At 38.7% G+C, this 144,179-nt stretch overlaps 2 protein-coding genes, 1 non-coding gene and 1 pseudogene across 3 annotated transcripts; 2 read left to right on the top strand and 2 right to left on the bottom strand.

Annotated features, from left to right (window-relative positions):
• Positions 1-6,241: 6,241 nt before the first annotated feature.
• On the top strand, positions 6,242-12,742 carry LOC130681793 (60S ribosomal protein L21-like; annotated as a pseudogene).
• A 25,462-nt stretch (positions 12,743-38,204) lies between these two features.
• LOC118934037 (trimethyllysine dioxygenase, mitochondrial-like) lies at positions 38,205-97,255 on the bottom strand. The gene is given in 6 exon segments (XM_036929131.2): positions 38,205-38,251; positions 38,254-38,444; positions 41,293-41,412; positions 42,958-43,237; positions 63,278-63,454; positions 97,249-97,255. Coding segments are annotated over 6 exon segments (822 nt in total).
• Positions 97,256-99,095: 1,840 nt separating this feature from the next.
• TRNAK-CUU (transfer RNA lysine (anticodon CUU)) lies at positions 99,096-99,171 on the top strand. Its single transcript has one exon. It is a non-coding gene; the product is annotated as a tRNA-Lys (tRNA).
• LOC118934038 (histone-lysine N-methyltransferase PRDM9-like) lies at positions 99,105-140,892 on the bottom strand. Its single transcript, XM_057495366.1, is given in 14 exon segments — positions 99,105-99,214; positions 106,908-107,451; positions 125,819-126,558; positions 126,986-127,130; positions 128,739-128,916; positions 130,071-130,138; positions 130,538-130,578; positions 130,581-130,808; positions 131,026-131,127; positions 131,751-131,898; positions 133,971-134,020; positions 139,897-140,004; positions 140,304-140,432; positions 140,817-140,892. Coding segments are annotated over 14 exon segments (2,667 nt in total).
• Between the last annotated feature and the right edge of the window lie 3,287 nt (positions 140,893-144,179).

Here is a 144,179-nt window from a genome sequence, read left to right as displayed (position 1 = left end):
AATCCCACTTGATCATGGTGTATGATCCTCTTGATGTATTTTTGAATTTGGTTTGCTAATATTTTGTTGAGTATTTTTTCATCTACATTCATCAGGGATCTTGTTCTGTAATTTTATTTTATCATGTGGTCTTTTCCTGGTTTTGGTATTAGAGTGATGCTGGCTTCCTAGAATGAGTTTGGAAGTATTCCTTCCTCTTCTATTTTTTGGAAAACTTTAAGGAGAATGGGTATTATGTCTTCTCTTTATGTCCTATAAAATTCAGCAGTGAATCCCTCTGGACCAGGGATTTTGTTCTTGCATAGTTTTTTGATTAGCACTTCAATTTCTTTGCTGATAATTGCTTTGTTTATATTTTCTGTTTCTTCCTTAGTCAGTCTTGGAATGTTGTATTTTTCTAGGAAGTTGTCCATTTCTTCTAGGTTTTGCAGCTTGTTAGCATACAGATTTTTGTAGTATTCTCTAATAATATTTTGTGTTTCTGGGGCGTCTGTCTTGATTTTTGGTTTCTCATTACTGATTCTATTGATATGTGTAATTCTCTTTTTTCTCTTAATATGTCTGGCTAGGGGTTTATCTATTTTGTTTTTTTTCTCAATGAAACAGTTCTTTTTTTTATTGATTTTTTTCTATTACTTGATTGTTTTCAATTTTATTTATTTCTTCTCTTATCTTTATTATGTCACTCCTGCTGACTTTGGGCTTCATTTGTTCTTCTTTTTTGAGTTTCAATAATTGTGAATTTAAACTATTCATTTGGGAATGTTCTTCCTTCTTTAGATAGGACTGGATTGCTATGAACTTTCCTCTTAAAACTGCCTTTGCTGTATCCCACAGAAGTTGGGGCTTTATGCTGTCAGTGACATTTGTCTCCATATATTGCTTGATCTCTGTTTTAATTTTTTTAACGATCTATTGGTTATTTAGAAGCATGTTGTTAAGCCTCCATGTGTTTTTGAGCATTTTTGTTTTCTTTGTACAATTAATTTCTTGTTTTATGGCTTTGTGGTCTGAGAAGTTGCTTGATAGAATTTCCATCTTTTTGAATTTACTGAGGCTCTTTTTGTGGCCTAGTAGCTGGTCTATTCTGGAGACTGTTCCATGTGCACTTGAGAAGAATGTGTATCCTGCTGCTTTGGGGTGTAGGGTTCTGTAGATATCTGTTAAGTCCATCTGTTCTAGTCTGTTGTTTAGTGCCTCTGTGTCCTTACTTATTTTCTCTCTGGTGGATCTGTCCTTTGGAGTGAGTGGTGTGTTGAAGTCTCTGAGAACAAGTGCATTGCATTCTATTTCTTCCTTTTCTTTTAGTGTTTGTTTCACATATGTTGGTGCTCCTGTATTGGGTGCATATATATTTATAATGGCTATATATTCTTGTTGGGCCAACCCCTTTATCATTATTTAATGTCCTTCTTTATTTCTTATTACTTTCTTTATTTTGAAGTCTGTTTTGCCTGATACCAGTACTGCTATACCTGCTTTTTTCTCCCTATTGTTTGCATGAAATATCTTTTCCCATTCCTTGACTTTTAGTCTGTGTATATCTTTTGGTTTGAGGTGATTCTCTTGTAAGCAGCATATAAATGGGTCTTGTTTTTTCATCCATTCTGTTACTCTGTGCCTTTTGATTGGTGCATTCAGTTCATTTACATTTAGGGTGATTATTAAAAGATATGTACTTATTGCCATTGCAGGCTTTAGATGTGTTGGTACCAAATGTTTAAGGTTAGTTTCTTTACTATCTGTCTAACTTAACTCACTTATTAAGCTATTGTAAGCACAGTATGATGATTCTTTCCCTCCTTTCTTATTTTTCCTCCTCCAATTTTTATATGTTATGTGTTTTATTCTGTGTTCTTTTGTATTTCCTTTGACTCCTTTTGTGAGTAGTTGATTTTTTTTTGCCTTTAGTTAGTATTTGGTTGGTCTGCTTTCTTTGCTCTGATTTTATTTTCTCTGGAGACATCTATTTAGCCTTAGGAGTGCTCCCATCTAGAGCAGTCCCTGTAAGATGCCCTGTAGTGGTGGTTAGTGGGAGGCAAATTCTCTCAACTTTTGCTTGTCTGGGTATTGTTTCATCCCTCCATCATATTTAAATGATAATTGTGCTGGATACAGTATTCTTGGTTCAAGGCCCTTCTGTTTCATTGCATTAAATATATCATGCCATTCTCATCTAGCCTGTAAGGTTTCTTTTGAGAAGCCTGATCATAATCTGATGGGTTTTCCTTTGTAGATGACCTTTTTTCTCTCTCTGGCTGCCTTTAATATTCTGTCCTTGTCTTTCATCTTTGCCATTTAAATTATTATATGTCTTGGTGTTGTCTTCCTTGGGTCCCTTGTATTGGGAGTTCTGTTGGCCTCCATGAGAGACTAATTCCTTCCCTAGTTTGGGAATTTTCAGCAATCATTTCTTCAAAGACACTTTCTATCCCTTTTTCTCTCTTTTCCTCTTCTAGTACTCCTGTAATGTGAATATTGTTCCATTTGGATTGGTCACACAGTTCTCTTAATATTCTTTCTTTCCTGGAGATCCTTTTATCTCTGTCTCCATCAACTTCTCTGCATTTCTGTTCTCTGATTTATATTCCATTAATGGCCTCTTGCACCTCATCCAGTCTGCTCTTAAGTCCTTCCAGAGATTGTTTTATTTCTGTGTTCTCCCTCCCTGCTTGCTCCTTTAACTCTTGCATATTTCTATGCAGATCCATTAGCATGGTTATGACCTTTATTTTGAATGCTTTTTTGGGGAGATTGGTTAAGTCTCTTTCCCCCAGCCCTCTCTTGGGGGTTGTCTGGGTAATTTTGGGCTGTACCAAATTCTTCTGCCTTTTCATGGTAATAGAGGTAGCTGTAGGTAGGTAGTGTGTGTGTCAGCTTGGACAACAAAGTCCTTTCCTGCTTGCTGGTTGCCTTGCCCTTCTCCACTGCCTGTTTCTGTTACCCACATTCCTGAAGTAGTCTCCAGGTTAATCCGCTAAGATGCTGTGGGTATGTTCTCCATCAGAGTATCACAGAGCCCTGTGGGGAGTGGCAGGTGTGCTGGGTGTGCTCTTCTGCCAAAGCAGCACACCCACCGGGCACCTGTTTGCTGGCTGCAGCCTTTGGATCTGGCCCAGGAAGCTGTGTGCCAGGCTGAGATTCTGGGCCGCTGCTGCAGAGGCGGCTTCTCCTGGGCCGCTCCTCCACCGCTGTTGCTGCCGGCTCCTGTGGGCCACTCCTGGGACCCTCTGGTGCCACTGCTACTGGCGTGCATGTGCCACTCGGCCACCAATGCAGGCTCTTGTGGGCCACTCCGCCACCATTGCCGCCAGCTCACATGGGCCAGTCCCAGGCTGCTGCCACCATGCACTCACATGGGCTTTCCCTGGTTCACTCTGGTGCTGCTGCCACCAACTCACACAGGCTTCTCCTGGGCCCCTCTGGTGTTGCCACTGCTGGTGCACTCTGCCGCTCTCATGCTGCTGGGCTGGTGTGTCGGTGTCCACGCCAGTTGGGGTAATGACTGGAATGCTGCTTATCACTGTGTGTGGCTTCAGATCTGTGCTGCTGCGCAGGGCTTTAGGTCACCTAGAGTTTCCCAGGATTCCCAGGTGCTGGACTGAGTGTGCTGGGATGACTTTGTCCAGCCGTGAGGTCCCTATCCCTGTAAGACTTGCAAAAAGCACTCGCTTTTCTTTTGTCCCAGGGGAGCCGGTTGCGGGGACCCACTCGCAATGTTTTGCTTTTCTGTTTCTCTAATATCCAGCACACCGTGCACCGTGTGTCTGCGCTCCCGGTTCGGATTACTAGAGCTGGTTGTTTAGCATTCCTGGGCTTTCACTGCCTCCCTGCTCTGACTCCTTTCTTCCTGCCAGGGGGCTGGGTTAGGGGGAAGCTCAGGTCCCGCTGGGCTGCAGCTTGTATCTTACCCCCTTTGTGTGATGCTGAGTTCTCTCAGGTGTAAATGTAGCCTGGCTGTTGTACTGTATCCACTGGTGTCTCTTTTAGGAATAGTTGTATTTTTTGCATTTTCAAAAATATACATGTTTTTGGGAGGAGATTTCCGCTGAACTACTCATGCCACCATCTTGGCTCGTCCTCCTGATTCTTTAGAGTTTTGACTTTAAGATTTGCTACATGGGAACAGCTTTAAGTGGAGGATTAACTATTTTCTACACTACTGAAGCAAGACCCTTCTGAGTGCCCTCCCACATGTCTCCTGAATTTGGAGGTTTCCATTCTGGTCAGTGTCCTGAGGTGCTCACCCAGGTCCTGCTTGAACACCAAGCATTGTAACCTTTGATAATTTCTGGCAGCAGCCCTTTCCCGTGCCTAGGGTCATCTCCTCACATGCCCATGCTCATTCATATTCTCCTGAATACTCAAGAGGGACCCTCTGCAGATCTCCAGGATGCTCTCCACCTGCAACTCTTGATCCACAGTACACCAAGCAAGAGGGCCCCAGCATCAGTCTGAGCCTCATGCCCTCACCCAGCAAAGCCAGGAATCAGTCACCACCTTGTCCCCAGATGGACTTCTGAAGCTGCTGGGTTGCTTTAGAACACATTGCATCACTCTTCTGTTAAAAAATCTCTAAAAGGGGCTTTTATTCAGAGACAAAGCCAAAGACCTCCCACCCATTTCCTCTCTGATCTTATCCACTCCCACCACTTGCTCATTCTGATTCATCCCTTACAGGCTCCTTGCCCTTTCTAAAACACCAGCCCTTTTCCTATTTCAGGGCCTTTGCACTGGCTCTTTCCTGTCTGAATTTCTCTTCCCTTGCAAGTGGCTCCCTTCCCGATCTCCTTCAGGTCTTCAAATGTCACCCTCTCAGAGAGGCTTTCCTAGCCACACTATTTAAAATGCCGTACCATCTCCCTTACCCCTGCATTACTTATTATCCCTGCAATATCCCCAGCTCCTGGAACAGTGCCTGCCTGGCGCACAGCATTCAAATGTGTTCTCTAGTTAAACAGCATGATCTCAGATGCTGATCTTGTTAAATACCCATCTCTTGGCCCAGTACACTCCTATCCTGTCCCAAACTCTCCCTCATCCTTGTACAGACCAGGAATATGGTGGGTAGGGGGGGTGCACAGTGACTGCAGTGCGTGCATATGGGACAGGGAGGAGTTTGGTCAGAGGTGATGATGGGCAGATGCCCTGGAAGCCAACCACTTATTGAACAGGCTTTGAGCAGCAGGGATGGGGGAGTGGAGGGGTGAGGGTGGAACAACATCCCATGTACCACATCCAATGTCCCACATTACACCAGCACTCTCAGCAGGCTCCCAGTGCCTCCCTGTGGCCAGAGCAGGCTGAGGACAGGCATGGCAGAGGTGGGGCTACTGTCAGACACAGGAGTGGGTTTGGACCCACCTGGCCAGGGGCAGTGGAGGTGGGGATAAGAGAGCAGACTCTGCATATGTCTTGAAGAAGGTATTTGCTGAGGGGTTGGACAGCTGAGGCCACATCCTCAGGAGCCCTGTGGTGAGTGCCCCTTCCTTCTATCATGGTCACAGGCGTCCAGCAGCGTCCCCGCCTGCTTGCATGTTCGCCCACTGCCTACCCACCTGCAGGACAAAGCCACAATTGGACTCCGTTTCCCCATCATTCAATGGGGAACGAAAAATAAAAGTTACCCACTGCCTTGCCAATGGGTTTCAGCCCCGGGCAAATTTGCTATGGATTCAATGTGACCAAAGAAATTGATGATAAAATGTTCTTGGGGTGAAAGGGTTATACCCAACTTTATTTCCAGGTGGCAGGTCAGCCACTAAAATCCCGTTCACTCAGAGTGAGTCTGCATGCAGCAAGCCGGTCTCTGCCTCTGGGCCCCTCTGTCTGCACAGCCATCCCCTGGGCCTCTTTGCCTGCACAGCCATCCCACACAGCCATCCTCTGTGCGTCTCTGCACAGTTGTCCTGCATAGCCATCCTCTGGGCCTCTGTCCTGGGCACTGCCACCACTCCAGCCTATGCTCTGCTCTCCTGCAGCCTTGCAGCTGTGCCACCATGTCATACCCAGAGCACTGGGTGGAACTCTTTATATAGAGTCCACAGCAATGTGTTGCCCACAGGTGTGCAGTGAGTTAGTCAACCAGGGCCAGATTAGAATCCTCCTGGCCACAGGAACTCTCATTTTATCTACACCCCACAAAGAGAAAGCCATGCCCCAAACACGGAGACATCTGGGCTTCTGGAGCCATGAGATGGGGGCCAGGTTCCTCAGGGGAGGCAGAACAAAGGAGTAAGCCATGGCTGCCTTGGCCCTTCAGGACAGGCACAGGACTGGGCAGCTGAGGTGAGGGTCTGGGCCAAGGGCAGGCTACACTGAAGAATTTTTTCAGTAGACCCATGAAAAGGAGAGCTACACAACACCCAGGCCCAGGGCTGACCCGGCACCTGCCTGGCAGTAGTGCTCCAAGGGCTCATGGGACGGGGGAAAGCTGGGCCCTGGGGTGAGCCAGCCATCCCTGGGAGGATGCATGGCCTGACCCACACAAGTCTGGAGGGCACACTGTGGCCCAGCCGTGGAGGATCCCCTAGCACAGCCCCAGTCTGCAGGCAGCGTAGGGCATGCTGCCTCACCCCAAATGTTGCTGGTGCCAAGGACCCTCCTCAGACTATTGTGGCTGGCCATGGCAAGGGTGAGGTGGGGCCAGGAGATTGGCCCTGGCTGACTGTCACGAGGGAGAAAAGTTGGCAACAAGGCAGTGTGTGTGGGGCGGAGGGGGGTGGTGGGGGTGTGGGGTGGGTGGGACTGGACACCATGTAATTATTTACAGACCAGGGCAGTACGGAGGAGATAAGTTAAATAAGTAGGGGGTGGGGGTTATAAATAGCAAGGAGGGCGGTAACTGTCACAACACCTGGGCCCAAGGGCAGGAGGGTGAGCGTATTGCTGCTGCTGGGGTGGGGTAGGTGTTCCCATCATCCCCACCCCTCAAAGTGCCCCAAGCAAGGCACTAATGAAAGGCGCCCAGGTGTGGAGCCTGGTAACCTTCCGTGTGCCTCCCGGCCCAGGGTTCAACCTGAGACAGAGACCTGAGACCTGAGCATCAGCCAGCCCACTCGACAGGAGGCCAGCTTTGCACTGGGAAACCCCCTCCTTATGGGTTCTGCCACTCTTAGCTGTGGGTGGATGCGAGGCTGGTGATCCATCTGTTCCAGCTTTTGGCACAACCTGTGCTTCCAACAGGGGGTGTCTCAGTCTAGAGTGGTGAGAACCTGGGCAAAGAGGGTTCTGGCGGGTGGGTGAGCACTGGGCTCACAAGGGGGTCCTGGCAGCTCCCAGGTGAAGCCTCACTTCGTAGCCTGAGCTCTTCTCCCTCGGGCCTCAGTGCCGCCATCTTCGGTTGTCTGTCCTCAATCCTCTGTTGTCCATCCTCTGTCCTCTGTCTGTCCTCCATCCTGCATCCTCACCGGGCAGGCACCAAAAGTCCAACCCCTCTCGCCTCTGAAGAATCCCCTCCTCCATCCGTCCCCCACCTCACCCCACCAAAACCCCTCCAGCCACAAACCTGGCTTCTCCTCCTCTCCCCAGCCAGGGTGTCCCTCCTCCCAAAAGTGATCAGACACGCTGTCCCTGATGTCCTCCTTCCCATCGCCTTTTTAAACCCTGCCCCACCAAAACTCTCTGCCCCTGGTCTCCACGACCCTGGTGACAGGTGCAGCCAGCATTCTGGGACTGCACGTCACTCCCTCTTCCTTGTGCCCTGGAAGGGGTGGGGGTGGCACCCTTGGGGTCCCTCCCACCCCTCTGGCCGCCTCTCCTCAGCCTCCTTTGCCACAGCCTCCTCTTCTCTGCCACCTCCCAGCGTCTCAGGGACCCAGGGCCTGGTGTCCACTGCCTTTGACCAGTTCCTCCTGGCTCAGGGCTTTCAGAGCTGCTTTTATGCGCCTAGAGCTTCCATCATTCCCTCTCCAGTCCAGACTCTTTTCAGAGTGCAGAGTGCCACACTCCTAGTCCACACAGACTGGGCATGAAATAGATTCCTCAGATTTAACATGCAAACACTGTTTTGCAGCATTCCTCTTTTGCAGCGTTCGGCCGTAGCAGCAATGGTGCTGGCTGAAATAGCATAAGGCAAGCTACACAAATTGCAAAGAAACCTCGAATACATATTGGTGAAATGTTTTAAACAAATACTTCTGTGCTCTGTTACATGTTTCGAGTATCAGACCTTTGTGATCACTGGAAAACTTTTTTCCTCCACAAGGCTTCATGTTAGCTTTCTTCATGGTCTTTTCTGCATAAAAGTTTAACATTGTCGTATGTGTTTAAGTGATCAACTTACTTTATTATAACTTCTGGATGTTGTTTCCTATGGAGAGCCTTACTCACTATGAAACTATAAAAATGTACACCCACAACATCTTCTACTACCTTAAAATCTTAATCTACTGGGAATTTACCTTGGTGAGAAAGAACGTGGGGATCTAACATTGCGTTCTCTCCAAAGTTTTAGTCAGGTCCCAGCACTGGCTATTGAGTAATCTGCACTTCTCCGCACTGAGCTGAAATGTCATCTCCACCAAATTCTAAGCCCACATCTGAGTTGATTCTTGTACTTGCCTTCAACTCGCTAGTAGAGGCTGGGTGATTCAGGATGACCTCTCTGAGGACATTACCCTGAAGAACGCAGTAGAGAAGGTAGGGATTGGGGCGAGTGGAAAGGGAGACAGGGAGAGACACACACACAGACAGACAGACTCTTGCAGAGGAAACCTTTTGCAGTGCCGGGGGGAAAGCTTACAGAACTCTCAGCTGGGGTGACATATTGGAGGGATCTATGGTTCATCAAGTCTTCCAAATAATCTCAGATATGCCCAAGACAACTGGGAGGAAAACGCTCTCTGCTAACAGGTACTCTCCCATCCATGACAGAGCCATGGTGAGGTCGGGAGTCCAAGTACCACTGCCATTTAGTGATATGCAGGACCCTTTTTTCAGCTGGGTTTTCTTGGCATCTCTGTGCCTTGGCTACATGCACTAGGGGGCCCCATCAGCAAGGCTAGGGAGAGGCCTGAAGACTCTTTCTGGGTCCAGAGGCCCATAGCATCAAGGTCAGAGGACTGGTTCCCAGGCTCAAGGTTGCCCCAGACCATCAGAAATGACTGACTACCCTGTGGTCACCTTTAAACATAAGTGACAAAATGTAGCTCTGATGAAAATGGGGGGCCTCATTGGAGAGATGTGGAGGAGCTCCCAGAATTAGAGCTGGGAGCTGAATATCCGAGGAATAGGAAGAACAGGAACCAGAGCACCTCTGTGGAATCTCATTGGCAGGAATTCAGACTGGCTCTCTCCAAGGAGCTGCTCTCAGGATGTCAGCTCCAACCACTTTCTCTCTCTGTATGTCTCTGCTACACTTTCAAATTCTCTGGGAAAGACTGCCTGGAGTAATTTGGGTTAGCTTCCCAGGGGTACAGGGAGAAGATGACAGAGAGGTGGTTGAGGTCAGTGGATTACAGTGGTTTGCTATGCCGATGCTGAGGTCTCACAGTGAAACAGGAATGGGATAGAGAAGAGACTGTGGGCCCACAGAAAATTCCTTGTAACTGCAGGAGGAGAAATGGCTAGCTGGAGAAACAGCAGTGGGCTTGGGGGCTGGACAGCAGGAGCCTCAGAGGGCAGAGTGTTCTCTTTAAATATTTTCCATGAGATTTCCTTTTATTGTGGTGAAATTCACATAACATAAACTAACCATTTTAAACTGCACATTTCAGCAGCATTTAGTATATTCACAATGTTGTACAACCACACATATAGTTCCAAACATTTTCATCAGTCCCAAAGGAGACCCTATCCCCATTAAGCACTCTCTATTCCCCATCCCCTACATCCCTGGAAACCACTAATCTGTGTTCTGTCCCTGTGGATTTGCCTTTTCTAGTTATTTCATGAGGGGAATCATACGAAATAGGGCCTTTTGTGCCTGGCTTCTTTCACTTAGCATATTTTCATTCACGTTTCAGCGTGTGTAAGTAGTTCACTAATTTTTGTGCCTGAATCACATTCCATTGTATGTGTATACCACATTTTGTTTACCCATTAATCAGTTGACATGCAAGCGAGTGTTTTCCCTTTGAGGCTGTCATGGATAGTGCTGCTATGAACATTCATATGCAATTTCTCATTTGAACACCTGTTTTTAATTCTTTTTGGGTATATACCTAGGAGTGTAATTGCTGGTCCATATAACAATGTTATGTTTAACTTATTCAAGAACCAGTATTACACATAATGCCAAAACTTTGCTACCGTCTTAACCATAGGTGTCTACCTAAATGAAGTGCACAATGTTCTTTCTTTTTCAACATCATTTGGGTATTTGGGTTCCCTTGCAGTTCCCTGTGTGAATATTTGGATTAGCCTTTTCATTTATGCAAAAAAGACTGTTGAGATTTTGGTAAGGACTGGATTGAGTCAATAGACCACTCCATGAGTATTGTCATCTTAACAATATTAAGTCTTTCAATCCATGTACATATGTACATGGGAAGTCTTTCCATTTATTTAGTCTTCATTAACCTCCTCGAGCAATGTTTTATAGTTTTCATTGTACAAGTGTTACACCCACTTAGTTAAATTTATTCCTAAGTATTTTCATCTTTTTGTTGCTATTACAGGTACTATTATTTGCCTAATTTCATTTTTGAATTATTAATTGCTAGTGTGTAGGATTATAACTGATTTCTGTGTGTTGACCTTGTATTCTACAACTTTGCTGAATTTGATAATTAGGTGTATTCTTGGGATCTTATATGTAAGATAAAATTATCTGTGAATAGAGATAACTGTGCTTCTTACATTTCAATTTAGATTATTTTTCTTGCCTGATTGCTTTGGCTAGAAATACCAATGCAGTGTGGGATAGATATGATGAAAGTGGGCATCCTTGTCTTGCTCTTGATCTTTTTAAAGGTAGGTGATTACAACTATGAATTTCCCTCCTAGCACTGCTTTCACTACATCCCATAAGTTTTGGTATGTTGTTTTTTCATTTTCACTCATCTTGTATTTTCTAATTTCCCTTGTGATTTCTTCTTTGACCCATTTTTTGTTGTTTTATTGAAAATGTGTTATTTATTTCCACATATTTGTGAATTTTCCAGTATTCCTTGTTATTGATCTCTGATTTCACTCCATTGTGGTTATATACCACAATATGTATGATTTCAATCTTTTAAAATGTATTGAGAGAAGGAGCCAAGATGGCAGCATGAGTAGAGCAGCGTAAATCTCCTCCCAAAATCATATATATTTTTGAAAATACAACAAATACAACTATCCCTAAAAGAGAGACCAGAAGATACAGGACAACATCCAGGCTACATCTACACCTGCAAAAACCCAGCGCCTAGTGAAGGGGGTAAGATACAAGCCATGGCCTGGTGGGACCCGAGTACCCCTCAACCAAGCTCCCAGTGGGAGGAGATGAGTTAGAGTGGGGAGGGAGAGTGAGCCAAGGACTGCTAAATACCCAACCTTACAGTTCCCTACAGACTTTGGGGTTCCTTGGATGTAAGCCCCATTGGTTTTCTATTGCAGACATTTTGGGAGTTCATTTCTCTGATGCAGCTCCCAAGGGTTGGGAAGTTTGATGTGGGGCACAAACCATTCTCTGCTTTGGGAGAAAGACCGGACTTGAGATACTTCCCTATTGTGGGTTACCATGCTTGGAGTGAGGTTTTTGGCAAGACCATGTTTCTGCCTCTCCTACATGTCTTGATGTAAACAGGAACAGTTTAGCTAGTTGTCTTTTTCAGAAGGAACTGTTCATAGCTTTAGATTTGTTGTATCTGTGGGAGGAAGTTAGTGCAGAGTCTTCCTATGTAACCAACTTGAGCCACCCCCAAAGAAGTTACTGTGTAATGATAAAGGGGTCAACACAAGAGGATATAACATTTGTAAATATCTGTGTATCTAATATAGGAGTACCTAAATATAAAGCAAATATTAACAAACCTGAAGTTAGAAATGGACAGAAATACAAAAATAGAAGAGACCATCAATACATTCAAAAGGATATATAATTCAGAGAGAAAATCAATAAGGAAACATTGTATTTAAATTGACACATCAGATCAACTTAACAGAACTTTACAGAACAATCCATCCAGCAGCAGCATACTACACATTATTCTCAAAAACACATGGAACATTCTCCAGGATATATCACATTAGGTCATGAAACAAGTCTCAGCAAATTCTAAAATATTGAAATCATATTGCCTTTCAGATGGAACTGCCATATTTCAGTAATTTGCAAATATGACCAATACAAAAGGAAGAGGAGAAGCACCCACTATGTGTTCTTTAGACCTTCTAGAAAATCATGAAGTTGTTCCTTTGGCCACATACATGTAAATCTACAAGAAAGCTGGTACAGTAGACATCAAAGGAATGGGAACTGTTCAAAAAGGAATGTCCCACAATAGTTACTGTGGCAAAACAAGAAGAATCTACAATGTTACCCAGCATGCTGTTGGCATTGTTATAAATAAACAAGAGCAAGATTCTTGCAAAGATAATTAATGTGTGTAGTGAGCATTTTAAGCACTCTAAGATTCTGGATAGCTTCCTGAAGCTTGTAAAGGAAAATGATTAGAAAAAGAAGGAAGCCAAAGAGAAAGGTACTTAGGTTCAATTGATGCACCAGTCAACTCCACACAGAGAAGCACACTCTGTGAGAACAAATGGAAAGGAGCCTGCGCTTCAGGAATCCATTCCCTATCAATTCATGGCTTGATAAATGTAAAGAAAATAAAGACATCTGGATTGTAAAAAAAGAAAGGAAATATCCTGCATCTTTTCCAACCACAATGTTATGAAATTAGAAAAGGACTACAAGAATAAAACTGGAAAATTTACAAACATGTAGAGACTAAACAACATGCTACTGAACAACTAATGGGTCAATGAAGAAATCAAGAGAGAAATCAAAAGGTATCTTGAGAAAAATGAAAATGGAAATACAACATACAAAAACTCATCAGATGCAGCAAAAGCAGTTCTAAGAGGGAAGTTCATGTTGATAAATACCTACATTGGGAAACAAGAAAGATCTCAAATAAACAACCTCACTTTATACCTCAAGGAAAAAGTAAAAGAACAAATGAAACTCAAATATAGTGGGAAGAAGGAAATAATAAGAAGCAGAGCAGGAACAAATGAAATAGAAATTTAAAAGGGAATAGAAAAAAATTAATGGAACTAAGAGCTGTTATTTTGAAAAGATAGACAAAATAGACAAATGTATGGCTAGATTTACCAAGAAAAAGAAGGAAGGAATCAAATAACTAAAATTATAAATGAAAGAGGAGACATTAAGACTGATAGCACAGAAACACAAGTGATTGACTTGTGGTGGAAAAGACGGTGGAGTGGGAAGGCAAGGTGGAAACTTCCTCCCACACAGCAAGGAAACAACTATGCCAAATACAACTAACCTGCGAAATGTCCTGAAGACTGCAAAACAGATCAGCTACACTTGATGAAGAAGAGAAGGCCACACTGAGAAGGGTAAAGTGCCAGAGCTGTGATTGAGCAGGACCCAATCTCTTCCCTTATTCCAGCCTACAAGCCAAATGAAGAGGAATGGAATGGGGAGGGAATAAGTGCTCAGAAAATTTGCACACCTGGCCCTGGATATCTTCTCTGGGAACATGAGTCCACATTGCATTAGACTTTGGTCATTAACAGAATTGGACACCAGTTAGAGTTGGAGCACTCTGGGAGGCTAAGACTCCAGCCAATTGTGGAGGACAGGCATGTGCCATTGGTCTTGTTGAGACTCAACACACAAGGGGTAGTTTGAAAGATTTACCAGCAGTTGAAAGTGTGCTATGATTTGGAGGGACCTCTCTTCAGAGGACAGATGGGTGACACCTCCCTAGCCCAGCTGGTCAGGTGCTCATGGTAGCCAACTCAAAATGTTCCTCACTGGTGGCTCAGCCCCATGGCACATATCTCTGTGCACCTGACCCAGACAGCAAACTCTTCCTAGCAGTGTCCCTATACTGTGTGGCCACTCCAGCTGCAGCTGCAATTTCTGCCCAGCAGGCAGAGGAGATCCCTGTCCACAGTGATCCCAGCAGAATCACCTCACAGAACACAAAGGGCATGCAGAGATGAGCTATCAGTCTCTGCTGATGGAGATAATCCACTGCCCACAGACAGGCAGAGAGTGGCCCCACCAAGAATTGTGGCTTGACCACAAAGGTGAACCAGGCACTAGTGAGCAAAGAGTATTGAGCTTCTGGGCACAGGTGCACCTTCTTCATAAAGCCATTATTCTCTAAACCAGGAGGCATAGCAGATCTACCTAATACAAAGGAAGAAACACAAAAGCCAGATAAAATGAGGAGTCAGAGGAATATGTTCCATAACATAAGACACCAGAAAGAGGGCTAAATAAAATGGAGATCACAAATCTTCTTGATAAAAATTTCAAAGTAACAGTTGTAAATACACCCACTGACCTGTGGAAAAGTATCAATGATCTCAGGGACAATTTCAACACAGAAGTATAAGATTTGAAGAAGACCACTCAGAAATCAAGAATTCAGTAACTGAAATGAAAAATGCAATGGAGGGAATGAATAAGGGGTTGCTGCAAGTAGGGAAGGCAATCAATAAGATGGAAATTTGACAACAACAAAAAATGAAGCTGAGGAACAGAGATAAAAAACAATCTCTAGAATCAAGAGAATGCTAAGAGAACTGTGGAACAGCTCCAAATGAAACAGTATTCATATAATAGGTGTAGAAGAAGGAGAAGAGAGAGACAAAGAAGTAGAAAGTGTCTTTGAATAAATAAGTGCTGGAAAATTCCCCAATCTGGGGAAGAAAATAGGCACTCAGGTCCTGGAAGGGCAGAAAGCCCCTAACTAAAGGAACCCAAGGAAGACAATACTGACATATAGTAATTAAAATGGCAAAACTTAAAGATAAAGAGGGAATCTTAAAAAAGCAAGAGAGAGGCAGACAGTTATCTATAAGGGAAACTATATAAGGTTATCAGCAAATTTCCCAGCAAAAATGTTACAAGCCAGGAAGGAGTGGCATGAAATATTTAATGTATCAAAAGGGAAGAAACCACAACCAAGAATCCTCTATACAGTGAGGTTATCATTCAGAATTAAAGGAGAGATTAAAAGTTTCCCAGACAAATGAGAGTTAAAAGAATTCATCAGTACTAAACTGGCCTTACAGAATATGTTAAAGAGACTTCTGTAGATGGAAATGTTCTTATATCTAAATATTTTTCATCAGTGAAAATAAATGTACAGTAAAGTTAGTAGACCAACTACTTATTAAGCAAGTATGAAGTTAGAAAGAAGCAGAAGTAGCAAAATTAACTATACACAGTCTTAGTCAAGGAATACACAAAAGATGTAGATTATGACATCTAATACATAAGTGTGGAGGAGGAAGAAGAATAAAAGAAGAGTACCTTTAGAATGTGTTCAAAATTGAGCAACCATCAACCTAATATAGAGTGTTATATTTTAAGAAACTATTTATGAACATTATGATAACTACAAATCAAAAGTCTATAGAAGATACACAAAAAATTAAAAAAGGAAAGAAATCCAAGCATAACATTAAAGGAAACCATCAAATAATGAGAGAAGAGCTTAAGAGAGATAGGAAAAAAGGAACAGAGAGGAATTATGAAACAACTAGGAAACAACTAATAAAATGGCAATAAGGATATACCGACAAACAATTACCTTAAATATAAATAGACTAAATGCACCAATCAAAAGACATAGGGTGGCTGAATGGATAAAGAAATAAGCACCATGTATATGCTGTCTACAAGGGACTCATTGCAGACCTAAAAATGTACAGACTGAAACTGAAGGGATGGAAAAAGACATTTCATGCAAATAAAAGGGAGAACAAGAGCAGCAGTACTTAGATAAAATTGACTTCAAAACAAAGAAAGTAACAAGAGACAAAGAAGGACATTTCATTTGGATATTATTACATAATAATAAAGGGATCAGTCTAAGAAAAAGATATAACAATTATAAATATCTACACATCCAACATAGGAACAACTAAATATATAAAACAATTACTAACAAATATAAAGGGAGAAATAGAGAGCAACAGAATCATATTAACAGATTTTAATACATATATGAATGGACAAGTCATTCAAAAAGAAAATAAAGAAGGGAAGAGAGGCATTGAGCAACATATTAGAACAGATAGACTTAACAGATATATACACAATGTTCCATTCAAAACGATCAGGATACATATTTTTCTCAATGCTCATGGAATGTTCTCTAGAATAGATCATATATTAGGAGAGAAAATAAGCCTTAATAAATTAAAAAATATTGAAATTGTATCAAGCATCTTTTCAGATCACAGCGGTAAACTGAAATCAATTATATGAACAAAAAAACCCTGCAAACACATGGAGGCTAAACAACATGCTTCTAAATAATCAATGAACAAATAAAAACAAAACAAACAATGCATGGAGACAAATGAAAAAAATACAATAGTTCAAAATATTTGGAATGCCACAAAAGTGGTTCTAAGAGCTGGTAAATAACAATACAGGACTACTGTAAGAAACAAGAACAATCCCAAATGAGCAGTCTAAACTCACAGCTAAAGAAACTAGGACAAGAGCAAATGAAACCCAAAGTTAGCCAGAGGGACTTAAAAAGGATCAGAGCAGAAATAAATAAAATAAGGAATAATGCAAAAATAGAAAAAAAGTCATTAAAACCAAAAGCTGGCTCTTCAAGAAGATAAACAGAATAGACAATCCCCTTGCAAGAATTATCAAGAATAAAATAGAGTATACAAGTAAACAAAATAAATGAAAAAAGAGGTTACAAGTGAGATACAAAGAATTATTACAGAATTCTATGGAAAATTATATGCCAATAAATTGGACAACCTTGAAGAAATGGACAAATTACACCTTTCTCAGAGTGACCCAGGAAGAAACAGAAAATCTGACCAGACCAATTACCACTAATGAAATTGAATTGGTATAAACTCTACCCAAAAGAAACTCCAGAACCAGATGGCTTCACAGCTGAATTCTACCAAACATTTAAAGAAGAGCTCATACCCACCCTTTTTAAAGTAGTCCAAAATATAGAAAAGGGATTATTTCCAAATTTATTCTATGATCATCTGTAATATCAAAACCAAAGACACAACAAAAAAGGAAATAAGAGACCAGTAACTGTGATTAAGACAGATGCAAATATCCTCAACAAAATATTAGCAATATATATTAAAAATACTTCAAAAGGTTCATCGATCATGGCTAAGGAGCATTTATTCTACAAATGCAAGGATGATGCAGTATTTGTAAATCAGTGTGAGGCACCAAATTAACAAAAGGAAGGATAAAAACCCTATGATCATCTCAATAGATACTGAAAAAGCATCTGACAAAATTCAACATCCATTCGTGATAAAAATTCTCAACAAAATGTGTATAGAGGGAATATACCTCAACATAATAAAGGTCCTACAAGTCAAACCCACAGCTAACATCATACTCAATGGTGAAAAGCTGAAAGCATTTCCTCTAAGATCAGGAACAAGACAAGGATGTCCACTCTTACCACTTTTATTCATCACAGTATTGGAAGTCATGGCAATCAGAAAAGATAAAGAGATAAAAGGCATTCAAATGGGCAAGGAGAAGTTAAACTGTCACTATTTGCAGATGACATGATACTATATATAGTAAATCCTAACAACTCCACCTAAAAACTATCAGAACTAATAACTGGATTCAGCAAAGTTGCAGGATACAAATCAATGTACAGAAATCTGTTGCTTTTCTATATAATAAGAATGAAGTAACAGAGAAATCAGGAAAACAATTCCATTTACAATTGCATCAAAACGAATAAATGCCTAATTAAGGAGGTGAAATATTTGTACTGTGAAAACTATAAGACACTGATGAAAGAAACTGAAGAAGACACAAATAAATGGAAATATATCTATCCCATGCTCATGAATAGGAAGAATATTGTCAAAATAGCCACCCTGCCCAAAGCAGTCTACAGATTCAATGCAATCCCTATCAAAATACTAATGGTGTTCTTCAATGAAATAGAGCAAATAATACTAAAATTTATATGGAACCACAAAATATCCTGAAGAAGTAAAGCAATCTTGAGAAAGAAGACCAAAGCTGGGGGTATTATGCTCCCTGATTTCAAGCTATACTAGAAAGCTGCAATAATGAAAACAGTATGGTACTAACACAAAAACAGACCCATAGATCAATGGAACAGAATGGAAATCCCAGAAATAAACACATGCATATATGGTCAATTAATATTGGCAATGGAAAGAAGAGTTACATAATGTGGAAAAGACAGTCTCTTTAATAAATGGTGTTGGGAAAACTGAGTAGCTATACGCAAGAGAATAAAACTGGATTGGTCCCTAAATCCATTCACAAAAGTAAACTCAAAATGGATAAAAGACCTAAATATAAGACATGAAATGATAAACTCATAGAAGAAAACATAGGCAAAAATGCCTTGAACATAAGCATGAGGAATTTTTTTTCTGGACACATCTCCCCAGGCAAAGGAAACAAAAGCAAAAGTGGGACTACATTAAACTAAATAGCTTTTGTACTGGAAATGGCACCATCAACAAAACAAAAGGGTAGCTTACAGTATAGAATAATATATTCACAAATTATATATCTGATAAGGGGTACACATCCAAAATATATAAAGAACTCATACAACCCAACACCAAAAAAACCAAATAACCTGATTTTAAAAAGCACAGAGGACTTCAACATTTTTCCAAAGAAGAAATACAGATGACCAACAGGAAGGTGAATAGATTCTCTACCTCACTAATCATCAGAGAAATGCAAATCAAACCCACAATGAGATATCATGTCACACCAGTCAGAATGGCCACTATTCAAAGACAAGAAATAAGTGTTGGTGAGAATGTGGAGGAAAGGGGACCCTTGCATGCTGTTGGTGGGAATGTAAATTGGTGCAGCCACTATGGAAAGCAGTATGGAGATTCCTGAAAAAACTAAAAATTGAAAATCCATATTACACACTATGTCTACTTCTAGAAATTCACCCAAAGGAAACAAAACCTCTGATTCCAAAAGATATATGCACCCCTATGTTTATTTCTGCATTTTTTACAATAGCCAATATACGGAAGCAACCAAAGTGTCCATCAATAGATGAATGGATAAAGATGTAGTACATATACAAAATGGAATATTATTCACCCATATAAAGAAAGAAATCCTGCTATTTGCGACAACATGGATGGACCTAGAAGGTATTATACTTAGTGAAATAAACCAGGTGGACACAGATAAATCTCATAGGATTCCATTTATATGTGAATTATAAAAACAAAATGAAACAAAATGAATAAAACAGCAGTAATCTCAAAGACACTGAGAGGTGACTGGTATTTCCTGTGATGGAGGGGTTGTGGTGGATGGGTGGGTGAGACGAAAAAAGGCACAAAGTCTCAATTACAATATAAGTTAGCCATGGGGATGGACGTGCAGCATGCGGAATGTACTCAATGGCTCTGTAACATCTTTCTATTTGGAGTGATAGGAAAGACACCAGTTGGGGTTAGGGTTTTATAATGTGTGTAACTGTTGAATCACTGTGTTGTATACGCAACACCAATATAATATTGCATATCCACTATTCGTCAATAAAAAACAATTATTTCAATAAAATATGAGACTACTATAAATAATTATATACCAACAACTTGGACAACCCAGAAGTGGATAAAATTCCTAGCAATATAAAACCAACCAAGACTGAATCATGAAGAAATGTAAAATCTGAACAGAAAAATTACTTGTGAGAAGATTGACTTAGTAACAAAAAATCCCCCAATAAATAAAAGTCTCTGACCAGACAGCTTCTCTGGTAAATACTACCAAAATTTAAAAGAAGATTTAACACCTATCCTTCTCAAAAATTTAAAAGTCAAAGATGAGTGAACACTTTCACACTCACTTCATGAGGCCATTATTACTTGGATACCAAAACTGGACAAAGACACTACAAGAAAAGAAAATTATGGGCCAATATCATCAATGAACTTAGATGAAACCATCCTCAAAAAATATCAGCTAATCAAATTTAACAATACATTAAAAGGATCATATACTAATCAAGTGGGACTTATTCCAGGGATGCAAAGATGCTTCAGCATCTGTACATAAATCAACATGATATACCACATTGATAAAATGAAGAGTAAAAATCATATGATCATCCAAGTAGATGCAAAAAAAGCATTTGACAAAATTCATCATCCACTCATGATAAAAAACACAACAAAGTGGGTGTAGATGGAACATTCTTCATTATAATGAAAGATATATATGAGAAGTCCACCACTAATATACTCAATGGTGAAAAGCTGACAGCTTTTCCTCCAAGATCAGGAACAAGGCAATGATGACTAGTCTCAGAACTTTTATTTAACATAGTATTAGAAGTTCTAGCCAGGGTAATTAGGCAAGAAATAAAGAAAGGCATACAAATCATAAAGAAAGAGGTCAAAATTTTCTGTATGCAGATTACAGGATATTATATATAGAAAACCTAAAAACCGAAAAACTAATAAATGAAGTCATTAAAATTGCAGAATACAAAATTGATATAGAAAATCAGTTTAATTCCTATACCTTAACAGCAAACTATCAGGAAGAGAATTTAAGAAAATAATCCCATTTATAATTATATTATAAAGAATAAAATAAAAGGAATAAATTTATTCAATGATGTAAGAATTCTGTACATTGAAATCTATAATACTTTGATGAAATAAATTGAAGATGACACAAATAGAAAAATACTACATCATTATGGATCAGAAGAATTAGTATTGATAAATATGCATGCTACACAAAGCAATCTACAGATTCAATGCAATTCCTACTAAAATTCCAAATACATTTTCCACAGAAATAGAAAAAGTAATCCTAAAATATGTATGAAATCATGAATGACCCAAATAGCCAAATATAACCTGATAAGGAAGAACAAATCTGGAGTCACCACACATTCTGATTTCAAACTATATTACAAAGTATCATAATCAATATAGTATGGTACTCGCATAATAACAGACACATACATAGATCAGTGGGACAGAGTAAGAGCACAGAAAAAAGTCCATTCATATAGAGTCATCAAATACTTGACAAAGGAGTCAGGAATCCTCATTGGGGAAAAAATAATCTCTTTAATAAATGGTGTTGGGAAAACTGGACACAAGAAAAACAATGGAACTGGACCTCTATTTTACACTGTACACAAATAACAATTCAAAACATTAAACACTTGTGTGTAAGACCATAAAACTGCTAAAAGAATTCACAATAAGAATGGTCCATCACTTTGGTCTCGGCAGTGACTTTTTGGATTTATCAAATGAAGTAAAGACATCAAAAGCAAAAATAAACCAAAAGGGGTATCGATTCAAGATGGAGGCATGAGAGGTGAGACAGAACTCCTCCCAAAATCACATATAATATGAAAATATAGTTAATACAACTAATCCTAAAAGAGCAACAGGAAAGAAGGCTGCACCAGACTGCATACACCTGGAGAACAGAGCAGACCTCACAAAACAGGGTAATGTATCAAAGCCTTAATCCAGTGGGAGTCAAGCCCTTTCCCCACCCCAGCTTACCGTCAGGAGGAAGAGAAATGGAGTGGGGAGGAGGTGGAAGCTTAGGACTGCTGAACACCCAGCCCTAGAGATCTGCTTTGGAACACAAACCTACATTTCATGGTGCTTTGGTGATTAATGGGGTTTGAAAGCTAAAACAGGTGGAATACTTGAGAGACAGAGATTCCAGCCTTTGGGGAGGGCAGGGATCTACACCTGGCCGCTCTGGGACAATGGAAATGTGAGTGGTCTGAGAGACTTCCTAGCAGTGAGAGGGCTGCTGAGGGGAGGGGTTTGCATGGAGCTTGCTACACGGGAGAAGGGATAGGTGGAAAAGGTTGTCTGGGTGTGCTCTGCCAAGCAGGTTTGGAACTTTCTGGAACTTCAGGTGCTACATCCCCCAGGCTGGCTACTCAGCTCTGAAGCCACCCACTGTGATACACAGCCTGCTACAACTTCCTCTGAGCCCGCCAACATTGGCTTGTAAACCAGCAGTCACTGCACTGGTGTCAGGACAGCTGGAGGGAGGCCCTGCCTATGACAGCTACAGACGCAAAGTATAGAGGCTTACACTTCTGTGCTCAGTCCACTGGTTCTGACACTGGAGACAGAACTGCAGCTGGGAAGCAGGAAACAGCTCTTTCCTCCCCCAAGGGACCAGCACTGATGCCCTGTGACCACCAATCACAGCCCAGGGGCTGAGCAGCTCCAGAGACTAGAGCTTCTGGGCACTAGAGGGCACCACATAGAAATATGCAATGTCAAAGGAACCTGATTCAACCAAAATTTCACAAACCCCAGAAAAAGGGCCAAATGAAACAGAACTCACCAATCTTTCTGAAAGAGAGTTCAAAATAAAAATCATAAACATGCACATGGAGGTACAGAAAAATATTCAAGAATTCAGTGATGAATTTAGGACAGAGATTCAATCATTAAGAAATTCCATATCTGAAATGCAAAATACAATGGAGGGAATTAAAAGTAGATTAGATAAAAGCAGTAGTAGAAGAGACGGTAAATGGAATAGAAAATAGAGAAGAGGAATACAAAGAAGCTGAGGCACAGAGAGAAAAAATAATCTTTAAGAATGAAAGAATATTGAGAGAACTGTGTGACCAATCCAGAGGAAACAATATTTGCATTATAGGGGTACCAGAAGAGAGAGAAAAAGTATAGAAAGTGTTATTGAGGATGTAATTGCTGACAACTTCCAGAATCTGGGGAAGCTGATAGTCTCTCACGCCATGGAGGTGCACAGATCTCCCAACACAAGGAACCCAAGGAAGATAACACCAAGACATATAATAATAAAAATGGCAAAGATCAAAAGGATAAGGGCAGGCTTTTAAACTCAGCTAGAGAGAGAAAAAAATCACATACATAGGAAAACCCATCAGGCTATCATCAGATTTCCCAACAGAACTCAGAAGGGAGTGGCATGATATAGTTTATGCAATGAAACAGGAGGGCCTCAAACCAAGAACACTTTACGTGGCAAGGTTATCATTTAAACTTGAAGGAGTGAATAAACAATTTTCATATAAGCAAAAGCTGAGAGAATTTACCTCCCACAAATCACTTCTGCAGTGCATTTTGAGGGGTCTGCTATAGATGGACGTATTCCTAAAGCTAAATAGCTGTCACCAGGGTAAATAAAACCACAGAAAGTAGAATAATTAATAACTAAGTAAATGCAAAATTAAATCAACTACCCCCAAAGTCAATCAAGGGATAGATAAAGAGTACAGAATATGACACCTAATATATAAAGAATGGAGGAGGAATAAAAAGGCGGGAAAAAACCAACTTAGGTTGTATTTGTAATAGCATACTATGTGGGTTAAATTAGACTGTGATATAGTAAGGGAATTACCCTTGAACCTTCAGTAACCATGAATCTAAAGTCTGCAATGGCAATAAGGATGTACCTATCGATAATCACCCTAAATATAAATAGTCTAAATGCACCAATGAAAAGACATAGAGTCATTGAATGGATAAAAAACAAGACCCATTTATATGCTAAGGGGTCAGTCCAAAAGGATGATATAACTATTATAAATATCTGCATCCAATGCAGGATCACCTACATATGTGAAACTAATATTAGCAGAATTAAAGGGGGAAGTAGAATGAAATGAATTCATTTTAGGAGACTTCAACACACCACTCACTCCAAAGGGCAGATCAACCACACAGAAAATAAGTAAGGAGACAGAGGCACTGAACAACATACTCAAACAGATGGACCTAATGGACATCTACAGAGTACTCCATCCAAAAGCAAGAGGATATACATTCTTCTCAAGTGCACATGGAACATTTTCAAGAATAGGTCATACACTAGGACACAAAAACAGCCTCAGAAAATTCAAAAAGATTAAAATTGTACCAACCAGCTTCTTAGATCACAAAGGTATGAAACTAGAAATAAATTACACAAAGAAAATGAAAAAGCCCAGAAACACATGGAGGCTTAATAACATGCTCCTAAATAATCAATAGATCAGTGACCAAATAAAAACAGAGATCAAGCAATATATGGAGATAAATGACAACAATAATTCAACGCTGCAAAATCTGTGAGATGCAGCAAAGGCCATGCCAAGAGGGAAGTATACTGCAATACAGGCCTACCTCAGGAAAGAAAAAAAATCACAAATGAGCAGTCTAAACATGCAATTAACAAAACTAGGAAAAGAAGAACAAATGTCAGTAGAAGGGACATAAAGAGATTAAAGCAGAAATAAATACACAAAATTGGGAAAAAATAAATGAAAGAATCAATGAAAGCAGGAGGTAGTTCTTCAAGAAAAATAAACAAAATAGGAAAACTTTTAGGCAGAGTTATCATGAAAAAAAGAGAGTGTACACACGTAAACTGAATCAGAAATTAAAAATGAAAAATTCCTACAGACACCATATAAATACAAAGAATTATGAGAGAATACTATGAAAAATTATATGCTAACAAACTGGATAACCTAGAAGAAATGGACAACTTTCTAGAAAAATACAACCTTCCAAGGCTAACCCAGGAAGAAAGAGAAAATCTGAACAGACCAATTACCAGCAATGAAATTGAATTGGTAATCAAAAAATTACCTAAGAGCAAAATTCCTGGACCAGATGGTTTCACTGTTGAATTTTATCCAATATTTAGTGAAGATGTAATACCCATCCTCCTTAAAGTTTTCCAAAATGTAGAAGAGGAGAGAATAATACCAAACTCATTCAATGGGGCCAGCATCACTCAATAACAAAACCAGGCAGACACCACAAAAAAATAAAATTACCGACCAATATCCCTGATGAACATAGATGCAAAAATACTCAACAAAATATTAGCAAACCGAATTCAAAAATACATCAAATACATCATCATCATGACTGAGTAAGATTTATTCCAGGGATGCATGGATGGTACAACATTTGTAAATCCATCAAAATCATCCACCACATCAACAAAAAGACAAAAGGACAAAAACCACATGATCATCTCCACAGATGCTGTAAAAGCGTTTGAAAAAAATTCAACAAGCATTCATGATAAAAACTCTCAACAAAATGCATATAGAGGGCAAGTACCTCAACACAATAAAGGTCATATATGACAAACTCACAGCCGACATCATACTTAACAGAGGGAAGCTGTAAGCTTTTCCTTTTAGATCGGGAACAAGACAAGGATGTCCACTCTCCACACCTTTATTCAAAAGAGTTCTGGAGGTCCTAGTCACAGCAATCAGACAACACACACACACACAAAATAAAAGAAATCCATTTTGGCAAATCCAGTTTGGCAAAACTGGGCAGCTATATGTAAGAGAATGAAACTGTCACTGTTTGCAGATGACATGACATTGTACATAAAAAAACCCTAAAGAATCCACTCAAAATTACTAGATCTAATATCTGAATTTAAGAAAGTTGCAGGATACTATCCAAGGAAGTGAAAGACCTACACTCTGAAAACTACAAGACTGTCATGAGAGAAATTAAAGAAGATGCCAATAAATGGAAATACATCCATGCTCATTGATAGGAAGAAATAATATTGTCAAAATGGCCATCCTGCCTAAAGCAATCTACAGATTCAATGCAATCCCTATCAAAATACCAACAGCATTCTTCAACGAATGAGAGCAAATAGTTCTAAAATTAATGAGGAGCCACAAAAGTCCCTGAATAACCAAGCAATCCTGAGATGGAAGAATAAAGCATGGGGGATTACACTCCCTGACTTTAAGCTCTACTACAAAGGTACAGTAATTAAGACAATTTGTTACTGGCACAATAACAGACCCATAGACCAAAAGAACAGACAGAAGCATACATGGTCAATTAATATATGATAAAGAAGCCATGGATATTCAATGGGGAAATGACAGCCTCTTCACCAACAGGTGTTGGCAAAACTGGGCAGCTATATGTAAGAGAATGAAACTGGATTATTGTCTAAGCCCATACATAAAAGTTAACTTGAAATGGATCAAAGACCTGAATGTAAGTCATGAAACCATAAAACTCTTAGAAGAAAACATAGGCAAAAATCTCTTGAATAAACATGACCAACTTATTCCTGAACACATCTCCTCAGGAAAGGAAAACAAGATAAAAAATGAATAAATGGGAATACATCATGCTGAAAAGCTTCTGTACAGCAGAGGACACCATCAGCAGAACAAAAAGGCATCCTACAGTATGGGAGAATATATTTGTAAATGACATATCTGACAAGGGGTTAACATGCCTCAACACTGAAAAAGCAAATAACCCTATTAATAAATGGGTGAAGGATACGAACAGACACTTCTCTGAAGAAGAAATTAAGATGGCCAACAGGCACATGAAAAACTGTTCCACATCGCTAGTTATGAGAGAAATGCAAATTAAAACCACAATGAGATGTCATCTCACAACAGTTAAGATGGCCAACATACAAAAGACAAGGAACAACAAATGCTAGCAAGGATGTGGAGAAAGGGGAACCCTCCTATAATGCTGGTGGGAATGTAAACTAGTTCAACCATTGTGGAAAGCAGTATGGATGTTCCTCAAAAACTAGAAATTGAAATACTATTTGACCTAAGAATTCCAATCCTAAGAATTTACCCTATGAATGCAGGATACCTGATTCAAAAAGAAATATGCACCCCTATGTTTACTGCCACTCTATTTACAATAGCCAAGAAATGGAAGCAACCTAAGTGTCCATCAGTAGATGAATGGATAAAGAAGATGTGGTCCATATACACAATGAAAATATGATTCAGCCACAAGAAGAAAACAAGTCCTATCATTTTCAACAAAATGGATGGAGCTAGAGAGTATTATGCTTAGTGAAATAAGCCAGGTGGAGAAAGGCAAATACCAAATGATTTCACTCATCTTTGGAGCATAATTACAAAGCCAAAACTGAAGGAACAAAACAGCAGCAGACTCACAGAACCCAAGAATGGACTAAATGCTGCCAAAAGGAAAGGGACTGGGGGTGGGGTGGGTGAGAAGGGAGGGGGAAGAGAAATAAGGGGCATCATGATTAGCACACATAATGTAGGGGGGCACAGGTAAGTCAGTATAACAAAGAGAAGATGAGTAGTGATTCTATAGCATCTTACTGTGCTGATGGACAGTGACCATAATCGGATACCTGGTGGGGACTTGAGAATGAGGGGAGTTTATTAACCATAATGTTGCTCATGTAATTGTATATTAATGATACTAAAAAAAAGTCCAAATGGGACTACATCAAACTAAAAAGGTTCTGCACAGGAAAGGAAACCAACAACAAAATAAAAAGGCAGCCTTCAGAATTTGAGAAAATATTTACAAACCATGTTTCTGATAAAGGATTGATATGTAAAATATATCAAGAGCTCATACAATTCAATAGCAAAGGAAATCCCCAAAGAATCTGATTTAAAAATGGGCAGAGGCACTATCAAAAGAGAAGAAATAACAAGTGTTGGTGAGGATGAGGAGAAAAGGGAACTCTCTTACATAGTTGGTGGAAAGGTAAATTGATACAACCAGTGTGGAAAGCAGTATGGAGGTTCCTCAAAAACCTAAAAAGAGAAATACCATACAACACAACCCAGTAATTCCACTTCTAGTAATTTACCCAAAGAAAAGAAAATCTCTGATTTGAAAAGATAAATGCACCCTATATGTTTATTGCTTCATTATTTATGATAGCCAAGATGTGGAAGCAAACTATCCTCTTTAACTTAGATGCAAAATTTCTCAACATATTATTAAGTTGAAACCAGCTGTGTAATGTGTCAGTTACCAATTCATTGCTTCTCAGTTCTGAATGCATTCTTATATATTTGTTCTGTATGTAAGAATTCCTTTAAGCATTTCTGCACAAGTTTTTAAATTAAGGTATCATTGATATACACTCTTATTAAGGTTTCACATGAAAAACACTGTGGTTACTACATACACCCATGTTATCAAGTCAACCCCAAATCCCATTGAAGTAACTGTCAATCATTGTAGTGAGATTCCACAGTCACTACTTGTCTTCTCTGTGCTACACTGCCTTCCTGTGAACACCCCCCACACCATGTGTTCCAATCATAATACCCCTCGATTCCCTTCTCCCTCCCTCCCCGCCCACCCTCCCCTACCATCCCCCTTTGGTAACGGCTGATCCCTTCTTGGAGTCTGTGTGTCTGCTGCTTTGTTCTTTCAGTTTGTCCCATTGTTACACTCCACACATGAGGGAAATCATTTGGTATTTGTCTTTATTCACCTGGCTTATTTCAATGAGCATAATACCCTCTGACTCCATCCATGTTGTTCCAAAATGTAGGATTTGTTTTCTTCTTATGGCTGAATAATATTCCATTGTATATATATACCATGTCTTCTTTATCCATTCATCTACTGTTGGACACTTAGGTTGCTTCCATATCTTGGCAGTTGCAAATACTGCTGCAATTAACATAGAGGTGCATATGATTTTTTTAATCTGAGAATATGTTTTCATTTTGCAAATTACTAGAAGTGGAATTCCTGGGTTAAATGGAATTTATATTTTTAGATTTTTGAGGAACCTCCATATTGCTTACCACAATGATTGAACTAATTTACATTCCTACCAACAGCGCAGGAGGTTTCCTTTCTCCACATCCTTGTCAGCATCTGTTGTTGTTTGTCTTCTGGATGTTGGCCATCCTAACTGGTGGGAGGTGATATCTCATTGTGGTTTTAATTTGCATTTCCCTGATAATTAGCAACATGGTGCATCTTTTCATGTGTCTGTTGGCCATCTGAATTTCTTCTTTGGAGAACTGTCTGTTCATATCCACTGCTCATTTTTTAATAGGGTTATATGCTTTTTGGGTGTTGAGGTCTATGAGTTCTTTATATATTTTGGATGTTAACCTCTTGTCGGATATGTTGTTTAGAAATATAGTCTCCCATACTGTAGGATACCATTTTTTTTCTACTGATGGTGTCCTTTGCTATACAGAAGCTTTTTAGACTGAGGTAGTCTGATTTATTCATTTCTGCTTTTGTTTCCCTTGCCCAAGGAGATGCGTTTAGGCAAAAGTTGCTCATGTTTATATTCAAGAGATTTTTGCCTATGTTTTCTTCTAAGAGTTTTATGGTTTCATGACTTACATTCAGGTCTTTGATCCATTTCCAGTTGAATTTTGTGTATGGAGTTAGAAAATAATTCAGTTTCATTCTCTAACATGTAGATGTCCAATTTTGCCAACACCAGTTGTTGAAGAGGCTGTCATTTCCCCACTGTATATCCATGGCTCCTTTATCATATATTAATTGACTATATATGCTTGAGTTTATACCTGGGCTCTCCATTCTGTTCCAATGATGTATGGGTCTGTTCTTGTGCCAGTACCAAATTGTCTTGATTACTGTGGCTTTGTAGTAGATCTTGAAGTTTGGGTGCATAATCTCCCTAGCTGTATTCTTTTCTCAGTATTTCTATGGCTATTCTGGATCTTTTGTGATTTCATATGGATTTTAGAACAATTTGCTCCAGTTCATTGAAGAATGCCATTGTTATTTTGATAGGCATTGCATTGAATCTGTAGATTGCTTTAGGCAGGATAGCCATTTTGACAACATTAATTCTTCCTATCCATGAGCATGGGATGTATTTTCATTTATTGGCATCTTCTTTAATTTCTCTCATGAGTGTCTTGTAGTTTTCAGGGCATAGGTTTTTCACCTCCTTCATTAGGTTTATTACTAGGTATTTTATTCTTTTTGATGCAATTGTGAATGGAATTGTTTTCTTGATTTCTCTTTCTGCTAGTTCATCATTAGTATATAAGAATGCAACAGATTTCTGTGTATTAATATGTATCCTGCAACTTTGCTCAATTCAGATGTTTGTTCTAGTCATTTTGGGGTGGATTTTCTAGGGTTTTTTATGTAAAATATGTCATCTTCGAACAGTGAAAGTTTAATTTCTTCCTTACCAATCTGGATGCCTTTTATTTCCTCTGTGTTGTCCCACTGCTGTGGTAGGACCTCCAAAACTATGTTGAATAAAAGTGGGGATAGTGGGCATCCTTGTCTTGCTCCCAATCTTAAAGGAAAAGCTTTCAGTATCTCACTGTTAAGTATGATATTGGCTGTCGATTTATTATATATGGCCTTTATTATGTTGAGGTACTTGCTTTATATACCAATTTGGTTGAGAGTTTTTATCAAGCGTGTATGTTGAATTTTGTTGAATACATTTTCAGCATCTATGGAAATGATCATGTGGCTTTTGTCCCTCTTTTTGTTGATGTGGTGGATGATGTTGATGGATTTTCAAATATTGCACCATCCTTGCATCCCTGGAATAAATCCTACTTGATCATGATGGATGATCTTTTTGATGTATTTTTGAATTCCGTTTGCTAATATTTTGTTGAGTATTTTTGCATCTATGTTCATCAGGGATATTGGTCTTCAATTTTACGTTTTGTGTTGTCTTTGTCTGGTTTTGGTATTAGAGTGATGCTGGCCGCATACACTGAGTTTGGAAGTATTCCCTCCTCTTCTACATTCTGGAAAACTTTAACGAGGATGGGTATTAGGACATCACTTAATGTTTGATAAAATTCAGCAGTGAAGCCATCTGGTGCAGGAGTTTTGTTCTTATGTAGTTTTTTGATTACCAGTTCATTTTCTTTGTTTGTAATTGGTCTGTTCAAATTTTCTCTTCCTTTCTGGGTCAGTCTTGGAGGGTTGTATTTTTCTAGAAAGTTGTCCTTTACTTCTAGGTTATCCAGTTTGTTAGCATATGATTTTTCATAGCTTTCTCTAATAATTCTTTGTATTTCTGTGGTGTCCGCAGTGATTTTTCTTTTCTCCTTTCTGATTCTGTTTATGTGTGTATTCTGTTATTTTTTTATAAGTCAGCTAGACGGTTATCTATTTTGTTTATTTTCTCAAAGAACCAGCTTCTGCATTCATTGATTCTTTCTATTTTATTCTTCTTTATTTTCTTTATTTCTGCTCTTATCTTTATTACGTTCCTACTTCTACTGACTTGGGGCCTCATCTGTTCTTCTGTTTCTAGTTTTATTAATTGTGAGTTTAGAGTTTAGACTGTTCATATGGGATTGTTCTTCTTTCTTGAGGTAAACCTGTATTGCAATATACTTCCCTCTTAGCACAGCCTTTTCAGTGTCCCACAGATTTTGCGTTTTCTTATTGTTGTCATTTGTCTCAATATTGGACATTGATCCATTGGTTATTTAGGAACATGTTAAGCTTCCATGTGTCTGTGGACTTTTTTGTTTTCTTTCCATAATTTATTTCTAGTTTCATACCTTTGTGGTCTGAGATCCTGGTTGGTACAATTTCCATCCTCCTGAATTTACTGAAGCTCTTTTTGTGGCCTAGTATATGATCTATTCTTGAAAGAATGTGTATCCTGCTGCTTTTGGCTGGAGTGTTCTGTAGATCTCTGTTAGGTCCATCTGTTCTAATGTGTTGCTCAGTGCGTCTGTCTCCTCACTTATTTTCTGCCTGATTGACTTGTCCTTTGGAGTGAGTGGTGTGTTGAAGTCTCCTAAAATGAATGCATTGCATTCTATTTTCCCCTTTAATTCTGCTAGTATTTTTTTATATTATGTAGGTGCTTCTATATTGGGCGCATATTTATAATGTTTATATCCTCTTGCTAGAATGACCTCTTTATTATTATGCAACGTCCTCTTTTGACTTTTTTTGCAATTATTTGTTTTGAGGTCTATTTTGTCTGATACAAGTACTGAAACTCCTGCTTTTTTGTCCCTATTAGTTGCATGAAATATCTTTTTCCGTCCCTTTACTTTTAGTCTGTGTACATCTTTGGGTTTGAAGTGAAACTATTGTAGGCAGCATATAGGTGGGTCTTGTTTTTTTATCCATTCAGTGACTCTATCTTTTGATTGGTGCATTCATACTATTTACACTTAGGGTGATTGTTAATAGGTATGTACTTATTGCCATTGCAGGCTTTAGATTCGTGGTTACCAAAGGTTCAAGGGTAACTTCCTTGCTATCTAAGTCTAATTTAATTCAGTATGCTTTTACAAACACAATCTAAACTTTCTTTTTTCTTCCTCCTCCATTCTATATATATTAGGTATCATATTCTGTACTCTTTGTGTATCCTTTGATTGACTTTGGGGGTCGTTGATTTGATTTGTAACTCCTTAGTAATTAATTGTTCTTCTTTACTGTGGTTTGTTTCCTCTGGTGATAGCCATTTAGCTTTAGGAACACTTCCATCTATAGCAGCTCCTTCAACATACACTCTAAAGATGGTTTGTGGGAGGTAAATTCTCTGAGCTTTTGCTTATCTGGAAATTGTTTAATCCCTCCTTCAAATTTAAATAGAAATATTTCTGGGTAGGCAGAGTGTTCTTGTTAAGAGGCCCTTCTGCTTCATTGCATTAAATATATCATGTGACTCCCTTCTGGCCTGTAAGGTTTCTGTTGAGAAATCTGATGATAGCCTGACAGGTTTTCCTTTGTATGTGATCTTTTTTCTCTGTCTCATTACTTTTAATATTCTGTTTCTATCCTTGATCTTTGCTATTTTAATTATTATATGTCTTGTTCCTGTCTTCTCGGGTCCATTTTGTTGGGAGATCTGTGCACGTACATGGCCCATCTGGGGAAGTTTTCAGCAATTACCTCCTCAAAGACACTATCCCTTTTTTCTCTCTCCTTTTCTTCTGGTACTCCTATAATGCAAATATTATTCCATTTGGATTGGTCACACAGTTCTCTCAATATTCTTTCATTCCTAGAGATCCCTTTTTCTCTCTGTGCCTCAGCTTCTTTGTATTCCTGTTCTCTAATATGTGTTTCATTTACTCTCTCCTCTACTTCATCAAATCTAATTTTAAATCCACCTTTTGTATGTTTCAGATAGTGTAATCTTCAATGTTTGTATCTCATTCCAGAATTCCTGAATATTTTTATGTAGCTCTGTGAGCATATTTATGATTTTTATTTTGAAATCTCTTTCAGGAAAATCGATGGGTTTATTTTCACTTGACCCTCTTTCTGGCATTTGCAGGATTTTGGTTTGAACCAGGTTCCTTTGATGTTTCATATTTGTAGGTGGCACCCTCTAGTGCCCAGGATCTTTACTCTCTGGAACTGCTCAGCCCCTGGAGTGATGGCAGTGGTTGCAGGCATGCAGCACTGGTGCCTGTCAAGAGGAAAAGATCTTTCCTGCTTCCTGCCTGCAGCTGCCTGTGTCCACTGCCCAGGTAATTGGGCTGAGCATGCAGGGAGAAGCCTCTATGTTTTTCACTTGTAGCTGCTGTAGGTGGGGCTGCCCTCTGGCTGGCCTGCTGCAATAGCATGGGAAGCCAGTTTGTGAGCCTCTGCTTGCCTAGAGGAAGGTGCAGTAGGCTGCATATCACAGTGGTTTCCCTTGGATCTGCATAGCCAGCCAGGGGAATGGAGCCCCTGAAGTTCTGGAAAGTTCCCAATCTGCTGAGCAAAGTGCACCTAGACAATTTTTTGTACCTGTCCTTTCTCCTGAGCAGCATGCTCTGTGCAATTCTTGCTCCTTTAGCAGCCCTTTCCCTCTTAGAAAGTCTCTCAGACTGCCCATTTTTCTTTTGTCTCACAGTGGCCGGATGTGTACCTTTGCTTTCCACAAGTGGCTGGAATGTCAGTCTCTCCAAGTATTCCACCTGTCTTAGCTTTCCAACCCTGCTAATCTCTAGAGCAAAATGTAAAGTAAGTTCGTGCTCTGAGAGCAGAACTCCAGGGCTGGGTGTTCAGCAGTCCTAGGCCTCCATCCCCTCCCCACTGTTTCTATTCCTCCGTTTGGTGAGCTGAGGTAAGGGAAGGGTTTTGATCCCTCCGGATCATGGCTTTGGTACTTTACCCTGTTCCTTGAGGTCTGCTCTTTTCCCCAGGTGTAGACAGTCTGTAGCAGCCTTCTTTGCTGTTGCTCTTTCAGGATTTGATGTATTTTCTATATTTTCATATTATATGTTTTTGGGAAGAGGTTTCTGTCTTACCTCTTACACAGCCATTTTTAAACATCTCTCTCAATTTTAAACTTTCTCAGTAGAGGAAGGTGGGGGGACACTGAAGGAGAAAGAGTTTCTCTTGCTATTCATGTCCTGGCCAGGGCCTGGCTCTGTGAGTGTGACGATATCAGGTAGCACCAGCCCTCTGGGCCCAAGGAGTTATTACCTGTGTGATTTTGCATCATCAGCCTGGTGATAACCTTTCCACAGCCCTCTCACAGAACCTCCCCCACAGCCTGCATGCAGCCACCTGTCTAGACTCCCTGGGCAAGCCCCTGCATGACTTGTGCACAGCCTCCCATATTTGGCAGGGTCACACACTGAAAACTCATTTAGCAAGCTCCCATCCCTCACTCCCATCTCCTGCAATCTATGTGCTCTTAAGTCTTCCTGCTTTCATTTGCACTCAGATCTCCTTTGAACCAGCTTGCTGATTGTCTTCTCTGCCTTTTCCATACAGTCAGTTAAGGTGGCCTATTGTTTGCTAAACAACTTTAGACCAGCTCCTGCCTGGCCAAAACAACAACTTATCTGCTTTAAGGTGGCGGAACCACTCTTTCTTTGAGGTTCAAACCACTTCCAGGTTTATTCTTTCTTGGATTCCCTGCCTTAGTCCTAGGGTACTATACAGAATTTCCTTATATCTTATAGTTACTCTTTTATCATAGTTCATAATTTTTATATTAAACTTTACCTATTTAACCTACTGTGTGATATGTATCTGTTAATTGGACTACACTATTAACATACACACATGTGTACAATAATAAATCATGAAGTACACTTTATCCTAGGAGTGCAAAGTTGGTTTAACTCTTGAAAATAAATCAATATAATTTACCATATTAACAGAATAAAGAAGAAAAATAGCATGATTATTTTAATTGATAACTGAAATGAAGAAAAGGCATTTGTCAAAGTTTAAAACCTATTCATGATTTTTAAAAATCTGAGCAAAGTTTGAAGGGAAATTCCTCAAGTGGATAAAAGATACCACTGAAACTCTTATAGCTAATATCATACATGGAAAAATACTGAGCACTTTCATCCTAAGGATGTCTGGTCTTGTCTCTCTTATTTACTATACTAATAACTGAAGATGCTACCCAGTGCAATAAAGCAAGAAAAACAAATAAATAAGTATATATGTTGGAAAGGAAGAAATAAAACTGTCTCTACAACACAATTGTTTATGTAGAAAATCCCAAGAAACCTAAAAAAACAAACAAAAAATCTTAGAACTAATGAATGATCTTAGCAAGGTTATATAATACAATGCTAACTTAAAAAGAATAGGGTTACTTTTTATAATGGCAACAATTGGAAAATAATATTAAATTTTTATTTTATAATACCATTAAAACATAAAAATATTTAGGAATAAAATAAAATATGTACAATATCTGTGTCTTCAATACTGTAAAACACTGCTGAAAGACCTAAATAAAAAGAAAGATAAGGTCATGTTCACAGATTGGAAGACTCACAACTGTTAGTTTGTTTATTCTCCCCAGAATGATCTATAGATTCAAGCAACCACAATAATAATCCTAATAGACTTTATCCTAAAAGCTTGACAAAAGGATTTTGAAATTTATATGGAATGTAAATACTCTAGAAAAGGGGTTGGCAAACTGTGGTCTGAGGGGCCAAATACAGCTTACTGCCTGTTTTTGTAAGTAATGTTTTATGGAATACAACTACACCCATTCATTTACATACTGTCTATGGCTACTGTTGTGCTTCCACAATAGTATTAAGTAGTTGTGATTGAGATCATATGGCCCACAAAGCCTAAAACTTACAATCTAGCCCTTTGTAGAAAACTTTGTAGACCCGATCTAGAGTATACAAAATAATTTTGAAAAAGAACAAAGTTCAAAAACATTTTACCTGACTTTAAAACTTACTATAAATCTGAAATAGCCAAGACAGTGTGGAACTGTCACAAGGATCCACAAATAAATAATGGAACCAAATAGGGAGGCCAGGAAGAAACCCTCATTTATATGGTCATTTGATTGTTGACAGAGTTGCAAAAGCAATCCAATGGGAGAAAGGAAGGTCTTTTCAACCAATGGTGGTAATAACACCTGGATATCCACATGTGCAATATATGATCTTCCACGCCTACCTCACAACATGTAAAAATTAATTTGAGAGAGATTACAGCCTTAAATGTAAAAGATAAAACCATAAAACCTTTAGAAAAAAATAGGAGAATATCCTCACATCATTGGGAGTAGTCAAAGATTTCTTACACAGGTCACAGAAACAATGATCATTAAAGAAAACACTGATCAATTACACTTCATTAAAATTAAAATTTCTGCTCATCAAAAGACATTGTTAAAAAATTAGTAAGTCAGTCACACACTATAATATTCCAAAAGCATATATCAGGTAATAACTGGTGACCAGGGTTTATAAAGAACTCCTACAAGTCAATAGTGAAATGATAACCCAGTGAAAAAATGGGCAAAAGATTTAACCAGATAATTCACAAAGTATGACATATGAATGGCCAATAAGCACTTGGAAAAATGTTCAACATCATCAATAATTAAATAATGCAAATTAAAACCCCAAGGAGATTTCCACCACAATGGATGACAACATAAAGTGTTGGAAAAGATGTGGGGAAGCTACAACTCTCATACATTGTTGGCAGCTGCTTATGAAACTAAACACATACTTATTCTATGACCCAGCAGTTCCACTCTTAGGTATTTATGTGAATGAAATGAAAACACATATATACAAAAATACTTTTATATGAACATTCATGGCAATTTTATTCATAATAACTCCAACCTGGAAACAGCCCAGTTGTTTATTCATAAATGAATGGATTTGCTATTCTAGAACAGGCAAAAGTATATATGGTGCTAAAATATCAAAATGGTGGTTTCCTCTGTGGTGTGTGTGTAGGGCTGGACTGGGAAGGGGTATAAGGGATCCTTTTGCAGTGATGGTAGCATTCTATATCTTGATAGGGGTTTGGGCTATGTAGGTGTATGCATTTGTCAAAATGTAGCAACTGTATATTTACTATTTAACATAATTGTATGTAAATTTTACCTCAAAATAAAAAATCTGTAAACATATATTGAACTCTACTTAAGGATACAAATGTTGAAGTATTTCAAAGAGACATGTACTCATATCTACAATGTACTTTGAAATATATCAAAAATAGATTAGTTGATAGATGGGTAGCTAGGTAATAAAGCAAGTATAGTAATAACTTAATAGTAGAATCTAGGTTGTAAATCTATGGATTTTCCTGTGTTTTCAAGTTTTTTATGTTTAAAAATATTCATTATAAAATGTTGGAAAAAATATTGAGAACCTACTCATTATTCTAGATAATGGAGATACAAGAGATGACTGACAGAGAGTTTTCCAAAGGAGCTCATCCAAGGGAAGTGAATTAGTATTTATGTAGTTCCTACTACATTCTAGGGGCAAGGACAAGGGCAATTATTTATTTTTTTCTTCACAACTGGTTGTGGAAGAACAGGCTGGAAATAAGTAGAGATGATGAGTTCAGTCTTGAATATGATGTGTTTTATGATCCTAGAAGATATCTAAGTAAGTGGTGATATTTTAGCAGAATACTGGATATACAGGATATGAGATTTACACAAACCTGTGCTGCAGACAAATGTGGTCATCATGCTTTCGGATACCATAGCTGTTTGGTCACTGAGCACAATTAGATAACTGTTCTTTATTTTACTAGTGCTTTTGTTTTTAAATACTATCTCAATTCTCCTCCAACTGCAAAAATCTAGATTTCCTTGACTGTTGTTCTACTTACTATTCCATGGGAATTAGACTAGGAATAGGAATTATACTGAGAAGAATCTATGGTACACCAAGATTAAAGTGTGGCAGATACAAGGATCTTAGAGATTTTCACTATATTAAGGCTAATATTTGGTAAATAAATTACACTGGGGGATAGTTCTTTGATACTCACCTGATCAAATAAAGCTCTTTATTCCATGGGTAGATATTAAGACTGGCCCAACCCCAATCATGTGGTTGTGACAGTCTCCAACATTTTCAATATATTCATGCTTCAATGGCACTTTTCTGAGGAGTTCAAATTCCTCAGGCACCTTTTGAAGTACCTGTTCTGCTGCATAGAATCCATCTACTAGCAGTTTCCTGCCACCCATTCCTTCATGCTTAAGACAGTGAAACACTTGAATGCTAGAGAAGGAAAAAATAAAATTATTCTGTTCATTGGAGAAAATGAAATGTATCAAAATTTTAGAAAATTATATGTAAAATAATTACTGAACCTACTTCTGTCATTTATTTTCATGAATAAATAAATCTAATTTCCTAATAATTTTCCTTTCATAGCCAGTTGAACTACTTTTGTTTTTTCCAATATTAAAGCCTCTATAGGTTTCTTCTAAACATATGCAATGTATATTGAAGACAATATGTACCAGACCCTAGGAATATTAGCATGAATAAGATACAGTCTCTGTTTTAAAAAAAACCCATAGTTTACTAAGAAGAGATTAAGCAAATAACTACAAATAAATTATCATAGGCACTAAAATAAGATTGTATACAAGGTATAGTGGGACTGTAAAGAAGTGAAATTACCCTAGCAGGGTGTTGTAAAGAGACATGTTTTAGAGTGGATGAGAATGGCTTTCTTTAGTCTTAAAGAATGAGAAAGAGTTGAATTGGGATTAGACTGAGGTGAGGAGAGGGCATTCCAGGCCAAGAAAATGTATGACCAATGATACCAATGTAAAAGAAAGTATATTCAAGGAAGAGAGTAAGAAGTTCCTGTCAGTATAGCAAAGAAAACCACAGAAGGATTTTAAACTGGGAGACTGTATTCTCATATTAACATTTTTAAGACTTGATTATGATGATAGCATAGGAGATGAAGTGATGGGAAACAAGATGACAAAAAAAGTGGATAACTGAAAGAGTAGAGGAAAACACGGTGGACTTAAGCTTAGAGAAGGGTATTACAGAAAAGAACACAAACTTAAGAGATACTACAGTGGTAGAACTGGAAAGATTTGATAACTTATTACATGTGGAGGATTAAAAGCAGGCAAAAATCTAGAATAATTCCAGCTTTCTCAATTATACAACTTGATAGATGATAATGCCATTTGCTAAGACAGAGTGCAGGAAGATATGTAACTGGATGATAGTGAGGGACTGTGAAGTGTTGAGGAAGAAGTTCAGTTTAGGGGCATGTTGAAACAGTTGAGTCATATGTGGCTGAAAATGTTCACAGGGAAGGCAAAGGCAACTATTAATGGACTGGAAAACAAACAGAATTTTCAAATTAGTGAGGGAAAAATAAAGCTAATAGTAATTTAGAAAAAAAGAAAAATCAGAGAAAGTGAATAAGAAAGTAAAATTAGTGATAAACATAAATAAAGTTGGAAGGAATAAAAGCAAAAAGAACCTAATATAAATAAATACAATTAAAATGACAAAGGTCAGTTCTGGTCTGTTGAGCTTTCTGTGGAACTTCTAGGTCAGGATTATTGAGTAGCCAGCTAAAGAATTTTAACTCAGAAGATGGGTAGATTTTGCAGTTGTCTGTACATGGTAGCTAAAGCCAACAATGTGGAGGAAGTCATTTGTAGAGATCATTTCAAGTAAGAAAAGAGGGGCAAGCAGATAAACCTTGAGGGACAACAATATTTAGGACATGGACAGTGGAGAATAAGCCAGCACAAGAGACTGAAAAAAATAATGAGAGATATAGGAGGAAAACCAGAAAAGAAGGAATATTTAAGAAGAGGTAGTGGTTAATGGCATGCCCCAGGAGGTCAAGTAAGATGAAGACTGAAAAGTACACACTAGGTATGGCAATAAGTTAGTTGCTGGTGACTTTGGGGAGAGTAATTTTAATTGGGAGGGGGTTGGATGAACTAGCTGGTAGTGGGCAGAGAGAACAGTTAGTCAATATTGGAACCTCAGTCCCTGTTCAGCTGCTTCTCATCCTATTTCTTATTTCTTCCTTCTGTATCCCCTAGAATAAGGATGCAAACTGTTGATCTCCTCATATATTGATAACATTGAGCAGGAGCTCTAAAACCTGCTTTATTCTTCCTCCCCCAAACCAAACATTCTTAAGTTATAAACCCTGAAGGAAATCAATTGTACCACAATCATTTGAATAAACTGGCTTCAGATTTCCCTCTATGAGATCAAGGTAACAGTTCAACACACCATCAGTTCATCACCCTCTCATATTGTCTTTATAAATCCATATGTGCACTCACTTTATTAATATCTTTGTGCCTCAGGCTCATCATCTATATGCAGAAGCAAGATCAATAATAAAACAACAAAATAACAACCACAGAAGTACCTCTAAATAAGAGGCAAATGGTAGGAAAGTTAAGTAGGTATTTATTTATCATGTCACATAATTACCATTTGTTTTTTGTGGTGAGAACATTTAAGATCTACTTTCTGTTAGCTATGGTGATAATCATATTGCTACATATAATGGCTGTTCACCTTAAATTTTCACAATGTTATATATGTCAATTATATCTTAGTTAAAGCTCAATAGCTTATGATTCCATGTAAGGTTATTTTTCATTCATTCTTTCTCTCCAATTTCTTGCAAAATGGATTCAAGTTCCTTTCAATATCATACCCAAGGTAGCTGTGTTTGGAAGATTGACTCCTTTGCAATATAACAACTAAATATAAGAAAACTATATGAATTTCAAAACTAATGGTTAGACAATAGTTTTTTGGTAAATTATTTGTAATCACTTTGACAAAAAAAAAAGTGTGGTTTAAACAAAATTAGGACCCATTCATATAGTAAGGTGGATTTTCAATAATTTCCCAAATTTTTATTCCTGTAAGTCTAAAGAAGGCTGGGCTATGGGGTTTCAAAATGCTCATGTTTCTAGGAAGAGAGAAATAAATACTCATACAAATCAGCAGCAGCAGATATGATCTTGGTTCAAATAGAATGGAAAATGGCTGAAGAAACTATTCAAGACCAACACAAGTAAAGACCCACTATGGATAATTCTAATCCGCTTACCCACAGGGCTCTTGAAAATAGGTAGTATCAGTGTGTCGATCCAGAGCCATCTTGGTGTATGCAGTGTCACCCCTGGGGAAGTCTGAAGTGAAATACCACATCCTTCCATAGATGGTTTTTCTGTCAAATGAAACACAGGAAGATATTTTAGCTATTTGAAATTTTCATTCTTATCTTTTAAAACTTTCTAGTCATTTCTTTAATTATTCACAAATAACAATAGATTTTTTTGGCTCCAGATTTCCATCTATAAAGTGATGATGGCAGCTGAACATGCCACCAGTCTTAACAATTCTGTTACTTATTAATATTCTATGAAGTCAGAGGGAAACCTGTGGAAGTATAATGTAGTTGAAACCTTAGGGAATCATCCCACTCTGTTCATGTGCCTACTTTTAATAGCTTTCATATTCAAGGTTCTTTCCTGTGCTCACCTTCCTTGCATAGAAAAAATGTTTTTATGCAGCTATTTTTAGAATTAATTAATGTAAATTCTCATCTATCTTCTGGACATGGAGAAATAAGAAAAAAAGAAAAGGATACTTATGTTACCAAGTATTTAGTGAGATGCTGTATCACTATCACTGTTGGTGTATCACTGTTGTGTCTCTTCTTGAGATATACATCACAGGTTCTGATTTTATAGTTATTTTCCCAGTGGGGTAGGATCTGACTAAAGGTCACTTTAATTCCTTAGCTTTCAGTTCATATTATTCTCTGAACCCTCAAAGTCTATACAGGAAGTGTTCTTCCACTTGAACTATAATCTCTAAAGTACTCTCAGGTTATTTATTGCTTCTTTTACTTGAAAGTACTCAAATTGTGTTTTAGACTGAATGGTTGACAAATGTTGACTATACTCTATTGGGATAGGGCAAATGACCTAGCATACTATCTACTACACAATGAAGTATATCTGGCTATTAAGTAAAAGGAAAGTACTAATTATAATGAAGTAAGTTCGCTTAATACTAGAGAAGATCCATCTATATACTAACTAGATATTCAGACTGGCAAGTGGCAAGAACGCTGTATTTAGGATCAGGAAATCTGATCTCTCTGAATCCTACAGGAATCTGAATCTGAATTGCTTACTAGCAGAGCAACCCTGGGCAAGGCACTTAACATATATGAGACTCAATTGCCTCATCAGTAGAATAGGGGATAAAACACACACTTTTCAGGATTTTCTGTAATGACCAAAAGAAAATAATGGGTGTGAATATGCTGGTTAAATGCTATATGGTATAAGGCAGTATTATTAACTATCAGTCTCTGATGAAGCCTTAATAATCATAGAAAGCAAACTGTATGATAGGCGCCATCTCATTCAATACTTTTATTGATCACATGGGAAAATAGATGCCATGGGATGGCAGGCTGTTGGTGGAACTCACACTACTACCTGTTCTCTTTACTCAGTTAGTGTTTTCTCTAGTATGCAGTGGTACCTCTCACTTTGAAGATTTCGAAAAATATACCAGTAACTTTGAAGTCTTCATCATAATTAACATATATGTGTCTTTAGAGATTAGAAATCCAAGCCTCAAGTACAGCACTATAAATGAGAATACCCTTATTCAGGCCACAAAATATTCTAGATTAAAAACAAGGGTATTCATATTCTGGAAATAAATTGCAGATAACAGGGAACTAATGAATTACCTGATCAAGCTGATCCTTTCTGCCAACGTCTCTGTGTGTTCTTGAGTGGGAGGAACATTTTCTACAAAGGCAATTCCATAGAGCAGAAAGTTTTGCAGAAAGTCCTTTAGTCCCTAACTGGTTTCTAAGAAGCTCTGGAAATCTACAGATGGAGCTTGGGCTTGCTGGAAGATTTCAGCATTCCATAAAATTCTAGGCAGGATGACCTTTTGCTTCTGCCCTTCATAGCTGTTTTTCACCAGCCAATCCAAATCATATCTAGTCACATGACCATCTGGCCCTTTTAAGAGAAAAATAAGAGGCATTGCAAAGAGTAATTATGAATACTGCCAATAATTTACTGCTTAAGAATTTTATTTTTAGCAACCAGTTACCCAATGTTTTACTGTTTATGAAGCCAAATTAAAATGCGTTCTTAGAATGTTTCTAAGACAGAAGTATTTGTGAATTGAGTACTATGATTTAATAAATCAATGAATGAACAAATAAATCTGCCCATCAGGTAAATAAGTTTATGGAATTATAGCTACATAGTAAAGGACCTTTCAGAGCATTCATTAAATCATTAAAGAATGATAATGACAAAAATCCCAGTTACTTTTTAGACTACTCCTCTCTCTATCTCCTTGCCCCCATTCTTACCTCTCTACACAAACTTTTTGAGATACAAGGGTCTAATTATTCTTCTAATGGTGGAAAACATCAACGACTCACTCAAGATCACACAGCCAGTAAGTACCACAGTTGGAACTAGAACTCTGGCCTCTTGCTTCCAGCAGTTCCTTCCTCTTCTAAATGAATTAGGGCACTCTGATCTAATGATATTACATCAGTACATTATGAAGTGACTTCACAAGTGACTTTTCCCACTGTGCCAAAGAAGCAAAATGCTTTAGAAAATCTTCAGGATAAGCAAAGGATACAGCAAGAGGAGAGAAAGGCTATGCTGGAATTTTATCTCTCTTTTTTTAAACTTTCTGCCTCTGTCTCTGCTTTCTCTCTCTTTGGCTTCTCACCCTTTGATAACAAAGTATAAAGAATTTTGAGAGAAAAATGAGGAAATAGAAAAATTACCTATGCTCATCATTTTTACATGCAGATGGAACCAGATGGTATATATATGTGTGTGTGTGTGTATATATGAAAGTTTGTACCTTGTCATTTAACATTTTAATAATTTATCATTAAAAAATTAAATCTTCATAAAGTGTCTTGTAATTTGAAGAATATGTACTACCAAAATTTACATAACTAATCTGATTTTTTGGAGCATGTACTTTGATTTTTGAAAAATTTCACTTTTAATAATTATCATCCTTGTTTATATTTCTGATAATTTTCTTGAAATAGAAACAAAGAAGGTGGAATTACTAAAGCCAAAGATATAAATTTTTAAAGTCTTTTTTTTACCAATTTAATTTTTAATTGAAATATAATTGATATACAATCTTATACTGGCTTCAAATATTCATCACAGTGGTCCAACAGTTACTTATACTATTAAACCTTTACTCCCCGCCCCAGTGTGCTTACTATCTGTCAACATAGGAAGATGTTACAGAATTATTCGCTATATTCTCCATGTGGTACTACTATCCCCATGAACAACTTGTATTATGATTGAGAATTTTTGTGTCCCTTTATCTCCCTTATCCTCCACACACACCCACCTCAACCCCTCCCCCATGGTAACCACCAGTCACTACTCAGTGTCTGAGTCTACTGCTGTTTTGCTCATTTTGTTTTGTTTTCTTTTTAGATTCCATAAGTAAGTGAAATCATATGGCATTTATCTTCTCCACCTGGATTTTTTCACTGAGAATAATACCCTCTAGATCTATCCAAGTTGTTGCAAATGGCAGGATTTCTCTTTTTTTAATGACTGAATAATAATTCATTGCATACATGTACCACCTCTTCTTTATCCATTCATCTATTGATGGACACTTTGGTTGCTTCCATATCTTGGCTATTGTAAATAATGCACCAATAAACATAGGGGTGCATATATCTTTTCAAATCTGGGGTTTTTGTTTTCTTTCAGTCAATTCCTAGAAGTGAAATTCCTGGGTCAAATGGTATTTCTATTTTGAGTTTTTTGAGGAACCTCCATACTGCTTTCTGCAATGCTTGTACCAATTTACATTATAACCAACAGGATAGGAGGATATCCTGTTCTCCATATCCTCATCAGCATTTGTTGTTTCTTGTCTTTTGGACAGTGGCCATTCTACTGGAGTGAGGTGGTATCGCATTGTGGTTTTGATTTGCATTTTCATGATAATTGGCAATATGAAACATGTTTTCATATGCCTGTTGGCCATCTGTATTTCTTCTTTGGACAAATGTCTGTTCAGGACCTCCACCCATTTTTTTAATTGGATTATTTGTGTTTTTGTGTGTGTGTTGAGGCATATGAGTTCTTTATATACTTTGGATGTTAGCATTTTATTGGATAAATCATTTATGAATACATTCTCCCATATTGTAGGTGGCCTTTTCATTCTGCTGACTGTGTCCTTTGCTCTACATAACCTTTTTGGTTTGATGTAGTCCCACTTGTTCATTTTTTATTTTGTTTCCCTTGCCTGGGGAGATGTGTCCAGGAAAAAATTGCTCATACTTATGTTCAACAGATCTTTGCCTATGTTTCCTTCTAAGAGTTTTATGGTTTCATGACTTATGAACCATAAGAGGTCTTTGATCTATTTCAAGTTTACTTTTGTGTATGGAGTTAGACAGTAGTTCAGTTTTATTCTCTTGTGTGTAGCTGTCCAGTTTTGTCAACACCAGCTGTTGAAGAGGCTGTCATTTCTCCATTGTATGTCCATGGCTCCTTTATCATATATTAATTGACCATATATGCTTGGGTTAATATCTGTACTCTCTATTCTGTTCCACTAGTCTGTGGGTCTGTTCTTTTGCCAGTACCAAATTGTCTTGAAGTAGAGCTTGAAGTTGGGAAGCAAGGTCCCCCCTGCTTTATTCTTCCTTCTCAGGATTGCTTTGGCTATTCTGGGTCTTTTGTGGTTCTGTATGAATTTTAGAACAATTTTCTCTAGTTCATTGAAGAATGCTGTTGGTATTTTGATAGGAATTGCATTGAATCTGTACATTGTTTTGGGAAGGATGACCATTTTGATAATATTACTTCTTCCTATCCATGAGCATGGGATAGATTTCCATTTATTTGTGTCTTTTAATTTCTCTCATGAGTGTCTTCTAGTTTTCAGAGTATAGGTCTTTCACCTTCTTGGTTAGGTTTATTCCTAGGTATTTTAGTCTTTCTGATGTAATTGTATATGGAATTGTTTTCCTGATTTCTCTTTCTGCTAGTTTGTTAGTATATAGGACTACAACAGATTACTCTGTATTAATTTTGTATCCTGCAAGTTTACTGAATACAGTTATTAGTTCTAGTAGTTTTTTGGTGGAGTCTTTAGGGTTTTTTATGTGTAATATCATTTTGTCTTCAAATAGTGACAGTTTAACTTCTTCTTTACCAATTTGGATGCCTTTTAACTCTATATTTTCGGATTGCTATGGCCAGGACATCCAGCACTATGTTGAATAAAAGTGGTAAGAGTGGGCATCCTTGTCTTGTTCCTGATCTTAGTGGAAAACCTTTTGGCTTTCTGCCATTCAGTGTGATGTTAGCTGTGAGTTCGTCATATATGGCCTTTATTGTGTTAAGGTATTTCCCTCTATACTGCTTTTGTTGAAGGTTTTTATTATGAATGGATGTTGGTTCTTGTCAAATGCTTTTATAGCATCTATTGTCTCAATAGATAGTTTGTATCCTTTTTGTTATTGTGGCATATGGTATTGATTTATTTATTAATATTATACCATCCTTGCATCCCTGAAATAAATAAATACCACTTGGTTGTGAGGGATGATCCTTTTGATGTATTTTTGAATTTGGTTCACTAATATTTTGTTGAGAAGTTTTGAATTTATGTTCATCAGGGATATTGGTGTATAATTTTATTTTTTTTGAGGTGTCTTTGTCTGGTTTTAGTATTAGAGTGAAGCCGGTCTCTTAGAATAAGTGTGGAAGTGTTCCCTCCTTTTCTACTTTTTGGAAAACTTTAAAAAGGATGGGTATTAGCTATTCTTTAAATGTATGGTAGATAGCTGCGAAGCCATCTAGTCCTGGACTTTTGTTTTTTGGGAGTTTTTCAATTATGGATTCAATTTCATTGTTGGCAATTGGTCTGTTCAGATTTTCTGTTTCTACCTGGGTCAATCTTGAAAGGCTGTATTTTTCTAGGAATCTGTCAATTTCTTCAAGGTTGTCCAATTTATTGGCATATAATTTTTCATAGTATTCTTAAATAATTTTGTGTATTTCTGTGATATCTGTTGTGACTATTCCTTCTTCATTTCTGATTTTGTTTACTTGTGTATGCCTTATTTTTTTCTTGGTAAGTCTGGCTAAGGGGTTGTCTATTTTGTTTATCTTCTCAAAGAACCAGATCTTGGTTTCACTGTTTCTCTATTGTTTGATTTTTCTCTATTTTATTTATTTCTGCTCTGACCTTTATTATGTCTCTCCTTCTACTAACTTTGGGCTTCATTTGTTTTTCTTTTTCTAGTTTCTTTAATTGTGAGTTTAGACTGTTTATTTGGGACTGTTCTTGTTTCTTGAGGTAAGCCTGTATTGCTATGTACTTTCCTCTTAGAACAAGTCCCACAGATTTTGGGCTGTTGTGTGTCTGTTTTCATTTGTCTCCATGTATTGCTTTATTTCTGTTTTGATTTGTTCACTGATCCTTTGATTATTTATAAGTATGTTGGTTAGCCTCCATGTGTTTGCAGGCTTTTTTGTTTACTTTGTCTAATTTATTTCTAGTTTCATACCATTGTGGTCTGAGGAGCTGATTGGCACAATTTCAATCTTTTGAATTTTCTGAAGCTCTTTTTGGGGCTTAGTATGTGATCTATTCTGCAAAATGTTCCATGTAAACTTGAGAAGAATGTGTATCATGCTGCTTTTGGGTGTAGAGTTCTGTAGATGTCTGTTAGGTCCATCTGACCTAATGTATTGTTCAGTGCCTCTGTCCCTTATTACTTTCTGTCTGGTAGATCAGTCTATTGATGTGAGTGGTGTGTTGAAGTCTCCTAACATGAATGTGTTGCAATCAATTTATTCCTTTAATTCTGTTTGCAATTGTTTTACATATGTAGATGCTCCTATACTGGGTGCATAGATATTTATAATGGTTATATCTTCTTGTTGGGCTGACCCCTTTACCATTATGTGTTTCCCTTGTCTCTTGCTGTGGTTTTGAAATCTATTTTGTCTGATATAAGTGCTGCTACTCCTGCTTATTTTGTCCCTATTATTTGCATGAAATATCTTTTTTCATCCCTTCACTTTTAGTCTGTGTGTCTTTGGGTATGAAATTAGTCTACTTTATGCAGCAAATAGATGGGTCTTGTTTCTTTATCCATTCTGTCACTCTGTCTTTTTATTGGTGCATTTAGTCCATTTGTATTTAAGGTAATTATTGATAGGTATGTACTTATTACCACTTTATTAATTATTTTTTGGTTGTTTTTATAGCTCCTCTCTGTTTCTTTCTTCCTCTCTTACACTGTTCTCTTGTTATTTGATATTTATTTTAGTGTTGTAATTGGATTTCTTTTTCAAATTTTTGTGTATTATAGGCTTTAGGTTTGTTGTTACCATAAGGTTCAAGGATAGCTCCCTGACTATGCAACAGTCTATAGTAAATTGATTGCTCTATTTCAAACACAATCTAAAAGTATTTCTCTTTTTCTTCTTCCTCCACATTTTATGTATTAGATGTCATAATCTGCACTTTTAGAATATTCCTTGACTGATTTTATGGATAGTTGGTTTTATTACTTTTGTTTTAATTTCACATTTGCTTGGTAAGTACTTGGTATACTACCTTTACTGTGGGTTTATTTTCACTAGTAAAAGCTATTTAGCTTTAGGAACTTTTCCATCTACAGCAGTCCCTTTAACATACCTGTAGTGCTGGTTTAGTGGTTATAAACTTCTTGAGACTTCATTTTTCTGGGAAATGTTTAATCTCTGCTTCAAATCTGAATGATAGGGGGAGGGGCGGAAGATGGCGGCGTGAGTAGAGCAGCGGAAATCTCCTCCCAAAACAACATATATCTATGAAAATATAACAAAGACAACCCTTCCTAGAATAAAGACCAGAGGACACAGGACAATATCCAGACCACATCCGCACCTGAGAGAACCCAGCGCCTCGTGAAGGGGGTAAGATACAAGCCCCGGCCCTGCGGGAGCCGAGCGCCCCTCCCCCCAGCTCCCGGCGGGAGAAGAGCAGGCAGAGCGGGAGGGAGACGGAGCCCAGGACTGCCGAACACCCAGCCCCAGCCATCCGGGCCAGAGTGCAGGGCGCTTGATACTAGGAAAACAGGGCAGCAAGAACAGTGAGCAGGCACTGGAGACTGGGCGACAGAGGACATAAGAAAAGCGCGCGACCTTTTTTTTTTTTTTGCTTTTTTGCTGTTTTGTTTTGGCGAGCGCTTTTTGGAAGTCTTAAAGGGATAGGGACCCCAATACTAGGGAAACAGGGCAGAAAGACCGGTGAGGAGAGGCCTGAGGCTGGCACCGGAGAATAAAGAAAAACGAACGACCACCTTTTTTTTTTTTTTTTTTTTTTTTAATTAAAAAATTTTTTTTTTCTTTTTTTTTTTTTTTTGGTGGTCGTTGTTTTGTTTTGGCGGGTGCTTTTTGGAAGTCTTAAAGGGGCAGGGCGGGTCACTTAATCCAGAGGTAGGGAATCCGGGGATCTCTGGGCACCCTAACCCCTGGGCTGCGGGAGCAGGGAGGACCCTTACGGAGATAAATAGCCTCCCAGCAGCTCCTGCTCCAACGCGACTCCACCATTTTGGAGTAGCTGCCCGAGCTAGGCCACGCCCACAGCAACAGCGGAGATTAACTCCATAGCAGCCGGGCAGGAAGCAGAAACCCTGTCTGCACGCAGCTGCGCAGCACAAGCCACTAGAGGTCGCTGTTCTCCCAGGAGAGGAGGGCCACAAACCAACAAGAAAGGAAGTCCTTCCAGCCGTCACTCGTCCCAGTTCTGCAGACTATTCCTATCACCATGAAAAGGCAAAGCTACAGGCAGACAAAGATCACAGAGACAACACCAGAGAAGGAGACAGACCTAACCAGTCTTCCTGACAAAGAATTCAAAATAAGAATCATAAACATGCTGACAGAGATGCAGAGAAATACGCAAGAGAAATGGGATGAAGTCCGGAAGGAGATAACAGATGCCAGAAAGGAGATCGCAGAAATGAAACAAACTCTGGAAGGGTTTATAAGCAGAATGGATAGAATGCAAGAGGCCATTGATGGAATTGAAATCAGAGAACAGGAATGCATAGAAGCTGACATAGAGAGAGACAAAAGGATCTCCAGGAATGAAACAATATTAAGAGAACTGTGTGACCAATCCAAAAGGAACAATATCCGTATTATAGGGGTCCCAGAAGAAGAAGGGAGAGGAAAAGAGATGGAAAGTATCTTAGAAGAAATAATTGCTGAAAACTTCCCCACACTGGGGGAGGAAGTAATCGAACAGACCACAGAAATACACAGAACCCCCAACAGAAAGGATCCAAGAAGGGCAACACCAAGACACATAATAATTAAAATGGCAAAGATCAAGGACAAGGAAAGAGTGTTAAAGGCAGCTAGAGAGAAAAAGGTCACCTATAAAGGGAAACCCATCAGGCTAACGTCAGATTTCTCAACAGAAACTCTACAGGCCAGAAGAGAATGGCATGATATATATAATACAATGAAACAGAAGGGCCTTGAACCAAGGATACTGTATCCAGCACGACTATCATTCAAATATGACGGTGGGATTAAACAATTCCCAGACAAACAAAAGCTGAGGGAATTTGCTTTCCACAAACCACCTCTACAGAACATCTTACAGGGACTGCTCTAGATGGGAGCACTCCTAGAAAGAGCACAGCACAAAACACCCAACATATAAAGAATCGAGGAGGAGGAACAAGAAGGGAGAGAAGAAAAGAATCTCCAGACAGTGTATATAACAGCTCAATAAGCGAGCTAAGTTAGGCAGTAAGATACTAAAGAGGCTAACCTTGAACCTTTGGTAACCACGAATTTAAAGCCTGCAATGGCAATAAGTACATATCTTTCAATAGTCACCCTAAATGTTAATGAGTTGAATGCACCAATCAAAATACACAGAGTAACAGAATGGATAAAAAAGCAAGACCCATCTATATGCTGCTTACAAGAAACTCACCTCAAACCCAAAGACATGTACAGACTAAAAGTCAAGGGATGGAAAAACATATTTCAAGCAAACAACAGTGAGAAGAAAGCAGGGGTTGCAGTACTAATATCAGACAAAATAGACTTCAAAACAAAGAAAGTAACAAGAGATAAAGAAGGACACTACATAATGATAAAGGGCTCAGTCAAACAAGAGGATATAACCATTCTAAATATATATGCACCCAACACAGGAGCACCAGCATATGTGAAACAAATACTAACAGAACTAAAGGGGGATACAGACTGCAATGCATTCATTCTAGGAGACTTCAACACACCACTCACCCCAAAGGATAGATCCACTGGGCAGAAAATAAGTAAGGACACGGAAGCACTGAACAACACAGTAGGGCAGATGGACCTAATAGACATCTATAGAACTCTACATCCAAAAGCAGCGGGATATACATTCTTCTCAAGTGCACATGGAACATTCTCTAGAATAGACCACATACTAGGCCACAAAAAGAGCCTCAGAAAATTCGAAAAGATTGAAATCCTACCAACCAACTTTTCAGACCACAAAGGCATAAAACTAGAAATAAACTGTACAAAGAAAGCAAAGAGGTTCACAAACACATGGAGGCTTAACAACACGCTCCTAAATAATCAATGGATCAATGACCAAATCAAAATGGAGATCCAGCAATATATGGAAACAAATGACAACAACAACACTAAGCCCCAACTTCTGTGGGACGCAGCAAAAGCAGTCTTAAGAGGAAAGTATATAGCAATCCAAGCATATTTAAAAAAGGAAGAGCAATCCCAAATGAATGGTCTAATGTCACAATTATCGAAATTGGAAAAAGAAGAACAGATGAGGCCTAAGGTCAGCAGAAGGAGGGACATAATAAAGATCAGAGAAGAAATAAATAAAATTGAGAAGAATAAAACAATAGCAAAAATCAATGAAACCAAGAGCTGGTTCTTCGAGAAAATAAACAAAATAGATAAGCCTCTAGCCAGACTTATTAAGAAGAAAAGAGAGTCAACACAAATCAACAGTATCAGAAACGAGAAAGGAAAAATCACGACGGACCCCACGGAAATGCAAAGAATTATTGGAGAATACTATGAAAACCTATATGCTAACAAGCTGGGAAACCTAGGAGAAATGGACAACTTCCTAGAAAAATATAACCTTCCAAGATTGACCCAGGAAGAAACAGAAAATCTAAACAGACCAATTACCAGCAACGAAATTGAAGCGGTAATCAAAAAACTACCAAAGAACAAAACCCCCGGGCCAGATGGATTTACCTTGGAATTTTATCAGACATACAGGGAAGACATAATACCCATTCTCCTTAGAGTTTTCCAAAAAATAGAGGAGGAGGGGGTACTCTCAAACTCATTCTATGAAGCTAACATCACCCTAATACCAAAACCAGGCAAAGACCCCACCAAAAAAGAAAACTACAGACCAATATCCCTGATGAACGTAGATGCAAAAATACTCAACAAAATATTAGCAAACCGAATTCAAAAATACATCAAAAGGATCATACACCATGACCAAGTGGGATTCATCCCAGGGATGCAAGGATGGTAAACATTCGAAAGTCCATCAACATCATCCACCATATCAACAAAAAGAAAGACAAAAACCACATGATCATCTCCGTAGATGCTGAAAAAGCATTTGACAAAGTTCAACATCCATTCATGATAAAAACTCTCAGCAAAATGGGAATAGAGGGCAAGTACCTCAACATAATAAAGGCCATCTATGATAAACCCACAGCCAACATTATATTGAACAGCGAGAAGCTGAAAGCGTTTCCTCTGAGATCGGGAACTAGACAGGGATGCCCACTCTCTCCACTGTTATTTAACATAGTACTGGAGGTCCTAGCCACAGCAATCAGACAAAATAAAGAAATACAAGGAATCCAGATTGGTAAAGAAGAAGTTAAACTGTCACTATTTGCAGATGACATGATACTGTACATAAAAAACCCTAAAAACTCCACCACAAAACTACTAGAACTGATATCAGAACACAGCAAAGTTGCAGGATACAAAATCAACACACAGAAATCTGTGGCTTTCCTATATACTAACAATGAACCAACAGAAAGAGAAATCAGGAAAACAACTCCATTCACAATTGCATCAAAAAAAATAAAATACCTAGGAATAAACCTAACCAAAGAAGTGAAAGACTTATACTCTGAAAACTAGAAGTCACACTTAAGAGAAATTAAAGGGGACACTAACAGATGGAAACTCATCCCATGCTCGTGGCTAGGAAGAATTAATATCGTCAAAATGGCCATCCTGCCCAAAGCAATATACAGATTTGATGCAATCCCTATGAAACTACCAGCAACATTCTTCAATGAACTGGAACAAATAATTCAAAAATTCATATGGAAACACAAAAGACCCCGAATAGCCAAAGCAATCCTGAGAAAGAAGAATAAAGTAGGGGGGATCTCACTCCCCAACTTCAAGCTCTACTATAAAGTCATAGTAATCAAGACAATTTGGTACTGGCACAAGAGCAGAGCCACAGACCAATGGAAGAGACTAGAGAATCCAGACATTAACCCAGACATATATGGTCAATTAATATTTGATAAAGGAGCCATGGACATACAATGGCGAAATGACAGTCTCTTCAACAGGTGGTGCTGGCAAAACTGGACAGCTATATGTAGGAGAATGAAACTGGACCATTGTCTAACCCCATATACAAAAGTAAACTCAAAATGGATCAAAGACCTGAATGTAAGCCATGAAACCATTAAACTCTTGGAAGAAAACATAGGCAAAAACCTCTTAGACATAAACATGAGTGACCTCTTCTTGAACATATCTCCCCGGGCAAGGAAAACAACAGCAAAAATGAGTAAGTGGGACTATATTAAGCTGAAAAGCTTCTGTACAGCAAAGACACCATCAATAGAACAAGAAGTATCCCTACAGTATGGGAGAATATATTTGAAAATGACACATCCGATAAAGGCTTGACGTCCAGAATATATAAGGAGCTCACACGCCTCAACAAACAAAAAACAAATAACCCAATTAAAAAATGGGCAAAGGAACTGAACAGACAGTTCTCCAAAAAAGAAATACAGATGGCCAACAGACACATGAAAAGATGCTCCACATCGCTAATATTAAGAGAAATGCAAATTAAAACTACAATGAGGTATCACCTCACACCAGTAAGGATGGCTGCCATCCAAAAGACAAACAACAACAAATGTTGGCGAGGCTGTGGAGAAAGGGGAACCCTCCTACACTGCTGGTGGGAATGTAAGTTAGTTCAACCATTGTGGAAAGCAGTATGGAGGTACATCAAAATGCTCAAAACAGACTTACCATTTGACCCAGGAATTCCACTCCTAGGAATTTACCCTAAGAACGCAGCAATCAAGTTTGAGAAAGACAGATGCACCCCTATGTTTATTGCAGCACTATTTACAATAGCCAAGATTTGGAAGCAACCTAAATGTCCATCAATAGATGAATGGATAAAGAAGATGTGGTACATATACACAATGGAATACTACTCAGCCATAAGAAAAGGGCAAATCCAATCATTTGCAGCAACATGGATGGAGCTGGAGGGTATTATGCTCAGTGAAACAAGCCAAGCGGAGAAAGAGAAATACCAAATGATTTCACTTATCTGTGGAATATGAGAACAAAGGAAAGCTGAAGGAACAAAACAGCAGCAGAATCACAGAACTCAAGAATGGACTAACAGGTACCAAAGGGAAAGGGACTGGGGAGGATGGGTGGGTAGGGAGGGATAAGGGGGGGAGAAGTAGGTGGGTATTAAGATTAACATGCATGGGTGGGTAGGAGAAAAGGGACGGCTGTACAACACAGAGAAGGCAAGTAGTGATTCTACAACATTTTGCTATGCTGATGGACAGTGACTGTAAAGGTGTTTATAGGGGAGAACTGGTATACAGGAGAGCCTAGTAAACATAATATTCGTCATGTAAGTGTAGATTAGTGATACCAAAAACAAAGAAAAAAAAAAAGGGCAGTTCCTGTGTGGTAACCTCCAACGAGTTCTACACAAGGGTATAAAGGGCATATAAAAGTGTAGGCACAGGGTCTGTTTGTGTTTATACAGAGGATCAAAGCCTAATTGGGCTACCCCGAAAATGAATTAAGATACGATATGAAAAAGAACTTCCAACATCTGCACTCTCTGGAAGACACATGCCAGAAGATGATCATCAAAAAACCCCAACAAAGATCCACGCACTGCCACAGCTGTAGATGCACTCATCCCACCATTTCCTGGACTTGCCATGGGAATGAGGAAGGAGATATCTAAGCTGGCCTGTGCATACAGTAAAACAACAAATTTGACTGGATCTATACTGTTGGAACTCAACCAAGAATTTGGAGAAGTGCAAATTGTAGCGCTCCAAAATCTTACAACTACAGACTATTTACTGTTAAAAGAACATAAGGGATGTGAACATTCCCCAGGAATGGGTTGTTTTAATTTGTCTGATTTCTCTCAGACTGTTCAAGTTCAGTTGGACAATATCCACCATGTCATAGATAAGTTTTCACAAATGCCTAAGTTGCCTAACTGGTTTACTTGGTTTCACTGGAGATGGCTGGTAATTACAGATAAGCTTTGGTTATGTAACTATACTCCTATTATGTTAATGTGTGTGCGCAATTTAAGTAGTAGCTTAAAACCTATACATGCTGAAGTTACTCTACAAGAAGATACGCCAAAGAAATAATCAATCTTCCCATGTTTTCTTCCGCCTGCTACTTCTATAGCTTTTCTTCTTCCTTCCTAATTACAACCCTTAAATAGAATTCGTGCCTCATATCAAATTTACCGAGTATCATAATTCTTCCAAGTGGTAAAGATACCTCAAGACAAATGCTGGCATAGAAGCCACAGGGCATAAATATGCAAAGAAGAAAAAAGCTAACCTTTTCAAACAATAAGGCTTCCCTCTCACTTACCAACTTCACATTTCCCTGTATGGCCCCGGAAGATGACTGGTTAGCCAGAGACGGGTAAGATTCCTCAAGGGAGGAACAACCTAAGACAGGCACAGTCGCAGAGGGGCCATCAGGTGAGAAATTGGGGAACAACAGAGGTGAGGCTTAGAACCTCACCCCCCCTGTTCTGAGAGAAATCTTCTGCATATGTGGATGTTTTATTGCCCTGTTCTAGCTTGTATTAACACATAGTCTACAGGCACACACCTGATCATCTACATTTGCTCTCTTACAACACTAAACTATGTTTTCTACCTTTATCTTATATCTACCTACCACTTCAGCATTTTATTAAAAATAAAAATAATAAAGAGAGAAATGTGGTATCCACATATAAATCAAGTATAAAAACCAAATGAGTATTCATATTTGAACTGACTGTTTAGAGTTCATAATGCATGAGCAAAACCGAAAGTTTCTGTGATGACTGCCCTTGTACTGTTCGCTATGTAACTTATTCATTATGTAAGAATTTGTTCTACATGTAAGAACTTGTTTGTTATGCCTCAGAAGATTGGAGACTGACGAAAATTAGGCTTGGGGTGGATTAATGATTGTGCATTGAGCATTGACTCCCCTATACAGAATTTTATTGTCGTTAACAACCATTTGATCAATAAATGTGAGAGATGCCCTCACAAAGTAAAAAAAAAAAAAAAAAAGGACAGACTTCCAATGGTAAAATAAATAAGTAACCGGGATGTAATGTATAGCATAAGGAATATAGTCAAGATATTGTAACAGCTTGGTAGGGTGATAGCTGGAACCTCGAATTATGTATATAAATGTTCTACCACTGTGTTGTACACTTGAAACTAATGTAATGTAATACTGTGCGTCAACTACCCTTCAATAAAAAATAATTATTTAAAAAAAAAAAATCTGAATGATAATCTTGCTCGGTAGAAGATTCTTGGTTGAAAGCCCTTCTGTTCCAGTACATTGAATATTTCTTGCCACTCCCTTCTGGCCTGTAAAGTTTCTGCTGAGAAGTCTGATGATAGCCTGATGGGGTTTTCCTTGTAAGTAATTTTTTTTCTTTCTTTGGCTGTTTTCAATACTCTTTCCTTATCCTCAATCATTGCCATTTTAATTATTATATGTCTTGTTGGCTTCCTGGGGTTCCTTTTGTTAGGGGCTCTCTGTACTTCCATGACCTCAATGTCTATTTCCTTCCCCAGATTGGGGAAATTTTCAACAATTATTTCCTCAAAGAGACTTTTTATCCCTTTGTCTCCCTCTTCTCCTTCTGGTACCCCTATTATCCAAATATTGTTTTGTTTGGATTGGTCACAAAACTCTCTCATCCTTTCATTCCTAGGAATTCATTTTTCTCTCTGTTCCTCACCTTCATTGTATGTCTGTTCTCTGATTTCCATCTCATTGATTGTCTCCTCTACTTGCAGAAATCTCTTATTCATTCCCTCCATTGTATATTTCATTTCAGTTGCTGTATTCTTCAGCTCTTAATGGCTCTTTTTCAGCTCTTGTATCTCTTTGTTGAAGACCTCCCTGAGATCAATACTTTTCTGAAGATCAGTGATTATATTTATGACTGTTACTTTGAAATCTTTATCAAGATTGCTTATCTACATTTCATTTAGCCCTCTTTCTGGTGTCTTATCCTGTAGTTCTGTCTGGAGCATATTTCTCTGCCTACTCATTTTGTCAGAGTTTCTGTGTTTCTTCCTTTGTATTAGATGGATCTGCTGTTTCCTAGTATAGAGAGTAGTGACTTTATGAAGAAGGTGTTCTGTGGTGCCCAGAAGCTCAAGACTGTTTGCCCTCCAGAGCCTGGTTCTCCTTTGCTGTGGAGCCCCTTTTTCAGCTGGTGGCTAATGGGCAGGGCCACCCTTCTGTCTGCTGGCAGTAGTCTCAGTCTGCTGCAGTTGTCTGTTTGCCTCAGCTGGCTCTTTGTGATCAGAGCAGTGGTTTCTGCTGAGATCATTGTGGGCAGGGATACCCTCTGCTGGCCCTGTGTGATGGCAGGGCTGGAGGTTTAGTGAGGGTAGGTGTGGCAGTTGTACAGCTGTAGGAAAGGGCAGGGTGCTGCAGCAGTGAGTCATTTGGGTTCCCCCAGGCTGTGGCCAAGCACACAGCACTGGGATTGGCCATCTGTAGAGAGAAAGGAGCTCCAAGAGCTGTCTGCTGCAGGCGCCTCCCAAGTTGGGCTGAAGTGGAGCTGAGAAAGCTGGGAGAGTCTCCTTCTGTATGCCAGGCAGCAAAGTCTGGTGTTGCTTCTGGGCTGAGTGGGTTGGTTGTCAGTGTGTGCAGGAAGGAGCTGTGGGGCTGTATTGCCAGTGAAGGGGATGGAGTGTCTGGTGCTCCTGAGAGTTTCCAACCTGTTGGGCCAAGGAAGGGCTGGGGAGGTATTGTCCACCTGCCCTTTCTCCTGAGAGCTTTGTCCAACCCTTGCCCCTCTGGTACCCATCCCACTACTGGCAAATCTTTCAAACTGCTGCCTCTGCTTTGGGTCTCAACAAACTGGTACAGCATGCCTGTCTTCCACAAGTGGCTGAAGTCTCAACCTTCCAGAGTGTTCCAACTCTCCCTGGTGTCTAGCCCTGCTAATCACCGAAGCCTAACGCAATGTTGGCTCATGCTCTCAGAGCAGATCTCCAGGGCCAGGTGTGCAGGGTTCCTGAGTACCTATCCTTTCCCTCCCATCTGTGGGCAAGGACTTGGGAGGGGCTTGGATCCTGCTTGATCACAGCTCTGCCACTTTACCCTTTTCTCTGTTGTCTTCTCTTCTTTACTGGGTGTAGATGGTCTGTTCTGCCACCTACAGGTCATTTTCAGGGTTAGTTGTATTTGCTGCAGTTGCTTCCTTGGTGTGTTTATGGGAAGAGGTTTCCACCTTGCCTTCCTAGTCTGCCATCTTTTTTCTCTCCAAAAAATGTCTTGATTAACATAACCAAATTACCTTATAGAAAGTCTACCAATTTTCATTCTCTCCCACAACATATGCATGTCCATTAAAACTGAGTATTCTTATTTTAAAATATATTCTTCTAATTTAATAATTAAAATATATTTAATAAGTAAATTTTAATATATTATCTTAATAATAAAGCTAGTACAAACATTTGTTAGACATTTATATATTTTTTAATGCACAGGTTACCAAACTATAGCCCATGGGCCAAACCTGTGTGGGACTTGTTTTTGTAATACCCGTTTTTATATTATGTATGCCCATTTGGTTACATTTTGTCTATGGCTGCTTTCACCCTACTACTGAAGAACTCAATAGTTGAATAGTTGTGACAGAGACTCTATAGCCAACAAAGCCCACAAATCTTTACTATCTGGTCCTTTGCAGAATGTTTGCTGACTCATGTTTTAATGATCTCTCTGTTTACTTCTTCACATTTTTCTATTGAAATACTAGTGCTTTTCTTAGAAAATGTATTAGCACTTTATATATTAATGTTTTTTAGTCTTTGTCCTATATTTTGAAATTATTCTGTGAAGGCAGTTATTTTTTAAGAGAAATTTATATGGCCTTTTTTTTTTAGAGAAATTGTAGTCAAATGTATTGATGATAAATACTTTTGTTGCCAATAATTTTTCTTTTGAAATAATTATAGATTCATAGGAAGTTGCAGAGAAATGCATAATGTACTCTGGTCGTGCAAGATGTTAACATTGGGGAAGACTCAGGGAAAGGTGCATGCACACCCACAATACAGTATCAGAACCAAGAAAGTAGCATTGACAAAATCCATAGAGCTTATTCAGATTTCACTAGTTATACGTATACTCATTTGTGTGTGTGTGTGTAGCTTCATGCAGTGTTATTATATGTGCACCTTTGTGTAACCACTAGTAGTCAATATACTCAATTGTACTATCAGCACAAGATTCCCTCATATTACCTCTTTATAGCCACACCCACTTCTCCTCTTATCTATAACTCTTGGCAACTGCTAATCTCTTCTCTGTTTCTATAATCATGTTATTTTATGAATGTTACATAAATGGAATCATGAAGATTTACGTTTTTCCTTTAGCATAATTCCTTTGAGGTTTTGCCAAATTGTTGTGTGTGTCAATAGTTCATTCTTTTTTATTGCTGAGTAGTTTTCCATTATATGGATGGTTTGTTAAACCATTTACCCTTTTAAGGTCATTTGGGTAATTTTCAGGTCTTGGATGCTACAAATAAGGCTACAGTGAACATTTATATATAGGTTCTTATGTGAATATAAGTCTTCATTGCTCTGGGATAAATGCCCAGAAATGCAATTGCTGGGTTGTATAGTTTTTTTGAAACTGACAATCTGTTTTCCAGAGTTGCTGTAACATTTTACATTCCCACCAGCAATGTATGATTGATAGAATTACTCTACCTTTTATAGCATTTCATGTTGTGATTATTCATTATTCATTATTTTAGCCATTCTGCTAGGTATACAGTGAAATTTCATTTTGATATTAACCTTCATTTCTCTAATGGCTCATGATGCTGAGCATATTTACATGTGTTTATTTTCCATTTGCATATCCTATTCGGTGAAATGTCTGTGTGTGTCTTTTATTGATTTTCTAATTGGATTGTTTGTTGTTCTATGTTGAGTTTTGAGAGTTCAGCCACAGTCCAAGTCAGGATTTAGTTCTAGGTCCAGAAGATGTTTTCCTATGTTCTTTCCTGGAAGTTTTATAGTTTTATGTTTTACATTTAAGTTGAGGATTTATTTTGAGTTAATTTTTATATAAGGTGTGAGACTTAGGTTAAAGTTTGATTTTTTATCCTATACATGTCCAGTTGCTCCAGCACCATTTTTTGATAGACTACCCTTCCTCCACTGAATGGCATATACCTTTCCACTTAAATTTTAGAATAAGCTTGTTTATATCTACAAAAACATCTTGCTGAGATTTTGGTAGGAATTGAATTAAAATTATATATCACCTTGGGAGAGATTTGACATCTTTATATGTTGAATCTACCAGTCTATGAACATGTGTCTCTCCAAGTACTTAGGCCTGATTTTTTCATTAACATTTTATAATTTTCATCATACAGATCCTGTACATACTTTGTTAGATTTATACCTAAGTATTTAAATTTCTTAGAAACAATTGTAGATGGGCATTTTTCATTTGGTTTCTGCATGTTCATTGTAAGTATATAGAAATGCAATTGATTTTTGTGTGTTGATCTTGTATCCTTCAACAATTTAAACTCACTTATTAGTTCCAGGAGTTTTACTGTAGGTTATTTGGGGTAGTTGATATAATCATGTATCTGCAAATAAAGAGTTTTATTTATTGATTTCTAATATGCATGTATTTTATTTACTTTTCTTACCTTATTGTAATGACTAGAACTTCCAGAGCTGTGTTAAATAACCGTGGTGAGAGTAGACATCCTTGCCATGTTCCCCATCTTAAAGGGAAAGTATTCAGTGTCATCATTAAGTATGATGATAGCTGAAAAGGTAATGTAATGAGGAAATGTAAATCAAAACCACAATATCATCTTACAATTTTTAGTATGGCTATTATCAAAAAGACAAAGATAAACAAGTGCTGGCAAGGATGTGGAGGAAAGGAAATCTTTGTGCACTATTAGTGGGGATGAAAATTGGTACACCTACAATGGAAAACAGTATGGAGGTTCCTCAAAAAATTAAAAAAAGAAATACCATATGATCCAGCAAATATAATCCTGGTTGTCCAAACAAGAAGAAAACACTAACTCAAAATGATATCTGCACCCCCATGTTCACTGCAGCATTATTTACAATAGCCAAGATATGGAAGCAACCTGAGTGTCTACTGATAGATGAATGGATAAAGAAGAGGTGGTATATATACACAATAGAATATTATTCAGCCATAAAAAATGAAATCTTGCCATTTGCAACAACATGGATGAAGCTTGAGGCCATTATGCTAAGTGAAATAAGTCAGAGAAACCATATGATTTCACTTATATGTAGAATCTAAAAAAAAAACTCATAGAAACAGAGTAGATCAGTGATTGCTAGGGGCTGGGTACTGGGGGAAATGGGTGATGGAGGTCAAAGGGTACAAACTTTATAAAAAAGGTAAGTTGTGGAGATTTAATGCACAGTATGGTGACTATAGTTAATAATATTGTATTATATACTTGAAAGTTGATAAAAGAGTACATCTGAAGTGCTCTCCCCACATGCACACATGTGAAATGATGGATGTGTTAACTAAGCTTATTTTGGTAACAATTTCACAACGTATACATATAAGTAATCACACTGTATACCTTAAATTTACACAATGTTATATGTGAAATAAATCTCCATAAAGCTGAAAAAATAATTTTAAAATGTATGATGTTAGCTGTGGATTACTGTTTGAAGAGGTCACCAAAAAGATGACCTGTGAGCTGAGCCTCAGCACTCAGAGGCTCCTTCCCAAATTCATGTATCCTTGAAACATGGGTTCTGCCTGCCTTCCCCACTCCCAGAGGCTGACCAAAGGAAACAGCCTTGAGATAGTGATATAACATTAAGACCATTTGTGAAATATACAGGACTAAATCTAGCTAAGGCTTCTGTATGAACCTTTTTTTTTTTTAGAAATAATATCTATCATTTATTCTGCCATGTATAAACTTTTAAGGTTTGGCTGGTGGGTGTGGAGATCTGTTGGTCTTACGGCCATCCAAGACAAGCCATGTAAGCTCCCTTGTTTATTAAACCTGCCACCTATCAACCTGGAGTGGCTCGCCTCTTTCTTTGGTCTCTCCCTAACCTCTGAGTGTCAGTGCAGGTTTCAGATCATACCTGGGAAGCTCTTGAGGAGCCTGTAAATCAATAACTACAGCAATTTTATTTAAAGAGAAAAATAAAAGGTTCAAAAAATAAATGCTTCTAAACAGAAGAAAAAGGAGAAGTAACTAAAGAATATCCTATTTTGGAAAGGGGCAAACCATTTTTCTGCAAATTGTTCTTTAGAAGGGTACCCCAAAGAAGACCAAATCTCCTGTCCACTCACAAGTGAAAAAGAGTGTGGTCTCATGCAGACAAATGGTCCTTGGCTTGATACCTAAATCCACAGTGGCAGTGTCCAGGCTGCGCTGGTGAATCTTAGAGTTGTAGCAAGATGCTGAGTGGCAGTGGTCTTGAAGCCAAACATAATCAAAGCACATCACGGTGTTAGCATACTGCAATTCTAGGGAAAAGATCATATTATTTTTTAGTATTCAGTAATTTTATTTCTTTTATAATAAATATAATATATATTTATATTTATTATATAAATGATAAATTATTATATATATATATGCAATATATAATATGTAATTATATAATATATAATATATAATATATAATATATATATAATATATAATATATAATATATAATATATAATATATAATATATAATATATAATATATAATATATAATATATAATATATAATATATAATATATAATATATAATATATAATATATAATATATATATTTAGGAAAACTTAAAAAAAGCATTAGCCAGAAAACTTTCTTCAAAAAGTCTTCCACCAAGAAGCAAGGAGACACTAGATATAGCACTTCTATGATTAAAAGTGTGATGTCGGCATAAGAATAGGCAGATAAAACAATAAAAGAGTATAAAAAGCCCAAAAATATACCTGAATGCATATAGTAATTTGGTATGTAATAAACTGGCAGCTATAATCACTGGGGAAAATATAAAATTTTAAAATAAACAGTGTTGGGACTACATAGCCACTTGGAAAAAGATAAAATTAGGTTCATACCTCATATTGTCACCAGGTCTCCAACATAAACTCAAAGTAGATCAGAGTTCTAAGTTTGGAAAATGAAACCATTCAAGTATATAAAAAGGAAACATAGGTGGATAGAGGATATAAAGGAGTTCCTTGTACTATTCTAGAAACTTCTACTAGTTTGAAGTTATAACAAAATAAGGAGCTACCAAAAGATCAAACACTTTCCTATACACTAGGTTACTCATTTAGAAAAAGTAAATAAAAATGAGATCAAATTTATAGAGGAATGAAAGCTATAAAGTGTCTGAGTATAAATAAAAATGTGGAAGACTATTACAGAGAAATCTATAAAACTATCCTGAAGGACTTGAAGGAAACCTGAATGAAAAAATATGCTCACAGATGGACAGACTCAATAATGAAAAGATAAAAATTCTCCCACATATCAATACACAAAATTTCATGTATTCCCAATCCAAATCCCAGTAGAAATTTTCATGGACTGGGCAGGTAATTCCAAAATTCATATTTGGAATTAGTAAAGTTTTTAAAAAGAAGAAAGGCATCTGGGAGGGAACTGTTTTACCAGATATAAAAACAAAACTATAGTGACTTAAAAAGTATGGTATTCATTCCGAGTAGATGAACAGATCAAGTGAATCATATGAGCAAATCAAGGAATTCACACCATTCAAAACAGTAAATTATTGATAGATTAAAATATAAAACAGACTATATGTTGAAGTTGAAGTAGGAAAGGCAGTTATAATATAACACAAAAGGCATAAAAGATAAATTTGTCTATATGAAAATAAAAACTTTGTTCTTTAAATACAAGAAATAGTTTAAAAACTGTTTTAACATAAAAAGATTAATACCCAGCACACAGAAAATAAATCCCTGTGATCACTAAGATAAAAACTCAACAGAAAAATGAGTGATGATATCCAGAAATGATCAGTAAACACATGAACCCTCCCACCCTCCCAACCTTACTACTACTCAGAGAAATGTATATTAAGATACCATTCTTAATCCATCAGAATGACATTTTTAAAGTTTGATTAAAGCAAGTGTTTCAAAAGATGTAGGTAAATGCATACTCTCAAACACTGGTAGTGGGAATGAATATTAAAAATTTGTGAAGCCACACTGGATGGCAGTCAGGAAGTTTTTTCAAACGTGTATTTATTGCTTGACCAAGAAATTCATCTCTCAGTTTTTACTTTATAGCAACTGTCACACATGTGGAGTTGCACATAAATATATTCATAATAGTGTTGTACATAATAGAAAAAAGTTAGAAAATAAGACTAAATGTCTATCAGTGGGGGAAGTGGAGAAATAGCTGAATAAACTGTGGTATATCTACATGATAAGATACTAAGGAATAGTTTTTAAAAAATGCAGTATACCTGCACTCTTCAAATTGACTTTGCCCGGTATTATTCTCACTTTAAAGTCAAGGAAACTAAAGCTCAGAGATGTTGAATGACTTTGCAAGATCATATAATCATGAGGTGATGGAGCTAGGACATGAACTCAAGTTGTCCAACCCCAAGCCCACTACACTGTTGTTTCTCAAGTGTAGCCTTGGGAATTTCTGAAGGTGAGAATTCTAGAAAGGCAGAATAAAGAGGTTGACAAATCCTCTCCCTCAATAACAATGATAAAACTGAATAAAATTATCAAAAACAATCATTTTTGGACTCTGGAAATTGATCAAAGGCATACAACAAATTAAGAAGTATTTGCTCAAGAAAAATTACTGAACTTTGGAAAAAAACAGTGGGGATATGTGTGTTTTAGCTTGGGGTGCTCATACTTCCTACCTCCCCCCATCTCCTGCACCAGCTCTATCAATAGTAGTTCTATCAAGAAAAGCATCAGCTTTGGTGCTGAAGGGGACTAAGTCAATTTGCAGCACAGTGCAAAAAAACCCCATGTCTCTGGGCATTGAAGACAATCAGGGAAGGCATATGGGTTGGGGCAAGCAACAGACCAGACCAGCCAGAAATCTAACAGACCAGACTTTAGTGTTTGGTAAGGCTGTGCACACATGCAGAGCTGTGTGCATATTCAGGACTGGAAAAGGCACTAGTTATCTCCATGTTCTGGAAGAATGTGGGGGTCTTTTGGAGGCACAAAGAAGACATATGAATAACGGCACAAAGTAAAAACTTGGGCAGACTTTTAAACAGCTTAAAATCAAATGTGTCCACCAATCCAAATGCAGATCCATTGGGAAAGTGTGGAAGCCTTACAGGCTTGTGGGGTTTTTTTTATTTCTTTTTTTTATTTTGGTATAATTAATCTACAATTACATGAAGAACATTATGTTAACTAGGCTCCCCTTTCACCAAGTCCTCCCCACATACCCTTTCACAGTCACTGTCCATCTGCATAGTAAGATGCTATAAAATCACTACTTGTCTTCTCTGCATTGCACAGCCCTCCCCGTGCCCCCCACTCACTCTACATGCTAATCGTAATGCCCTTTTTCTTTTCCCCTTCCCTTATCCCTCCCTTCCCACCCATTCTCCCCAGTCCCTTTCCCTTTGGTAACTGTTAGTCCATTCTTGGGTTCTGTGATCCTACTGCTGTTTTGTTCCTTCAGTTTTTGCTCTGTTCTTATACTCCACAGATGAGTGAAATCATTTGATACTTGTCTTTCTTCACCTGGCTTATTTCACTGAGCATAATACCCTCTAGCTCCATCCATGTGTTGTGAATGGTAGGATCAGTTTTTTTCTTATGGCTGAGTAATATTCCATTGTGTATATGTACCACATCTTCTTTATCCATTCATCTACTGATGGACATTTAGGTTGCTTCCATATCTTGGCTAATATAAATAGTGCAGCTATAAACATAGGGTTGCATCTGTCTTTTTCAAACTGGAGTGCTGGATTCTTAGGGTAAATTCCTAGGAGTGGAATTCCTAGGTCAAATGGTAATTCAAATTTGAGCATTCTGGAGAACCTCGATACTGCTTTCCACAAAGGTTGAACTAACTTACATTCCCACCAGCAGTATAGGAGGGTTTCCCCTTTCTCCACAACCTCGCCAACGTTTGTTGCTGTTTGTCTTTTCGATGATGGCAATCTTTACTGGTGTGAGGTGATACCGAATTGTGGTTTTAATTTGCATTTCTCTGATGATTAGCGACGTGGAGCATCTTTTCATGTGCCTGTTGGCCATCTGGATTTCATCTTTAGAGAACTGTCTATTCAGCTCCTCTGCTCATTTTCTAATTGGATTATTTGCTTTTTGTTTCTTGAGGTGTGTGAGCTCATTTTGGACGTCAATCCTTTATCGGATCTGTCATTTACGAATATGTTCTACCATACTGTAGGATACCTTTTTGTTCTATTGATGGTGTTCTTTGCTGCACAGAAGCTTTTTAACTTGAAATAGTCACACTTGTTCATTTTTGCCTTTGTTTCCCTTGCCTGGGGAGATATGTTCATGAAGAAGTCACTCATGTTTATGTCCATGAGATTTTTGCCTAAGTTTTTTTCTAAGAGTTTTACGGTTTCATGACTTATACTCAGGTCTTTGATCCATTTTGAATTTACTTTTATGTATGGGGTTAGACAGTGGTCCAGTTTCATTCCTTACATGTAGCTGTCCAGCTTTGCCAGCAACATCTGTTGAAGTGACTGTCATTTCCCCATTGTATGTCCATAGCCCCTTTATCAAATATTAATTGGCCATATGTTTGGGTTAACGTCTGGAGTCTCTATTCTGTTCCATTGGTCTGTGGCTCTGTTCTTGTCCCAGTAACAAATTGTCTTGATTACTGTAGCTTTGTAGTAGAGCTTGAAGTTGGGGAGTGAGATACCCCCCACTTTATTCCTCCTTCTCAGGATTGCTTTGGCTATTCATGTTCTTTGGTGGTTCCATATGAATTTTTTAACTATTTGTTCCAGTTCATTGAAGTATGTTGTTGGTAATTTGATAGGAATTGCATCGAATCTGTATATTGCTTTGGGCAGGATGGCCATTTTGACGTTATTAATTCTTCCCAGCCAGGAGCATGGGATGAGTTTCCATTTGTTAGTGATCTCCTTAATTTCTCTTGAGTGTCTTATAGTTTTCAGGGTATAGGTCTTTCACTTCCTTGGTTAGGTTTATTCCTAGGTATTTTATTCTTTTTGATGCTATTGTGAATGGAATTCTTTTCCTGATTTCACTTTCTATTAGTTCATTGTTAGTGTATAGGAAAGCTACAGATTTCTGTGTGTTAATTTTGTATCCTGCAACTTTGCTGAATTATTAGTTCTAGTAGTTTTGGAGTGGAGACTTTAGGATTTTTTATGTACAATATCATGTCATCTGCAAATAGTGACAGTTTGACTTCTTCTTTACGAATCAAGATTCCTTCTATTTCTTTGTTTTCTCTAATTGCCATGGCTAGGACCTCCAGTACTATGTTGAATAACAGTGGGGAGTGTGGGCATCCCTGTCTTGTTCCCGATCTCAGAGGAAAAGCTTTCAGCCTCTCACTATTCAGTATGATGTCAGCTGTGGGTTTATCATATATGGCCTTTATTATGTTGAGGTACTTGCCCTCTATGCCCATTTTGTTGAGAGTTTTTATCATGAATGGATGTTGAATTTTGTTGAATGCTTTTTCAGCATCTATGGAGATGATCATGTGGTTTTTGTCCTTCTTTTTGTAGATGTGTTGGATGATGTTGATGGATTTTTGAATGTTGTACCATCCTTGCATCCCTGGAATGAATCCCATTTGCTCATGGTGTATGAACCTTTTGATGTATTTTTGAATTCGGTTTGCTATTTTGTTGAGTATTTTTGCATCTACGTTCATCAGGGATATTGGTCTGTAGTTTTCTTTTTTGGTGGGGTCTCTGCCTGGTTTTGGTATTAGGGTGATTTTGGCTACATAGAATGAGTTTGGGAGTATTCCCTCCTCTTCTATTTTTTGGAAAACTTCAAGAAGAATGAGTATTATATCTTCTCTGTATGTCTGATAAAATTCCGAGGTAAATCCATCTAGTCTGGGGGTTTTGTTCTTGGGTAGTTTTTTGATTACTAATTCAATTTTGTTGCTGGTAATTGGTCTGTTTAGATTTTCTGTTTCTTTCTGGGTCAGTCTTGAAAGGTTGTATTTTTCTAGAAAGTTGTCCATTTCTCCTTGGTTTTCCAGCTTGTCAGCATATAGGTTTTCATAATTCTTTGTATTTCTGTGGGGTCCGTCATGATTTTCCTTTCTCATTTCTGATTCTGTTGATGTGTGTTGACTCTCTTTTTCTCTTAATAAGTCTGGCTAGAGGTTTATCTATTTTGTTTATTTTCTCGAAGAACCAGCTCTTGGTTTCATTGATTTTTTTCTATTGTTTTATTCTTCTCAATTTTATTTATATCTTCTCTCATCTTTATTATGTCCCTCCGTCTGCTGACCTTAAGCCTCATTTGTTCTTCTTTTTTAAATTTCGATAATTGTGACATTAGACTATTCATTCGGGATTGTTCTTCCTTCTTTAAATATGCCTGGATTGCTATATACTTTCCTCTTAAGACTGCTTTTGCTTCATGCCATAGAAGTTGGGGCTTTGTGTTGTTGTTGTCATTTGTTTCCATATATTGCTGGATCTCCATTTTAATTTGGTCGTTGATCCATTGATTATTTAGGAGCATGTTGTTACGCCTCCATGTGTTTGTGAGCCTTTTTGCTTTCTTTGTACAATTTATTTCTAGTTTTATAACTTTGTGGTCTGAAAAGTTGGCTGGTAGGATTTCAACATTTTTGAATTTACTGAGGTTCTTTTTGTGGCCTAGCATGTAGTCTATTCTGGAGAATGTTCCATGTGCACTTGAGAAGAATGTGTATCCTGTTGTTTTTGGATGTAGAGTTCTATAGATGTTTATTAGGTCCATCTGTTCTAGTGTGTTGTTCAGTGCCTCCCTGTCCTTACTTATTTTCTGTCTGGTGGATCTGTCCTTTGGAGTGAATGGTGTGTTAAAGTCTCCCGAAATGAATGCATTGCATTCTATTTCCTCCTTTAATTCTGTTGGTATTTGTTTCACATATATTGGTGCTCCTGTATTGGGTGTATATATGTTTAAAATGGTTATATCCTCTTGTTGGACTGAGCCCTTTATCATTATGTAATGTCCTTCTTTATCTCTTGTTACTTTCTTTATTTTGAAGTCTATTTTGTCTGATACTAGCATTGCAACACCTGCTTTTTTCTCTGTGGTGTTTGCATGAAATATCTTCTTCCATCCCTTGACTTTTAATCTGTGCATGTCTTTGGGTTTGAGGTGAGTCTCTTGTAAGCAGCATATAGATGGGTCTTGCTTTTTTATTCATTCTATTACTCTGTGTCTTTTGATTAGTCCATTCAGTCCATTTACATTTAGGGTGATTATTGAAAGATATATACTTATTGCCATTGCAGGCTTTAGATTCGTGGTTACCAAAAGTTCAAGGTTACCTTGTTTACTACCTTCTGTCTAACTTAACTCGCTTATTGAGCTATTATAAACACAGTCTGATGATTATTTTTCTTCCTTCTTATTCCTCCTCCTCCATTCTTCCTATGTTGTGTGTTTTGTTCTGTGCTCTTTTTAGCAATACTCCCATCTAGCACTCCCTAGAGAGAAATAATGGTGGGCCTGAACTAGGCTCGTGGCAAGTAGAGATATAATGCATTGGATCAAGTTTTAAAATCATTTAGGGGGTAAAGTTATTATAATTTGACAATTATCCATAGGGGAGAAGTTTGAAAAAGAAGGTACGAAGTTTGAAGTACAGATTTCTGATTGAACCAGTTGTAGCTGATTTTATGGTTCAGGACTGGGCTATGAGGAAGAACTGTGTGGAAGGGGCCAGTTTAGGTGTAGGGAAGATCAGGGTGGCAATAAAAGGTGCTTCATGAAGACAGGAATATTTGTTTTGTTTGGTGATATATTTCTAGTACTTATAATAGTGCCTGCCACCTAGTACATGAAAAGGTTATATATTTGTAATAGAAGTTTTAGGAGGAGAGGAGAGAGAATGGTACAGAAGCAGTATTTGAAGAGATGATAACTAAAAGTTTTCCAAAACTAGCAAAAGCACTGTATCATTTGGTATTGCTGCATACCAATTTACCACATACTTAGTGACTTAAACCAACACCCATTTATTAGTTCACAGTTCTGTAGGTCAGAGGACCTGGCATAGTATGGCTGGGTTCTCTGGTCTTTGTATTAAAGGGTGAAGTGAGAATGTTGACAAGGCTGTGTTCCTTTCTGGAGGCTTTGGCTAAGAGTCCACATCTAGCCTCATTCAGATAGCTGCAATTAGCCCTCCATGAGATTAGTCTTCTAGCAGAAGACTGCTTAGAGGTCCTGAGTGGCCTTGCAGCAGCCAAGATTATGAGATGTTTGTTTCTTGAGATAGTGGAAAGTGTTATCAAGGAGAGAGATACACTTCAGCTGCAGAGAGACACACTTCAGCATTGCCTGGGGGAGCTGGGGAATGACCTATGGGATGCCCTTCAGAAAGAAAGAGTTATTGAGAAGATGTGTTCAGGAAGCCAAGGGGGAGGAAGAGGGAAGAGCAGCCCCTTCAGCCCTGGAGATGGTAGAGGAGAGGTCAGGGGAGGATGAGGGGGTGGGGCCAAGGGCCTAACTGTTGCCGAGGCCACCACCTGAGGCACCAGCCTCTCGCGTATTAAAGACCCTTCTTGGTTGTAGTTAAGAAAGTAAAAACGCAACAACCATGGGCTCCTTGGGGAGGAGCAGCCCCCTCCCCAGGGTGTGGAGCACTCCATGCTCTGCCCCTATACTCAGGATGAGCTGGTGGACATGAGCATCTGATTTCAGCAGAAGCAGTCGGAACCTCTGCCTACATGGCTTTTGCATCTCTGGGATATGGGGGTGGAAAACATTGTTGTGTCGGGTTCTGACGTGGACCAAGTGTTCAGCGGTCCTATTCCTCTGGCCTGTGGGCCAGGGGAGGGGGAGGGGGTCAGTCCTGCTGGATCACGGCTTTGCCACTCTACCCTTTTCTGTAAAAAAATAATAATAAAAATAAAACTAGAATATCCCTCTAAAATAAGTAGCAACCTTTTAAATAACCTGTAGGTCATCTTTTAAAAATCACAATGAAAATTAGAAAATAATTTAAACTTATTAAAAATGAAAATATTGCATATCAAAACTCATGTTGAACATCAGAGAAGGCAGAATACAGAGGATTTTTAGGGAAGTGAAGAAATAAAACTCTATATGATACTGTAATATATGCCATTATACACTTGTCCAAACCCATAGAATGTACACCACCAAGAGTGAACCCTAATGTAAACTATGGACTTTGTAGATAATGATGTTCAGCAGTTGTAAGTAATATGGTGCAGGATGTTGATAGTGCTGGGAGTTATGTGTGTATGGGGAAGGGGTTATATGGGAAATATCTGTATCTTTCAATTTAACAGTGAACCTAAAACTCTAAAAAATATGTATCTTTATATATATATGTATTTCTGTTGTAGTTGATACACAATATTATATTGGTTTCAAGTGTATAACATAGTGATTTAACAGTTATCTACATTATTAGATGCTCACTGCAATTAGTGTAGTTACTATCTGTCCACTTAGAAAGATGTTATATTATTGACAATATTCTCTATGTAAAAAAGTAAAATCTTAATTTAAAAAATTATCAGTGGCAAAAGATCTGAATAGACATTTGACTAAAGAAGATATATAGATGGCAATTAAGACAATGAAAATATTCACAACAGCACCATACATAATTAGGGAAATGCAAATTAAAATGAGGTATCTCTGTACACCCATTAGAATGGCTAAATCGAAAAAACTGATAATGCCAAGTTCTAATAAAGATGCAGAGGAATGGAAGCTCTCATTCATTACTGGTGGAATGCAAAATACTACTAGGGCTTACTGTGGAGAGACACAGTTCCAAATACTTTAGTCCTCACACTAAACCTATTAGATAAGTATTATTATTATTCTTACTTTACAAAACAGGAAACCACAATCACTGATAGTTTAAGTAAGTTGACCATAATCACACATGATCAGTGAAAAAGAAAGTTTCAAGGAGTCAGGATGAGGATGATCAATACTGTCACAATTGGAGAGGTCCAGAAAGATGAAACCTGAAATGCAATCTTTATATGTTGCTGGAAAGTTAAAATTAGGGAATAATTTTGATGTTTGGGAATTTCTTATGATGTTAAATATAGACTTAGCATATGACCCATTAATAGCACTCTTAGGTATTTACCCAAGTGATGTGAAAGCTGTGGTCACACAAAATTTTAGTATTTTAGTATGTGTGTATGGCAAGTATGGAGATTTCAACTGTGTGTGATCTGGAAGTTGGTCCTGCAAACTGTTGATTGTTGATGTGGTTTCCTTGAAAGAATGGGAATGGTAAATAATGAAGAAAAGAGACTTTCAGTTTTTATTCTATGTATTTCTGGACTGTTTAGGTCATTTTTCTGATCTTTTTTCTTTGTCCAATGAACAAGTTTTATAAGTAAACACAAAACAGTGAAACACCTCTACAAAGAACACTAATCACTTGGGGTGCTCCTGGTTTTCCTGGGTACAGTTAACTACTTTCTTCTTTGCACATTTTCACTGTACTCTGTGCTTAAGAATATCCTAAGTAGTATTCATTATCATCCTATATTTGTCTTTGTTCCCCACCAGATTGTGAGCTTCTTGAGTGTGCCTAGAATTGCTGACTAATTTGTGTTTGTATTCTCAGTACCTAAGAAAGTTCATATTGTACACATGCTCAGAAATATTTTTGGGGTGAAATAATGAAGAATGAATGAATATACTTCCTTAAGAGTAGACTTCTATGGAGTAATCCAGTGTAAAGTGAGAAGAGTATTTGATTAAGGATTGAGCATTAGACCAGGAGTTGTAAAATGTTTTCTCTGAATGGCCAGATAACAAATACTATAGACCCTGTTGCCCACATATGGTCTTGATCTCATATTCTTTTGTTTTCATTTAAGACACTTAAAAATTATAAAATCTATTTTTAGCTTATGGGCCATATTAAAATAAGCATAGGCCATAGTTTGCCAGTCTCAGTTCTAGACAATACCTGTAGTTGGGAGTTTAAAATGAAGAAGTGGAGAAAATAATGTAACCCAGATATCAGCAGAGGCCTCTTTATGTTCTGCTCCTTGCCTCCACCAGTGAAATCTCAATAGGTTTGAAGGTAGCTCTCAATTTCCTAGCCTGTCACTTCAGAACCCTCCCAAAGTCATTAGCAAATTATGTTATATCTCTAGCTGTGACCTTTGTAAGTGATTCATTTCATCCCACATCAACAAGAATTTCAGTTTCTTCATCCGCTTACATCACATACACACACATGCACGCATCTGCTCAAAATAAGCATTTTGTGGGTTTAGCGACCTTAAGCAGTTATTGAGAAGGTTAACATCAAGCACCTTACAGCTTTTCTGCAGTTACATGGCTTTCTCCCTCTTTTTTCCAACAGGAAAAATTAATTATTTTTAAGGTCTTATGCATATAAAGTTGCTTTATTAATCTTTCTGAAATCGTGACATTCAAGGAGTCATGAACTCTAAGTGAGTTTATTAAGGTACTTTTACCAACAGATATAGTTTATCCCTAACGATAACCACTGTGATGATGATTATGATGATAACGGACAGACCTAGGGCTTACTGTGGAGAGACACAGTTCCAAATACTTTAGTCCTCACACTAAACCTATTAGATAAGTATTATTATTATTCTTACTTTACAAAACAGGAAACCACAATCACTGATAGTTTAAGTAAGTTGACCATAATCACACATGATCAGTGAAAAAGAAAGTTTCAAGGAGTCAGGATGAGGATGATCAATACTGTCACAATTGGAGAGGTCCAGAAAGATGAAACCTGAAATGCAATCTTTATATGTTGCTGGAAAGTTAAAATTAGGGAATTTTAAAGAACCACTTCAGTCAGGTAGTGGGGTAGATGAAAGATTGCAAGGTGTTAGATGAGAATGGCTGTTGAGAAAATGGAAGTAGTGGCTATAGAACACTTGTGCTTAAATTTTCAGAATTTCTCCTTTGTTTAATTGTGTGTAGTTGAGATAATTAAATCTATTCTTTACATAGTTACATCTGTAGTGTTACTCATATAGCCTCATAAAAGCTTTTTTATATTGGTTCTAACTCTCTCTTCTTATTTTCAACTTTTCTAGGATGTGGGGCCACAAGTTGTCGCACCTACAAAGCAGGCTCCAGGACCTGTTGAAGGGAGGAGTTGTACGTTGGGCCCTTCAACAGTGCAATTTCAAAAGCTATTTTATCAATTAGCACCAAACAGCCTCCAAATCTCTGAATTGTGCTTGGCAACAACATGAAGATCATTTTGGTAAGATACGTGGAGATGGAAACTTTATTTTTAACTGTGATAAGAAACACATCACATAAAACTTAACATCTTAATCATTTTTAAGTGTATAGTTCAGTAGTGTGAAATATATTTACATTATTGTGCAATGACAGATACTTTTTATGTGGATGGAAAGTACTTTCCGTGCAGTTGTAAGGACCTCTAACCATTTATTTAAAAGATTATCATACAGTTTACAAGAAACACAAAAATAATATAGGGCAACAATAAAAGCTCATCCCAGCTATGGAATGCTGACAAGAGAAAACTGCCCTTCTCCAACCCTGTCTCCTTAGCTCATCTAAATAAAAAAGAAAGAAAAACTTCAATGTACAGGGGAGAGGATTTCAAAGACACAGACTGGGAATGCTACAGGTAAAGAAGGATTAGGTATCAAAGGGGAAAGAAAACTTGACCCCTGTGTATTAGTTTCTTAGCACTGCTGTAACAAATTGCCACAAACTAATTTAAAACAACAGGCATTTATTTTCTCATAGTTCTGGGGGCTAGAAGTCTGAAATCAAGGCACTTGTAGGACCATGTTCCTTGTAAAGGCTCTAGGAGGAGATTATTCCTTGCTTCTAGATCCTTGGTATTCCTTGGGTTGTGTCAACATTACTCCACTCTCTGCCTCCCTCATCACATGGCTCTCTTTCCTGTGTCTCCTCTGTGTCTTCAAATCTCTCTCCCCTTATAAGGTCAGAAATTATAAAATTATTAGATTTAGGGACCACCCTATTCCAGTATGACTTCATATCTTTTCTTGATTATCTCCAAATATCATACTTCCAAATAACATCTCATTCACAGGTTCTAAGGCCTAGCACATCAACATATCTTTTTGAGAAACAGTCAACCAGCAACACCCTGGAAAGGGACAAAAACAATTGTGACTCACAATACACAGGCTCACTGTGTAGTCCAAAGACTGAGATTTAATCCAAAGATTAGAGAATGCCCTGCTCCCCACCAACACCACAACCAACTAATAAATCTCCAGTTAAAAATAACAGTGGATTACAACTGGGAGAGCTGCAAGAGACAGACTGTTTATAAGGTGCAGCACAAAGGGTAGTGCAGAGGCCAAGAGGAGAAACAAAAACAAGATCACTAGAAGAATTTGATACCTCTGGTACCTATAGAGAAAACAAACATCAGGTATAGTCCAACTCATGACCAGATTGATATATAGTCACCTTAAAGTCCTATTTAACTCAGTATCTGGTACTCTATAAAACATGTCTTACTTTCAACAACACAGTTACAAAGCATGATAAAAGGTAAGAAGTAACAAAATTTTAAGTGACAAAGCACCATCAGAACTAGATTCACATATGACATGGGTGTTGAAATTCAAAATAATTATGTTTAATAACTTAAGAACTCTAATGGAAAAGGTAGACAAAATGAAGGACCAGATGGATAGCAATGTCAGGGAAAATACAAAAAAATAAAACAATCTGACAAATAAATCACAGAAACAGAAATGAATAATGACTTTGTTTGGTTCATCAGCAGACTTGACACATCCAAGAATAAAATCAGTGAATGTACAGACAGGTCAAAATCCTGCCATTTGTGATAACACGGATGGACCTAGAGGGTATTGTGTTAAGTGAAATAAGTCAGACAGGAGAAGACAAATGCTGTATGATTTCACTTATTTGTGGAATGTCACAAACAAAACATGAACAAATAAACACAGAGAACAGACTAATGGTTGCCATAGGGGAGGGGCCCGGGGAATGGGTGAAATAGGTGAAGGAGGATAAGTGATAATGTGCTATCTTGATATGGGCAATGGTTACATGAGTGTATATACATGTCAAAATTCATCAAGGTATACATTAAGATTTGTAGAAAATTTTATAAAGTAAAGAAAATTACAATCAAAAAAGGAAAAACAAAAAATGCTTAAGTGTATGTTGTTTATACGAATGAAAGTTTAAAATGTTAAGACTTAGGTTAAAAGTTAAGGGATGGTGTAGTGGCAGGGCATATATGGGAACTCTCTGTGCCTTTATCTCAAATCCTAAAACTGTAGCAAAAACTGATAGAAATATACATAGAAATAAACAAATCCAAAATTTTAATTGGTGATTTTAACACATTTTTCTCAGTAATTGGTAGATTACATAGGTAGAAAATCAGTAAGAATATAAATAACCTGAATAACACTATCAACCAACTTGACATAAATGACATTTGTAGAATAACCTATCTAACAACAGTGAACTACACATTGCTATGAAGTATAAATGAAACATCCACTAAGATAGACCACATTTTGGGCCATAAAATGAAGCTCAACATATTTAAAATCTAAAACCATAGAGTATGTACTCTGATCATAATGAAATCAACTAAAAATTTTTTTAAAGTCCCAAACATTTGGAAATTAAGCTATGTACTTACTTAAGAAGTCTTTTCTTAAGAAATCTCAAGGAAATTTTTAAATATTTTGAACTCAATTAAAATGTATATACAACTGCAGCTACAACAGTGATTGGAGGGAAGTGTATGGCAATAAGTAATACATTAGAAATGAAGAAAGGTCTAAAATCAATAACCTATATTACTATATTAGGAAATTAGAGAAGAGCAAATAAACCTAGAACAAGCAAAAGAAAGAAATGATACAAATTCGAGCAGAAATCAATGACATTGAAAATAGAGGGGAAAAACAAGAAAATCAATAAAACCAAAAACTGTTTATTTGAAAATATCAGCAAATGGAATTAAGTGGTACAAACTTCCAGTTATAAAATAAATAAGTCATGGGGATGAAAAGTACAGCATAGGAAATATAAGCAATAATATTATAGTAAATCAGTATGGAGGCAGATGGTAACTACACTTACCATGGTGAACATTTTGTAATGTAAATAATTGTCAAATCACTATGTGTTACACCTGAAAATAATACAATATGTCAACTATACTTCAACTAAAATTTTCAAAAATAAAATCATAAATGTTAATCTCATCTTTAAAAATGGGTATACCTGTAGCCAGAGTAACCAAGGAAAGATGGGAAAAAAATAAATTACCAATACCAAGATTTTTTACCACTGATCCTACAGGCACTAAAAGGACAATAAGACTAATACTACCAACAATTCTATGCCCATAAATTTGATAATTTAGATAAAGTGCACCAATTCATAGAAACATACTACTATGGACTGAATTTTGTCCTCTCCAAAATTTGTATGATGAAGCCCTAACCTCCCACATGACTATATGGGAGACAGGGTCTTTAAAGAACTGATTAGGGTTAAATGAGATCATGAAAGTGGATCCCCAACCTGATTGAACTTCTGTCCTTATAAAAGAGGAAGAGCCTTCTACACTGCTGGTGGGAATGTAACTAGATCAACCATTGTGGAAAGCAGTATGGAGGTTCCTCAAAAAACTTAAAGTAGAAATACCATTTGACCCAGGAATTCCACTCCTAGGAATTTACCTTAAGAATGCAGCAGCCCAGTTTGAAAAAGACATATGCACCCCTATGTTTATCGCAGCACTATTTACAATAGCCAAGAAATGGGAGTAACCTAAGTGTCCATCAGTAGATGAATGGATAAAGAATATGTGGTACATATACACAATGGAATATTATTCAGCCATAAGAAGAAAACAAATCCTACCATTTGCAACAACATGGATGGAACTAGAGGGTATTATGCTCAGTGAAATAAGACAGGTGGAGAAAGACAAGTATCAAATGATTTCTCTCATCTGTAAAGTATAACAACAAAGCAAAAACTGAAGGAACAAAACAGCAGCAGACTCACAGAACCCAAGAATGGACTAACAGTTACCAATGGGAAAGGGACTGGGGAGGGTGGGTGGAAAGGGAGGGATAAGAGGGAAAATGGGGCATTATGATTAGCATGTATAATGCGGCGGGAGCATGGGGAGGGCTGTACAACACAGAGAAGACTAGTGATTTTACAGCATCTTACTACGCTGATGGTCAGTGACTGTAATGGGGTATGTGGGGGGGACTTGATAATGGGGGGAATCTAGTAACCACAGTGTTGCTCATGTGATTGTGTATTAATGATACCATAATAAAAAAAAGAGGAAGAGACACCAGTGGTCTCTTTCTCTCATTCCTTCTCTCACCAACCCTCTCTCATACATATTAAGGCAGCCATCTACAAATCAGGAGGAGAGCTCTCACCAGGAACTCAATTGACTGGCACTTTGATCTTAGACTTCTACCCTCAGAACTGTGAGAAAATAAATGTCCATTGTTTAAGCCATCCAGTCCATGGTATTCTGTTATAGCAGCTGGAACACACTAAGACAAATACAAACTTATCAAAACTTACTCAAGAAAAAAATAAATAACTTGAAAAGTACCATATATGTTAAAGAGATAGAACTAATAGTAAAAAATTTTTCAAAAAAGAAAACAACTGGCTCAGATAGTTTCATTCATGAATTCTATCAAACATTTAAGAAAGAAGTATTACCAATTCTACACATTCTCTTCCAGAAAATAGAACAGGAACACTTCCCAACTTATTTTATGAGGTCATCATTACCCTAATACTAAATCTAGACAAAGACAATAAAAGAAAGAAAATTACAGATGAGTATTACATGAACATAGGCTTGAAAATCCTTGCCAGAATATTAACAAATTGAATTCAACAATACATAAAGAGAATAAATACATCAAAACCAAGTAGGGTTCATCTGAGGTATACAAAGCTCCTTCAACATTAAAAACCCAATCTGTATAATTCACTATATGAACAGACTTAAGAAACACCACATTATCATCTCATTAGGTTCAGAAAAAATTACCACAATTCAATACCCATTTATTATTTTTTAAAATCTCAAAGAATTAGAAATAGAAAGGACTTACTTAACCCAACAAAGCGTATACATGGAAACATACAATGAGTATCATACTTAATGTCAAGAAACTGAATGCTTCTCTCTGAAGATAAGAAACAAGACAAGGATCTCCTTTTCTCACCACTCTTATTCAACATTGTCCTGGAAATCCTAAATAGTGCAAGAAAGCAAGAAAAATAAATAAAAGACATGCAGATTGGAAAGGAGGAAATTAAACTTTTTTTCACAAATGATATTTTCTATATAGAATTCCCCAAAGATTCTACAAAAAAAAAAAACAGGTTTAATGAGGTTGCATAATACAGGGCCAATATACAAAAAAAATAATTCTTTACTATATAACAGCAACTGACAGTTGGGATTTGAAATTAAGAAAACAATTTACAATAAAACCAAAAAATAAATACTTAGGTTAAGTACACACACACACACACACACACACACACACACACACACACACACATATATATATATGCATAATCTGTATGCAGAAGATTATAAAACACTGATCAAAGACAAGAAAGAACTAAATGATTGCGAAGAAATTCCATGATAATGGGTTAGAAGACTCAGTATTGTTAAGATGTGAATTCTCAATATGATCTATAGATTCAATGAAATCACACTCAAAATCCCAGCAAGCTTTTTTTGTAGATATCAACAAACTGATGATGAAGTGAATGTAGACAGGCAAACATACCGGAATAGCCAATACAATTTTGTTTAAAAAAAAAACATAGTCAAAGGACTCAAATCACCTAATTTCAGGACTTACTGTAAAGCTATAGTAATCAAGACAATCTGGTGTAGGGAAAAGATCAGTGGCATATAGATCAGTGGAACAAAGTAAAGAGCCTAGAAATAGACTCATAAAAATATAATCAGCTGATTTTTGACAGAAGTAAAAGGTCAATTCAATCCAGAAAGGATCATTTTTTTTTCCAAAAACTAGTGCTAGAACAATTAGATATCCAATATGCAACAAAACAAAACCTTGATGCCTACTTCATATTTTGTGTAAAAATTAACTCACAGTTGATGCAGCCACCTTGGAAAGCAGTATGGAGGTTCTTCAGAAAACTAAAAATTGAAATGCCATATGACCCAATAATTCCACTTCTGGAAATTTACCAAAGAAAACAAAAATCCCTGATTTGAAAAGATATTTGCACCCCTACGTTTATTGCTGCATTATTTACAATAGCCAAGCTATAGAAGCAACCAAAGCATCCATCAATAGCTGAATGGATAAAGAAGATGTGGTACATATACACAATGGGATATTACTCAGCCATAAAGAAGAAAGAGATCCTGATAATTCGAACAACATGGATGAACCAAAGGGTATTCTGCTCAGTGAAATAAGCCAGGTGGAGAAAGACAAATACCATATTTCACTTATTTGTGGAATCTAAAAACAAAATGAACAAAATAGCAGTAGACTCAGAGACACTGAGAAGTGACTGGAGGTTACCATGGGGGAGGGTTTGGGGTGTGTAAGAGGGATAAAAGACACAAAATCTCAATCATAATATAAGCTGGTCACAAGGATGGAAGTAGAGCATGGAGAATATAGTCAATGATTCTGTAACATCTTCCTATGTTGACAGATAGTAACTGCACTGGTTGGGGTGAGGATTTAATAATGCGGGTAACATAAACAACTGCATCGTATACTTGAAACTAATATAAAATTATATATCAACTAAACTTCAATAAAAAAACAAAGTAAAAAAAATTAACTCAAAGGTGATCATGGCTTAAATATAAAATGCAAACAGGAGAAAATGTTTACCTTAGGTTAAGCAAAACATTCTTAGATACAACTTCAAAAGCAAAATCCATAAAGGAAAAAATGATAAATAGAATGGTATCAAAATTCATAACTTTTTCTCTGTGACATACATTGTTGAAATAATAAAATGAAGAGGCATGGAGTTGGAAAATCTACTTGCAAAAAACATATCTGAGAAAAGAGTTGTATGTGAAATATATAAAGACCTCTTAAAATTTAACAAAAAGGAAACAACCCAATTTTTGAAAGCATGGAAAGATCTGAAGAGACAGTTCACCAAAGAAGATATAAGTACGGCAAATAAACATGGAAAGATGCTCAACATCATTTTCATTACGTAAATGCAAATTAAAGCCACAATGAGGTACCATTACACATCTATCAGAATGACTAAAATCCAAAAAAGCTGACAATACTAAATGCTACCAAGGATGCAGAGCAGCAGAAACTGCTATTCATTGCTGGTGATAATGCAAAAAATGGAACAGCCACTTGAAGACATTTTGGCAATTTCTTATAAAGTTAACATGGACTTGTCAGCCATTGACCTCCTAGGTATTTACCCAACTGATTTGTAACTCTGTCCACAGCAAAAACCCACACATGAATCACAGCTTTATTTCTAATCATCAAAAATGGAAAGTGACAAAGATATCATTTGATAGATTAATTAATATATAAACTTTAGTGCATCCATACAGTTGAATATTATTCAGCAATAAAAAGGGATCTATTAATTCAGACAACAACATGAATCTTAAATGTAGTGGCAATGGCTCCTCATTTGAAAAAAACTCCATAGAACCTTACAGCAAAAAGTGAAAATGTATAGAAATTAAAAAAAATTCAACCAGAAAGTAAGTTACTAGGATGAAATGCAGCCCGTAACAAATATGACTATTACAAATATGTAACATAATCCATTGAATGGAATGGTGAAGGTGGTGGCATAAATAACATTAGAAAGAATGTTTTGACTGGAAACCTTACAGCTAAAAACAAGGAACTGTATAAGCACTACACTCTAATTGGTAAAGTTGTTTCTTACATGGGTGCAGATTTACAATTCTGTAACTGTTATATATGTGTACTGGGAGTGAATATATAAGAGCATGGAAGATGGTGGGAGCTAGGTTAACAAATAAACATAAAGGGAATGCTAGAATGAATCATGTGGTACTGGATTACAGTTGGAGACATCATTATGAACTCATGTTTAGCTTAATACAGATACAGATGGATACATGGGGAAATAATTTTAGAAATGTTTTACACATGGATTAGTATATTTCCAGCCCTGTCCACCGAGAAGGCCTAGAAGCAATGACACCCAGTAGCAATGAGCATACTCAGTGACCAGATCTTGGTTTCTGAAACTATTCTGCAATAAAAGGAACCAAGGACTCCTCAGAGAAATGGATGATTCTAGGGCTGGGTCAGGGAAAATACTAGATGAGCCAGAAGAATCTCGAAGTGCAGAAAGTAAGGAAGTCCCCCATATCCCCCTCCCAAAAAAAGGATGAGACAATGTTAAAGAGTTTCCAATGGCCAAAGCTGGAACAATTTTTTTTTTGAGAGGGCATCTCTCATATTTATTGATCAAATGGTTGTTAACAACAATAAAATACTCTATAGGGGAGTCAATGCACAATCTTTAATCAACCTCAAGCCTAATTCTCAATCGTCTCCAATCTTCTGAAGCATAATGAACAAGTTCTTACAGGGTGAAGAAGTTCTTACATAGTGAATAAGTTCTTACATGGTGAACAGTGCAAGGGCAGTCATCACAGAAACTTTCAGTTTTGATCATGCATCATGAACTATAAACAATCAAGTCAGATATGATTGTTCGTTTGATTTTTATACTTGATTTATATGTGAATCCCACATTTCTCCCTTATTATTATTATTATTATTATTTTTAATAAAAAGCTGAAGTGGTAGGTAGATGCAAGATAAAGGTAGAAAACATAATTTAGTGCTGTAAGAGTGCAAATGTAGATGATCAGGTTTGTGCCTACAGACTAAGTATTAATCCAAGCTAGACAAGGGCAATAAAACATCCACGGATGCAGAAGATTTCTCTCAAAACGGGGGTGAGGTTCTAAGCCTCACCTCTGTTGATCCCCAATTTCTCACCTGATGGCCCCCCTTGCGACTGTGCCTGTCTTAGGTTGTTCCTCCCTTGAGGAATCTTACCTGTCTCTGGCTAACCAGTCATTTTCCGGGGCTATACAGGGAAATGTAAAGTTGGTAAGTGAGAGAGAAGCAATATTCTTTGAAAAGGTTACAAAGCTGGAAAAATTTGAGCAAGAAACTGAATAACACAGTATTGGGTTATAGCCTAAAATACAAAATAAATATCCATGAGTCCATGCTGATATAAATAAATGATTTAACAAATGAATAAATGGAGAGAATGAGACAAATCTTCCAAATTCCAAATACTTTATGTGATATCCCCCCAACCTCCACTATAGAGGTGGGTCTTAACTCCATAGTTCTGAGGAAGGCATCAGACAAACCCAAATTGGGGAACATTCTAACAAAAATGCCTGGCCAGTACCTCTCAAAACAGTCAAGGTCATCAAAAACAAGGAAAGTCACAGCCCAGAGGATCCTGGGACTGAAAGTAATGTGGGTCCTGGATGGGATCCTGGAACAGAAAAAGGGCATTATGGAAAATTAATAAAATTCAAATAAAACTATGGGATTTGATCAATAAATAATGCATCAATATTTGTTAGTTGTGACTAATGTAAATTGTAATGTAAGATATTAATAGGCAAACAGGATGAGGGCCATGTGGGAACTCATTGTATTTGCAACTTTTCTGTAGATCTAAAGCCATTCTAAAAATTTAAACAAGTTTAAGACAGGGAATTGGAGAAGATAATGGAAACTTCAAGCTGTAAGTTTCACTATGAAAGGTAATATAAATGAGATGGGGTGGCAATGAGAGGGGTACATACAGTGAAGGACAATACTGGTTTAAGATGGGAGATGTTACAATGTGTTTGCTGATAAGAATGATGGAGTAAGGAGGGAAAATTTGATGTTGCAAAAGTGGGGGATAGAGCAATTTCAGAAGTGTAGTACCTGGCTAGGAGAAAAGAGATAGGATCTAATTAATTAATGGAAGTGTTGGCCTTGGTTAAGAGCACAGATATTTCAGCCATAGTAACAGGAAAGAAGGTAGAACATATGGGTACAGATGTGGGTAAGTGGGTGGATGTGGAGCATGAACTTATGGAGGTTCTCTTCTAATTGCTTCCATATTCTCTTTGAAGGAATAAACCGTCATCAGTTGGGAGTGGGAAGGCAGAGATGTTGGCAGTTTGAGTACACAAGGGGACAGTGTGAAATATTCTTCTTGGAGAGACTGATTTAAAAAAATTATGCAAGCAGACTCTCTTGTCCACTCCTGGCGTGAGCCGGGAGCTCTGTCCTTTCACTTTATCTCCAAATAAAAGCCTGTACTTTGCTCTCCTACCTTGGCTGTTTGTGAAGCTCATTCTTCGGCTCCGCAAACAAGAACCCTGGCATCATCTTTGGGGGCTCGTCTGGGATATTTCGGAAGTGAGTATCGGCATCTAAGCCTGCCTTTTCTTTTGCTGTCCTTATAGAAGGAAGCCGTCTGTGGCACACAAAATTGGGCGCTTGTCAGCCACTTAAATGGGACTAGCCTGGCTGCCGATCTCAAAGTCTCAAGCGACAGCTTCCCCTGCATCTCCCTCAGTGGATCCCCCGTCTCCCTTGGGAGCCGGGAATGTCAGCTGAGTGGAGGCCAGGATTCCCTTTCAGAGGCATCTCCTCGGATGCGAGGGACTGAGGAAAGCCATGGGCAACTGCGAGAGTCTAGGCTGAGGGTGCACTTCAGCAGCTTCTCAAAGGCCCGTGTGTCTGGAATCAGAGCCGACAGCCCGACTGGGTATCTGTGAGGAGTGTCTCTGTCTCTGCCTCTGATTTCCAGCCTGCTTCTTCAGGCCACCCTGGCCTCTGAGTGAGGCAGGGGACATCCCTAACTCACGGAACCCAATGCTCACCACCGCAAGGTAGGAGATCCACACTCCGCTCTTATTCCTAACTAAATGCTGTACTTTTTATCTCATAAAAATGTGTCTGGGCACCCGTTAGCCACTTAAAAGACGATTAGCGTCGGCTACCAGTCTTAAGTCTCAGGTGAAAGGTTTCCCGGTGGCTGCTGCTCCTTGATCCCCCGCCTGCAGACGGACAGGAATGTCGGGGAGTGGCTAGCCGATTTCCTACTTTCCTATCCTAATCTGCGGACTCCGAGGGCAGACTGGACTAGTAGACAGTGGTCCTTGGATCTCGGCTCCGGCCGATTGACCCGACGGCACTGAGTGAACCTCCGGCTAGGCTGCTGCCTATGCGAGAGTCGCAGATGACCCCCGACCTCTTGTCTCAGTGATCAGATTTGTTATAGTGGGTGACTGGTGAGATAATTTCCAGACAGTGGCAGAAACTGGTGTTTGAGAGTATAGACTCCTCCCCGTAAATGTCCGTGGCAGCCCCTGAATTTTATTTCTAGCCTTAGCAAAAAGCTCCCTTGCTCCCCATTCAAAGCAGTCCTCTTAGGCCTGCGCCACTTTCTCCTGTGTAATGTAAATGATGTCTGTAAAGTAATCAAGCTGAAACCTGAGACCAACATGTAAATGGCTCTATTCTGTTGATCTCCTTTCCTTAGAGGCAGTCGTCCTGAGGCTAGGCATTTCCTTTTTTGCAGCTCCAGGAAAGCAAAACAGGCTTGTGACTTAGATCAGGGCTCCAGCAGCAAGAAGTCACACAGTCCTGGCACTTATCAGACAGGCAGGGAGCGCTCAAGGAAAGCTCCTGCAGAGAAAACTAGGGAAACTCCCAAAAGGTGTAAGTAGGAGTACACTGGTAAGGCTCCACTAAATCCAGAGCTCCAAGGCGACTCTTGCTTAGCGGGAAGGCAAGAGGGGAATCAAGGCAAGGTGCAGGCCACGCTGGTAAGGAGTGGTTAAATCCAGTAGGCCTGGCAGAGGGGGTGATTGACCACCATCACCTAAGCTCCAAGGTGAGGGGACGCCCTCACAGAGAGGCTGACCAGGTGTCGCACACCTGTCTCTCTCTCTTTCAGATGGGAGCATCCTCTTCAAGGTTAAAGGCAGACACACCTCTGGCATGCATTCTGAGGAACTGGGAGCAATTTTGATCCCCAGACCCTGAAAAATAAGAAATGTCTTATCTTCTGCACACAAACCTGGCCTCAATACAAACTCTCTAATGGAGAGGCTTGGCCCTTGAGAGAAATACATAATAAGGTTATGCAGCTATATTTATTTTAATGCAAGAAAGGAAAATAGTCAAAAGTCCCATGGACTACAATATGGAACTAGTTTTCTAAATTATTTTGGTAGAAATCTATTCTACTTATTGGGTTCATTATCTTCAAAAATTGAGAGGTTTTTAAACTAGATTCCCTGAAACAGAAGAAATTAATCTTCTGCAATACAGCCTGGCTTTAAATGACTGGAGGTAGAATTGTGCTTGCATTTCATTTCCAGCCACCTGGAGACACACAGTCCCTATGAGTTCAGAGCCTTCATTGGCCCTGTTAGTCTGGGGCCATCTAAACCATAACCCCGTTATATAAACTGCTTGCCTATAGAGTATATTCTTGAAAACTGAGATACTTTTAGCCAAATAAGCTAAAAGGAAAGGCAATTGAATATCAGTAACTCAAGTCTCTGTGTCAGTTTATCTGTCTGTGTATATGTTCTTTTTATGAAGAGTGTTGCTAACTGTAGTCATTATGTCTCAGTCTGTTTGTTTGTGTGTCTAAGCATGTAGATCAAAGATTTTTCTACCTCCAGATGGTATTAATGAAATTGATTTAAAGACAAGCGCTCGTGAAAATTGGGCACTCTAAAACTTCCAGAGGATAAATCTTTCAAGAATAAAATGCTTAGAGGCTTGACTTTGTCTAATATTCAGTAAAAGTTTTGTAAGTAGTCTAGCATAGTTGTTAAGAATGAGTAAACTAAATGTAGCAAGTGAACTTCTTAATAATAATTGTCTGTTACATTGTGTATACCTACCTACAGCCTGAAAATCTTTGTGGTAACCTAAAACCTTAAAAGTTTTGCTAAGTTAATTGAGAGATTGTACTGTAAAGCTCATAGTTACAGAAATTATAAAATGTTTATAAATTTGTCAATCTAAAGAATGCTAGTGTAACAGTTTACAATAGCCTATTTCTCAGTGCTTACTAAACATTAAGGTACCTAATAGTTTTAAGTTCTAATAGTTAACTCTGATATTTTCTGGAGGGCCCCTGGAACATATCAGAAGAATTTTTTCTCATTAGAGGAAGGATTTGGCTAATTTGGCTTATTTATCTGATACATATTTACCTGGAAAGCACTGTCAAAGAGAATGATGCTAAACTTTGTTACTGAATGTTTTGTGTTACAGAAATGCCTGAATTTCCTTATGTCAACTGTCTTACAGTAAGCTCTCATGAGATCTTTAAACTTTGTCATTTGTAAGTCTTTTGTCATTTATAGTCACTGTTTTATTACTCCTAAGCTAGTAAAGAAATAGATTTCAGCAGAACAGGTATTGGTTATCTAAGATTAAGTGAACTAAGGAAGATGATTTTGTGGCTTTTTGTTTCAAATGTTGCTGATAAAGTGCTTAAAGCTTTTTCTCTTAAGGTGACTGACAACAGTTTCATAAATAACAATACCTTTATAAGCAGAATTGAAACATTTATCTTTCTCTCTACCTGACCCCTCAAGAATTTAAAAGCTTTCAGTATTTTTATATTTCATGGCAGTATGTTTATTTGCATAAATTCAATAAGAACCTGCTTTCCTTGTAAGAGGACCAATTAAAAACACAGATTATACTACCAAGGCTTTGACTAGAATGTCATACCTGAGAGACACGTGCATAAAGCTCAGATATGAACAGCTTTAAGGAACTAAGGTTGACTTTATAGAGCTAACAAAGCCCCTTGGAAGAACTGGCCTGGTACCTTGCTACAGAGTTCCCAGCAGCCTTACCAGGTGAGTAAGGAAGGTCACTTCCTGCAAGAGCAGGAACCTCAAGATGTCTTGGGGACCTCGAGAAGAAAAGAATTCACCCAAATCTACAGGTACTGCAGGCAAAACCTGATGGCAAGTCTTACTTGGCTTTCTGGCCTCTATAGGCCTTTAAAAGTTCAATCTGAAATTCCTTATAAAAAGTTCCAGCAAAGCACATTTAAAAGAGCCTATGTAATCAATTGCTCTTCTTGCTGCACTTATGCAAATAATAAAGCCAAGTGTTAATTATTTTCTTAATCTGGTTACTTCTAATAAAAATGAGGGTGATTTTAGAGAAAAGTATTGTTTCAGTAATGCAGCCTTGTCCATACTAAATCCTAGTACTAGTCACTGAGACATAAACTAGATTTGAAATTCTAGCTTCTTCAAAATATCTGGCTATGATTTCCCAGAGGTTTTAGTTTTCTCCTATCATTTCAATTAAAGTTTTACTATGTCTAGTTCTCATATTCAACCATGCATTCTTAGTCTCATCAAGTTTGTCCTTCCAAAATGGAAAATCCAACTCCAGATATTGCTACTTAATTTAATAACATGATTTGTTCTATCTTGTCTAGAAGCCACAAAACTGCAAATAGTAATAGAAATGGAACCTTGAATAGAAGTGCCCATCTTCCGAGGCCCTCTCAACCAACCATTGATGGAGACCTAGCTGCACCATTTACTGCACCCCCTCTCAGCATGAAGCAGCCAGAGCGGTCATCGCCCCCTTTCCCTAGCAGCAGCTAGAGTCTCTATCTCTAGAGGGGGGAATAAGACAGGGACCGTGGATGTAGTCAGAGTAGGGTGAGGGCCTCCAGAGGGGACAGAGCGGGATATTTGCAGTCAGAGCAATGTAACTACATGCAAGGAAAGCCCCTTACTAAAACTCTATGTTAAACATTGAGCTCTAGAATCATTCTCCAGTGAGATCAGTTGATGTTCCCCAGATAAAGAAGGGTAACACATGTTTTATTACGCTAATCATTTGTAACCATGTGTAAGATTCACTTTAGCATACTAAAAGGCCCAGGCCTATGTGCTGTCTTTCCTCTTTCAGATCTGAGGAGGTGATTCTGCAAACTGAGCAACTAACTTAGCATGCACACCCAGCTGTAAACTGCATAGTAAAAAGCAGGAAGAGTTCCATCTTGAAGATAAGATTTTAACACCCAGGAAGTTCAAGAGGCAAGATTCTTTAGCAAGTAGACAATACCTCAGCCCACCTTGGGGGCTGGGCAGGCAGCCTTTTGATATGCTCCCAGACCAAGGTGCCCATGTCCCAGAGAGAAATCAAGGCAGGAAATTCCTTACAGTTAAGTTAATTTTTAATATTCAGGGACCACTTAACAAGTCCCCACCCCTAAGTTTTTTCATATTCTCAAAATCCTCAACTGCCTATAAATCCCCCTAGACAACGCACCAACGACAGACTCTCTTGTCCCCTCCTGGCGTGAGCCAGGAGCTCTGTCCTTTCACTTTATCTCCAAATAAAAGCCTGTACCTTGCTCTCCTAAAAAAAAAAAAATTATGCAAGAATTGTTTGGCAGTGTTGAATAGTCATTTGAGATTTTTGATGATGATTTTAAAATGAAAGTAGCTAATGCAGTTTAAAAAATTTTCTCTCGCAATGTTCAGCTACTTGGCTTCAGGGACAGAGGAGGTGGAGACTTGAGTTTGTGAGTGTTGGGGCTTTGGCAGAGGGAGAGAGCAATCTGAAATGAGGGTTGGTGGTACTTAATCACTTTTATCACTTCAAGGTCATGATTCTCAATATTTTTAGGTTATGGATCCCGAAGAAATTCTGTTGAAAACTATGGATCCTCTCTGTTGAAAAATGCAGGGTTACTCACACTCATACACACACACACAATTGATCCTAGGACATGAACTCCAACTTTAGGTGACCACCAAATAAATAGCCCCATTCCACAGTATCAGCAGTTGTTATATCAGAGACTTCCAACTAACTTCAGGAAACTGGATTTTTAACCATTCAATTGGTATATGCCTTGAAGGCACAGATGCTTTTATAAAGCATGAATGTCATACAAAATGACTCCATGTAAACCAACTGTTAACTCATAACTAGATTATACAGATACATGGAGACGATTCCATACTGGTCCACTCTGCTTCTCTCCTACAAACCCAAGGATGGGTGACACTTTTCTGTTTCTATACATGTCTCATGATTTTTTTGTTGAAAACCTGGACATTTTAGATAGTTTGGAAACTGATATCTGACCTCCCCAGGGAGATTGTTGCTGTATTTTTGTGTGTTTGTTTACTGACGCCTGGAGTAACTTTGTGGAAATCTGTCTCCCCTGCAATATGTAGCCACTGATGTTGCTGATAAGGTTCTATTTTTACTTTTTGTTTTTAACTGTGGATTCCTAAGTATCACACTGGGATCAGCATAGCTCAGTGATTTTCAACTGGCAGAAAGTTTGCCCTCCAGGTGACACTTGGCAATGTCTGGAGGAGGTTGCTTCTGGCATCATGTGTGTGTCAAGTAGGGATGCTCCTAAGCACCATAAAATGCACATGACTTCCAACAAAAAATTTATCTCACCCTAATTGTCCATAGTGCCAAGGTTGATAAACTTTGGATTAGCTTAGTGGCCAGCCAACAGTTGGTCAGAGGTTATGCTTAAAAACCACAAGCCAGGAGGAACACAGGAAGATGGCGGCATGAGTAGTTCAGAGGAAATCTCCTCCCCAAAACATAGATATTTATGAAAATACAATAAATACAACTATTCTTAAAGAGACACCAGTGGATTCAGTACAACAGCCAGGATACATCTACATCTGTGAGAACTCAAAATCACACGAAGGGGGTAAGATACAAGCCATGGCCAGGTGGGACCTGAATGCTCCCCTACCCCAGAACCAGGCAGGAAGAAAGGAGTCAGAACGGGGAGGGAGTGAAAGCCCAGGACTGCTAAACAACCAGCTCTAGAAATCTGCACCCGGAGCGCAGACACAAGGTGCACGGGGTGCTAGATATTAGAGAAATGGAAAAGCAAAACCTGTGGGCATGTCCCCACAACTGGTGCCCCTGAGACAAAAGAAAAGTGAGTGCTTTCTGCCAGGCTTAAAGAGACAGGGACCCCATAGCTGGACGAAGTTGTCCCGGCACACTTAGCCAACAGCTGGGAATCCCGGGGAACCTTAGGCGCCCAAAACCCTGGGGTGGCAGCACAGCTCTGCAGCCCCTCACAACACTAAGCAACCTGCCAGTCGTTCCTCCAACTGACGCGGACCCTGACACATCGGCCCAGTAGCGGGAGAGTGGCAACGCGTGCCAGGGGCAGCAGTGCTGGAAGGGACTGGCAGTGAATCGTGTGCACCAACAGTGCCAGAGGGGACCAGGAGAGGCTTGTGTGAGCCCACAGAGGCAGCGACCGAACAGCCCAGGTGTGGCTCGCACGCATTTGTGGCAGTGGAGTCAGAGGAGTAAGGGGAGGTCCGTGTGGGAGAGCCCTGCGTGCACCTGCAGCAGAGCCAGAGGGAACAGGCGTGCTCTCAGCAGCCGACCAGAATCCCAGCCCAATGGACAGCCTCCCAGGCCAGACCCAAAGGTCGCTGCTCCTACACAGCTGCCCGGCAGGGATGCTGCTATTGCAGAGGAACGCACCTGGCATGCCTGCCACTCCCCGCAGGGCTCTGTGCTGATATGTTGGAGACCCCACCCACAGCAGCTTAGGGGATTAACCCCGTGGCTGCTGCAGGAGTGTAGGTAACTGGCAAAGGCAGCAGAGAAGGGCAAGGCATCCAGCAAGCAGGAAAGGACTTTCTTCTCCCAGCTGACACACCCGCAACATGACTAGAGCCACCGCTATCAACACGAAAAGGCAAAAAAATTTAGTTCAGTCCAAAATAGTTCAGACAACCCCTGAGAGAGGATCTGCAGAGACAGACCTAACCAGTCTCCCTGAAAAAGAATTCAAAATAAAAATCATAAACATGCTGACTGAGCTGCAGAGAAATATACAAGAGCTAAGGGATGACGTCCAGAGGGAGATTACAGAAATGAAACAATCTCTGGAAGGATTTATAAGCAGAATGGATAAGATGCAAGAGGCCATTGATGGAATAGAAACCAGAGAACAGGAACGCATAGAAGCTGATGCAGAGAGAGATAAAAGGATCTCCAGGAATGAAACAATATTAAGAGAACTGTGTGACCAATCCTAAAGGAACAATATCTGCATTATAGGGGTACCAGAAGAAGAAGAGAGAGAAAAAGGGATAGAAAGTGTCTCTGATGAAATAATTGCTGAGAATTTCCCCAAACTGGGGGAGGAAATAGTTGTTCAGACTATGGAAGCACACAGAACTCCCAACAGAATAGACCCAAAGAGGACAACACCAAGACACATAATAATTAAAATGGCAAAGATCAAAGACAAGGACAGAGTATTAAAGGCAGCCAGAGAGAGAAAAAAGTTCACCTACAAAGGAAAACCCATCAGACTATCATCAGACTTCTCAAGAGAAAACTTACAGACCAGAAGAGAATGACATGATATATATAATGCAATTAAACAGAAGGGCCTTGAACCAAGGATACTGTATCCAGCACGATTATCATTTAAATATGAAGGAGGGATTAAAAAATTCCCAGACAAGCAAAAGTTGAAGGAATTTGCCTCCCACAAACCACCTCTACAAGCTATTTTAGAGGGACTGCTCTAGATGGGGCATTCCTAAAAAGAGCACAAAACAAAACACCCAACATATGAAGAATGGAGGAAGAGGAATAAGAAGGGAGAGAAACAAAGAACCATCAGACCACGTTTATAATAGCTCAACAAGCAAGTTAAGTTAGACAGTAAGATAGTAAAGAAGCTAACCCTGAACCTTTGGTAACCACAAACTTAAAACCTGCAATGGCAATAAGTACATATCTCTCAATAATCACCCTAAATGTAAATGGACTGAATGCACCAATCAAAAGACAGAGAGTAATAGAATGGACAAAAAAGGAAGACCCATCTATATGCTGCTTACAAGAGACTGACCTCAAACCCAAAGACATGCACAGATTAAAAGTCAAAGGAGGGAAAAAGATATTTCATGCAAACAACAGAGAGAAAAAAGCAGGTATTGCAATCCTAGTACCAGACAAAATAGACTTCAAAACAAAGAAAGTAACAAGAGATAAAGAAGGACATTACATAATGATAAAGGGCTCAGTCCAATAAGAGGATATAACCATTATAAACATATATACTCCCAATACAGGAGCACCAATATATGTGAGAGAAATACTAACAGAATTAAAGGAGGAAATAGAATGCAATGTATACATTTTGGGAGACTTTAACACACCACGCACTCCAAAGGACAGATCCACCAGAGAGAAAATAAGTAAGGACCCAGAGGCACTGAATAACACACTAGAACAGATGGACCTAATAGATATCTATAGAACTCTACATCCAAAAACAACAGGATACACATTCTTTTCAAGTGCACGTGGAACATTCTCCAGAATAGACCACATACTAGGCCACAAAAGAGCCTCAGTAAATTCAAACAGATTGAAATCCTACCAACCAACTTTTCAGACTACAAAGGTATAAAACTAGAAATAAATTGTACAATAAAGCAAAATGGCTCACAAGCACATGGAGGCTTAACAACATGCTCCTAAATAATCAATGGATCAATGACCAAATTAAAATGGAGATCCAGCAATATATGGAAACAAATGACAACAAAAACACAAAGCCCCAACTTCTGTGGGACGCAGCAAAAGAAGTCTTAAGAGGAAAGTATATAGCAATCCAGGCATATTTAAAGAAGGAAGAACAATCCCTAATGAATAGTCTAATGTCACAATTCTCGAAATTGGAAAAACAAGAACAAATGAGGCCTAAGGTCAGCAGACGGAGGGACATAATAAAGATGAGAGAAGAAATAAATAAAATTGAGAAGAATAAAACAATAGAAAAAAATCAATGAAACCAAGAGCTGGTTCTTCGAGAAAATTAGCAAAACAGATAAGCCTCTAGCCAAACTTATTAAGAGAAAAAGAGAGTCAACACACATCAACAAAATCAGAAAAGAGAAAGGAAAAATCACAACAGACCCCACAGAAATACAAAGAATTATTAGAGAATACTATGAAAACCTATATGCTAACAAGCTGGAAAACCTAGGAGAAATGGACAACCTCCTAGAAAAATACAACCTTCCAAGTCTGACCCAGAAAGAAACAGAAAATCTAAACATACCAATTGCCAGCAATGAAATTGAAGCAGTAATCAAAAAACTACCCACAAACAAAATCCCCGGGCCAGATGGATTTACCTCAGAATTTTATCAGACATAAAGAGAAGACATAATACCCATTCTCCTTAAAGTTTTCCAAAAAATAGTAGAGGGGGGAATACTTCCAAACTCACTCTATGAAGTCAACATCACCCTAATACCAAAACCAGGCAAAGACCCCACCAAATAAGAAAACTATAGACCAATATCCCTGATGAACATAGATGCAAAAATACTCAACAAAATATTAGCAAACCGAATTCAAAAATACATCAAAAGGATCATACACCATGACCAAGTGGGATTCATCCCAGGGATGCAAGGATGGTACAGCATTCAAAAATCCATCAACATCACCCACCACATCAACAAAAAGAAGGACAAAAACCACATGACCATATCCATAGATGCTGAAAAAGCATTCAACAACATTCAACATCCATTCATGATAAAAACTCTCAGCAAAAGGCAAACACTTCAACATAATAAAGGCCATATATGATAAACCCACAGCTAACATCATACTGAACAGCGAGAGGCTGAAAGGTTTTCCTCTGAGATCAGGAACAAGACAGGGATGCCCACTCTCCCCACTCTTATTCAAATAGTACTGGAGTTCCTAGCCATGGCAATTAGAAAAAACAAAGAAATACAAGAAATCCAGATTGGTAAAGAAGATGTCAAACTGTCACTATTTGCAGATGACATGATATTGTACATAAAATACCCTAAAGACTCCACTCTTTAGGAGGGACATAATAAATATTAGAGCAGAAATAAATAATATCAAGAAGAATGAAACAGTAGAATCAATGAAAGCAAGAGCTGGTTCTTTGAGAAAATAAACAAGTAGATAAACCCCTTGCCAGACTTATCAAGAAAAAAAAGAGTGCCTACACACATAAACAAAATCAGAAATGAGAAAGGGAAAATCACTATGGACAACACAGAAATACAAAGAATTATGAGAGAATACTATGAAATATTGTATGCTAACAACTGGATAACCTAGAAGAAATGGACAACTTTCTCGAAAAATACAACCTTCCAAGGCTGAGCCAGGAAGAAACAGAAAATCTGAAGAGACCAATTACCAGCAAGCAAATTGAATTGGTAGTCAAAAAACCACCTAAGAACAAAACTCCTGGACCAGATGGTTTCACTTCAGAATTTTATGAAACATTTAGTGGAGACCTAATACCCATCCTCCTCAAAGTTTTCCAAAAAGTAGAAGAGGAGGGAACACTCCCAAACTCATTCTATGAGGCCAACATCACTCTAATACCAAAACTAGGCAAAGACACCACAAAAGAAGAAAATTAGAAACCAGTATCTGTCCCGACCCGCAGGACAGTCAACGGGGGTCGACGACCTGGAGGAGAGAATGAAGGGGCAAGGGACACAAAGAACGGACAGCAAGACAGGATATCTGATCAAGCTGACACAGTTTATTGTTTGCAGGCTCAATTTATACAGGTAGCGAGGAAGGGGTGGGTCAGAAGGTGATTGGGCCTTAGGTGGTGCCGGCGGGAAGGTGCAGAGGGGTGATTGAGCCTTGGCTGGCACCGCCGGGAGCAGAGGACCCAGAAGAGAAGCAGGGAGTTCGCCATCTTGTGGGTGGGGGCCCTTGGGAGGGAGGTTTTAAGGGTGGGGCTTTCGTAATCAAGCCTGCCTAAAGGCCCAGAGGGTTTGCTCCCAACATCTTCCCCTTTTTTATTTTATAATAAGAAGACAGTGCCTGTCTTAGGTGCCCAAGGCAGCGACTCTGATCTTACCCGTCATTGGTACTCCCACTCCAATGTGGAAGCCTTGTCTTAGGTTGCCAGAGGCTCTAGGGTGCTTACCCGTCTTTGACTATCCTGTCTCTTTTTTCTCTTTAATAAAACAACCAGTCTAACTCAGACTGGGTCAAGGTAGGTGCCTGTCTTAGGTTGTATGGTTGAAGTAAATCCTTACCCGTCATGGGGCTATAGTCCTCTGTCGACCACTCCCTGTCTTAGGTTGGTATTTAAAATTCAACCATATCTTACCCGTCATTGGCTACCATACTTGACTTTAGATCTTATGATTTACAAGTGGGGGGGGCCATCTGCAATTTCAAATGATGCAGGCCTCTTAAGGCTTGTTGTATGAGTTTCTACATGCTGCAAAGGACACAAGGCCCTAGTAACAGCAACAAAAGCCATAAAATGCTTAGAGTTAAGAGAGGTGTGACAGCGTGCCAGAGACTATTCAGGGGTTCTTTGCACATGCCTTTCATCTGATTTAATATATCAGATGTAGTTTTGGCTGCAAATAAGATAGGATTTAAATGGTTCTGTGGTGACCGGGGATATCATCTAATTGATTTTGGGTAGTTTGAGAAAAATCAGACAAATTGAAACAACACATTCTTGGAAACTGTTCACATCTTACATGCTCTTTTAACAGCAGACAGTCCACAGCAGCACGATTCTGAGGCACTGCAGCTCGCAATTCTCTCAGTTCTTGGTGGAGTTCAGATAATAGAGAAGCAGTCAATTTTGTTGTTTTGCTATATGCGCAGGCCAGCTTAGATATCTCCTTTAGCATTCCAACGACAAGTCCAGGAACCAGCAGGAGGAACGCAGCTGCAACTGCAACAGCAGCAGGACCTCAAAGCTTCAAGTTTTCATCACAGTCAGATGGCAGAGCTCAGAGAAGTCTCTTGTGCTTATATTCAGGATGGTCTATTAGAGCAGGAAGAATGCGTCCCACCCCACAAACACCTTGATAGTGTGGAGAGAGGGCTTGATATGTTTTGTTATTACACAAAAATACTTAACCATTTGGAAGTCTATATCTAGAGGACTATTTTACATTGATTGTAGAATTGCGGTAAGAGGGTACATGAGTATAATTAATACATACACAATCAGTAATTATAGTAGTGCTAACAGGTAAATTTAATTGGGCATCAGGAGTAAGCGTCTTAGGGGGAAGAGTGACATTTCTGTAACATAAAACATTCAGTAATAAAGTTTAGCATTATTCCTTTTGACAGCACTTTTTAGGTAAGTATATATCAGGTAAATAAGCCAAATTAGTCAAATATTTTCTTTGATGAGAAGAAATTCTACTGCTATGTTCCAGGGGCCCTCTGGAAAATATCAGAGTTAATTGAGAGGTAAAAGTACTTTTTTAAATTTGTTCTTGGGAAGTTGTCAAAAGGTTTTAAGGCACTTGCCTAAATAGAATTGTAGTTATTAAATAACACTTATTATTTAACTAGAATGATAATAAGAAAGTTTAAAAGCAAATGCAGAAGGTTACGTAGTTGTTAACACTTAGTCTTTTTAATATTAAGATCTTATTTTCTTAAATACTCAGACAATTCATTAAGACTTTAAGCATAAGAAACTGTTTTAATAAAACAATTAGAGAACCCTTTGCAATCTTTCAATATTAAGAGCAGACTAACAGTTAAAGAATACTTTGTCTTTCCAACTGAAAACAAAACTCCAATTTTGCTGTGTTCTCGATATTAACACTCACTTGCTTTAATTTCACATAGCATGATTATATCTGTAAGGATACAGTAATTTATTCTTCATTTGCCCTATGGTCCCAAGCACATAAGCCAGTGAGAATCATGCCTGGGCTTGCCTGGGGGCTAGCTCAGTCGGTAGAGCATGAGACTCTTAATCTCAGGGTCGTGGGTTCGAGCCCCACATTGGGCGCCAGTTGTCCCGACCCGCAGGACAGTCAACGGGGGTCGACGACCTGGAGGAGAGAATGAAGGGGCAAGGGACACAAAGAACGGACAGCAAGACAGGATATCTGATCAAGCTGACACAGTTTATTGTTTGCAGGCTCAATTTATACAGGTAGCGAGGAAGGGGTGGATCAGAAGGTGATTGGGCCTTAGGTGGTGCTGGCGGGAAGGTGCAGAGGAGTGATTGAGCCTTGGCTGGCGCCGCTGGGAGCGGAGGACCCAGAAGAGAAGCAGGGATTTCGCCATCTTGTGGGTGGGGGCCCTTGGGAGGGAGGTTTTAAGGGTGGGGCTTTCGTAACCAAGCCTGCCTAAAGGCCCAGAGGTTTGCTCCCAACAAGTATCCCTGATGAACATAGATGCAAAAATACTCAACTAAATATTAGCAAACTAAATTTAAAAATACATCAAAAAGATCATCCATTATGATCAAGTGAGATTCATCTCAGGGATGCAAGGAAGGTACAATATTCGAAAATCCATCAACACCATCCACCACATCAACAAAAAGAAGGACGAAACCACATGATCATCTCCATAGATGCTGAAAAAGCATTCGACAAAATTCAACATCCATTCATGATAAAAACTTTGAACAAAAAGCCAAGACATGGATGCAACCTAAGTGTCCATCAGTAGATGAATGGATAAAGAAGAGGTGGCACCTATACACAATGGAATATTATCCAGCCATAAGAAGGAAGCAAATCATACTATTTGCAACAACATGGATGGAGCTATAGGGTATTAAAGAAGTCCCAAATGATTTCACTCATCTGTGGAGTAGAAGAACAAAGAAAAGGCTGAAGGAGCAAAATAGCAGCAGACTCACAGAACCCAAGAATGGACTAACAGTTACCAAAGGAAAAGGGACTGGGGTGGATGGGTGGGAATAGAGGGATAAGGGGAGTGGGGGAAAGGAAAAGGGACATTATGATTAGCACTTATAATGTGTGTGGGGGCACAGAGAGGGCTGTACAACACAGAGAAGACAAGTAATGATTCTAAAGGATCTTACTATGCTGATGGACAGTGACTGTGATGGGGTGTGTGTGGGTGACTTGATAATAGGGAGGGTCTAGTAACCATAATGTTGTTCAAGTAATTGTACATTAATGATATCAAAAAAAATTACATGGAAAAAAATGATGCACCCATTGGTATTATCTACTAGAGTTTAAGATATGCATATACTTTCACCTAACAATAAAACTTCTGTACAGGAATGATCATTCTCAATGGACATCTTACCAGCTCTAGGGAATGCATTGAACATATGCAGGCGGTCTGGTTATCAAAATGACTGCAGAACATTGCTGGTATTTAATGGGACCAGGGCTATTAGGTATTCTGAAATATTCTGGACAGTCTCGGACAATGGAGAATTCTGACTAAATTTTTAATATTACCCTTGACATGCCTATAGATGTAAAAACTTTATGATTACTGGAGCCTAGATCCTAACTCCTTTAGTTATATATAAGCAGGGTATTCTTGCGTGAGTTTAATATACACCGAATTTTCTAATAATACAAGTAAATTGAGAAAAGAGTGATTCTCTCATTCTAAATATACAAAATTATTCATTATTTTAGAAAATCAAGTCACCAATGATTTTTTGGCTGACTACTAAGATACACTGGCCCAGGGGTGACCCCAAGGAAGTCAGTTCTTAAAAAATAAGAATAACAGCAACAAAAACTGAGTAGAGGTATCAGAAGCCACATATTTCAGGGGAGGCCAGAAGGCAATAGAATGGCATATGCAAAATGGTGAATGAAAAAGAAAAAAAAACCTTGTACACCAAGAATTCTATATCCAGCAAAACTTTCCTTCAAAAAAATGAAGGTACAATAAAGAAATTCCACAATACACAGACAGAATTCATTGCTAGCAGACCTACCTTACAAAAAACTACAGGAAGTCCTTAGTCTAAAAGGAAATGACACTAGATGGTAACTTGAATCCACATGAAGAAATAAAGAGCACTAGTAAATTTATTTATGCAGGTAAACAAGAAAGAGAGTGTATATATTTCTTCTTTTCTCTTAAAGAGCAACTATATAAAACAGTAATTTAAAAGCTTCCCTGTGTTACTGGGATTAAACTTTTAATAGTATTACTCCAAAGTATATTATATTAAGTTGACATACACATTGTAATTTCCAGAGCAATCTATAAAAAAGAGTTCAAAATTATAATAAAAACATAAAAATCCAATCACAGTTAATTAAATTTATTACAGTGATTTTAATTATAATAAATGTAAATAAACAGTCCAATCAAAAGACAAAGACTGTGAGACTGGATAAAACAACAGACTCCAAGGATATGCCATCTACTTTAGACACATTTTATATGTGAAGAAATAAGTAGGTTGAAAGAATAAAAGAATGAAAAAATTTATACAATGCAAACAGCAACTGTAAAAGAGTTAGAGTGCTTAGACTTATATGTAATATCAGACCAAATAAACTTTAGTAGAAAATGTTAACAAGAGAAAAAAAAGGACATTTTACAATGATGGAAGGGTTGACTCATCACAAAGACATAACCATTATAAACATACACACATTAACAAAAAAACTCTTCCCAACTCATTCCATGAGATTGGTATCTTACAACAAAGAAGACAAATACATCACAAGAAAAGAAACTTCACTACAGTCCAATGTCCCTAATAAATACAGGTGCAAAAATCCTCAGTAAAATGTTAGCAAACCAAACCCACAAACATATAAGAAAAGATTATATACCATGGCCAAGAAGAATTTATTCTAGGAATGCTTGTTTTAAATATCCAAAAATCAATTAATGTAATACACCATATTACATTAGTTAATCATGTATAGTATACAATACAAGACAAAAAACACATGATCATTTCAATAGATGCAGAAAAAGCACCTGACCAAATCCAACACCCATTCATGACTAAAGAAATCCCAACCAACTAGCAAAAGAAAAAAAACCATACAGCTAAGCATGCTTAATGGTAAAAGACTTTTTTCCCCTAAGATCATAACTAGACAAGTCCTCTAGTCAACATTGATCTGGAGATTCTAGGCAGGAGAGAATTAGGTAAAAAAAATAATGAAAAAGTATCCAAATGGGGGAAAAAGGAAGTAAAATGGTCTTTGACATAATCCTTTATGAGAAAATCCTAAGGAACACACACACACACCACTGCGACCTAATGTTAACCCATACACAAATACACACATACAAATTATTATAACTAATAATTCTATTCAGCAAGGTCACAGGATGCAGAATCAATACACAAAGGTCAACTGTATATCTACATACTTCCATAGAAAATTCAGAAAGTATTATTAAGAAAATAATTCCACAGTATCATCAAAAAGAATAAAATAGGAATAAATTAACAAAAGAAATGAAAGACTTTTACAATGAAAGCTATACAATATTGTTGAAGGAAACTAAGGAATAGTCAAAATAATTTTGAAAAGGAAGAACAAAATTTAAGGACTCACACTTCCCAATTTCAATACTTACTACAAAGCTACATTATTTATAACAGCACTGGACCGACACAAGAATAGAAATAGGCTAATGAAACACAATTGAGAGTCCAGATATAAACCCTTATAACTGTGGTCAACTGACTTTCAAAAAAAGGTTTCAAAGCAATTCAATATGAAAAGGATAGTTTTTTTAAAACAAATAGTGGTGGAAAAACTGGTTATCTTTATACAAAAAGATGAATTTAGACCCCCTATGTCACTCCATGTACAAAAAGTAAGTCAAAATAGATCAGAGATCTAAATGTAAGGGGAAAACCACAATTTTTAGAAGAAAATCTTCATGACCTTGGATTAGGCAAAGAGTTCTTAGATAAAACACCAAAAAGCACAATCCATAAAAGAAAAATGATAAATTGGACTTAATCAAAACTCAAAACCTTTGCCCTTCCAAAGACACTATTAAGAAAATGGAAAGCCAAGCCACTGACTAGGAACAAATATTTTCAAATCATATACCTGATAAGGACTTTTATCTAAAATATATAAAGATCATTTGCATATCAATAATAAGAAGGGAAACTAATTGAAAAATGGCCAACATATTTAATAGACATTTCTCCAAAGGAGACATACAAATGGCCAACAAACAGATGAAGATGTTCATTATTAGTGATTAGGAAAATGCAAATCCAAACCACAATGAGATATTATTAGTTCACACTAATAAAAGCAGCTATAATGTTTTATAAAGGGAAAAGTACAAGTGTATGTGAGGATGTGGAGAAATTAGAACTTTCATACATTGCTTCTGGTGCATGTAAATACAATAAATGTAAAATGTGCTAACCTGGAAAAACAAATTGGAAAAAATTTAAACATACAGTTGCAAATTGACCTAGTAATTCCACTTCTAGGTATTGAAAACATATATCCACCCCAAAATTTTCATATGAATATCCATATCAGCTTTATTCACAATAGCCCAAAGGAGGAAATAACCCAAATGTCCATAAAGAGATGAATGGAGAAACAAAATGTGGTATACACACACAGCGAAACATTATTTAGCCATCAAAAGGAATGAAGCAATGATTCATGCGGTAACATGGATGAACCTTGAAAATACCATGCTAAATAAAAGAAGCAAGTCACAAAAGACCATGTACTATATGATTCCATTTATATGAAATGTCTAGAATAGGCAAATCCATAGGCGCAGGAAGTAGATTAGATTTCCTGATGATGGGAGTGGTAACAGGGATTAACTGAAAATGGGCAAGGGAGATGCCACTGAGCTGATGGAAATATAAAGAACTGGATTGTAGTGATGGTTGCACCACTCAATAAATTTACTAAAAATCCGTGAACTGTACACTTAAAATGGATCAATTTTAAAGTATGTAAATTATATTTTAATACAAAATTTTAAAAACACCCTGAGAAGCAGAGGAAAAAAGAAAGTAAATTCATATCTTTTCCAACTTATTAGGGATCATACAGAGCTCATTAGGCTACTCTATGTTGTTGCTGTTGTAATGGTATGAATTAGTTTTCCCATAAGGGCTGAGGGTCAAATAGTGATTTGGGTCTTTTAAAATAAAATTAAAAAAAAATTAAAATGTAGTTGCTGGCTTGAAATTTGGAGTAGCAGTGGGTGCAAAGAAAAATGGACAGGTTTTAAAAATATTCAGGATGCAGAAGTGACAAGGTTTTGTACTGATTAGACATAGGGAATGGGAAAGAGTGAGGATGCCTCAGACAGCATGCTCCAAGTGGAATTCCTGTTGTCCTCCCAAATTTACTGTGTCCTCTGGTGCTGCTAATCTCTGAGTGAATTAGCCTCCTGGCACAGAGTAAGCATTAACTGATTGTCTTTGGAGTGAAAGAATGAATGAACAGAGTAAAAATATGGCCAAAGCATTTACCAGGTCCTGCCAAACAGCTGATCCTAAAGTCACCCTCAAGGTGGGCCCAGCAGATGTCTATCACAATTTCTTTCGTGCCTTATCGACCATTTGGGAAATCATCAGGGCCCATGGCCAGAAGAACACCCAGCGTCATATCAGCCAATCTTTGCCTAGAACCTGCAGATGTGGCACAGCCTGGGTTTTGCCATAGAGCCTGTATTCTTTACATGAAGGCAATGGCAGATGCATGTACAGCCTATATGAGCAAAGGGGACCTCTGGAGTTGTAGAAAGAGGGTCACAGTGGTGCCCAACTGACGGATCTATGTTCACTTTGGAGGGATCTATGATCGGGTTGGGCAGCTCACTTTGGCTCCAAGCAGTAAGAGACTCTTCCTACCAAAGAGGCTTGTTAACCCAGGCCCGCAACACATGCATGCATACACACACATGTGCGTGCACACACACACACCGTACCACCCCTCCCTCCCAGTCCTGGCAGGTGGAAAACATAGCTGCCAGAAACAATACAGACACCAATTGATTAGTTTGGGTATTTTACTGCCATTACCGTGGCTCTTGTTAGGGATACCAAAACAAGGAAGTGATCCGTCCCAGTCCACACTTCCCAGAGATAAGGAATGAGGAGGGGCACACAACAGGTACCCCCAGACTCAACCAACCCAGTGAATATTCCCTTCACTATACTAGTTCTGAGATAAAGTATAACCTCTTAAAGGTAGGGTGAGAAACAAACAGATTCACCTCTCACTGTTGTGAAGATTATAGTGTTTTGCATAATGTATTGTTGTTATTATTATCATTATCCCAAGTTCCTTGTAAGGTGGAATCAGAATAACATCGCAGTGTTGGCCCATAGTGTTTGTAATTCTTTGCCTTTATAGTTAATTTCATGTAAAATAAATTGTATGTAATTTTTACTATACTGTTATGTTAGTGTTCTTGCATGACAGGCTGAGGTTTTTTTTCAGCAATTAGGTATACAGTTAAGTCACTCAAGTCTTTTACAATGAGACTTCTGCTAGGCAGTGTATTATGCTCATTTAACACATAACATTTTGGTAAAACAATCATCTAATGGTAAAGCATTCAGAATGGCATTTTTCAGAACTGACATTCAGCTAAGGCACTGAATGGATGTTTTTTTTTTTCCAGTTTTCAGAGTGGTCAACAGTATTTAAAAGGCTTTTCATAATTGTGAACAGGGACTGTGGGTGTAGTCAGAGTAGGGTGAGGGCCTCTGAAAAAAGCAAGGCAGGATATTTGCAGTCAGAGCAATGTAACTACATGCAAGGAAACCCCCTACCAAAACTCTGTGTTAAACATTCAGCTCTAGAGTCATTCTTCAGTGAGATCAGTTGGTGTAACCCAGATAAAGAAGAGTAGCACATGTTTATTTTATGCCAATTATTTATAATCATGTATAAGATTTACTTTAACAGGCTAAAAGGCCCCCAGGCCCATGTAATGTCTTTCCTTCTTCAGATCTAATGAGGTGATTTGGAAACTGGGCAAACTAATTTGGCATGCAAGCCCAGCCGTAACACAGTAAAATGCAAGAAGGATTCCACCTTAAAGATAAGATTGCACTTAGCTTAATCTTTAGCAAACAATGCCTCAGACCACCTTGGGGCCTGAGCAGGTGGCCTTGTTTCACATGCTCCCAGACCAAGATGCTGGTATCTCGGGGAGAAATCAACAGAGCAGGAAGTTACTTGTACCAATGTACTTGTAAATATCCTAGGACCACTTAGTAAGTCCACACCCCTAAGCTTTTTTTCACATTCTCGAAAAACCCTCATCTGCCTAAAGAACCCCTTGACAACGCATCACCCTGGACTCTCTTGTCCCCTCCTGGCGTGAGCCGGGAGCTCTGTCCTCTCACTTTATCTCTAAACAAAAGCCTGTACCTTGCTCTCTTACCTTGCTTGGGTGTTTGTGAAGCTCATTTTTCGGCTTCGTGAACAAGAATCCCGGCATCAATTGTATTTACAACGGAGAGAGAGCTTCCTTGTCGAGCTTCACTGTCCTGCCACTCCCGACTCTTACTAGGTATCCCTGCTCAGGAGGGGCAGACAATGGGTAAAATCTGGGCAGAGCACGTTAGTGGATATTAGAACGAAACAAAGTCAGTGCTGCAAGGTTTGCAGACAGCCAAATTTCACCTTCCACTCCACTGCCGAGCAAAGAAAGGGCAGTAAGTGCTGGGTGGGGACTCGCTGAAAGCTAGACACCAAGTTAGTGACAGATACACGGCGAAGATGTAGGATCGCGTTAGAAACAATGTACATTGGGTGTCAGTCCCAACGCGAGCTTGCTGCAGCTCTTTCTCAGCGCTAGGCCCATCTGGCCCTGCGCTGATCCCTGAGTGGACGCTGTCGCGCAAATGGCAAAAACTGTGACGACAGCCCTGCAGTAGGACACAGGTGGCCGTCTCCTCTTCCCGGTTTAAGGTGCATACCACCGCCCTAGGGCCGAGCAACCGGGGTGGGAGCCGCCGTCTTCGAATGCACCAGCCCCGAAAACAAGCGCTTGGATAAATCGCACCCACCCAAGACATCCGTTTCCCGATCCACGGGGCGGGACTCACCTGTGCTGGAGGTCGCGACTCCCACGTCAGCAAAGCGGGAGGAACTGCAAGAAAGGAGAGCCCCGAAAAGCAGCCTCGCGCCCGTCTTTTGCTTTCTCCCTCAAACTGTCGGCCGCGCGCTCCCCTCCCCCAGCCCGTTCGGGACCAGCAGCTACGCTGGAGGCTCCGCCCCGCTCCTTCTGGCTGGCAGGGTGGGGTGGGGTGCCCAATAGCCTTGGGTCCAGGATGATCGGGTTTGGGGAGCTCTAGTCAATCGCCTTCATTTAACAGATTTACAGCCACAGGAGCAGAGAACAGACGGACCCATAAGCTTGTCCTGCCTGTAAAACCTGGGCTGCCAAGCTAGCTTTTCGGTGCTCCACTGGAGTCTCTCCACTATGCTCCTATTTATGGTGGCTTACTTATGGATGTTTCCTGGAAGTAAAAACTTCCACTATCCCTCCACCACTTTTCTTGAATGAATATCACGTACCACTCACTGTTGGACTCCCATGAATTCAGGTGAGCACCTTGAATCCTGGGTCCAAGTACAGTGCTAAATACAGTGAGCACCAGAAGAGAACGAACTATTAGGAATATACACTTATTTAACCGATAAGGCAAAGAATGAATGAACAGAGTGAAAATATGGCCAAAGCATTTACCAGGTCCTGCCAAACAGCTGATCCTAAACTCACCCTCAAGTTCGGCCCAGCAGATATCTATCACAATTTCCCTCCTGCCTTATCAAACAATAAGTGTTACAAAGAAGGACCAAAAAGTGCCCAGGAATAGTATATACAATGTGAATCCAAGGCACAGAAAAAAATCGAAAGTTAGAGCAAACAAACAAGAAATATAATGTGCAGACATGAGAAAATGGGAAACTCAACAGTACTGGAGCTATTACAAATGGAAAATATTAGTCTAATGTCAAAAGGGTAGTAAAGGAGACAGTTTGTACAAGTCAGGAACAACAAAAGATGAAAGAGTCTTCATACTCCGCCCTGAAATTCTTTCTGCCCCTACGTGTCAATTTGGAAAACTGTTTTTGCTCAATTTAGATATTACCTCCTCTGTGAATGCTTCCCTGTGTTTACCACATAACTTTGTATTCTCCTTTTCAATGGGTCCATTGTGCCCAGTCGATCGAATATAGGCCTTGAACATACCACTTATCATTCTGGATTATAATTTGATATAATTATAATTATAATTAAAATGTCTGGGTCCTCCAATGAACAGGTAGCTTCTTGAGGAGAAAACTCTTATTTTTAAAATTTATTTTCCAAGACCTGAGCGTAGAACCTAACACACAGTACGTATTTAGTGAATATTTGTTGAAAATTGTGCAGACCCAGTGAGTGCACAGAAAAGAAGTTATAGGTAGGAATTTGAATTAATATGCAAAGAAATAACTGAACAAGGTAAGATTCTAGAATGGTATTCAGCCATGTAACAAACAATAATAAGTACCTGCTATACACCAGGTGCTGTATTAAGCTCTTGACATAAAATGGTAAACAAAAACCAGATAGAGTCCATGCCTTTACGGAATCTAAAGAATTACTAAGAATCGGCTGGGCAAACAGGAAAGGGAACATTCTAGACAAAAGGAACAGCATGATCAAGATCCTATAACAGGAAGGAGCATGACAGTATTAATTGAATAATATCAATAAAGGTAAGGTGAAATCAGCAGATAAAATACCCCAAAAGAGGCAAGAAATTGATTGATAAAGCCTGTTAGTTTAAGATTTGGAAAAAGAAGCCAGTTGTCTGAATAATAGTAACCAACATTTATTGAATCTTCACTGTATGCCAAATGCTGGGCTAAGTGCTTTAAAACAAGGTAGATAATATTATAATCCTGCTTTGAGGGTAAGGAAACTGGGGTACAAAGAAGTTAAGCAATTTCACCAGGATCACACATCAGTTAACTTTCAGGGCTGGCATTCAAATATAGGTAACCTGGTTCCAGACCCAAGCGTAGGAATTGTAATAAAAGCACAAATAAAAACTACAAAGAACTCTTTCACAGAATTTGTTCATTGTTCGCAGATTTTTGGCATCTATGAGAAATAATACTAAGAGCTTCAAGAAATACTCTGCACTCAAACACTAATGCTCTAGACATGATTTTGGCATAGACATTGGATGGTATTGGCAGTGATAGTAGTGCCTTTAGTAAGTGATACAATCAAACAGAAATGATCATGACATCACACATCAGAAGCACGCTAGAGCAGAGGAAGAAGAAAATAGTAGTGACCTGAGTGCTATTTTGTGGAGCACAAAAGCAAAGGACTGAGCAAAGGATTTTACCTCTCTGACCTTCAATTTCCTATTTCACAATTGGGCATAATAATAGTATCTGTGCATCACTGTGATTATTAAATGAGACAATGTGTGTAAAGTACACCATGTGTGACACATGGTAAATGCTTAATAAGTATTAGTTGTTATGATGATTATTACTATTATAATGATACATTTTAAGTGAGTGAAGGAGCAGAGGCATGACCAATCAGGGAAGATGTTCAGGTACAATTTGAGGAAGATGACATGGAATATCAGGTAAATATTGAATGGTTAGTGAAACAGGAGTTTATGTCCTCCTATCTGCATCAACTGCATCCTTCCGCCCCCTCATTTTCAGTTAGCACTTACTATTCTATGTTGTAATTGTTTACATGTTTTGTTTCCCTTATTACAGTTTCTGTGTATTTGTGTGTGCATGAAGCAGCTAACTGTGTGTGGCACAGAGTGGAAACTTAAAAGAGTATTTGTTGAAAGAATTAATTAATGTCTGAATAAAAGCAATAGGTACAAATAGGTAAAATGAGAAAGAAAAAGAACAATACCATCTGGGCCTTTGTATGTTTCAGCCACACTGGTATTCGTTGTATTCCTAGAATACACCAGATTTGTTCCTGCACTGCTTACAAAAATATGATATGCTTATCTATTTCTCTCTACCTGCACTGCTAACAGTCAAGGCTCAGAGTTGGTGATATTTTTCTGTAAAGGGTCAGATAGTAAATATTTTAGGTTTTGTGGGACACACCGAGACTTTGCTGCTACTCAATTCTACCTTCATTGAGCAAAAGCAGCCACATAAAATACTTAAATGAAGAGTGTGAATGTGTTCCAACAAAACTTTACAAAAACGTGCAGGAGGCAGAATTGGCCTGCAGGCTATAATTTGATGACCTTGCCCTAGACTAAATTATCTCCATTTCTTACATGGACTCTTGTATAAGAATGATGTGTAGGAGCATTCATCTTTGGCCAAAATCTACATCTAGTTTTATCAGTCTCAATGAATCTTTAATGCTCTCTAATCCTGTTCAGAACCTTAAGAGTTGTTGAAAAGTAATTCAAACTGTGTAATATGATTTTGAATTTTAATTTGTCAAGGTGATCCTTAAAAGAAGCAGTTACTACAGATCTTTGAAAAAGTCTTAAAAATGAAGAATCATAGTAAAAGTGACTTTATTATGTAACTGAAGTGGCTTTTAGCCAGCAAATAAATATTCTGGACACAGTGCAATGTTGAATTTGGCTGAGGCCTTGGGCTATGACAACAATTCTGTTATATACCCTATACAGAAACAAATAAATGATCAAACTTTTCAGAAATCATCTAGGCCATGCAAAACTTTCCTTGACTACTGATAGTTGAGAATTTGGTAAAAACTGAAAAGTGTATTAATTTGTGTTTGAGGATATGAACATTTCTGACTGTCACAGATATATAATTCAGTGCAAACTCAGTAGCCTGTACAATGACTTTTGCAGTGTAGAGGTATTTCATTAGTTAAACATGAAAAAAACTTACCTGAAACTTAAGTGAAAGAGTGATTTATGTCCCATAATTTCTTTTGCACCTCACAAAATTCAAGGAGTGGAACAATGAAAACTTGGAAAGGGCAAGTTATACTTAGGCCTCAAGAATGGTCAAAACCAAGGAAAATACCATTAAGACTATAATCATTATTTTATCTCTATTCTTCCCTGTACATTTATTTGTATGTTCTCTCTCTCCAACCCCTGCCCCATCTGTCTCCCTCCTTCTCCCTCCACCTTCCCTCTTCACTTACCCCCAAAACCTCCTTTAATTTCTCAAGCCATGCAACAGGAAATATAGTTACTGACACCTTCCTAAATTATCATCTTGCAGCTTCAACCACTGGAAAGAGACACTATGCCACACTGGGTCCTCTGAAAAGCAGATGCCAAGATAGAGTAAGAAGTTCAGAGATCTACTGTGGGTAATGGTTAAGAAGATAAAGATGAGGAGCAGTAATAGGCAGGGAGAGACTTCAGACCACAGAACAGGTCTGACACTTATTAAATGAGAGGAAATGAAGAAAGAATGAGTTGGCAATGCTTCAGATTTCAGTGCAACTCTACAAAAGTCTCAGCCAGCCCAACTGGGAACTCCAGAGCAAAGGGTGCTGATTAGAGGTATCCCACATTGATCAGAAATGGCTCTAGTATCACTCCTGTGCTCAGAAATTGGTTGGGTTGGGTATGGCCTTTGATGGAATGACGCAAAAATATCTCAAAAGTGCTACAGTTGAAGGCTGTTGTCTGATTCCACTCCTCACAGTAGGTTTTCTCTTAAAATAAAAGCTGAAAGACACCTCCATGGTTGCAACAGACACTATGGTCCCATTTCCATAAATCTGGCCAAGTCTAAGTTTGGTGACTATCCAGGATCAATCAACTGTAATAAGGTGAACAATGCCATACTATGCTAAAGGGCAGTTTTCAAGAGTGACCAACCATCCCAGTTTCCCTGGGGCTGAGAGATTCCCTGGGACACAAGACTTTGCTGAAACCAGTGCAGTCCAGGAGAAACTGGGATGGTTGGTTATCCTAGTGGTACCCATGTTAATAGGGGTAAGAGACACTTAAGACAATCTTACAAGATTGTATACTACACAATCATATTTTACTGTGTTTTATGAAGAAATTCTATGTTATAGTGGTTATACTGAATTAGGAGAATTTATGAAGTTCTCAGAAATATTCCCTTGAAAATGCGAAAGGTCTCATACTTTATTTTTTGTCATGCTCACTCGCTTGTGCATTCATGCTTCTCTCACTCAAACCTCCCACCTCTTACCCTTCTTATCACTGTTAGAAATAAGTGCCTTTTGGGATTAAAGATGGTGGCGTGAAAGGTGAGACAGACGCCTCCTCCTAAAACCACATACAGCATGAAAATATAATTAGTATGACTAATCCTGAAAGAGCAACAGGAAAGAAGGCTGCGCCAAAAAGCATACACCTGGAGAAAAGAATAAACCTCATGGAACTCGGTAATGTACCAAAGCCATGGCCCGGCTGGACCCAAGCCCTTCCCCTGCCCCGGCTCACCAGCAGGAGGAAGAGAAACACAGTGAGGGAGGGAGTGGAGGCCTCAGACTGCTGAATACTGAACTCTGGAGATCTGCTTTGGGAGCACAAACCTACATTTCATGGTGCTTTCATGGTACTCTCGTGATTAGGGGGTTGGAAAGCTAAGACAGGCAGAATACCTGGAGAGATTGAGATTCCAGCCACTTGTGGAAATCAGGGATCTGTATCCAGCTGCTCTGGGACAAAAGAAAGGCCAGCAGTCTGAGAGACTTCCTAACAGCAAGAGGGCAGCTAAAGGGGCAAGGATTGCACAGAGCTTACTGCTCAGGAGAAAGAACAGGTAGATAAAACTGTTCGGGTGCACACATGTTGGGAGCTTTCTTGATTTCCAGGCACTCCAGCTCCCTGGCTGGCTAAACAGCTCCAAGGACCCCCTCTGTGATAGGCAGCCTACTGCACCTTTCTCCCGGCCAGCCCCACCTGGCTCACACACTGGCAAACCCTACCCTGGTGTTAGGCCAGCCAGAGGGAAGATCTGTCTACAGCAACTACAAATGCAAATCTGAGAGGCTTATACCTGTGTGCTTGATCCACTGGTTCAAGCAGTGGAGACAGGCATAGCAGTCGGGAAGCAGGAAAAAACCCTTTCCTCCCCCCAGGCACTAAGACCACTCCCCTGCGACCCCAGGGCGCCATATACAAATACGAAATGCCAAAGAAATCTGGTTCAAAGTAAAATTATGAACACAACACCTGAGAAAGATTCCAATGAAATTGACCTCAGGAATCTTCCTGAAAGGGATTTCAAAATAAAAATCATTAATGCTCATGGAGGTACAGAAAAATATTCAAGAACTCAGGAATGAATCCTGGTAGGAGATCCAACCCTTGAAGAGCACAATGGAGGGTATTAAAAGCAGATTAGATATGGTGGAGGACACAATAAATGAAATAGAAATTGGAGAAGAGGAATACAAGGAAGCTGAGGCACAGAGAGACAAAAGGATCTCTAACAATGAAACAATATTGAGAGAACTGTGTGACCAATCCAAATGGAACAATGCTTGCATTATAGGGGTACCAGAAGAAGTAGGGACAGAAAAAGGGATAGGAAGTGTCTTTGAGGAGGTAATTGCTGAGAACTTCCCCAATCTGGGGAAGGAGATAGTCTCTCAGGCCATGGAGGTGAAGAGATCTCCCAACACAAGGGACCCAAGGAAGACAACACCAAGACATATAGTAATTAAAATGGCAAAGATCAAGGATAAAGACAGACTATTAAAAGCAGCCAGAGAGAGAAATAAGGTCACATACAAAAGAAAGCCCATCAGGCTATCATCACACTTCACAGCAGAAACCTTACAGGCCAGAAGGGAGTGGCATAATGTATTTAATTCAATGAAACAGAAGGGCCTCTAGCAAAGACTACTCTACCCAGCAAGTTTATCATTTAAATTTGAGGGAGAGATTAAACAATTTCAGGATAAGCAAAACTTGAGAGAATTTACCTTCCACAAACCATCTCTACAGTGTATTCTAGAGGAACTGCTATAGATGGGAGTGTTCCTAAGACTAAATGGCTATCACCAGAGGAAATAAACCACAATAAATAAAGTAGAACAATTAATTACTAAGGAGATACAAAATCAAATCAACCACCCCCAAAGTCTGTCAAGGGATAGATAAAGAGTACAGAATATGATACCTGGTTTATATAGTATGGAGGAGGAAGAAAAAGGAGGAAAAAGGAACCTTTAGATTATATTTATAAAGGCATACTGAGTTAAATTAGACTGTTAGATAGCAAAGAAGTTACCCTTGAGCCTTTGGTAACCATGAATCTAAAGCCTGCAATGGCAGTAAGTACACACCTATCAATAATCACCCTAAGTGTAAATCGCTTCAATGCACCAATCAAAAGACAGAAAGTCTTTGCATGGATAAAAAAACAAGACCTGTCTATATGCTGCCTACAACAGACTCACTTCAAACCCAAAGACATACACAGACTAAAGGTAAAGGGATGGAAAAAGATATTTCCTGAAACAAATAGGGAGAAAAAAGCAGGAGATGCAGTACCTGTATCAGACAAAATAAATTTCAAAACAAAGAATGTACCAAGAGACAAAGAAGGACATTACATAATGATAAAGGGTCAGTCCAACAAGAGGATATAACTACTATAAATATCTATGCACCCAACACAGGATCACCTACATATGTGAAACAAATACTAATGGAATTAAAGAGGGAAATAGAATGCAATGCATTCATCTTAGGAGACTTCAACACAACATTCACTCCAAAGAACAGATCAATCAGACAGAAAAAAAGAGACAGAGGCACTGAACAATGCATTAGAGCAGATGGACCTAACAGATATCTACAGAACACTTCATCCAAAAGCAGCAGGATATACATTCTGCTCAAGTGCACATGGAACATTTTCAAGAATAGATCATATAGTAGGCCACAAAAAGAACCTCGGTAAATTCAGAAAGACTGAAATTGCACCAACCAGCTTCTCAGACCACAAAGGTATGAAACTAGACATAAATTATGGAAAGAAAACAAAAAAGCCCATAAACATATGGAAGCTTAACAACATGCTCCTAAATAATCAATGGATCAATGACCTATATGGAGACAAATTACAATAACAAAACAAGGCAAAATCTGTGGGACACAGCAAAGACTGTGCTAAGATTGAAGCATATTGCAATACAGGCCTACCTCAGGAAAGAACAAAAAAGAAATAAATGCCTCTTGCCAATTGCTTTGGTTTCTACAAGAAATGATTTCTCTAAATGAAGATTAAATTGCATAATGAATAATAAGCACCTGTTATAGAGCATGACAAAGTAATGGCTTGCATCAGTCAATGTTCTTTTTTAAAAATTTTTTTCTGAAGGTTTCACATGTAAAACCAATGTGGTTACTACATTTACCATATTATCAAGTCCCCACACATACCCCAGTGCAGTCACTGTCCATCAGTGTAGTAAGATGCCACAGAGTCACTGTTTGCATTCTCTGTGCTACACTGTTTTCCCTGTGACCCCTCACACCATGTGTACTAAACATAATACCCCTCAATCCCCATCTCCCACTCTCCCGACCTGCCCTCCCACACCCCTCCCCTTTGGTAACCACTAGTTCATTCTTTGAGTCTGTGAGTCTGCTGCTATTTTGTTCCTTCAGTTTTGCTTCATTGTTATACTCCACAAATGAGGGAAATCATTCGGCACTTGTCTTCCTCCACATGGCTTATTTCACAGAGCATAATATTCTCCAGCTCCATCCATGTTGTTGCAAATGGTAGAATTTGATTCTTTCTTATGGCTGAGTAGTATTTCATTGTATATATATACCACTTCTTCTTTATCCATTCATCTACTGATGGATACTTAGGTTGCTTCCATATCTTTGCTATTGTAAATAGTGCTGCAATAAACAGGGGTGCATATGTATTTTTGAGTCTGAGAAGTTGCATTCTTTGGGTAAATTCTAAGGAGTGGGATTCCAGGGTCAAATGGTATTTCTATTTCAAGTTTTTTGAGGAACCTCCATATTGCTTACCATAATGGTAGAACTAGCTTACATTCCCACCAGGAGTGTAGGAGGGTTCCCCTTTCTCCGCATCCTCACTCACCAGCATTTGTTGTTCTTAGACTTTTTGATGCTGGCCATCCATATTAGTGTGATGTGGAGCATCTTTTCATGTGTCTCTTGGCCATCTGAATTTCTTCTTTTGAGAATTGTCTCTTCATATCCTCTACCCATTTTTTAATTGGATTATTTGCTTTTTGCATGTTGAAGTATGTGAGTTCTTTACATATGTTGGATGTTAACCCCTTGTCGGATATGTCATTTACAAATATATTCTCCCATACTGTAGGATGCCTTTTTCTTCTGTTGATGGTGTCCTTTGCTGTACAGAAACTTTTAGATTGATGTAGTCCCATGTGTTCACTTTCACTTTTGTTTCCCTTGTTCAAGGAGATGTGTTCAGGAAGAAGTTGCTCATGCTTATATTCAGAAGAATTTTGCCTATGTTGTCTTCTAAGAGTTTTATGGTTTCATGACTTACATCAAGGTCTTTGATCCATTTTGAGTTTACTTTTATGTATGGGGTTAGACAATGATCCAGTTTCATTCTCTTACATGTAGTTGTCCAGTTTTATCAACACCAACTGTTGAAGAGGCTATTATTTCCCCATTGTATGTCCATGGCTCCTTTATCATATATTAATTGACCATATATGTTTGGGTTAATTTCTGGAGTCTCTATTCTGTTCCACTGGTCTGTGGCTCTATTCTTGTGCCAGTACCAAATTGCCTTGATTACTGTGGCTTTGTAGTAGAGCTTGAAGTTGGGGAGCAAGATCCCCACCACTTTATTCTTCTTTCTCAGGACTGCTTTGGCTATTTCTGGTCTTTGGTGGTTCCACATGAATTTTTGAACTATTTGTTCCAGGTCATTGAAGAATGCTGTTGGTAATTTGATATGGATTGCATTGAATCTGTATATTGCTTTGGGCAGGATGGCCATTTTGATGATATTTATTCTTTCTAGCCAGGAGCATGGGATGAGTTTCCATTTGTTAGTGTCCTCTTTAATTTATCATAAGAGTCTCGTGTAGTTTTCAGGGTATAGGTCTTTCACTTCCTTGGTTAGGTTTATTCCTAGGAATTTTATTCTTTTTGATGCAATTGTGAATGGAATTGTTTTCCTGATTTCTCTTTCTGCTAGTTCATCATTAGTGTATAGGAAAGCAACAGATTTGTGTGTATTAATTTTGTATCCTGCAACTTTGCTGAATTCAGATATTAGTTCTAGTAGTTTTGGAGTGGAGTCTTTAGGATTTTTTATGTACAATATCATGTCATCTGCAAACAGTGACAGTTTGACTTCTTCTTTACCAATCTGGATGCCTTGTATTTCTTTGTCTTGTCTGATTGCTGTGGCTAGGACCTCCAGTACTATGTTGAACAGAAGTGGGGAGAGTGGGTATTCTTGTCTTGTTCTCAATCTTAAAGGAAATGATTTCAGCTTCTCACTTAAGTCTAATGTTGGCTGTGGGTTTGTCGTATATGGCCTTTATTATGTTGAGGTACTTGCCCTCTATACCCATTTTGTTGAGAGTTTTTATCATGAATGGATGTTGAATTTATTCAAATGTTTTTTCAGCATCTATGGAAATGATCATGTGGTTTTTGTCCTCTTTTTTGTTTATGTGGTGGATAATGTTGATGGATATTTTAATGTTGTACCATCCTAGCATGCCTGGAATAAATCCTACTTGGTCATGATGGATGATTTTTTCAATGTATTTTTTGAATTTGGTATGCTAATATTTTGTTGAGTATTTTTGCATCTATTTTCATCAGGGATATTGGTCTGTAATTTTCTTCTTTGTGTGTCTTTGCCTGGTTTTGGTATTAGAATGATGCTGGCCTCATAGAATGAGTTTGGAAGTATTCCTTTTTCTTCTACTCTTTGGCAAACTTTAAGGATGATGGGTATTAGGTCTTCACTAAATGTTTGATAAAATTCAGAAGTGAAGCCATCTGGTCCACGGGTTTTGTTCGGTAGTATTTTAATTACCAATTCAATTACTTTGCTGGTAATTTGCTCAGATTTTCTGTTTCTTCCTGGTCAGCCTTGGAAGGTTGTATTTTTCTAGAAAGCTGTCCATTTTTTCTAGGTGATCCAGTTTGTTAGCATGTGATTTTTCATAATATTCTCTAATAATTTTTTGTATTTCTGTGGTGTCCATCATGATTTTTCCTTTCTCATTTCTGGTTCTCTATGTGTGTAGACTCTCTTTTTTCCCTGATAAGTCAGGCTAGGGGTTTATCTATTTTGTTTATTTTCTTGAAGAACCATCTCCTGCTTTCATTGATTCTTTATATTATTTTATTCTTCTCAATTCTATTTATTTATGCTCTAATCTTTATTATGTTCCTCCTTCTACTGACTTTGGGCCTCATTTGTTCTTCCTTTTCTAGTTTCATTAGTTGTGAGTTTAGACTGTTCATGTGGGATTGTTCTTTGGTGAGGTAGGCCTTTATTGCAATATATTTCCCTCTTAGCATGGACTCTACTTCATCCCACAGATTTTGTGTTGTTGAATTATTGATGTCATTTGTCTCCATATATTGTTTGATCTCTGTCATTATTTGATCATTGATCCATTGATTATTTAGGAGCACGTTATTAAGCCCCATGCATTTGTGGGATTTTTCATTTTATTTTTGTAATTTATTTCTTGTTTCATACCTTTGTGATCTGAGAAGCTGGTAGGTACAATTTCAATCTTTCTGAATTTACTGAGGTTCTTTTTGTTGCCTAGTATGTGATCTGTTCTTGAAAATGTTCCATGTGCACCTGAGAAGAATGTGTATCCTGCTGCTTTTGGGTGTAGAGTTCTGCAGATGTCTGTTAGGTCCATCTGTTCTACTGTGTTGTTCACTGCCTCTGTCTCTTTATTTATTTTCTGTCTGGTTGATCTGTCCTTTGGAGTGAGTGGTGTGTTGAAGTCTCCTAAAATGAATGCATTTCATTCTATTTTTCCCCTTTCATTCCATTAGTATTTGTTTCACATATGTAGGTGCTCCTGTGTTGGGTGCATAGATATTTGTAATAGTTATACCCTCTTGTTGGACTGACCCTTTTATAATTATGTAATGTCCTTTTTTGTGTCTTGTGACTTTCTTTGTTTTGAAGTCTATTTTGTGTGATACAAGTACTGCAACTCCTGCTTTTTCTCCCATATTGCATGAAATATCTTTTTCCATACCTTTACTTTCAGTCTGTGTATGTCTTTGGGTTTGAACTGAGTCTCCTGTAGGCAACATATAGATGGGTCTTGTTTTTTATCCATTCAGTAACTCCATGTCTTTTGATTGGTGCATTCTGACCATTACATTTAGGGTGATTATCAATAGGTATGTACTTACTGCTGTTGCAGGCTTTAGATTTGTTGTTACCAAAGGTTCTAGGGTAATTCTCTTAGTATCTCACAGTCTAATTTAACTCACTTTGTGTGTTATTACAAAGACAATCTAAAGGTTCTTTTTTTTCCTCCTTTTTCTTCCTCCTCCATTCTTTGTATGTTATGAATAATAATCTGTACTCTTTGTCTATCCCTTGGGTGACATCTACTTAGCCTTAGGAATATTTCCATCTATAGTAGTCCCTCCAAAATGCACTGTAGAGGTGGTTTGTGGGAGGTAAATTATCTCAGCTTCTGCTTATCTGAAAATTGTTTAATCCCACCTTCAAATTTAAATGTTAACCTTGCTGGGTAGTGCATTCTTGGTTCAAGGCCCTTCTGCTTCATTGAATTAAATATATCATGCCACTCCCTTCTGACTTGTAAGGTTTCTGTTGTAAAATCTGATGATAGCTTGATGGGTTTTCCTTTGTATGTGATCTTTTTTTCTCTCTATGGCTGCTTTTAAAAGTCTGTCCTTATCTTTGAACTTTGCCATTTTAATTATTATATGTCTTGATGTTGTCTTCCTAGTGTCCATTGTGTTGTGAGATCTGTCTACCTCCATGGCTTGAGAGACTATCTCCTTCCCCAGATTGGGGAAGTTTTCAGCAATTTCCTCCTCAATGACACTTTCTATCCCTTTTTCTCTCTCTTCTTCTTCTGGTACCCCCTATAATGTAAATAATGTTCTGTTTTGATTGGTCATACAGTTATCTCAATATTATTTCATTCTTAGAGATTTTTTTTCTCTCTGTTTCTCAGCTTCTTTGTATTCCTCTTCTCTAATTTCTATTTCATTTACCATTTCTTCTACTACATCTAATTTGCTTTTAAATCCCTCCATTGTATGTTTCATTTCAGATACAGAATTTCTTAATGATTCAATCTCTGACTTAAACTTGTTCCTGAGTTCTTGAATATTTTTCTGTACCTCCATAAGCATGTTTATAATTTTTATTTTGAACTCTCTTTCAGGAAGATTGGTGAGTTCAGTTCATTTGGTCCTTTTTCTGGGGTTTGTGAGATTTTGGTCTGAACCATGTTCTTTTGACATTTCCTATTTCTGTGTGGAACCCACTAGTGCCCAGAAGCTCAAGTCTCTGGAGCTGCTCAGCCCCTAGTGTGAGGTTGGGGGTCATAGGGGAACAGAGCTGGTGACTGGGGGAGGAAAGATCTGTTTCCTGATTCCCGTCTGTGGTGCCTGTCTCCAGTGTCAGAGCCAGTGGGCCAAGCAAACAGTTGTAAGCTTCTGTGCTTTGTGTCTCTAGCTATTGTGGGTGGAGCCTCCCTCTGTCTGCCCTAACGCCAGAACAGTGATCACTGGTTTGCAAGCCAGTGCTGGCAGGCTAGGAGGGAGGTGCAGCAGGCTGCGTGTCATAGTGGGGGTCTCAGAGCTGAGCAGGCAACTAGGGGGATGTGGCACCTGAAGCTCCTCAAAGTTCCCAACCAGCTGGGCTGAGCATGCCCAGACAACCTTGTCCAGCTCTCTCCTCCCCCATGCAAACCCAGACCCTTCAGCAACCCTCTCACTGCTTGGAAGTCTCTCAGACCACCAGCCTTTCCCTTGTCCCAGAGCAGTCAGATGTGCTCTTCCTCACTTCATATCATGAGAATCGTCTGGGCCCTGAACACATTGCATATTTAAATCTCTACCAAAACTAGTCCAGGTTCTGGTTCACAAACTCTCTTTGTAAATATCTTTCCTGTCTAGCAAGAGGCAGTTGGTTCAACCAGAGCCCAACCCACAATGTGAGTGAAGGGAAGGAGTTCAAGTTCCTTTATAAAGCAAAAGAGGCCAGTGAGGAAGGGAGATTGGGGCTCTACAGTGTTTGTAAAAGAAAAGAGTGCCAGTGTGTCTGTGTGAGTGCACATTTGTCTGTGTGTGATGGACAGAAAGTTCTAATTTGCTGCACTGTTTTCCCTCCAGATTATGACATGGGTGGTTTTTATTTTCTAAACTTTAAAACAAACAAACAAACAAACAAACAACTGCCTATAAGAAAAAGAACAGTGAAGTTTTTGACAGTTAGGTGGAGAGGTGTATGAACTCCCAGACCCATACTTCACAGATTTAAGTTAAATCTCTACATCTGTCTGGGGAGTTGAGCCTCCCTGTCCTGAACATTTGTTTTCCCATATTTAGCTCTTCTTCAAGTTCTTTCATTGGTGTTTTATAGTTTTCATATTATGAAAAATATCTTAAAGTGCATATTTCAAAGTATTACAGGAGTTTTCTCTTGGTGATGTGATTAACAACCTGTTACTTTCAAAAAAGCTGTTTTTAAAACACTTTCTTCTGTAAGTTTTAAGAAGCTTGATCTGTGAAGACTGCAACTCTGGGCAACATCCTTCCCCAAGGGAGACTGGTTCATGTAATGGGGTCATATGCCAGACTGATAGGACTGGGACCTGACATGGGGCCAGGCAGGGCAGAGTCGAGGGTTCAAAGAGAAATTTACCAAATTTCAGACAAATGACTCTCATGTGCTCTTGGCCATCTGCGAGCCTTGCCCTGACACCAGTTGTGTTGGTACTCTGCTGTTCTGGGCTCTTCGCTGGCTGGCTGGTGAGTGACCCCTCACCTGCCAGCTATGGTGCCCAAGCAAGCCAACAGCATCCTTACCTAGCAGCAGACAAGCACAGTGAAAGCAGGTGAGGCTGACCATAGCTGTCGTTAGAGTTCCGTATGTGATGCAAGAGGCTGGCCATGTGTCCCATCGTTTCAGATGGTGGTGTGTTTGCCCAAGGACTATCTACCTGCCCTGATGAGGGAAATCACAGTGTCAGGTGGAGGTGCTGGAAGCCAGCAGGTCTTGGAGGCCTGTCAGGTGTTACAGGCACTGGGCGGTGGCCTCGGCGAAGGGATTCTCAGCAGTTTGCCAGGATATGGAGACTTGAAATCCAGTGGATATCAGGCCATACTCACACCTCTGAGCCTCTTCTGCAAACAAGGATTCTGGCTGCCAGCAGCTGACAGTTGGGTGGAGAGTTGTATGAACTCCCAGACCCATACTTCATAAATTTGAGTTAAATCTCTACATCTGTCTGGGGAGTTGAGCCTCCCTGTCCTGAACATTTGTCTTCCCATATTTAGCTCTTCTTCAAGTTCTTTCATTGGTGTTTTATAGTTTTCAGCTTACAGATCCTGTTCATGTTCTGTTAAATTTATTCCTAAGTGTTTCAATATTTTTGGAGCTATTGGAAATGGTATTGCTGGTATACAGATATAAAATTATTTTAAGAGCTTTTTCTTGATGTCCTGTGACCTTAATTAACTCAGTTCTAAGAGAAGTGTTTTGGGCTACTTCTTTTGGTTTTAATCATGTCATCTGCAAGTAGAGACATTTTTATTTCTTCTTTTCCCATCTGTATGCCTTTTATCTCTTATACTTGCCTTATTATACTGCCTAGGAATTCTAGTATAATTCAACTAACAGTGGTGAGAGAGGATATCCTTCCCTTGTTCCTGATCTTCAGGGGAAAGCTTTCAGTCTTTTATCATTAAGTATAATATCACATTTCAGCTTTTTTTTATGTAACCTTTGTGAGGCCGAGGAAGTTCCTTTCCATCTTTGTTGACTGACAATTTTTTGAAAATCTTGAATGGATGACATGTTTTTTCAAATGCCAATTCTACATGAGTTGGTAAGATTGTAAAATCATTCTTCTTTATTGATATAGTGCATTACACTGATTGATTTTTTTCAAATATTGAAGCAACTTGCCTTTTCATGATAAGCCCCACCTGATTGTAGTATATAACGTAATAAATACTTCTGAGCTCAGTTTGCTAAGATTTTGTTTGATTTTTGTATCAATGTTTATGAGAGATATTAACCCATAGTTTTCTTTTCTTATACTGGATCTCTGTCTGGCTTTGGTATTAGGGTAATGGTGATTTTGTAAAAATGAGCTGGGAAATGTTCCCTCCTTTTCTCTTTTGGGGAAGAGTTTGTGTAGAACTGGTATCATTTCATCTTTAAATGTTTAATAGAATTTAGGCTGAGCAAAAATTTTTGAGAGGATTTTAATTATGAATTCATTTCTTTATAATTAAAGGATTCTTCAGGTTATCTATTTTCTCTTTGATGAGTTAGTTTTCTCTCAAGGAATTTGTACTTTTTACCTAGGTTGTCATATTTATGTGTGTTGAGTTGTTCATAGTATTTCCTTACTATCTTTTTAATATCTAACAGAGTCTGTATTGAGATCTTCTCATTCATTCCTGATCCTAATAATTTGTATCTTCTTTGTTAACATTTATAAATTTTACTGATATCAAATAACCAGTTTATTTCCTTAATTTTTTTCTATTAGTTTTCTGTTTTTAATTTTGTCCATTTCTGTGCTTAGTTTTTGTCTCCCCTTCCTTCTGTTTGATTTGGGTTTATTTTTGGTCCTTTAAAAAAGTTTTCTAAAGATCAGTGATTTGATACCTTTCTTTCTTCTTAACCTAAGCATTTAATGCTGTAAATTTTCCTAAGTTCCGCTTTAGCTGAATTACACCAATTTTGGTATGTTGTTTTAATTTTTATTCAGTTCAAAATATTTCTGAAATTCCTCTTGGTCATTTATTATTCAGAAGTATGTTATTTACAAATATTTGGAGGTTTTCTTTTTAATGTTCTGTGATTGAACCCTAAGTCAATTGCATTCTGATCAGAGAGCATAATTTGATAATTATGACTTCAATTCTTTCACATGACTTTTAGGTTGATATGATGATCCAGGTGGTTGTGTGTCTTTGTGAATGTTCAATGCACATTTAAAATAATATGAACTCCCAGTTGCTTTGCACAGGGCGAGATGGTGAGAGCAAGGCTGAAGCCACATGCCTTCCTATGACCTAGGGAGTCGTACACCATTTTCATAACACCTGTCAGTCCTGTCCCATGAAGGAGGATGCCATACTAGAGTGTGGATAACAGGAGGTGAATTTGTTGGCCACCTTGGATGCTGGTGGTCAGCCTAGAAATGAGGGTTATTACTGAAGGGGAGGAAGAGGAAACAGACCTCTCCCTACTCCTTCTCTAGAATCCATTTGGATCACCAAGGGGTAAGTGGGGGCTAACTTCACATGTTATTGACAGCTCTGCCTGCCTGTGTGGAGGGAGATTCTGAGGCTTCCAGGCTCAGTGGGGAGGATAGATGCATCCCTGACCCCTCACCTCCTTCTCAGGGTAGCTGAGAATTCTGAGAAGTCAGTCTGTGCAAAGGGTGCAGTGGTGTCTGTGTAGTCTCTGAATGTGGCTCCCCAGCCCCTATGGTGTCTGTCTTCCCTTGCCCAGCACTAAAAACCTGGAAGGTATAGGCATTGAAAGTAGTGCAGTTGGAGACTGACAATGAGGAAGGGGCTTGCATTCTCAGCCACCCTCTGTGCCACGTTCTCAGTTCATAGATTAGGAAACAGGCACACAGAGAGTGAATGTCTAGCCATAGGCCACATAGCTAATGAGGGCAGAGCTCAATATAGACTGATCAGAGTGTAAACCCAGTGTAGTCTGATATGGAGTCCATGTGCTATGCGCCATGAAATGCTGATGCTGAGCAGGCAGCAAGGAGAGAGAGAGGAAGACCAGGTGACCCAGACTGAGCCAGGCACATGTGCATGCACACACCCCTTTCTGGCTTCCATCTGTGAGGCTACAGTGGTCAAAGGAAACTAGGAGTGGAGCCAGGAGAAGGCAAGGGAGGAGGATGGCAGTGAAGGGAAGGAGTCTATAGGAGGAAACACCACATTTTCCAGGTTACCAGGGAATTCCCTTTCCTTATGAGTCTGTCTCAAATCCTAGATTTCTCTCTCTGGGCCCACTAATCAATTTTCAAGAGACCTACACCGATTGGCTCCAGACGTATGCTTTTCCAGGGCCTGAGTGCCTGTGGAAAACTGGGCTGAGAGTTTGTGTTCTCTGTGGTCCTCCCAGGTCCTGCTTTCAGTGATAAGGGGGGAATGAAGTATGTGGTCTGGATTTCAGATTTGTTTGGAGACAAAATTTATTAGAACAGGAAGCCAAAAAGCCATGTAGGGGGTTGGTGTTAACATCCCCAAAGCATTTGAGGAAATTCTCCCCCACTTGTATACTTAATTTCTTGTACTGAAAGAGATTTCTGCAACCACTTATTTTTGCACTCATAATTGGAGTGTAAGGGGTCAGAAGGCTTCCTTTGAAGATTGCTCACAGCATGCGAATGGAGTGTGTGTGGCTACATTTGTTCCCTGTGGTTGTTGGGATGCTTTTTATTGGCAATGACTCACTCACCATAACTGAAACACAGGGCTTCTCCCCCATGTGTGTCCTCTGGTGTCGGGTGAGGTGCACCCTCTGCATGAAGCCCCACCCACACTGCCTGCAAACATAGGGCTTTTCCCTGGTGTGTGTCCTCTTGTGTTGGATGAGAGTCAACTTGAATGCAAAGCCCTGTCCACACTCCCTGCAAACATAGGGCTTCTCCCTGGTGTGTGTCCTCTCGTGTTGGATGAGAATCAACTTGAATGCAAAGCCCTGTCCACACTCCCTGCAAACATAGGGCTTCTCCCCCGTGTGTGTCCTCTGGTGTGGGATGAGATTTGACCTAGCAGTGCAGACTTGACCACACCTTCTGTACTTGACTCTTACAGTTGACATACCTACCCCCACAAATAATTTGTCTGTGTCTTCTGGATTCACTTTCTGGCCTGTGCTGGCCTCCATCATTCTTTTATGTGTCCTGGAGCCCCCCATTTGTCATTTGGGTGGTTTGGAATAGGTCCCCAAAATCCTCTTCTGCCTTAAACTTTTAAGCAAAATTTTGGACCTTTCTTTGACCTCTTGATCTTCACCTTTGTCACTCCGGCTGTGTTGGCCTGGACAGGGATCCTCTGGTTGGAGATGTTTTCCTGGATGTGTTTGTGGGAGGATCTGAAAAGGGTGATTGCGCTCCACATGCTGACTGAGGAATTTCTGACTGGAGAAGGCCAGAGAGCAGGAGGCACATGGATGGATCTCTGGCTTTGGTTCTGCTGAAAGAAGAAGTTTTTGGTCAGGTAGATGTTGACAAAACTGTCTGGGTGGGATGCTTTGTCCTCTGATGGGCCTGCCCCACTAATCATTTTTATTGTGCTAACAGCACAAGCTTTAAATAAAAGGGTATTGACAAGAAGCCTATGTGTCAGAACATGTACCAGGGAGTCACTCCAGCTGGGAGGGGAAGGGTGATCGAGAAAGTGTGGGCTGTGCATCACTTCAGAAAAATGCAGAAAAAGTTTTGAACCAGCCAGTAAAATTAAGACAAATGGAAAGAAAGCTATATATTGATATAACTTGCTTAAGCAACATCCGGGAGAGAATGTGAACCCTGCAGTACTTAGCCAATGAGGAACCAGGGGAGGGGCTCATGTGCTAAAGAATGAATTGCTTTTTGTAAGGGCCCTGAGTGTGCCTGCTCACCAGACACCTGATCTTGCAAGGCTGCCATTAAAGCCTCACTCCATTGTTTTTTTTGTCTCTGTGTCGGATTACTGAGTTCGAACCAGTGATAGTATTTCTCACACATCTCCATTCCATTTTTATTCACTGCATCTTCCTCAGAAATCTCCAAAACCCACATCCAGGGCATTTTCTACTTATCGCTCAGTCTAGGAACTTTCAAGTGTCTTTAGAGGCAGCTTCCCCCTTCCACAGATGAACCTGCAGTGGCCTTTACCTACATCCTAGTATTGTCTACGTCATATCTGTCTGTGACAGCATCTGCAGCTATCTTATTCTTTGGAGAGGTAACAATTCTCCTGATGACTCAGGTATAATCAGTCTTAGGTATTTCCTTTGAGGGGAATGGGATCCATTAAGTTAGGAGCCACTCAGCCTGGAGATGTAGAAATGTGGAAGGCAGGCTAGAATAGTGCTTAAAGAGAGCATGTGTGGGTAAATCTGAATATGATCATCCACATTCAAAAGACATCATATTTAATTGAAGACCCCTGTGCTTCTGGATATCCATCAGGAGGTGGGATTCAGATTGGACAAGGGTGAGTGGTCCAGGACCCACTGACTAAAGGACTTGGGCTCCTGCTGCCCCAACTAGACTGTGAATTGATTCTTTGTCAGTTTTCTACAAATCACAAAATGAAAACATATCCTTCTTCAAGAGTCACACCACCTATTCATACTTGACTTATTTCATTCAGTCTTAGCATTTTAATTGCAATAACAAGTCCTGTTTCAAAATATATCCCAAATCATACTTCTTATAGCCCCAACTCCCATCTCTCCAATCAACCCACCATCCTCTTTCTGCAGTCTATTTTTCAAAAATTAAAGAAAGCATTATCTCAGAACAGAGCACATGTGACTCTCTAGTTGAAAACTGCACACTGGTTCCATCTCACTTAGGAAAATCCCATGTCTTTATAGGTCATAGGCCTTGGGCTACCATGTATGTATCCAACCTCTGTTCTTGCCCTCTAGGCCTCCTTCCCCTGGTTGGTCTCTCAGCCAGTCCTTGTCACCCCACCTCTCCTGCCTTGGATGGCGCACTAGCTGGTGTCTCTGCCTGGACTTCTTTGTCCACAGGTACTTGCATGTCTCAAATGTTATCTTCTGAGAGAGCCCTTCCCTGACCTCTCTCTGCGACACCTCATCACTCCCCTCATGGTTCCTAGACACCTTCCTTAGATTAATTCCCCTCAAAGCACCCATTGCTGTTTGATGCTGTGCACATACACCCACCCTTGTTCACCCATCAGCTGCTCGAGGGGTGATTCTGACTGCTGCTGTTGGGCACAGAGTAGGAACTCACATGAGAACTGACTGAATTGTGAATGAGCGCACATCAACATACACGTCATTCAGAAATATGGAACAAATTAAGAAGAAACAGCTAAAAGAGCCAGAAGAAACTGTGTTGGGGAGAGAGCTGGTAGGTGCATAAAAACTAGATTTTTTTTGCCCCTAAGTCTTCCAGTACTCTATGTATGCTGTGATATATTTTATTCACAAAGTATTGCAAAAATAAGAGAAAAATTTTAAAAGTAAAAACTGTTTCTAAGTGTCAAAGGCATATGAAATGAGTCTTTAATTTCTGAAGCACCTGAATTGCAATTTTACTGACTTCATTCTGGATTTTACTCTTCTTAAGAGTTGGGCTATGAAATTCCCAAGAATCCTTTCATTTCTTTCCATTTTAAAGAACAGTGGTGTTCACCTCTCCCTTCCACTTGCTTCCCCACTTGATGCCCAGGCTCTGGCTATACTCATCTCCATACCAGACCAGCAGTTCACAGCCTGGCCTGATGACCTGGCAGGTTCTGTAGAAGATCTGAATGTGATACTGAAAGGCCACCAGGTCCTGCTCATCATCGTCCCTGGCGCAGCTTACATACCTGGGATTACATCAGGCAAAAGGAAAGAAATCACAGGCAGTAAGTTCCCACCACTTATCATATCCACATCCAGCTCCATGCCCAATGTTTATGGCTGGCTTTGATGCTGCCCCTCCCCTCACTGTTCCTGGGGAAGCTTCTGTACATACCTCAGTCTCTTTCACAACATCATGTGAATTCTTATTGCCAAGTCTTTCTTACTGTGCTCATCCTGCCTAGAATGCTTTCCTCCCTTGCCTAAGTGTTTTCCAAAGCCTAATTTCAGACTTAACCTCCACCTCAGTTTGCCATAAAATCCACTGATGTTTAGCTTCTCTAAGTTAAGTCTGTTTTGTAACACAGAACTTTGGGCTTGATTATGGACTCTGCTTCTAGATTAGCACATATCAGCCTAACTCATATCCTGTTTTGAGATGCCTTTGTCCAATCTCACCACCCTTTATTTAAGGTACCATTTACTTGCTTCCCCCGGGTTTCTATAGAAAATGGAGGTCCTTTTGCCTTAGCATAATAGCACAGGACAACAATGGTTCATTCACATTCTGTATCCCCCTGGTAAGGGAAGGGGCTGGGTCATGAAGCCCAGAGGTCCACGGCCATACTACAGCTTATTTGTACACAGGCTTCAGAACCCAGTTCTAATTAGAAGTGAATCTAAGAAGATTTGCTACTCTCACAGGTTAAAGATTTGCTGCCCTCCCTTATTTTAATTTATCTTGGCACTGTGTAATTCTTGAAAAAATAAGAAAGTTATAGTTAAATCTTGAAATCAATTTTTTAATGGTTCTGCAGTATGTCCTCCATAAGGACATGGATTATAATGTGTTTAGTTAAAAAACTCCCTTGTCTGAACTGGAACATAGTAAATGCCTAGTAAATGTTGATTAGATAAGTTAAAGTGTGTGAATGTAAGCTCCTCAAGGTTTCTTCCGGGGCTGAAATTTTGTCTAGCATAGAGATTTATATTTTAGGACACATACTATCTTTTAATTTCTTGTTTTTTTCTAAATAGCCCTGAAATAAAACACTGCATGGAGTTAACAGAGAAACAGAGGCTTGAGGGAGACAACTGAGGGAGGCATGATGAGAAGTAAAGGAGTGTGGGCTTGTGAGAGTCAGATGTCCCCTCTGAAACTCAGAAAACTTGGCCTTACCTCATGCAGGTGGCCCAAGATTTATCCTTTCCATCCACGTACTCATAGGAGTTTCTCCCTGTGATGATCTGAATTTCAGAAAGAGAAGTTAAAGGATTTTTTGCTGGTGGAGGAACAGATGAAGTGTTATACCATATTATTATCAATGTGCTTTCATCCTGCATGGATTCAGTCACCAACTGAATGTGACATGCTCCTCAGCCATCGTCTACATATCTGAGTCAATTTGCCCACTCAGAGCAAGGGCCCTGCAAGGGAGGAGCCACTTGTCTATGTCTCTACTTCCATGCTCCCACGTACCCTCTGATATTTACCTGGGAGCTCCATGCTGATGCAAAGTCCACCCAGTACACAGAGCTGACCATGTTATCTCCATCCATGTTCTGGTATGTAGAAGGTCAGGTCCCATCAATCCACAGGAGGGCTGTGGGTAGCCAGAGGACAGGGGAAGAGATAGATGTTCTAACCTGCCAGGAATACCTGTTGTTGGCTGCCTCTTCATCTCTATGATATTGCCCTCATAGGGGCCAAAGTACAGACCCAGCTGCAGATCAGATGTTTCACTCCATACTCCAAGCCCAGCCTCAGGGATGCTCGAAGGTCTGATTTTCAGCCCAGGCAGCATAGTGAGGGCTGAGTGGTTGGGATATCCCTTGTCCACTGCAGTGTCCTTTATAAACACAGCAGGCCCATGAGCAGCACAACTGTCAATGAAGAAGTTCTGACACTTCTTACAATCTGGAGGTGAGAGCAACAGGGGTTAGGGAAAGCATAGTGCATGTTCTTGGATGTAAAGCACTTCAGAAAGAGTGCAGGCACTCACATCATTTAGCTTCAGTCCTGCATTCCAAGTCATTAGAGGAAGGGAATAATGTGGGGACTAAAAACGACGAGATGAAATTATTGTACCAAGACACAACAGCCTTCTCTGTGAGTGGGCCAAAAGGGTCACTTCAGAGGTAGTTGTCATCCTGGGGCTCACTGACTTCTTGGTATGCACAGCCCCTTCTTTCTCATAGGTTATACGTCTTTACTTCAGTCTCCTTTCCCCCAAGTTCTAAGTTGGAGAAAAGTAGGTAAGTGAGGTTGGTGAGGTCTGGAATGTTAGTCCCTGCTTGGTCATAAAGTGAAATCTTTTCCCATCAAATGATCCCCTGTCCTTCTACACACTCTGGTTTTCACCCCATTACTGGTTCAGAGAAATTACCATTCAACACTGTATGGATGCTTAATTGAATTTCAGTTATTCTCATTATCAGGTTAAACTTCCCAAAGTTTGTACTTTGAAAATGGTTCATTCACACATTTATTCATTCAGAGAATATTTGTTGAGGGCATGTAACATGGTAGGAATTAAACAAAGGTTTGGGCATACAATACCAAGAAAGTATGGTCTGTTATCACAGATGGATTTATTGAACAACTTGCACAGGCCAATTCTTTTATTTTTAAATTAATGTTTTCAAACAATACATGAGCTATGTATCCTTATCTTCACTTTACAAATTAACATTCAGAAACTCAGAGAATTTATAAGATTTGCCCAAGGCCCTAGTGGTAACTTCAGAACTCAGGTTAGTCCAGCTTAAACCCAGGCCTATCCAGAGTTCAAACCACATGCTTTCACCATATTCATCAGCCTTTCTAAAGGACTGAGAGGGACTAAATTTTTCTTCTTACCCATTTTTTGTCTAGAGTGATGTCCAGAGGTACTTGCTTTTCCAGGAGGGGAAACTGGCTTCTGGACCTGCTCTGAGCCACTTATATTTGCTGTTTCTGACAATTTCTTCAAACTAGATTCATTTCTTAGTGGCATCTTGGATGTTCCCTTCAATGGGAGAGTCACATATTAAAAGACAATATGCATTCATTTACTTCTTTAAGGCTTATGATTTGTTTTCACATGCATGAATTTAGTTAATACTTTAATAACCCTTGCAAATACCAGGGGAATCTGAATACTAGGGAGAAAAGAAAGGGCCTCAGTGGGCAGTGAAAACAAGAGTACAAGCCCTGTATTTTTTTTTAATTAAAAGTATCATTGTTATACAATCTTATGTTAGTTTCAAGTATATAACACAGTGGTCCAGCATTTACCCATATTGTCAAATCCCCATCCCCTCCATGTGGTCACTATCATCGATGTAGTAAGATGTTACAGAATCATTAGCTATATTCTCTGTGCTGTACTACCATCCCCATGACCAACTGTTACTGTGCCCCTTAGTCCCCTTTCCCCTCCCCCCCAGTCCCTCCCCCTTGATAACCATTAGTACCTTCTCAGTGTCTATGAGTCTGCTGGTGTTTTGTTCCTTCTGTTTTGCTTTGTAGTAGAACCCGTCTTAAGCTTTTCCTATTCAGTTTTGTTTAAAGTTTCTCCAAAAAGGTGAGAGTAAGAGAAGGAGTATACTTGCAAAGGCTAGAGAATCAACAGGGTCTGTGAAAGACGGGGGTAAGGGCTTATGGAGAAAAGAGGTGATTTTTTACAAATTAGTGGACGTTTTATGGAAGAAGAAATGTAGAAATGTACAGAGGATATCAAATACATCTGGAAAATGAGGTGACCAAACAGTGAGATTGGGGAGAGAACCGAGAAATCTAGACGATAAAGGAAAGATGGCAAAGGTTGCAGACTGCCAGATCCTGGAAAGAGTATCTGGACTTGGATTAGCTGGTTCCTGTCAATTCTGTCTGAATAAGGTTGTAATGCTAGCTGGTTTTCCTAAGTTTCCTGACCCATAAACTGGCATATATGTGAATTATTAATGTTATCATGAACATGAAATATCATACTGTTTTGTGACCAAATTATTTTGTGAGCTAATACAGCATTAATGTGAAATTAATCTTGCTATCAATTTACCTCCTCTCTTGCCTCCATATTTGAAATCTATCTTATAGATACTATCTTCAGCATTCCTTGACCCTTACATGTAGTTTAATTTGTTTGATCTAGTTTAATGCAAATTATTCAGAAAATATATAGGGCCTTGAGCTGGGCCTGGGATTTCTGAGAAGAGTCAGGTATGAACAAGATTCTCAAAGAGCTCCCATATCAGAGGCAGGCTACACAGATGATTACAAATAAATGAGATTGCCTAATTAAAGCTCAGAGGAAAGACTCACTTCCTCCTACAAGAATGAGCATTTGAAAGCAGTGCCAGATGGATGTGTTTTGACTAAATAGTGTGTAACCTATATGAAGTCCTTCAGCTATTTTCTTATTTGTTGTTCCTCAATCATCAAACCTGGAGTTCCTCTGGGCTGGGAGATGCCTCTTTTGATTAGAGTTGGGGACTGTGAGGGTGGGGTTCCTATCTCCTTCATATGGGACTATTCACTGTTAGTACTGACCATTTGTAAGCTTCCCTCACTCAGAGGGTCTTAGCACATCTCCCACTTTAGCATAGCAGACAGGAGCTTAAGTTGTTATCACCAGTAAGATAAGTGAAGTTATGAATAAAGACAGTGTGAGTTTTAGGCAACTATTGAAGTTTTAATGGGCTTGTAAGTGGTTTAGAGAAGGAGCTTTGGATCAGATTGTACTACCACTGAAACTGTGATCCAAGGCATACAATCAAACATTTCTTTACCTCAGTTTCCTCATCTATAAATGGTGATGGTTATAGTACCTACCTCATAGGGTTACTGCAAGGTTCAGGTCAGGTTATTCATGTAAAATGCTTAAAATAAAGTCTGAAATATTGTGAAAATAGAAACAAGTGGTAGCTGCTTTGTTGCTATTCTTACTATCTATTAAAATGATATCAGACATTGTGCAGAAGGGATCAGGAAAGGAAGGCAGCAGTTTCTAGCACACTCAGTGCCTTTTCCTCCTCTTGCCTGTGTTTAGTCCCATGAGAAAGATTTTCTTGTCAAAAGGATTTAGGAAATACTCACCTTCTGCTGTTTACTCCATTTCACTCTGAAGCCCACCCAAGAAGGTTTGCCTAAAGGTGAAGAAAAATCAATGTTTCAGTTGGTAAATAATTCCAAACTCTGGAAATTCGCATTAGGGACATGGCAGACTGAACTAGAATGATGAGTACAAGGAGTATTGAAGGGCGATAGGAAAATGGTTTCTGAAGTATCATCGAGGCTTTCTATTGGTGTCATCAACTAATTTTTTAAAAATGTTTAAAAACTAGAGAAAATGTCATTTATATTTCTTCCTATGTTCAAAAACTATCTATTGCGTTCATTGTTAAATAATAAATTGGCCTTTTTTGACAAAAATACCTAACAAACTGGGAGTAGAAGGAAATTACCTCACTACAATAAAAGTCAAATATGAAAAGTCCACCTCCCACCTCACTATATTCAACAGTGAAAAAATGAGAGCATTTCTTGTAAGATTAAGAACAAGCCATGGATGCCCTCTTGGCACTTCCATTCAAAATAGTACTGCAAGACCTAGCAAGGGAATTACACAAGAAAAGGAAATAAAAGGAATCAGACTTGGCAAGAAAGAAGTAAAATTATGTCTGGTTGCAGATCTCATATGGAGAAAATTGTAAAGATTCTTTCCAAAATCCTGTTAGAAATAATAAATTCAGCAAAGTTGCAGGATACAAAATTAACACTAAAAAATGACTTGCACTTCTATGCACTAACAAGGAACAATCTAAAAAGGCAGCTAAGAAGACAATCTATTTTGAACAACAACAAACTGAATGAAATAATTAAGAGTAAACTTAACCAAGGAAGTGAAACACTTGCACACTGAAAATCAGAGAACATTGTGGAAAGAAATTAAAGAAGACAGAGTAAATGAAAAGGACACAGTCTCTTCAACAAATGGTGGGGTTGAGAGTATTTACATGCAAATGAATGAAAATGGGCCCTTTTTTGACATCATACACATAAATCAGCTCAAAGTGGATTACAGACCCAAATGGAAGACCTTAAAGAATAAAACTCTTAGGAAAAAACAAGGGTAAACTTCCTGACATTCGAATGGGCAATGATTTCTGGTATATGGCATGAGAAGCACAAGAAACAAAATAAAAAATAGATGAGATCACTAAAGATTTCTGTGAAACAAAGGACACAACCAACAGAGTGAAAAGGCAATGTGTAGAATGGGAGGAAGTATTTGTAAAACATGCATCTGATAAGGGTTTAATATTCAGAATATATAAGGAACTCCTGCAATTCAGCAGTAAAAGAATCAAGTAACTTAATTAAAAATTGGGTGCTATGGACTGAATTGTGTCTCTCCAAAACTCCTATGTTGAAACCCTAACCCCCAATGTGATGGTATTTGGAGATGGAGCATTTTGGACCTAACTAGGGGTGGATGAGGTCATGAGAGTGGGGCCCTCATGATAGGATTGATCTCATCAAGAAGAAGAGAAAGATCTGTGTCTTTCTCGCTAAGAATACACACAAAGAAGAGTACCAACACAGAGCAAGTGGAGGTTGCCTAAAAGCAAGGAAGAGAATTTCACCATGATAGCACCTTGATCTTGGACTTCCAGTCTCCAGAAGTGTGAGAAAAACACATTTCTGTGGATTGTCACTCAGTCTATGGTATTTCATTATGGCAGCCCAAGCTGACTAATACAATGGATAAAGGACTTGAATAGATATTTATCTTAAGAAGATACGTGTAAATGGCCCACAAACATATGAAAATATGCTCAATATCAATAATCACCATGAAATGCAAGTGAAAACCACAGCAACATGTCTTCTCATACCTATTAGGATGGCCAGTATGAAAATAACATACAATAACATGTGTTGACAAGGATGTTGGGAAACTGAAATAGTTACCCACTGTTTGTTGAAATGTAAAATGTTGCAGCCACTATGCAAAACAGTATGGAGTTTCCTCAAATAATTAGAGATAGAACTTCCCTATAATTTGGGAACACAACTTTGGGTATATATGAATAGAATTTGAAAACAGGATCTTGAGTAAATATTTCCACACTCATGGGCACTGCAACATTATTCATAGTATTCAAGGTATTAAAGTACCCTAATTGATGGATAAATAGATGAAGAAAATGTGCTATACACAACACATACACACACGCACACACAGAGGAATATTATTCTGCCTTTAAAAAAGGAGGAAATCCTCTCTATGCTACATCATGGATGGACCTTGAGGACATTACACTAAATGAGACAAAACAATCGCAAATGACAAATACTTATATGAGATATCTAAAGTAATCAAAATCATGGAAACAGAAAATGGAATGGTGGTTGCCTGGAGCTTGGGGGAGGATCCCCTGGGGATTTGTCCACTGGCTATAGAGTTTCAGTCATAGAAGATGAAAAGTCCAAGTAATATGTTGTACAGCAATGTGCATGTAGTTAATAATACTGTGTTGACAAAAGTAAATTTGAAATGGATCAAAGACCCAAGTGTAAGTCATGAAACCATAAAACTCTTAGATAAAACATAGGCAAAAATCTCTTGGACATAAACATGAGTGACTTCTTCATGAACATATCTCCCCAGGCAAGGGAAACAAAAGCAAAAATGAACAAGTGGGTCTACATCAAGCTGAAAAGCTTCTGTACAGCAAAGGACACCATCAATAGAACAAAATGGTACCCTACAGTATTGGAGAATATATTCATAAATGACAGATCTGATAAAGGGTTGACATCCAAATATATAAAGAGCTCACATACCTCAACAAACAAAAAGCAGATAATCCAATTAAAAATGGGCAGAGGAGCTGAATAGACAGTTCTCCAAAGAAGAAATTAAGATGGCCAACAGACATATGAAAAGATGCTCCATATGGCTAGTCATCAGAGAAGTGCAAATTAAAACTACAGTAAGATATCACCTCACACCAGTAAGGGTCGCCACCATCCAAAAGTCAAACAACAACAAATGTTGGTGAGGTTGTGGACAAATGGGAACCCTCCTACACTGCTGGTGGGAATGTAAATTAGTTCAACCATTGTGGAAAGCAGTATGGAGGTTCCTCAAAATGCTCAAAATAGAAATACCATTTGACCCAGGAATTCCACTTCTAGGAATTCACCCTAAGAATGCAGCAGCCAGGTTTGAAAAAGACAGATGCACCCCTATGTTTATCGCAGCACTATTTACAATAGCCAAGAAATGGAAGCAACCTAAGTGTCCATCAGTAGATGAATGGATAAAGAAGAAGTGGTACATATACACAATGGAATATTATTCAGCCATAAGAAGAAAACAAATCCTACCATTTGCAACAACATGGATGGAGCTAGAGGGTATTAAGCTCAGTGAAATAAGCAAGGTGGAGAAAGACAAGTACCAAATGATTTCATTCATATGTGGAGTATAAGAACAAGGAAAAGCTGAAGGAACAAAACAGCAGCAGACTCACAGAACCCAAGAATGGACTAACAGTTACCAAAGGGAAAAGGACTGGGGAGGATGGGTGGGAAGGGAGGGATAAGGATGGGGAAAAGAAAGGGGACATTATGATTAGCATGTGTAATGTGGGGGGGAGTGTGGGGAGGGCTGCACAACACAGAGAAGACAAGTAGTGATTCTACAGCATCTTACTATGCTGATGAACAGTGTCTCTAATGGGGTTTGTGGGGGTGACTTGGTGAAGTGGGGAGCCTAGTTAACATAATGTACTTCATGTAATTGTAGATTAATGATAACAACAACAACAAAATGATTTGAACAGTCATCTCATCAGAGAAGATTCACAGATGGCAAACAAGTATATGGAAAGGTAAATAACAATGATGCCATCAACTACCTATTACTATGGCTAACTAACAACAGTGCTAACTACAAAAAAATAGTAACAACAGCAAATGTGTAACAACAGGGAGTCTCATTCACTGCTGGTGGCACAGCCACTTAGGAATACAGTTTGGCAGATTCTTACAAAATTAAATATACTCTTACCATATAATCCAGCAATCACCATACTTAGTATTATCCCAAGTAACTTGGAAACTTATGTCCACATAAAAAACTGCATGTGAATATTTATAGCAGCTTTATTCATAATTGCCAAATATTGGAACCAGTATCTTTCAAAGGTGACTGGATGAAGAAACAATTTTATATCCATGCAATGGAATATTATTCAGTGTGGGAAAAAAAAGAGCTATCAAGTCATGAATACAGAGAGAGAGAGAGAGAGAGAGAGAGAGAGAGAGAAAACTTAAATGCATATTGCTAAGTAAAAGTAACCAGTGTAAAAGACTACAGATTGTGTGATTCCAACTATATGACATTTTGGAAAAGGCAAAACTATAGAGATGGTAAGAAGATCAGTGGTTGCCAGAGGTTGGGGGGAAGGAGGATAAGTAGGTGGAGCACGGAGGATTTTTAGGGCAGTGAAACTATTCTTGGTAAAACTGTAAAAGGTGAACACATGAAATTACACATTTGTTAAAACCCATAGAACTGTACAGCATAAAGATTGAACCCTACTATAAACCGTGGACTCCAGTCAATAATAGTCTATCAGTATCAGTTTCATCAATTGTAACAGATGTACCACAGCAATTCAAGATGTTAATAATTGGGGAAACTGTGGGCAGAGGGAAAGAGGGAACTCTCTGTACTTTCTGTTTAATTTTTCTGTAAGCTTAAAAATTCTCTAAAAAATAAAGCTTATTAATTAAAAAATAAAATAAAATAAAATAAAAAATAATACCGTGTTGCCTACTTAAAAACTGCTAAGAGGAAAAACTTATTATTTTTTTGTTTTCTTTTAAGTCACAATAAAAATAAATAAAGAAATTGACCGGGGTGGGGGTTTTAATTGCATCCAGATAGAGATGCACAGATGTATGATAAACCATGGGCATATGGTTTCCTTCGAAGACTATCCTTCCATGTCAGAACCTTTGTGGATTTCAGATCTCTTACACTACTTTTAAGATCCTAAGGACTCAGAAATCTGTAGATGGAGAATAATAGACCTAATCCAAGCTGCTTTCCTCAGTTTAGGCAGACTGACTCTTCTTTTAATCTCTCCTGTCTGAAGGGCAGCAGAAGTGAGCCTCTCATTTCTGTTTTATAGTGATTGTACCTCACTTATTTAGCTGATGCTGTCTCTGGTTAGGGACATGAGGGAAAGATTAGCGACACTAACTAGCTCTCTCAAACACTTTCTTGGAATCCAGGCAAAGAATCACATTCACTTTTGGGTAAGAACACCATGTGGTATGATTAAATATACATACATAAATCATGTAACTTTAGATAATATATTAATCATTCCCTCTTCTAAGAAATTTAATCCAATAACTGAACTATCATGAGATAAGTGTTAGAAAGCTCCCTTTTGGATTTATAGTCTAAGATTTCCTTAACTGCCTTTTCATTAGTTAACAATGTTTTACAAAAGCAAATAACAATGATATATTTTAAAGTATGGAGAGTTAACACGGGAAAACCTATATATCCAAAACCATTCAGTCTTATTGCAACATTCTGCTACAAAAGGCTTCAGGTCTTTATTTCTACTTCAAAAATCAAACACAAAAATAAACACAAACAAAACTAATCAATATACAGTGAAGCCACCTGCCAGTCCTTCCTTCTTCTCTTGTGGTGATAACTATTATGAATTTGGTGTTTCTTATCACATTCCGATTGTTATACATCTGTTGCTTATTAATATATATTTAAATAACATATAATTACTTTATCTATTTAAAAACTTTATATGAATAGCCTCTTACTGTATAATATGCTGTTTTGTATCTTGCTTGCTTTGTGAACGTCTGTGATTTTGAGGAAATAATGTTTCTGTTGTTAACTCCTGAGACACAGCTGGTACCTGAGCCCAGGTCAGTTTCAGGATACCTTTAAATCTTCCTGACTCCTCACCTTGCTGACTGGGCGTAAATTCTTCATCAGAATCCTCAGTGTCATCCACCTGGGACTTGATGGCCTGCCTGTGATGATGCATGAAAGCTGGTCTAGGAAATCTGAGACCTGGAAAGAAGCAAAATCTTTGGCTTAAAAGGGAAGAACTGGAAGAATGAACAAAGCACAGCAAGAAATGAAAGCACTATAAAGTTCAAGCGACTCAGTTGGATGTGCTGGGAGGGTCGAGAATAAGGCAGGAGGTGAGGTCTGCATTACCAGTACTGGCCCCACACTGATACAAAAAGCATTTCCCTCTGGGTTTGTCTCCACACAGAAGGGAACTGTGGGCAGACGGAGCCACCTGAGAGAGAGCCCGACTGATACAGGGGTTGCAGACTTGCTTGCCAGGCTACTCTGCACTCCACATGTCTTGTTCCCTATAGCGACCAGTGCTTCATAGTTCCTTTTCACATTCCTGTATTGGATTTTCTCCCAGTCTCTCATCTCTGTCCATTCTTTCTTAGAGAAGTATATGGAAATGTCTTTGAAAGCATCTCTGGCCTAGAGAAAATAATAGGTTCCATCAGTGATTTACTAATACAAGTCAGAACTGTGAGCTGGGCCTTCTGCTCCATCTTGCTTGTAGGGTGTAGCCTGAGGCCGCTGGGTGGTCTCTGAAATAAAGGTGAATACTCTGTCTCCTGACTGGGTCCTGAATTACTGCACCAAGTGAGAATTTTCCTATCCCCCCCCTGATGTAGAGCAGTTGCTGATGCTAGGGTCCCATTTTCTCCCCATGTCTCATACATCCTGTATGCATTCACAGAGAGGCTTGCATACTGGTGAAGTTTCCTTGTTACTGTGCCCCTCTTCTCCTCTTTCTTACAGACCCCTCCTTCTTACAGACCCCATCTGGAGCCTGGCTTCACCTCCCACACCTCTCACCATGGCCTTCCAGCTCGTTCCCTTTGAGTGTCCCTCACTGTTCTCCTCCAGGAACCTGTCGGAGCTCATGGTGCTGGGATGGCCAGGCAGGTCCTGCTGGGACTCTGAGGCTGGCAAGTGTTCCTAAGTCTTCCAGCCCCAAAGCCAAGGCACTTGTGAAGGAGAAGGTGCTGAGAGGGGGTGACAGCCCAGACCACTACTCCGAGGCAGGTCTGTCTTCCTGTCCATGGCATGAAGATGTGGGGACCCAGTAGGGAAAGACTGGGAGCCGTTGGTGTAATGGGAGCATCTCCAGCAGCCACAACCAGCCTAACATGAGCTGAATTTTGTTTACTCCCATGCAGCTCAGTCCGTCTGAGGAAAGGTGGCAAAGGTGCCTGGAGGGCCCTGGCTGTGGGTGTTTGAGGGCAGTTCTCAGGCCAGAGGATTTCCAGGGAGATGCGGAGCACTGGATGCCAGGATTGGGGTCAGGCTGACGATTATGGAACTGGTCCAGTGAGAGGAAAGGAATACTTCTCAAGAGATCTGGGGCTCTCCACCTGTGGATTCTGAAGAAATCTGGGTGTAAAGCTGTCTTGATCTCTAAGGAACATAGATCTTGGGCTGAGGAAATTGGGGCTGCTGAGTGAGGGGATTTGGGGTCTCATGCTGAGGAGAATTGGGATCTCATAGGCTGATGGCATTTGCAGTCTTTCAGGACAAGGTTTGGAGTCTCAGGCTGAAGGGATTTAGAATGCTCAGGTTGAGGGGATTTTAAATCTTTGAGGCTGAGGAAATTTGAGGTCTGTCAAGCTAAGGAAATTTGGAGTCTCTCATTAAGGGGGCTTAGGACCTCTGACGTTGAGGTTAGTTTGGGTTTTTGAAGGTGAAGGGGAATTAATAGGTCTCAGGCTTGGGGTATTCAAGGTCTCTGAAACTGAGGAAATTTGTTCTCTCTGTAGGTGCTATAGTTAGGGTTACTCAGGCAGAGAGTTTGGGGAGTGCCTTAGGCTGAGGGGAGCTGGGGTTACTGAGGGTATGGGGAGGGGTCTAAGCCTTAGGGGATTTACTCTTTCTCTGGGTGAAGGGCTTTGAGTTCTCTGAAGATGAGGTGGTTTGGGTGAGGTTCTCCTCTCGCAGAGGAGATGTGAGATCCCTCCAGGTTAGCAGATTTAGGATCCCTCAAGGTGGTGGGATTTGGTGTCCTGTGAGGCTGAGGGGATCTGGACCCTTTCAGGGTGGGTGAGGGGATCAGGTTCTCTCAGGCTGGAGGGTCTCTTTAAGGTCTAGGGTGGAGGGTTCAGAAAGGTTTTCACATGGCACCTTCATAAAGGCAAAGGCTCCCAATTTCCTCTTGGTCTCCTTGGCATTGCTTCCATGTGGCCTACCCTGGACAGGCACTCTCTGCGACGTCCACACGATTCCAGCTCTTTGGAAGGTGGGATGTCAGAGAAGGCAAGGTATGGGTTTGCTGTGCCTTTTCAGACACAACCCACCATTCAGGGCTGTGATCAAAGCGGTCCCTGCAATGGGAGGCAAGGAGGGACTGAACGGGCAGATTGTAGGGCAAGCCGTGCCTGTCAGTCACACACAGAACTCAGTCCTGGACTCAGGTGGGCAGAGTGGGCTGGCCTTTGCCCCTGCTGGGGGATTGGCTACTTTGGCTAATATGCGTGTCTTTCAGGAAGCGTCCTGCATGCAGGCGCAGTCTGGCGGTTTTTGTGACTGGCCTCTGGTGCTGGGGATGGACCCATGTGGCTGCAGCTGCTCAAAGAAGCAAAAAACTTATGTCCACAGAAAAACCTGCATAGAGATGTTTATAACATTTTAATCATAATTGCCAAAACTCAGAAGCAACCAAGATATCCTTCAGCCAGGTAATGTCTAAAAAATTGTGGTACTTCAATACTACATGGAATGTTATTCAGTGACAAGAAATAAGCTATCAAGCCTGGAAAATACATAAAAGAAACTGAAATGCATGTTTGTTAAGTGAGAGAAACCAACCTGAAAAGTTTACCTACTGATGGATTCGAACTATATGACTTCTGGTAAAAGCAACTATAGACAGAATAAAAAAGATCAGTGGTCGCCAGGCATTGTTAGAAGGGGTAAGAGATAGATAAGTGGAGCACAGAGGACTTTTAGGGCAGGATTTCTTTCAAACACACATAGCTAAACAACATAGTGTACCTTAATGTAATTACGGACTTTAATACTAATGCATCATTGTTGATCATAATAGTAAAACTATACTACAAATGAAATAAAGCAAAGCAAGAGTAATGATAAATATCCCACACATAGAATATTTCTCCTCATGTGTTGCTTAAAATATTCATTATGACTGAAAGCATAAATTACAGCATTGACTGATGTGGTTTTAATTACATGTAGATATAATAAATAAGACTAAACCATAAAAGTGGTGGAGGGGGCACAAAGAGACCTATGTTGTCCACATTCCATTAAAGTGATTAAATATTGATTCTAATAAGATTAAAATTTATATATATTGCTATCCCAGAAACTGCTAAATATATCTTGCACAAAAGGATATGGTAAGAAAGAATGTAAACTGAAATGTAACACTAAGAAGTGTTGACATAATTGAAAAGACAGGAAAGGGGAAAGAGAAGAGGAACATTCAAGAATAATAAAATGATCAAACTAAATCCAAACATATCAATTAATATCTGAAATATAAAAGGTCAAAATCACAATTAAAATACCAATTTTTCAAGACATAAAAACTAGTTTTTATCCAGACCTTATATCACAAATATTGACATAAGTAATTAATAAATAAAAGGAAGACAAAATGTATCCTGAAAATGATAACCATGTGAAGGCTTCCATGGTTATACTAATAGCAAACAAGTGAGACTTCAGAGCCATGAAAATTGGGAATAAAAAACCAACATTACATAATGGTACCAGACTCAACTCATCAAGAAGACATAATCCCAAACATATATCCATTAACAACAGAGCTTCAAAATACATTATAAAATGGAATGAACTGAAAGCAGAAACATATATTACAATTATAGTTGGTGTCTTAAACTGGTCTCAGTAAAATTATTAAGGATATAACATACAAATACACGAAGAACTTCAAAACTAAATTATACAAACAAGCAAAAGATTAACAGACATTCCACAAAGATATTTAGAAGACAAGTAAGTGCTTTAGAACATATGCATTATTAGCCTTTAGGGAATTGCAAATTAAAACCATGACAGATACCACTATACATTTATAAGAATGGCTAAGAAACATTGACATCACTGTATTGGTGAGTACTTGGAGCAATTAGAACTCTTACAGAATAGGGATGGGAATTCAGAATGTTATAACCACTCTAGAAATAAGT

The sequence above is a fragment of the Manis pentadactyla genome, chromosome X, assembly GCF_030020395.1.
Source record: "Manis pentadactyla isolate mManPen7 chromosome X, mManPen7.hap1, whole genome shotgun sequence".
Lineage (NCBI taxonomy): Eukaryota > Metazoa > Chordata > Mammalia > Pholidota > Manidae > Manis > Manis pentadactyla.
Note: the sequence above shows the minus strand (reverse complement) of the source record. Positions and strands in the feature narration are given on the sequence as shown.